Raw genomic sequence first — 129,986 nt, forward strand, 5'->3', positions numbered from 1 at the left:
AGGTAAGGAGGGAGGGAAGGAAAAAGAAGGGAAAGAATGATGAACACACATTGCAAATAAAACACAATTTTAGTTAAAATTTGTTTACTTGTCTTCCTTATTAAATGATCTTTCATTCTTTCCGACGAAGCATTTGTCTGCCCGAGAGGAAAGATGCCTCTTTCTCCGGGCCGAGGGTTCTGTGACCGTTTCCTAGCTGGGCTGCAGTCACCCCTGGCGTAAAGCCCTACGCTGAGTCATCTTCTCTAAGCACTAAAATCTAGGGCAGTGGGGCGACAGCACAGCAGGGAGGGCGTCGGCCTTGCACGCGGCCAACCCGGGTTCGATCCCTGGCATCCCCTAGGGTCCCCAGAGCACCGCCAGGAGTGATCCCTGAGCGCAGAGCCGGGAGTCAGCCCTGAGCATCGCTGAGTGGGACCCAAAAATGTAGTGGGATTGCTTGGAGCACATAGACTAGAGACTAGAGACCAGCGTGGGACAATGAACTTTGTATGACCTGCACTGGGGGCTTGGGAGAGTCCTGTGCAGAGGGCCTCTTGAAAGAGGGGCCTTGAAGGTAAAACCTACCAGCAAGATAAGCAGGACACATCCTGCACGTACATACTTCTTGTGCTCTAAGTAACCTTGGGAATAATTTGACTTGGTATTTTTAATGAGAACATCTTGAGACAAACACAAAATATGTCTAACCCATGAGAACATCTTTGGACTTGGCTACGTGCCTGGGCCAAGGTATGCAAATAATATAAAACTGCTTGCTTGAGAATAAACGGGGCCTTCAGCCTCGATAGCTGCTGGTCAATGCATCATCTCTGAGTCGGTGGTCTTCATGCCAGAGCTGGACTCCAGCAGCTGGCGCCCCGAACAGGGACCCCCGAGACCCCCGGGGAAGATTTGAAGAAAAAAGAAGTAAGCGCTCGGTAAGTGGGCGCGGGGGAAAAAAAAAATAAAAAGAAGTAAGCGCTCGGTAAAGTGGGCGCGGAAAAAAAAAAAGAAGTAAGCGCTCGGTAAAGTGGGTGCAGAGAAAAAAAAAAGTAAGCGCTCGGTAAAGTGGGCGCGGAGAGAAAAAAAAAAGTAAGCGCTCGGTAAAGTGGGCGCGGAGAAAAAAAAAAAGGAGGAAAGAATGGGGCAAGCTTCAAGCAGCAGTCTTTTTATTCAAGTATTGACAGCGTCCATGGAGGCGCGGGGAGCTACTGACGGGCAGGGACAGTTAACCAGATTTATAAAATTTGTAAGAGAAATATGCCCTTGGTTCCCAGAAGACGGGACTATTAATATTGAAACCTGGAAAAAGGTCAGAGATCGGATTAGAGATCATTACAGGGCTAATGGCCCAGAGAAAACGCCAGTGGATGCGTTTAGACTTTGGATTTTAGTAAGAGATTGTTTAGTAACTGATAGTGAAGCAGAAAAGTGGAGGCTATTATGCCGTGACGGATCTCGTAGTGGCCTTCGGAGAATAAAATCTGACCCTCAGATTGATAAAAACTTAGAGCAGAATGCTACTGCAGAACTTCATATTTATGACACCTCTGAGCAAGGATGTGAGGAAAATAATAAACCTGTAATCCAGAAACTTTACCCTGCTTTACCTGAGGAAGTGAGTGAGGAAGAATGGCAACAATTCAATGACCAAGTAGAAGGTTGTAATGGGGAAATTATTGGAGCAGCTCAAACTATTTCGTTACTGACTCAGCTCAGGAACGAAATTCAGAATATTGCTGAAGCTGTACGAAGATTGCAGGAACCCTTGCAAGGGAATCCTGATTTTGAGAGAGCTTTCCAAAGAACTTTTCCACCTCTTAATGATGAGGAGGAGTTTCCTCCTACTCCCCCAGGAACTTTTCCTGAGCCATACAATTCTGAGCAAAAAGGGGGACCCCCTGAAACAAAAAACAATAAAACCATTGTAGAACCTCTCTCGAAGGTTCTTCCTTCTGCCCCTCCATTTTCAGACCCGATAAAAATTCAGGCTCCTAAAAAGGAGATGGGACCCATTGTCTCATGCGGTGCCCCAAAGTTACAGAAATTTGCAGGCGCCATTCAGCAAGCCGTCTCTCTACCTATGTCTGTGCCTAAAAGAACAGGCATGGATGAAATAATGTCTCCATTACAATTGACATTACGTGAGGCCAGGCAAGCCGGAGAAACTTTAGACGGTTTTGAAGAAGCCAGACTGGCTTTCCCTGTGACTGAAGTGAATGGCCACAGACAATATCATGTTTTACCTTTTAAACAATTGAAAGAATTAAAAAGTGCCTGTGCTCAGTATGGACCAAACGCTCCTTTTACTGAGACAATTCTTTTCATGATTGCCCAAGAGGCTCTCCCACCTTATGATTGGAAAACTATTGCAAAATCTGTTTTAAATGGAGGGGATTTTTTAGCATGGAAGTCAGAATATACTGACTTGGCTACCCGGCAAGCAACTATAAATCAGAGAAATCAGATTGGAATTGACTTTGATATGCTTACGGGAACAGGAGCCTACCTGACTCCCGACACTCAACTAAATTTTCCCGTCCAGTACTATGAACAGGTACGAGATATTGCAATGGGGGCGTGGAGAAAACTCCCTAAAGGAAAGGGCTCTCAACGTACGGCAGAGTTGTCAAAAATCAGACAGGGGCCAGATGAGCCATTCGCAGATTTTTGCTCTCGTTTAGTCCAGGCCGCTTCTAGAATGATAGAGGATGAAACTGCTGCACAAATTATAGTAAAGCAGTTAGCTTTTGAAAATGCTAACACAGCATGCCAGGCTGCTATTAGGCCATGGAAAAACCAGTCAAATCTCAGTGATATGATCAGGTTGTGTGCAGATATAGGCAGTAGCTACATACAAGGCATGAGTTTTGCTGCTGCTATGAAAGGAGTGCCTCTGGTTAATATCGCGCAAAAACAATTCGGTCGCGGCTTAGGACGGAGAGCTATTGGTCCTCCAGGAAGTTGCTTCGGTTGTGGTAGAGCAGGACACCAAATAAAAAATTGCCCTCAGAGACAGCAACGGCAAGGACAGACGTCCCCCGGAAATCCTCCGGGGAACGGCGCTCCTGGGTTATGCCCTCGGTGTAAGAAAGGGAATCATTGGGCTAGTGTATGCCATTCAAAAACTGATATTAATGGAAGGGCTCTGCAATCGGGAAACTTTTTTCGGGGCCCTCCCCGGGCCCCGAAACAAACAATAGGGGCAGTTCAACAAATGAGTGCAAACGAGAGCAATCCTCAAGAAATGTGCAGTCTCTTTGGAGAGCCACCCCAGGGAGTGCAGGCCTTGACCTCTCAGTGGCCAGCGATGTAATTCTCACCCCTGAAATGGGAAGGCAACTCCTTTCTACAGGAGTTGTTGGACCCCTTCCAGAAAAAATGTGGGGTCTATTGTTAGGAAGAAGTGGAATGACGATGAAAGGTCTTACTGTCCTGCCTGGTGTTATAGATCAAGATTTCACAGGAGAAATAAAAATTATGGCAGAAACTACACAGAGGGTATTATCTATCCCCGCAGGCACCCGAGTGGCCCAGTTAATTCTGATTCCTCTCTGCACCTCTACTGCGGCAATGCCTGAAGAGAGAGAGAATCGCGGTTTTGGATCTTCAGACACTTATTGGGTGCATTGGATGCAAGCCATTAGGGCTTCCCGACCTATGCGGGCCTTAACAATTGAAGGGAAATCATTTACTGGCTTAATGGATACAGGAGCTGACGTCTCAGTAATATCTAAGAGATTTTGGCCTAGTACATGGCCTGTGGTCCCTAGTTACACCTCCTTGCAAGGAATTGGGCAAACAACTGCCCCTCTACAAAGCACTGTAGTTTTAAAGTGGGTTGACAGCTCGGGAAAGACAGGACACTTTCAGCCCTACGTCGTAGAAAATTTACCAGTAAATCTATGGGGAAGAGACGTACTGGCTGGAATGGATTTAGTGATAGGTCACCGAGAGGATTTCCAGAGTCCCCCGAATGGTAGCCATCCTCCTGAAACTTTGCAATCTTTTTAATGGGGCCTGCGTTCCTTCCTGCCCCGCACCTCCCACACGCAGACAAAATACATTGGAAAACTGATGATTCTGTGTGGGTGGAACAATGGCCCTTAACCAAAGAAAAATTAACAGCTGCCCAACAGCTGGTGCAGGAACAGCTTCAAGCTGGGCATATAGAGGAGACAACCTCTCCCTGGAACTCCCCGATCTTTGTTATAAAAAAGAAATCAGGGAAATGGCGCTTATTACAAGACCTTCGCAAAGTTAATGAAGCCATGTTTCCCATGGGCCCCTTACAACCGGGCCTTCCTCAGCCTTTTGCTATTCCAAAAGATTATCACCTTCTAGTTATTGATTTAAAAGATTGCTTTTATACTATTCCCTTACACCCTAAGGATAAAGAAAAATTTGCCTTTACTCTACCCACTCCAAATCTGCAAGAACCTAGTAAACGATATCACTGGAAAGTCCTTCCGCAAGGAATGGCTAATAGCCCCACCTTGTGTCAAAAATATGTATCACAAGCCTTACAACGGACAAGAAAAACATACCCGTCCGCCTATATCATCCACTATATGGATGACATTTTAATAGCCCATGCCCAAGAAAATCTGGTTAACAAAATCTTTACCTTTATGCATAAAGAATTAAGGACTTTTGGATTGGTAGTAGCCCCAGACAAAATTCAAAAGCATTTTCCCTACTCCTATTTAGGATACATTTTAAATAAAGGCAGTTTCTCCCCTCAAAAATTAAAAATAGATACCACCGCTGTACGTACTCTACATGATCTCCAAAAATTAACTGGCAATATTGCTTGGATCCGACCCTCACTTCCTGTTACTACAGATCAATTGATGCCCCTATATGAACTTCTGAAAGGAGCCACTAAACCTACAGAAAAAATTACCCTAACCAAAGAGGCTTTAGATAGTTTGAAAAGGGTTAATGAGGCATTAAGTAACAGTGTTTTGCAATATTGCGACTATAATTTGCCTGTATATTATTTAGTTCTAGCCTCCCCAAAGGTCCCCACCGGTATAATTTATCAAAAGGGAGTGCTACATTGGCATCATGGCTCCACTAATCCCAAGAAAAATTTACAGCCTTACTTTAACCTAGTCTCCTTATGTATCAAAGCTGGCAGAAAATTGTGCCGTCTTTATTTAGGCAAAGACCCTGACATTATAGTGCTTCCTTATACTGCCCAGCAAACTGATTGGCTGTGGACGTTTTCTGATGAATTTGCTATGTCTTTAGCCACCTTTGCAGGAAAAATAGAACACCACCTGCCAGCTGATAAAATAGTACAATTTATGGCAAAAACCCCTCACATTTTTTACAAGATTACTTCCCTATCCCCCCTTCCCGACGCCTTGTGCGTTTTTACTGATGGTTCCTCTAATGGAATGGCAGCTCTAACAGCTAGAGGGAAAACTCAACGATGGAATACTTCTTATACTTCAGCTCAGCAAACTGAACTTTTTGCTGTGTTGCAAGCCTTTTCACAGTTTTCTGAACCTATTAATATTTACTCAGATTCTCTTTATGTTGTACAAGCCTTACGTAATCTTGAAATAGTTCCTCTCCTGAAAGGCGCTCAGAAGAATATTCTTTCCTTATTTTCTCAGCTTCAACAATGCATATGGAATAGAAATGAACTTTTCTTTATTGAGCATATTCACAGTCACACCAACCTTCCGGGTTATTTACATACTCAAAATCAACTTACTGATGATGCTACCCGACTAATATCTCTTGTCACTACACCAGTAAAGGCTGCGGCCCAATCTCATGAATTATTTCATCAATCTGCTCGCACATTATGAATACAATTTGGTATTACTAAAGAACAAGCCCGTGCTATTGTTAAAGCATGTACTGCCTGCCCTCAGACTCACCCCCTCCCTCCATTGGGAGTCAATCCTCGTGGCTTACAACCTAATGACCTTTGGCAAATGGATGTCACACATGAGCCTTCTTTTGGCCGTCTAAAATATGTTCATGTTGCAGTTGACACCTTTTCAGGCTATGTCTGGGCAGCACCCCTGCCTGGGGAAAATGTAACACAAGTACAAAAATTTTTATTTCAATGTTTTTCTGTTATGGGCTATCCAAAGCATTTAAAAACTGATAATGCTCCTGCTTATACATCTACAGCCATGAAAAAATTCTGTGCTACTTTTTCTATCCAACATAGTTTTGGAATTCCATATAATCCTCAAGGACAAGGCATAGTAGAACGTGCTAACCGTACTATTAAACAGTATCTTTATAAAATAAAAAAGGGGGGAATAGGAATACTGAATAAATCCCCTCAAACTATTATATCTCATATACTCTTTATAATTAACTTCTTAATTTTTTCGGATGATCAATCCACTGCCGCTCAACGCCTATGGCAAGTACATAAAACAAAACAAACACATCCTTTAGTTTTATGGAAGGATGTAATCACTGGAACTTGGAAGGGCCCCGATCCCGTTCTTATGTGGGGAAGAGGGTATGCTTGTGTTTTTCCAACAGACGCTGACTCTCCTATCTGGATCCCAGAACGCCTCATCCGACATGCCGAGAACACCTAACGCCAAACTGCGGCGTCGCATGGAGAGAATGAAATTGAATACCCACCAGAATGAAGAACTACGTCTGCGACGCGCCTTCTTGCTACTGCAAGTTATAGCTTGGTGGTGGCTGATTTCCTGCCCTCGGATGGCCCGAGCTGAATTGCACTGGGCCTATCTTCCAAATCCACCCTTTTTGCATCCTCATACTTGGGAAGATTCAGAAGTGCCGGTTTATGTAAATAACACCTTGGTTTTGGGATTTCCTTCCAGCACGCATATAATTCCAAAACAAGAAAATTATTCTTTTACAGGTCTTAGCAGCCATAAGCCTCTATGTTTTTCCTTTGCTTCTTCTCCTTATTGCATACAGGTTCGTCGCATATATAATACTGATGATCACCCCACCACACCTGGTATTCATTGGGTAATGCAATATGCCTATCCGTATTTTAATTGCTCTCACCGTGGAATGCAAGGACATGTTTTACAAAATGTTAAGCTATGTGGACAAATTAACCATAACCCTAGCAAACCTGAATGGAGAAGTTGCCGAGGGAATTTCTCCGTCTGCAACACCGCTTGGGAAGTTTGTGACTGGGCACCATTCAATGACAGGTGTGAACCTGTAAACCTGGTTGGAGGAATATGGACTGGAAATAATAAGACTTTTCAAACATCCCTCTGGAAGCTTGTTGCATGTATGTCTCCTGTGACATTAGGACGTGCTGGTATCACCTCAGATGTAGAAGGACAGTATAACAGTACCAATGTAACTGTTCAAGCTTGTGTGCCCGAGCCATATGCCTTGATTATAGGAAATCTTACTGTTAGTATTTTAGATTCAGTATACAATGTATCCTGTTTTAACTGTACCTTGACTAACTGTATTAGAGGAATTTCCCCTCACTCTACTATGTTAATTGTTAAACAACCCTCCTTTGTGTTATTACCTGTTAATCTGTCTGTTCCCTGGTATTCTGAGAAAGGAGCTATGCTTTTTGCATCTACTTTACAAGAATTAAGTCGATCTAAACGCTTTTTAGGTATGGTGATTACAGGAGTAGTGGCTTTGGTTACTATGATAGCTAGCACCACAGCGGCTTCCGTGGCTTTAGTGTCAGGCGTGCAAACTGCTGAATATGTGAATAATTTAGCTAGAAATGTTTCACTTGCTTTTACCACCCAAGAAGATTGGGATTCTAAAGTGGAGCAACGTCTGAATGCTCTTTATGACACTGTCAATATACTAGGTGATGAACTTTTGCAACTAGAGACTCATACAAAATTAAGGTGCCATTATCAGTTTCCTTCAATTTGTATTACTTCTACAATTTATAACGACACTCTTTTTCCATGGCACAAGATAAAAAATCATCTATATGGTATTTGGCATGATACTAATACTTCCTTAGATCTACTTTCCTTGCATCAAATGATAAAAAGTATTCAAGATGCCCCATCCTTAGATGAAACATTTATCCAAGAAGCTCAGGCGTTTGTACAAGCGCTTAAACAACGATTTCCCCCATTTTCTCATTGGCTGTATTCTCTTATCGGTATTGCTTCTGCTGTTTTGATTTTGATTGTATTCATCGCTGTTAGTTGTGTTTGTCTCCGGGTGCTTCTAACTATGGCCAAAACTTCAGCAAAAAGAATTCGGAAACTGCAATTAGAAAATGAGGCGCGTTCCTTATGAAATAAAAAAGGGGGGACTGTAGTGGGATTGCTTGGAGCACATAGACTAGAGACTAGAGACCAGCGTGGGACAATGAACTTTGTATGACCTGCACTGGGGGCTTGGGAGAGTCCTGTGCAGAGGGCCTCTTGAAAGAGGGGCCTTGAAGGTAAAACCTACCAGCAAGATAAGCAGGACACATCCTGCACGTACATACTTCTCGTGCTCTAAGTAACCTTGGGAATAATTTGACTTGGTATTTTTAATGAGAACATCTTGAGACAAACACAAAATATGTCTAACCCATGAGAACATCTTTGGACTTGGCTACGTGCCTGGGCCAAGGTATGCAAATAATATAAAACTGCTTGCTTGAGAATAAACGGGGCCTTCAGCCTCGATAGCTGCTGGTCAACACATCATCTCTGAGTCGGTGGTCTTCATGCCGGAGCTGGACTCCGGCACAAAAAGAAAAAAAAAAAAGACTTTTGTACGTTGGACCCCAAGGGGTCTTGGTCAGGGAACTGGCCAAATGACAGTCATACATTTTCCAGACCCCCTCAGGCGTGGCAGGGACCACCAGGCCCCTCCCGGGTTTGGGAATGTGATTTGTGCTCTTCAAGCCTGACCAAGACCAGAGAGAGGCACAGGGCTGCCCTCTGGGAGTCACCGTGACATGGCCGGCCCCAGACAACGAGATTCTGGGGAATTCTGCAGCCTATGCCGAGAAGCCAAGGGAATAGCGCCACCCGCTGGACACCAGGGGTACTGCCATGAAGCAAGGGCGTCTGCGGGCCTCCGTCTAAGGGCGTCTGCCTAGACTCAGGTGATGATGATGTCACGTGAGGCTGATGATGACTAACTTTGGACCGCACCTGGCGATGCTCAGAGCTTACCCTTGGGCCAGGGAGAGCACTGGGCAGGGTGCAGTGGACCCCCGTGAGATGCCAGGGACCGGACCCGGGCCGGCTGCGTGCCTGGCAAGTGCCCTCCCCGCTGTCCTATCTCTCTGGCCCCAGATTCTTCCAAGAGTCATTTAGATTTACTCAAGGTTTCTTTCCAGGTTTTTTTTTTGCGAGCATAAGAATCGATTTTCGGGGCTGGAGTGATAGTACAGCGGGGAGGGCGTTTGCCTCGGAGGCGTCCGACCTGGGTTCGATCCCTGGCATCCCCTAGGGTCCCCCGAGCACCGCCAGGAGTGATTCCTGAGTGCAGAGCCAGGAGTCAGTCCTGAGCATCGCCGGGTGGGACCCAAAAAGCAAAAAACAAAACAAAACAAAAAAGAATTGATTTTCCCCAAATAGACTTTTCCCCCTTTTAAATTTCTAGTAGGGCGGCTGGAGAGGATAGCACAGCGGGGAGGGCATTTGCCTTGCACGCAGCCAACCTGGGTTCGATTCACAGCATCCCATAGGGTCCCCCGAGCACCGCCAGGAGTGATTCCTGAGTGCAGAGCCAGGAGTAATCCTTGTGTATTGTCAGGTGAGACTCAAAAAGCAATAACAACAACAACAATAATAATAATATAATAGTAGTAGTGATAATAATAATAATAAAAATAATTTGTAGGGGTAAAATCTACATGATGCTAGGAGCCTATCCCAACAGCTTCTGACACTTATTTCGAGTGAATTAGCATCTATCTGGTAAAGCACATCTTTATGTATATATATATATGCATATATATATGGTTTCGTAGAAGCATTTTTTCCTTACACGGAAATAAACCTCAAGATCCTAGCTCTCTCTCTCAGAGAGCCCAGCAAGCTACCGAGAGTATCCCGCCCGCACAGCAGAGCCTGGCAAGCTCCCTGTGGCGTACTCAATATGCCAAACACAGTCACAACGACGGTCCTCATTCCCCTGACCCTGAAAGAGCCCCCCAATACGCCACTGGGCTACACTAGCATGCGACAGGGATGAATGAGACGTTACTGGCGCCCGCTCGAGCAAATTGATGAACAACGGTATGACAGTGATACAGTGATATGTATATATATATATATGACTTTTTAGGGTCCTACCCGGCCATGCTCAGGGCTCACTCCTGGCTCTGCACTCAGGAATCACTCCTGGCGGTGCTCGGGGGACCCCCTAGGGGATGCTGGGGATCGAACCCGGGTCGGTCACGTGCAAGGCCAGTGCCCTCCCCGCTGGGCTATCTGTCCAGCTCCTGGCCTGGCAGAAGTAGGGGGAGATCTGAGGAAGGAAGCCACAGTGGAGGAACGGCAAGGTACCCGTTTAGTCCCGGGCTCAGCTCTAGATTGATGCTTTGGAAAACGCAACGTAAGCGGCCGGAGAGAGGTGCATTGCGTGCAGAGGCCTGGGTTGGGTCCCCAGACCACTCGATGCTCCAAGTACCCCTGGGGGTGACTCTCCCCCCCAAAACACAAAGTCAGGAGCTGCTCCTGAGCACTGCCAGGCAGAGCCCAAACACCTACACATTTTTAGAAATTTGAAGTGAAATTCTTTGTTTTCCATCCGGGGAGTCACCCCTGACCGTGCACAGGGTCACTCCTGCTGGGGTCTGAGGGACCCCGCGGGGTGCTGGGGGTTGAACCCAGGTTGGGTGCTAGCAAGGGAGGCCCCTTGACCCCAAGCTCTGTCTCTGATCCCCAGAAGGAAAACTTTTTCATCAAATATTTATTTCTTAGCTTTGTTTTAGGCGAGTCACACCCGGCGGTGCTCAGGGCTGACTCCTGGCTCTGCACTCAGGAATTACTCCTGGTGGTGCTCGGGGGACCCTAGGGGATGCTGGGAATCGAACCCATGTCGGTTGCATGCCAGGCAAACGCCCTTCCCGCTGTGCTATCGCTCCAGCCCCGAAAAGGCTAGTTTTTGAGGGGGCTGGGGGCACCAGTACAGCAGGGACGGCGCTGGCCTTGCACGCAGCTGACCCAAGTTAGAACCCCAGCATCCCATAGGGTCCCCCCGAGCACCGCCAGGAGTAAAATTCCTGAGTACAGAGCCGGGAGTCAGCCCTGAGCATCGCCGGGTGTGTTAACAAAACAAAAAAGAAAACTCAAACCCAAACCCAAACCCCAAAGAATCATCTTGAAAGAAGAAGGGGGAAAAGTGGGGGCAGACGAGGCTGGAAAATCCATTACATCTTTCTGTCCTTGTTTTCCAGATGGGGGCCTGCTGGCTTCTCCCTGGGGGCTTTCTCTGTCACCGGGAAAAGGAAGGTTCTCTCTGCCCGGCATCACCCAACTGCGAGACGGGATTCATGAGCGGCTGGTGGACACTTGTCCCCACGGGGAAGCCCTGATTGAAAGCAAAGCGTTCTCTGCTGACGTCTCACTAGCTGAAGCCGGGCTCGCCTCCTCCCAGAAAAACCATAAATCCTCCCCTTTTCTGTTTGTTAAGCAAGTCAGGATTGGATTTCTGTCCTCCTTCCCCGCCGAAAGCGTTTTGACCAATGAGGCCTTACACAGGGCGCTGGGGGGCCACGGGAGCCGACGGTTTCTAACTGTACCGGGTGCCGGGGCCGTAATTGATTCGAGCCTGTCTTAAGCAAACACTGCTTGCTCTGAGTGATTTGCAACCCGTGCCAACAAACGGCACTTAGCACGATATATAACAATTTTCTTTTCTTTCCTTCGTCGTCCTTCATCCTCTAGAGCCGGGTTTTGAAAGTGATTTATTTCCACTCGGGACATTTGATTAATTAGGGCTCTGCACACACACACTCACACACACACACAACACACACACACACACACACACACAAACACACACTCATTTCATTCCAAGCCGAAAGGCGGCTGGGTCCCCGGCTGCCAAGACAATCCACGCAGCCTGACCTGAATATATACAAATACAGTACTCCCATTTTATTCCTTAAGAAAAAAATTAATTGGGTCCATCACATTCAAATGTTTAGCTCAATTTTGAGGCAAGGCAGAAAGGCAGAGTTTGAATAAGAGTGAAATCCAACTGGCAGAAATTCTGTAGCCTTAATGGCTACATTTAAAATTTTTTAAATTTTTTTAAAAATTTGGGGCTGGAACAATAATAGCACAGCAGGTAGGGCGTTTGCCTTGCACGCAGCTGACCCGGGTTCGATTCCCAGCATCCCATGTGGTCCCCCAAGCACTGCCAGGAGTAATTCCTGAGTGCAGAGCCAGGAGTTAGCCCTGAGCATCACCAGGTGGGACCCAAAAAGCAAAAAAAAAAAAAAAAAAACCAACCAAATAAATAAATAAATAAAAATTAAAAAAAATTTATAAAGTAGTTCACAATATTTGATGACATTTAATAGTCAAACACCAATCCCACCCCCATGACACCATCCCACCACCGTATTTCGGATGTTTCCATCCCGAACCCCAACCCCTGCCCCAAAGCAGAACCGAAATAATTTATTTTGTATTGTTGTTATGAATAAACTGCTGAAAATAATCCATAAAAGTTTCCTTGTGGGGTAAGGGCTAGAGTGATAGCACAGCGGGGAGGGCATTTGCTTTGCATGTGGCCGACCCGGGTTCCATTCCCAGCATCCCATAGGGTCCCCCGAGCACCGCCAGGAGTGATTCCTGAGTGCATGAGCCAGGAGTCAGCCCTGTGCATTGCCAGGTGTGACCCAAAGAGGAAAAAAAAAGAAAGTCAAGGCATTGAAAGTGTGGACAGGGGACTGAACATTCCCAGGGGCTAACAAGTCACCAGCTGCATCAGAGTCACCAGCTGCATCAGTTTGGCGACCGTCAGAGGTCAGGTGTGTTCTCCTGAGTGAGTTAACAAATGCACTAAACTGTTACAGTGTCACTTCTGGAAGTGGGTGGGTATTTTATTGGGACAACTGACTGAGAGCCATCTGCTTGGGGCCGTGGGGGGAAATAAGACTCAGCATGTGATAATAATAATAATAATAATAATAATAATAATAATAATAATAATAATAATAATAATAATAATATATGTTGCTTTTTTGGGTCATCCCCAGGGATGCTGCTCAGGGCTGACTCCCAGCTCTGCACTCAGGAATCACTCCTGGCGGTGCTCGGGGGACCCTGTGGGATGCCGGGGATCAAACCCGGGTCAACGGCATCCAAGGCAAATGCCCTCCCCACTGTCCTATCGCTCAAGCCCCTGAGCCTGCTGTTCTGAATTTGACTCCCTCGGGAGGAGGCTGGCACCCTCCTTACTGAACCGGCTGCATTTAAGCTTCTCATTATGCAGCCTGCCATTCCGGATGTTTTGTATTATTTCGCTCAGTATGCTACCGACGCTGTAAGTTTATTGATTTGTGCTGGGTAATGAAGTCAAGGAAAATTTTGCTAGATAACAATTATGTTTAAGAAAGAAAAAAAAACACCTTAGGGTAGTTACAGAAGATCAACCAGCATTTACAAATGTAATTAACAGACGTGCATTCTGCACCCGACTAGAAATCAATAGTAGAAACTAATTAATACTCAAGTAATATGGGTTGGAGAGAGACAGTACAGCAGGGAGGCGTTTGCCTTGCATTCTGCCCACCGGTTTCGATCCCCGACACCCCATAGGGGCCCCTGAGCCCCACCGGGAAAGATACGTGAGTACAGAGCCAGGAGTAAGCTCTGAGCGTGGTCTGGTGTGGCAAACACAGCAAAAGGCTAAAACCTCTATCTACATGGATTAAAAAAAAAAATACAGTTGAAGGGCCAGAGAGATGGTCAAGAGAGAAAAAGTGTTTACCCTGCATGTGGACAACCAAGTTTGATCCCCGGCATCCCAAAGGGTCAGTCCCCTGAGCACCACCAGGAGTGAGCCCTGAGCACAGAGCCAGGAGTGAGCCCTGAGCACAGAGCCAAGAGTGAGCCCTGAGCACAGAGCCAAGAGTGAGCCCTGAGCACAGAGCCGGGAGTCAGCCCTGAGCACAGAGCCACTGAGCGGATGGAAAGTTACATCCCTAGGGAATGGCACACACGAAGCCCTCTGTGCCTGAGAGGGGCTGGGAAAGATGTAGAATCAGTGCCGCAGAGGGCTGGACACGCTCAGCTCTCCAGCCGCCAGGCAAAGAAGACGCCCTCACTTGGAGGGACACCCTAGAACTGGCTCAATATTCTCGCATGACCACGGGGTCCCGCAATCCTACTCAGAGCTCAGAGATGAACCCCAAGCTGCAGGGGGGACTTGCACTGTACCGGGGAAGCCAGAGGTGGAACGAGACCGCACTTCCATCACGCCCACCAGGGTCCATCAACGTCCATTAATGCCCATCAACACCCATCAATGTCCATCAACATACACCAATGTCCATCAATATCCTACAACGCCCACCAAGGTCCATCAATGTCCATCAACATACACCAATGTCCACCTATGTCCATCAACATACACCAATGTCTATCAATATCCTTCAATGCCCACCAAGTTCCATCAATGTCCATCAACATGCACCAATGTCCACCAAAGTCCATCAATGTTCACTAATGTCCACCAATGTCCATTAACATCCACCAATGTCCATCAACATGCACCGATGTCCACCAAAGACCATCAATGTTCACTAACGTCCACCAATGCCCATCAATATCCATCAATGTCCATCAACATACACCAATGTCCACCAAAGTCCATCAACATCCATCAATGTCCATCAATATGCACCAATGTCCACCAAAATCCATCAACATCCATCAATGTCCATCAATATGCACCAATGTCCACCAATGTCCATCAATATCCTTCAACGCCCACCAATGTCCATCAACATGCACCAATGTCCACCAAAGTCCAACAATGTTCTCCAACGCCCACCAATGTCCATCAACATGCACCAATGTCCACCAAAGTCCAACAATGTTCTCCAATGTCCACCAATGCCCATCAACATACACCAATGTCCATCAACATACACCAATGTCTATCAATATCCTTCAATGCTCACCAAGGCGTTGTACATCAATGTCCATCAATGTTCACCAATGTCCACCAATGCCCATCAACACCCATCAATGTCCATCAACATACACCAATGTCCACCTATGCCCATCAACACCCACCAATGCCCATCAACACCCATCAATGTCCATCAACACCCACCAATGCCCATCAACACCCATCAATGTCCATCAACATACACCAATGCCCACCTATGCCCACCAACATCCATCAGTGTCCATCAACACGCACCAATGTCCATCAGCATTGCGACATTATATGGATCCGTAACAAGCAACACGGAACACACTGTCCAGCCTGGCCTTTTCGGCAGGCTTGAGTGGCGGTGGGACTGGCGTCGAGATACTGAACGCCATCCTAGTAGAGAGAGAGGATTGTGGGATTGTTGGCCACGCGGGCAGGGGAGGGTTGGAATGGGGACGGGGGATACTGGGGATTCTGGTAGTGGAAAACGTGCACCGGTGAAGGGACGGGTGTTTGAAGATGACATGATCAAACTCCCAGAAGAGAGCGATGCAGTATTTGGTCGACAAAGTTTGGTCGGTGAACTGGGAGCACCTGTAAGGGAGATTAGAGGCTGCCCCAAAAGCCTCCGTCCCTCTCGGAGAGCCCGGCAAGCTACCGAGGGCATCGCACCCACACGGCAGAGCCTGGCAAGCTGCCCGTGGCGTATCCGATATGCCCAAAACAGTAACAAAAATGGGCCTCCTTCCCCTGACCCTGAAAGAGCCCCCAATGCAGCAGCATTGGGAAAGACGAGTAAGGAGAGGCTGATAAAAGCACGCGACAGGGACGAGTGGAGACGTTACTGGTGCCCGCTCGAGCAAATTGATGACCAACGGGACGACAGGTGATGTAGGTGATGATTGAAGCTCAAACATTGAAAGGCTCAGTGCCTTAAAACTTGGTCTCGACTTTACCTCTTGTTTTCTTTTTTTTTTTTTAACCCCTCTCTGGAGTTAGGCGTGGATGACTCGGCTGAAGAATCACGGATGACAACTGCCTACTTGTTTACTTCCCACTTTATAGCATGATCACTCAGCAGATCCGGTTCCTACCAGGTCAAACGAGGAGGGTTCCAGTTTTTAAATTCCAGTCGGGGTCTCTGGCCGGGGGGAGATGCTGAGGAATGAAACGGGCTAACGCCATCAGGAGTAGTAGCCAGGAGTAGTGAGCCCAGGTGATGATGCTCAGGGCTTAGTCCTGGCTCTGTGTACAGGGACCACTTCTAGACGCCACCCATCCCCCAAAGCCATAATCTCCGCATTTCACAGCCGCCCTTGGAGCCGTGGGCTCACGTGACTACACCAGACTGATGAGCTGAGCTAGATATAATAACATGGAGTTCTCGGAGGGGTCAAGGCTGCCGAAACAGGCGTGGCCCTGACCCCCCTATCCTGCCTTCATGATTTTGGCTTGTGAAGCCTCTGGTCACTAGAGGAAGGCCAGAATTCAGCTTCCAGGTCCACACTGATAGTTTTTTTTTCTTTTTGGGTCCCACCTGGCGATGCTCAGGGCTGACTCCTGACTGCACTCAGGAATCACTCCTGGCAGTGCCCAGGGGACCCTATGGGACGCTGGGAATCGAACCCGGGTCGGCCGCATGCCAGGCCAACGCCCTCCCCTCTGTGCTAGCATTCCAGCCTCACATCGATGCGTTTCTTTGTGCGAAATCATTAACTTCCCGTCACAAGATTGCCCAGCCAGTCCTGCCTAACCTCGGTGAGATTTCAAAAGTCACAGAACTGGGTCTGAACGTCGTGCACTGCCCTCTCAGAATAAGCGCAGGGAAAATCAGAGCGGGCACACAACTGGGAGCACCCCGGGTGTCCAGGATCCACTGTCCGCGTGTCCCAGTTCTCTGGCGGATAAATCTGGACTTTGCAGAGGGTCACAGGCCCGGATAAGATCAGAGTCGTAGAAGTGCCATTCGACCGTGTGACACACAGCTGCCTTCTCTTCCTTCTCCACATCCTGTTTCCTCCGTGTCGGGGGGAACAGACCAGAGAGCTGAGTTTCTGATCTCGGCCATGGTGGAACCACAGGGAAATTCATGCTAACCGAGGTGGAATCTTCTGTTTTATTTTTTCTTTTTTGGGGGGCGTTTTGTTTTTGGGCCACACCCGGCGATGCTCAGTGGCTGACTCCTGGCTCTGCACTCAGGAATCACTCCTGGTGGTGCTCGGGGGACCTTATGGGATGCCAGAGATCGAACCCGGGTTGGCCACGTGCAAGGCAAGTGCCCTGACTATTACTCTGGTCCCTGGGTGGAATCTTTTTAATTGTATTTGCTCTGGGAGAGAGAGTGGGACCACAGAGGCCCCAAGCTTATTCCTAGCTCTGTGCTCAGGGGTCACTCCTAGCAGGGCTCAGGGGACCACCCGTCTTTGGTGCTGGTGAGCCAACCTTCCCCCACCTCGTCTCCGTCCCATCTCTCCGGCCCCGTGCCTTCTGGAACCTGGACTGTTCTTCTCTCTATGGATGTCAGCGTTCGAGCTCGTGCTGTCTTTTTACATTCCCGTTTTGTCGTTCTTCCTGAACGCTTGAAAGGGTATTATCCACGCGGTGTGGTGCACCCTTGAGATGTACAGCTCAAACGGGCAACGGAAAATTTAGTTGCTCGTGGTGGCAGGCTCCGGGCGTGTGGTCGGCGCTCCTGCTGCTAATGCTGCCTTTGAATTCACAAATCTCTTTGGCCCAAGACAGGATGCTTGACCCCATGGTAACTCTGGCATCGAGGATGGGTCAGCACTGGGGGAGATATACCATTCCCCCGCCCTCCTACTGAAATACTTGCAGAAATGAGAGAGATAGGGAAGAGGAGAATAAGAGAGAGAGACAGAGAGAGACAGAGAGACAGAGAAGAGGGAGAGAGAGACAGAGAGAAGTGCTTGCCTTAGAGGCGAGTGGGGTTCGTAACTGAGGGAAATTGGGGATATTGATGGTTTATGCACTGGTGAAGGGACGGGTCGGAACATTACGTGACAAAAACCCAATCATGAACAACTTTGAGACTGTGTGTCTCACTGTCATTCACTTTTAAAAATAAATTGATCTTTAAAAATACTTGCAAGACCCATCACGACAGTTTCTTGCCAGAATCTGGCACCTTCTGCCACAGTTTTGTTTTGTTTGATTTTGATGTCAAAAGTTCAGGATAGAAAAATCAGTCATTGAGGCTGGGGTGACAGCACAGCGGGGAGGGCATTGGCCTTGCATGTGGCCGACCCGGGTTCGATCCCCGGCATCCCATAGGGTACCCCGAGCACCACCAGGAATGATTCCTGAGTGCAGAGCCAGGAGTCAGCTCTGAGCATTCCCAGAGGGGGCAGGCACCAGAGAGGCAGGCACTTGCTTTGCACACAGCTGATCGGGGTTTAACTCCCAGGTTCAGTCCCTGGCACCCAGATGTCTCCCTGAGCCCTGCCAGGAGAGATCCCTGAGCACAGAGCCAAGAGTCAGGCCCCTTTTTAAGGCAGGTGTTGAGTTTTTTTTTTTTTACTGCTAGTTCCTGATAGGGTGCTTTCTTTTAAGTTTTTCTAAATTGTCGATGCCGTCTCTAGCTTTAAGCAACGTGTGTCTGAATATGCGTCTCATTGTATAACCCACTGCTTTTGGTCTTCTGTGAAAAACTATTCAAATGAGCAATTAAAAATAAACCTCTTTGGGGCTGGAGCGATAGCACAGCGGGGAGGGCGTTTGCCTTGCACGTGGCCGACCCGGGTTCGATTCCCAGCATCCCATAGGGTCCCCTGAGCACCGCCAGGAGTGATTCCTGAGTGCAGAGCCAGGAGTGAGCCCTGAGCATCACCGGGTGGGACCCAAAAACCAAAACAAATAAATAAATAAATAAATAAATAAATAAATAAACCTCTTATTGGGCAAAAGACATAGGAAAGCAGATAAGATGTTTGCCTCGAATACGGTTGATCTCGGTTCGATCCCTGGCACCCTGTCTGGTCCCCTTCGCCCTGCCAGGAGGATCCCTGAGCACAGAGCCAGGAGTAAGTCCTGAGCACTGCCAGGTGTGGCACAAATACCAACCCAAATACATTTTGAAAGATTTTAAAGAAAACGGAAACCTATATCACAGATACTTTCACAAGTGTGGAGGTCGATGTGGAGGTCTCGTTCTGTTCAGCAGGGAGAACCCTTCGTAAGGCGCAGCCGAAAGAACAGACGCAGAGCCCGGAGGAGGGAGAAAAGGCATTTATTCTATGGCAGTTACAGTATTTTATACCTCCCTGTTGGGAGGAGGTGGTGCCAGGACCCCCAACAGAAATGCAGGGTGTGGCACGGGATTTAGCTAGTAATAAACAAATGCTGATAGGATAAGATCAGTAAGATTAGGAGTGGCAACCTTTGCTAGGTGTGGCATGGGGTTAGCTAGTGATTAAACAAATAGTGACAGGATAAGATCAGTAAGGTAAAATGGCTCCCTACACACAAGAGACCTCTTTGCGCAGTTAATGATTTTCAAGATAATTTTCTCTCGATGAGAGAAATGGTGACAAGGAACGATGACAACTCTCAAACGGTGTCACTGTCACTGTCACTGTCGCTGTCATCCCGTTGCTCATCGATTTGCTCGAGCGGGCACCAGTCACATCTCCATCATGAGACTTGTTGTTACTGTTTTTGGCATATTAAATACGCCACAGGGAGCTTGCCAGGCTCTGCTGTGCAGGCGAGATACTCTCGGTAGCTTGCCGGGCTCTCCGAGAGGGACAGAGGAATCGAACCTGGGTTGGCCGCGTGCAAGGCAAATGCCCTACCCACTGCACTATTGCTCCAGCCCTGGAATTTTTTTGTTTCAGGGCTATTCCACACTATAGCCCTGGCTAGAAGAAATTTTTTTCCCGGGGGGCTGGAGCAATAGCACAGCAGGTAGGGCGTTTGCCTTGCACTCGGCTGACCCGGGTTCGATTCCCAGCATCCCATATGGTCCCCTGAGCACCACCAAGGGTAATTCCTGAGTGCAGAGCCAGGAGTAACCCTTGTGCATCGCTGGGTGTGATCCAAAAAGCAAAAGAAAAAAAAGAAAGAAAGAAATTTTTTCCCTATGAATTGTTGTATGGCTTTGAAAATTAAAAAGTAAAAGGTGATGTAGCAATAGAGAAATATTCACATAAGGCTACCACGGGGAAAATATGTTTTCATCTTAGTATAGCCTCAAAATAAAATTACTTTCAGGACTTAAGTGATACTTTAAAAATACTCATTTTAAATCACTTAATAACTGTCTTTAAAATGATAGTTCAGGTCACCTATTCACACAGAGTTAATCTTTATGGTTTCGATCCTCACTCCATAACAAGCCAAGTGTCCAGGCCTCTCCCAGATGTCCTCAAGTGACTCTGGCCCGCCTCTTCCAAAAATCCTGTATTTTTAAAGGCCTCAGTTGGGAGAAAAAAAAAAAAAGCAGATGGCAGGCAAGAATGTGTTCTCGAATTCCAGCTATTAAACGCGATGTCTAAACCCCAGATGAGAATGGCGATGTGCAAATGTTAATATTTACATATCTGGGCTGTTAGTTCTTAAGCATGTTTTGCTCTAGCATAAGAGAGAGTTACTTGGAACAGCTTAGGCCCTTCCTGGAGCAAAAACAGCTGCATTACCAAAGCCAAGCGTTTCAACAACGTCGAGGAGAGGAGCGGGTCCAACGGGTTGGAGCACAGGCTTTGCATGTGGGAGCCCTGGGTTTGATCCCTAGCACCGTATGGTCCCCCACGCACAACGGAAGTGGGGCTGAAGTGAGAGCAGGGGCTGGAGCAACAGCACAGCAGGTGGGGTGTTTGCCTTGCACACAGCCGACCCGGGTTTGATTCCAACATCCTGTATAGCCCCCCCCCCCCAGCACCGCCAGGAGTAATTCCTGAGTGCATGAGGTAACCCCTGTGCATCACCAGGTATGACCCAAAATGCGGAAAAAAAAAAGCTCAACAGGAGTGACCCCAAAAACCAGGCTGGAAGGAGCCCCCAACCTCCATTGGTTGTACCTGCCCCACCTACACACACACACACACACACACACACACACACACACTTAAATACACAGAGAAATGAATGCTTTTCTCAGTTAATTTGGTGGGAGAATTTGTACTCCATTACCTAACTAGCATGAAAGGACACTTCAGAACCACTTACAAGTTCCCATTCTTGACTTGGGGGCACCATTTCTCTCCCCTAGCCGGCACGCAATGACCGTCTCCTCCTCCACTGCAAAAAATATATATATATATATACATACATATATATACATATATACACACATACATATACATATATATACATATATACGCATATATGTATACATATATATATAAAAGCCTCGTCTTAAATCTCCGCCATGTGTGAGAAACCACCTGACATATAAACACATTCGGAAGACGGGGGCCAGAGCGACAGTATGAAGTGTTTGTCTAATACAGAGCCAAACTGGGTTTGATCTCCAGTACCCCTTACAGTCCCCTCAGCCCCCGGCAAGACCAAGTCCTGAGCGCAGAGCCAGGAGTAAGCCCTGAGTACCACTAATCCCAAACGAGATCAATGAGCACTCTTCACGGAGCTGCCTTTATGATCTTTGAAAGAAAAAAAAACAATGCACTCTTTATTTGGTGGTAGGGGGTTGCTTTTGGGTCACACCCAGCGATGCACAGGGGTTACTCCTGGCTCTGCACTCAGGAATTACACCTGGCGGTGCTTGGGGGACCCTATGGGATGCTGGGGATCGAACCCGGGTTGGCCGTGTGCAAGACAAATGCCCTCCCCGCTGTGCTATCACTCTGGCCCCCAAACCAATGCAACCTTCCACGGCGTCCTACGCTGCAGACCCTTTAACCTGGTGGGCAAAGGAATTGGGGATTATTACAAAAGCACAGTAAACGCTCACCTGTACCCATTCAGTCTTTCATTTTTGCACAGGATTTAAAGCACTTTCTGAGCACTTAGAGCCAGGCCACGGGTGTGAGGGAGCACTTCGGAATGATGCTTAAGACGCTGGCTTCCAACCCACCGTTGTGCCAGTGAGTCGGGAAAGCAACGCCGAGCTCCCAGCCCTTCCTGTTGGTGTGTTGATGTTAGGGCTGTGCTCAGCACTCACTCACCCCTGGCTCTGTGCTCAGGGTCACTCACGGCGGGGCTTAGGGGACTGAGTGCAAGGGTCAGCTGCACGCGAGGCACACACAGATACCCACTGTCCTATCTCTCCAGTCCCCACAAAGCTTTGCAATTCTATTTGCTGACGCTGGGGTGACAAGTACAGCGGGGAGGGCTTTTGCCTTGCACGCGGCTGACCCGGGTTCGATCCCCGGCATCCCATGGGGGTTCCCCTGAGCACCGCCAGGAGTGATTCCTGAGTGCAGAACCAGCTGTACCCCCTGAGCATCGCCGGGTGTGACCCCCCAAAAGCACAAACAAACAAATAAAAAATAAATAAAATTCTATTGGCAAATTTACCACCAGATAATCGTAATGGCCACATCATCGATACAGCAGAAGAGTTTTCTTTCTTGGCAATGCGTTTTTGCAAAGACCAGATGATGCCAATGGAAACGTTTAGCAGAGAGAGAGAGAGAGAGAGAGAGAGAGAGAGAGAGAGAGAGTCGAGTAGGCCACAGGCTCTCCACGTGGCAGTGAATTTCCTACAACTCTCCTCATTTCCAGGATCTGAGCTTAAAAAGGCCATACCTGGAGTCCCGGGAGAGAGAGGTGGATCCTGAACCCTTGGCGTGTAACTCTGGTGTGTAATTACTAATTCCTTGTGTGTAATTAATAACGGCCTCCCAGCCAAGGGGACTGGTCCACGGTAGGAAGTTTTCCCTAAGTGGGGGGTGGGGGGTGGGGGGAGGGCAGTTAGGATAGAGAAGGGACCAGTATGACAACGGTAGCTGGAAATGGTCACTCTGGACAGGAACTGAGCACTGAAAGGAGGTAACTGGATAGACATGATAACCTGCAGTACCTGAATTGCAAACCATAATGCCCAAGAGGAGAGAGAGAGAGAGAGAGAGAGAGAGAGAGAGAGAGATACAGAGACAGAGAGACAGAAAGAGAAAGAGAGAGATAGAAAGAGACATAGACAGAGAAAGAGAGAGATAGAGACAGAGACAGAGAGACAGAAAGAGAAAGAGAGACAGAGAGAGACAGACACAGAGAGAGACAGACACAGAGAGACAGAGAGACAGAAAGAGAAAGAGAGACAGAGACATAGACAGAGAAAGAGAGAGATAGAGACAGAGACAGAGAGACAGAAAGAGAAAGAGACAGAGAGAGACATAGACAGAGACAGAGAGAGACACAGAGAGACAGAGAGACAGAAAGAGAAAGAGAGAGAGACAGAAAGAGACATAGACAGAGAAAGAGAGAGATAGAGATAGAGACAGAGACAGAACGAGAAAGAGAGAGAGACAGAGAGAGACATAGACAGAGACAGAGAGAGACAGAGAGAAAGAGAGAGAGAGAGAGGAAGAAAAGTCCCTGCCATAGAGGTGGCGGGGGAGGTTGTAAATTAGGGACATTGGTTGGTGGTGGGAAATGGCCCTGGTGAAAGGACGGGTGTTGGAACACTGAATGACGGAAACCCAACCATGAACAACTTTGTATACAATTCACGGTGATTCAATACAAATAAATGAGTAAATAAAATAGTGGCTCCAAGTGTCTTCATTTCAGGAGAGAGTCTTTTTTTTTTTTTGATTATTCATTTTGGGAGCCATATCTGGGGTCACTTCAGGGCTTACTCCTGGCTCTGTGCTCAGGGATTACGCCTGATGATGCTCTAGGACCATATGGGGTGCCGGGGATTGAACCCGGGTCCGACGCATGTAAGGTGAGCATCCTCCCCGCTGTCCTATCGCTCTGGCCCTAAGTCTCTGTCCTAACGTCTCCTGGAATTACTGAGTCTGGTTAATTAATCGCCGACTCTGGAAGGAATAAGGCATAAACGAGAACTCACATTTGCAAAGACATTTAAAATATGAGCCGTTCCCTTGACTTGTTTATGCGGCTTAAAGTCATTATAGACAATAATTCACTTTCATTCCCCTGGACCAACTAAAGCTACAACAATATTTACAACTATAATAAAAAGAATTTTTGTGGATATGCTCTTGTTATTAATCATAATATATTGTTTCATTGTTTCCGTTTCAAATTAAAATCCTTCTGTTTTTTTTAGGCCACAACTGGCAGTGCTCAGGACTTACTCCTGCTTCTGTGCTCAGGGATCACGCCTGGCAGCTCTCAGGGGACCATATGAGGTGCTGGGGATCGAACCTGGGTCGGCCACATGTAAGACAAGAAAGAGCTTATGTGCTTTACTAACCTCTCCAGCCTTTTTAAATTTACATTTCGAAGAAGAGGACCAGTTTAGGCATTTTACATGTAAGATCTGCCTAAGACATGCCTATCGAGGGGTTGAAAAAAAAAGGTGGATAGATCTTGGGAAAGGTCCTGAAGTTTCTAGAAACTTCTATTAAGTCCGTAGGTTTGGAGAAAAATAGGAGCAGAAACCTGGGGATGGGTAGAGCCCTGTGTTTAAAATAGGATCACCCATGGGGCCAGAGAGATGGTCCAGTGGGATCAGACCCACATTTGATCTCTAGGGTCCCCTGAGCACCGCCAGGAGTAATTACTGAGTGCAGAGTTAGGAGTAAGACCTGAGCATTGCCCGGTGTGGCCCCAAGCCCCCAAATCAATCAATCAGTCAATCAAAAGGATCCTCCAGGGGCTGGAGTGATGATAGCACAGTGGGGAGGGCGTTTGCCTTGCACGCAGCCAACCCGGGTTTGATTCCCAGCACCCCATATGGTCCCCTGAGTACTGCCAGAGGTAATTCCTAAGTGCATGAGCCAGGAGGAACCCCTGAGCATCGCCAGGTGTGACCTCCCCCCAAAAAAACAAGGATCCTCCAGGGATGGGATATAATATGGGGGCAGGTGGGCTCACAAACAGTGCTCAGGGAAGGCCAGATATGCTCCCTTTGATTCTTGGCACATGGGGCAGGCTCAGTGTGAGAGCCCCAGATGTGGGGTTCGGGTGCATCTGGGGGTGCTTAGGAGACTGTGGGGGTACTGAGTCAGGGATCACCCACGGACCCCTGGGACATCTCTCCGGCCCCAAGAGGTTCTACAGGAAGAAGAAAGGGCCCCAGGGTGAACCCTGAGCCGTTGCAAAACTTGGTTTGGAAATGATGAGAAAAAGATTAGGGCAAGAATGTCAGAGGACCAGGGGGGTTGGGAAAGGCAAGAGCAAGGCGCCCGCTGCCCCGCTGTCCACACCCTGGCCCCGGCCACTCCCTCTGCGGTTCGAGCCACGTCCTGCTCTGTGGGCCCTGATCCTGAGCACTCGTTTGTGCTGGTTTGGCTTTTGGGGCCACAGCTGCTGATGCCCAGGGCTTACTCCTGGCTCTGTGCTCAGGGATCCCTCTTGGAAGGAGACCCGATGGGATGTCAGGGATCGAACCCATGTCAGCTGCATGGCAGGCAAACGCCCTCCTGGCCCCTGGGCCCTGAGCGTTCTTCATTGAGCCTCGGCTTCCCTCAACCTGACTCAGGAACACGCTGTCTGTGGATCAGCTCTGTGGCATGCGAGGGCCAACGTGGCCTTGGCTGCCGTGGCCGTTTGGCACCTTGGCCTATTCCTGGTCTCCATCACCATCCTCTCCACCAGAGGAGGTGAGAAGGATCCTGGGGGTGTCCCTGGGCCCAGAGCCTCGAGTCAGGATTCGCCCTTCGGGTCCCCGGCACTGTTGCTCCATCTTGGAGCACACGAGACGCTGGATGGAATAAACCGTCTGTGTGTCTGGACCCGTTCCCGCAGGTCCTGAGCAAGGTCCAGTCTGGCCCCTCTTGTTGCCAGGGTGTTCGCCGGGACCCCTTTGGGTCAGCAGAGTCAGAGCTGGAGGAAGGTGGGGTGTTGGAGTGTCTGTCTCGAGAGCCTGCCCTGTTGCCAAGTTTCTCACTACCAGGTGTGCCTGAGTCTGGGGGAGAATCCCCTGGGGTGAAGGTAGGGTGTGTGTGTGTGTGTGCGTGTGTGTGTGTGTGTGTGTGTGTGTGTGTGTGTGTGTATGTGTTGGAAAATGCAAGACTGAGGGTCCCAGACATCAGGTGTGCCTGAGTCTGGGGAAGAATCCCCTGGGGTGAAGGTAGGGGGTGTGTGTTTGTGTGTGTGTGTGTGTGTGTGTGTGTGTGTGTGTGTGTTGAAAAATGCAAGCCTGAGGGTCCCAGACACCAGGTGTACTGAGTCTGGGGAAGAATCCCCGGGGTGGAGGTGTGTGTGTGTGTGTGTGTGTGTGTGTGTGTGTGTGTGTGTGTGTGTGATGGAAAATGCAAGCCTGAGGGTCCCAGCCTACAAGGGCTCCAGGCTCCGGGCTCCTGGCGCTGACATGCTAATTCAGGCAGGAGAAAGTCCACAGGAAGTGAATGAACAAAGCACACCTGATTTTTCCCTCCGAGACGCTGGGATATAAATTCGTAGGAGTGCGGCATCCAAAGATCGTGGTAGATATCTGAGAACTCTCTGACTCATTATTGAATTGTATTTAATTTTTTATTATTGGGTTTTAAAATTATTTTTAAAATCAAATTTACTATTGAGTTTTATTTAAAGTTGTTGTTGGGGGGACAACGGGGAGAGCGTTTGCCTTGCACACCTGGGTTCAATTCCTCCACCCCTCTCGGAGAGCCCGGCAACCTACCGAGAGTATCCTGCCCACACGGCAGAGCCTGGCAAGCTACCCGTGGCGTATTCAATATGCCAAAGACAGTAACAACAAGTCTCACCATGGGGATGTGACTGGTGTCCGCTCGAGCAAATAGATGAACAATGGGACAACAGTGCAATGCTACAGTGTTGTTGGGTGGGGGGGGGGGTCACACCTGGAGGTGCTCAGAGCTGACTCCTGGCTCAGGGATCACTCCTGGGAGGACTCGGGGGAGCTGATAGGGTGCTGGGATGAAACCTGGGCTGGCCACGTGAGAGGCGTGTTTCTTACTTCCTTTACTTCTCTCTCCAATGTGCATGCTGACTTAAAAGTGATAGAACGGGTTGGAACGAGAGTCTAGTGGGAAGGGTGGGTGCCTTGCAGGCCAGTGACCCGGGTTCAATCCCCGGCACCCGACATGGTTCCCCAAGCCTACCAGGGGTGATCCCTGAGCACAGAGTTGGGAGTTAAGTCCTGAGCACTGCTGGGTGTGGCCCCCCAAACAAACAAATCCAAAAAAAAAAAAGCTAAAACAAAAATGTTCAAAGGGCAGATTAAAATCTTCAAAAATAGGCTCTCTTTTCTTCCTGAATCTCACACGCAGGGCCTCAGGGGCTAGGTGGAGGGAAAGCATTCATTCCCTAGGCTAGAACCCGCTCTAGCATAGGTTTGAGTAACTGGTTTGCTGCTTGGGAGGGCAACACGCTAATGATGTAGCAGATGGAGACAGCAAGAGTTTCCTGATCTTGAAGGAGTTTAAAATAAGATAAAATTCCGTGAGCTGGATTTGGCAGTTCTGTTAACTTTTTTTTTTTTTTAGGGTGGTATCAGGGGAGAGATTTGGGCCATAGCCAGGCATGCTCAGGGGTCACTCCAGGCAGTGCTCGGAGGACTGATGCTGGGGAGAAAAATCAAGGCTGTCTGTTCTACAAGGAGGACCCTGAATCCTTCTCCTCTCCCCAGCTACTAAAACAGATTGTTCTTCTGTTTGTTTTGGAAATGCTGGGAACTGAACTAGAGAGCATGCGTTACCACTACCCTTCGTCTTTGGTTTTCAGTCATTAGTGAAAAATACCCACGGGGCACTGGGGCTATAGTACAGCAGAAGGGGTGTTTGCCTTGCAGAGTCCCTGGAGCACTGCCAGGAGTGACCCCTGAGTGCAGAGCTGAACATGGCCCCCTACAACAGCAGGAGCAAAAAAAAAAAAACTCATCCCAAACAAACTACACCCATGGCCAAAGGTAGTGCATGGATTAAGGTGCTTACCTGGCACGGGGCTGATGCCAGTTTAAATCCCTAGCAGCTCCTTGCACTGTAGATCTAAACTCCTGAGCACTGTAGATCTAAACCTCCCTCACCCCTCAGTTACCCAGAACTGTGTTAGACTGGGGAGTCTTTACTCTTCACTCTTTCATCCGCAAAAAGAAAATTATTCAGGGGCTGGAGTGATAGTTCAATGGGGAGGGCGTTTGCCTTGCATGTGGCCGACCCAGGTTTGACCCCAGCTCTGCTTACGGTCCCCTGAGCACTGCCAGGAGAGAGCTAGGAGTAACCCCTGAGCACTGCTCTGTGTTCACCAACCCCCCCAAAAATGAAAAAAAATATTCTAGTGCTGGGGAGAATTCAACTTCAGAGGTTCAATCTCTGGAGCCATGTGATTCCCTGGACACCACCAAGATGACCCTGGAGTCCTGCGAGGGGTGACCCCCAAACATTCTAGCAACAGGCTTTTTTTCCCCTTCCCAATTGGGCAGAATGTCAAAGGGAGTTTGCAAGAGCTGTAACTTGATTGAAATAACTTGCCTCCTTCCATCTGTACTTTCCCACTGCTTTTTTTTTCTCCCCAGAGCAATTTCCATTTTTGTTCTGAGTTCCAATTTTAATGGTTTATCCCTTGTTACTGTAATTATTCCTTGTTAGTTTCCAGGCTGGCTCTTGATATTCCTAAATCAAAGCCAAGGCACATATCTCATCTCCTGCAGGAAAACAGGCTGAGAAGGGGGAAGAGCCCTGACAGAGTGTGTTTGGAAACTGAGATCCGTCACCATTAAATCATAGTTTAGGGTATATTTGGGATGGGCTCTCAGGATCACATCTGCAATGCGTATCCTCCATTACTACTCCAAAGACTCAGCTGAGTATTTCGACGGCCTCGGAACAAAAGCTCGGATTCATTCTCGAGACTCTGCAAACATGAGTGAGTTCAGGATTTTTACAGAGCAGCCTGACAGATATTTGGCAGAACATGACCACATCTGGAACCTATAAAGAGGATTCCAGATCTCCACGGGAGGAAAACAGCCATATTTCTTGGCTCTCCCCAACTGTAGAAAAAGCCTGGCTCATTTTACTTCATCTCACTCCTCACAGTGGAACACTTATGGAGAGCACCGGTTTGGGGCCAGGGCTATCGCTAGTACAGCGGGTAGGTGGGGCGTTCGCCTTGCACTCGGCTGGCCCCAGTTCAACCCCCAACCCCCTCTTACAGGGTCCCCCAAGCACCACCAGAAGTGATTTCTGAGTGCAGAGTCAGGAGAAACCCTTGAGCATCACAGGGTGTGGTCCCCAAAATGAAAACAAAAAGGCAAAAAGAATAGCACTGATGACTTGGATGGTCTTGGGGCTCTAAAAAGTTACAAGGGACTAAATGACCAAGTCAAGGGTCTCAAAAGAGAAATGCACTGTGTTGTGCTACAAATAAAAATCCACTTTCAAGGGTAGGAGTGATAGGACAGTGGGGAGGGCGCTGCCTTGCACATGGTCGACTGGGGTTTGACCCCTAGCATATCCCTGAGCACTGCCAGGAATAAGTCCTGACTGCAGAGCCAGGAGTAAGCCCTAAGCATTGCCAGGTGTGGCCCCCAAACAAAAACAAAAACAAAAGAATAACTTTCAAGTTTGGGGTTTAGGCTGTCCTTTTTTTCCCCCCAACTAAAGTTTGTACTCTAGGTAGGGATTGGAGCGATAGCACCTAGCAGGGAGGGCGTTTTGCCCTGCATGCGGCCGACCCGAGTTCGATCCCCAGCATCCCATATGGTCCCCCGAGCACAGCCAGGAGTAATTCCTGAGTGCAGAGCCAGGAGTCAGCCCTGAGCATCGCCGGGTAGGACCCGAAAAGAAAAAAGAAATCATAAAGTAAAAATAAAGTTTGTACTCTAACTGGCATGTCCAAAAAAAGCCTGGAATTACAGTTCTCCCGCAGTTGCTGAGCTTGACTCTTTGTTTCTTGGGGTACAGAGGGATGAATTTGGGTCACACCCCAAAGTACTCAGGGGCTATTCTTGGCTCTGGTGTTCCTCTGGCTGTGCTCCGGGGACCCTGCGTGTTACCGGGGAGATAAGTGAAATAAAAATCAGACACATATAAGGCAAGCAACTTGGGCCCTGCACTATCCCTCCAGCCCTTAACTTCAACTTTTCTCTTTTTTTTGGTTTTGTTTTTGTTTGGGGGCCACATCTGGTGACACTCAGGGCTGACTCCTGGCTCTGCACTCAGGAATCCATCCTGGCGGGCTCGGGGAGCCAAATGGGGTAGCGGTCAGCAGCATGCAAGGCCAGTGCCCTCCCCACTGTCCCATCAGCTCCGACCCCCAATTTAATCTTTTCAAAGTAAGCCCAACACATCAAAAAAGATGGCAACTAACTGGCTGAGTAGGTTTATTTTGATAAGCCTATTGAAAGAGATGATGATTCAATTCCTTTTCCAACTCACTTCTGATTTTTATTGTTTTCTTTGAAAGCAGCTAAGCCCAAACCTGCTGTTTTTCTGCCAATAAATTGGGTCTATAGACGCTTATATTGAATAGCATGCCTAGTTTCTTTACAGAAGGAAGCCTGAGGCATTTCCCACACCATGCTGACCTGTTAGGAAAGGCAGGTGTTGAGGGACTGGGGATGTAACACAGAATTTGGGTCATACCAGGAAAAAAGAAGTCATGAAATTTGCTTATAAATGGATGGGCATGACTAGTATCATGCTGAGTGAAACGAGTCTGAAGGAGAGGGACAGAACGATCGTACTCATTTGTGGAATATTAAAAAAAAAAAAACATAGTCTGAGACTAATATCCAAGGACAGTAGAAACGTGGGCTGGGAAGACTGATCTACTGTCGGATGCTTGCCACAGTAAGCAGGGCAGTTAGGACAGAAAAGGGACCGCTAGGACAATGATACTTGGACATGATTACTCTGGGCAAGAACTGAGTACATGATAATATACATGATAACCTGTCAGTACCTATATTGCAAATCGTATCGCCCAGGTAAGAGAGATGAGAGAGAGAAAGAGAGAGAGAGAGAGAGAGAGAGAGAGAGAGGTGGGAGGTAAGTGCCTGCCATAGAGGCAGGCTAAGGGGTGCAGGAAGGAAATTGAGGACATTAGTGGTGGGAAATGTACACTGGTGAATGGACAGGTATCGGAACATCCTATGACCGAAACCCAATCATGAACAACTTTGTAACTGTGTATCTCACAGTGATTCACTAAAAATAAATAAATTAAAAAAATTTTTTTTGAGTAAAAAGGCAAATTCTGGGGATTCAAAGTTGGGTGGCTGAGGGTTTTATTTTCGTTTTGACACTTCGAAGTTAGTTTCACCATAGACGTAGTTTCCATGATACACGACGTTGGGAAAACACTGTGAGAACCAGAGTGAATATTCAGGGAAATGCTGGTGACAAAGGTTCTCTGTAAGCTCTATATCTACAATCTTATTTTAACAGGCCTGAGGCCTTTACATCAAAGGACACAACAGATCCAAACACAGATGAAAACAAAGGCAGCGGGTGGATGTCCAGGAGGTCTGAAGAGCCACTGAAGATCTACAGCTAAGTTCATAACCGATGAAAGCGTCCATCCAAGAGGCTGGAGATGTATAAACAGTGCGTAGAAACGCTTGCCTTCCATGCGGCCAAGACAGGTTTGATCCCCAGCACCTCCTAGGGTCCCAAGCACTGCCAGAAGTGACTCCTGAGAGAAGAGTCGGGAGTCAGCCCTGAGCATTGCTGGGTGTGGCCCAACCCACGTTCCCAAATCTAGCTGGAAGAATGAAATGTACATAGGCACAACTGCTGCGGGTCTGGTGATGCTGACCAAGAGAGAAAACAGGGAGTCTGTCTGATTCGTATGACTCATCTCTTGACAAGCGCAGTGAGTATATTTTTGGACGTAGAACTTGAGGCCACTTGAGATTAAGTGCCAAGGAATGAAGGCTGGGGAGAGGGCCAGGGAAATAAGTCCAAGGCAAAGAGCCCAAACTTTACATACCTGTGGGGGAGGCCACGCTAGAACAATAGAAAACTCTTTGAAGATTGCTCGTGGTTATCTGGCAGCTGACTGTCCAATGAACCCAGTGTCCTTACGGATGAGTCAGCCTGGGGCTGAGCTATAGGTCAGTGGGCAGAACACCCACTATGGTCCCAAGGGCCCAGGCAGAAGTGATCCTTGAGCACAGAGCCAGGAGTCAGCCCTGAGAACCGTTGGATGTGGCCCCACAAACACACACACACACACACACACACACACAAAACCCAAAAGCAACAAAATAGGCCCATGAAACAGGTTTAGGGGTTTAGCCAAAGGATCGGGAGTCATGATGGTTCCATTTCAAGTTAGGACAGACACCACGGAGACTGGGGTTTCCAGTGACACACAATAGTCCCTGTCCATCTGGTTCCTGGAGAAGCCTCCATTTGGCCCCCGGAATGTTAATCTGAAGCCATGCAGCATGAAGTATTGTGAACAATCAGCTTTTTTGGGGGGGTCGGAATGGAGATCTGGGTTCTATTTGTTACCACAACATAACCTTTCCTGACTAACACAGGCCCAGAGTGCTGAGTGTCAAAAAAATGTTTAGGTGTGTCACACCTGACTGTGCTCAGGGCTTTCTCTTGGCTCTGTACTCAGGGATCACTCTTGGGAGGGGCTTAGAAGATACAATGGGGTGCTGGGGATCAAACCCGGGTCAGCCAAGTGCAAGGCAAGCGACCTACCGGCTTCAGCCTCAAGTATCAAATTTTCTTTCCTTTTTTTTTCTTTTTGGGTCACACCCGGCGATGCACAGGGGTCCCTCCTGGCTCTGCACTCAGGAATCACTCCTGGCGGTGCTCGGGGGACCCTATGGGATGCTGGGAATGGAACCCGGGTCGGCCGCGTGCAAGGCAAACGCCCTCCCCGCTGTGCTATCGCTCCGGCCCCTGGAGTATCAAATTTCCAAGGGTGAAGTAAAATGAGTTTGAGTTCCACTGACTTTTCAGCAGCATTTTCCACATCAAGGATGGGTGCTGGAAGTCGAGCTTTTCAATCGCAGTCAATCTAGATATACCAAAAGTTTCCCATTTTCCCACTAATGCTCTGGTGACTGTGTTTCGTTTTGTTTTTTTTAAAATGAATTTATTTATTTATTTATTTATTTTGCTTTGTGGGTCACACCCCAGCGATGCTCAGGGGTTCCTCCTGGCTCTACACTTAGGAATCACCCCTGGTGGTGCTCAGGAGACCCTATGGGATGCCGGGGATCAAACTGGGTCGCCCGCGTGCCAGGCAAACGCCCTACCCGCTGTGCTATCGCTCCAGCCCCTATATATATATATTTTAATAATTTGTTTTTGTGCCACATAAAAAAAACCATTCCTGGTGGGCTTGGGGTGTTGGGGATTGAACCCGGGCCTGTCGCATGCAAGCCACGCGCCTTCTCTCCCACGTCTCCCCAGCCCCTGGGACTTGATATTTCGCCACCTGTAGTTTCCCTTCCTGCTAATCCAAGCGGTCCCATCCGGGCCCCTCAGGAAACCGAAGCCAGAGGCTGCCCCTGAGAACCCTCCTGCTTTTCCCCAAATCCAAAAACGTTTAAAAACGTTTTCACACGTCTCAAGAGCGTTAGCGTGGGGACGGATTCAGGGCCACACGGATCCTCTCAGTGTGCGGGGACACGACGCCACGACGCCACGTGCGAACGGTGTGGTTCCTTGAGCGCCCCAAGGGGCCGTGCGGGTGTCACCTACCCTAGGAGCCGCGCGTGGTCCCTCCCGCGGCCCCCAGGATCCTGCCCGCTGTCGCGTCTGTTCCTTAGGAAGCGGCGGCCCTCGAGGCAGCCCTCGTGGGACGGCGACTCGGCCACTCCCTCAGCTGACAGAGCCCAGTCAGGGTCACTAGGTGGGGCGAGCCTCAGGCCCGTCTTCAGGGCCTCACGGGGTCACCTCTGTGCCTGAGTGGGGGTGGCGGAAAGTCTGGCGACGGCGACAGGCTCCTGCGCACCCGGTGACCGAAACGTCCCCTCCCAGAGCCAACGAGGACGCGCTTCTGAGGCCTCACGGGGTCACCTCTGTGTCTGACTGGCGGTGGCTGAAAGTCTGGCGACGGCGACAGAGGTCTCCTGCGCCCGCGGTGACCGAAACGTCCCCTCCCAGAGCCAACGGGGACGCGCTTCTGAGGCCTCACGGGGTCACCTCTGTGTCTGACTGGCGGTGGCTGAAAGTCTGGCGACGGCGACAGGCTCCTGCGCACGCGGTGACTGAAACGACCCTTCCCAGAGCCAACGGGGACGCGCGTTTGCGGGCGCCCGGGCGCGTTTCTGAGGCGCGAATGGGTCGGGAGTGGGCCGCCGCGTGGAGGCCCCGTTTTCGCTCGCGACTCCTTGGCTTCCTCCAGGACCTGCCGCATCAGGGGCCCCCGACAGCCCTCAGGGGCCCAGGGGGCGTCGGGGCTCCGCTCCAAGGCCGTTTTTCTCCTCAAGAACCTGCCCTGGCAGGCCTGCAAAGGCCCACACCGTCCTGCGGGGCAAGAGGCCCAAGTTCTGGTGCCGGTCCGGCCAGTGCGGGCTGCAGAAGTCCCGGGGCTGCACGGTCCAGTCGGGAGACGCAGGGGCAGAGACCACGCGCCACGGCCCACAGGGCTGAGGCGGCGAAGGCACCATTGGGCGCCCGGGGCTCTGATTGGTCCGGGAGGGAGAGCCCTGGGGCCTGATTGGCTCACACAGCTCCCGGGGGCGGGGCCTACGAGTCCACTCAGGGCGCAAGTTGCGGGAGTGAGACCCGCGAGCTTGGGGGAGTGACCGTGAGGGGGGCGGGGACGAGTAGCCCCGCGGAGGGCGCCAGAATTGGCTGGAGAAGGCGCAGGGGGCGGGGCAGAGGGAGCTCGGGGCGGGGCCAAAGGGCTGAGGAAGCCCGCTGAGGGCGACACAGAGGGGGCGGGACCGAGGGTGGGATTGGTTGGAGAAGGCTCGGGGGTCGGGGCATAGGGCTCTCGGGGCGGGGTCACGGGGCTGTGTAGGCTCGCAGAGGGCGAGACAGCGGGGGCGGTTCGAGAGAGGGTGGGGCCGGGACCTCCGGGGCAAGGGATTGGCTGAAGAAGGCGCCGGGGGCGGGGAAGAGGGTTCTCGGGGCGGGTCCAAGGGGCGGAGGAGGCCCGCGGAGGTAGACATGTTGGGGGCGGGCTTGGCCGGGGGAGAGGGCGGGGTCAGGGCCCCCGGGAGGGTGGGATTGGCTGGAGAAGGCGCTGGGGGCGGAGCCTGAGCCTCCGGGGACGGGATTGGCTGGAGCACGCGCCGGGGGCGGGGCAGGGGGCGCTTAGGGCCGGGACCAAGGGGCCGAGGAGGCCCGCGAGGGCGACACAGTGGGGGCGGGCTTGGCCCGCGCAGGGGGCGGGGCCTGGGCCTCCGGGGCTCGGGATTGGCCGGCCGAGCGCGCCGGGGGCCGCGATTGGTGGGCGGAGGTTCCGGGGGCGGGGCCGGGCGCGTCCCGCGGCGCGCCGCCTCCCTCCCTCCGTCCGCCCGTCCCTCCCCCGCGCCGGGCCCCGCGCCGCGCAAGTCCCCGGCCGGCGCGCGCCTTCCCGCCCTCCCTCCCCGCAGGCCGCGCCGGCCGCGCCGGCCTCCCCCGCGGACTCGCATGAACAGAGCGCGGCCGCCGTCGTCCTTCCCGAGCTCCCCTGCGGACGCCCGGGCTCGCCATCTTGTGCGGCGGCGCGGGCGGCCGGGCGGCGGCCGGCGGGCCCCGGAGCCGGTGAGCGGGCGCGGGGGGCGCGGGCCGGGCGGCGCCGCATTGTTCGGGCGCCGGAGGGGCCGCGGCCGGGAGGCGGCTGAGGCGGCTGAGGCGGCGGCCGGGGGGACCCGCGGCGACCCCCGTCGCCCGCTCGCCGCCCCCGGTCGCCCCCGCCGCCCCGCGCGGCCCTGTCCCCCCTCTTTCTCCTCAGGAGGCCGCGGCCACTCCGGGGGCCGACGGCGCCTCAGCGTCGCGGGGTGTCTGCTGCGCGGCGGCGCCCGAAGTTTGGGGGCGCTCGGGGTCCCCCCCTGCACCCCGGGGCGGGGGTCGGCGGCGTCCCGCGGAGGGCTGCGGGGAGGAGGGCGAGCGTCCCCTCAGGCCGGGGACGTCGGGCTTGGTGACGGGGACACCCCGGGGTGCGTCAGGAAGGCGCGTGCAGGGGGTGGGGGGACACCCCCAGGAGCGTCCCGCGCGCCCCCCCTACACACTGTCACCGCCTCCCCCGCCCCACCTCAGGAGAGGCCGAATTATTCGCGTCGCCTCAGAGCCTGTGGAGACCCCGCTGAGGTGTGGGGTCGGTGCTGAAGAAAGGAGCCTAGTGGGAGCAAAGACGTGTGTGTGTGTGTGTGTGTGTATGTGTGTGTGTGTGTGTGTGTCTTGTCAGGAGCAAAGACGTGTGTGTGTGTGTGTGTCTTGTCAGGAAAAAAAAATCTTGTCAGGATCAACAGGTTTCTGAGGTGGAGGGATGGGGTCCTCACCATGGCGGGGCACGTGGCCGAGCCCCGACCCTCCTGCTCCCCGTCGTCTCTGAGCATCACCCTGGTGTGGCCCCCACCCCAGGACCAAACGGGTCTCCCATTGTGTATTATTTTTTTTTTTAAAGAGAAAATTGGTTATGGGTATATGAGATTTCATTGATTTCCGGACGTGGAAGAGAAGCCGTGACCCCCCTCCCCCCACCCTGGAGTTAACGCCTCCCGTCTGACACCTGGAGAGGAATCCACATCGGAGGTCTCATCCTGGTGGGCGGGAGGGAGAAAAATGGGGAATTGATGGAGAAGGACCTGAGAGGACTCCGGGGGTCTGAGCACTGTGGAAAACAACTGTTGGTCCTCGAAAGTCCCCTCTAGACCCGTCTCGCTTCCCCCCTCGAGACAGCGCCAGCATTCAGAGCGCCCTGGGTTTGGACTCTGGTGCCGTGGGTGAGTGGGTGAGTGAGGTGGTCCGAGAGGGTCCACGGGCTCTCCGGACTGGCCTTCACCCGCTCTGTTCCTGCCCCGAAGTCTCGGGGGTACGGGCCGGAGGGTCCCGGCGAGAACCTCGCAGAGGCCCTGGGCGGTCCCGAGAGGAAGGAGTCGCCCGTGGGATGAGCCCCAGTGAGCCTGTTGCAGTGTCTTCGCGAGTAACTTCGGGCGCCTGGTTTCGCAAAGGCGCGCTTGTGAAATCGGGAGAAACTAAACTCTGAGCTTGTTGGAGTCCCCCACCCCCATCCCCTATATCCCTTGGTGGGGGTGGGGATGGGTGGGGACGACAGAGGAACTTTTTCCCGCCCTGAAGGGTGCGGGCCCTGGGTGCTGGTTCCCATCTCCGGGAGTCCTTGAGGGAGCTCCGTCTGGCGGACCCTTCCCGACCTGACCGCCTCAGCCGCGGGGCCGAACACTGGCCTTTGTGTGGACGCTGGTGTGGGCAGGTCCCCAAGTGGAGGACACAGGCGAGCACCCCCCCCCCCCACCCCCCGTTTTACTAAGGGTCCCTGTGTTGACCAGTGTTGAGTCTCCTGGGGGAAGGACTCCGGACCTGGATGCAAACTTCCTCGCTTCTCAGGAGACAGTGCAGCCGGCGAGCCTGACTAAAGCTTCCAGAAAAATTCTGTTGTTTTTTTTTTTCTTTTTGGGTCACACCCGGCAATGCACAGGGGTCATTCCTGGCTCATGTACTCAGGAATTACCCTGGCGGTGCTCAGGGGACCATATGGGATGCTGGGATTCAAACCCGGGTCGGCCGCGTCCAAGGCAAATGGCCCACCCGCTGTGCTAGTGCTCCAGCCCCCCAGAAAAATTCTGAAAGTTGCCTTCTTCCATTTCTTTTATTTTTCTTTTCTTTTATTTTGGTTTTTGGGTCACACCTGGCAGTGCTCAGGGCTGACTCCTGGCTCTGCACTCAGGAATTGCACCTGGCGGTGATCGGGGGACCCTATGGGATGCTGAGAATCAAACCCGGGTCAGCCGCGTGCAAGGCAAACGCCCTCCCCGCTGTACTATATCGCTCCAGCCCCCCTCCCATTTCTTTTAGATCAGGAATTAACGCTACTACCCACGTGTGCCACTTAGTCCTTGTTGCTCAGTCGTCGTCTTTCTTCATTTGATTTTTGGTTTTGTGGGTCCCATCGGGCGATGCTCAGGGGTTGCTCCCGGCTCTGCACTTGAATCAGTCCTGGCGGTGCTGGGGGGGGGGGGCGCCCTATGGGATGCCAGGGATCAAACCTGGGTCATCTGCATGCCAAGCAAATAAACGCCCTCCCTGCTGTGCTCTTGCTCCGGCCCCAAGCAGTAGTTTTTTAAGTTGGATCATGAGCACTTGGTTTTCAGTTATTTTAGGAATTGAGCCGCCTCAGATTGACTTAACCTGTGGAGGGTGTTGATCATGGAACCGTGTGAACAGTGACCCAGGGTTGCGGGGCAGTAGCCTGGTTGGGTCCCTGCTTCCCGCCTCTCCTTGCCTTCCCTGTGCGGGGCAGTGGGGTGGCACGGGAGAGAGGCTGGCTGCTAAGGTCATGTGTGAGGTGAAGACCCTCAGGGCGGGAGGGCCAAGCTGTTTGAATCTTGAGTCATTCTAGAAACTTCCCTGGGAAGGGAGAACTTGCGCTGGACTCGTAGCCATGGACGGGATCTTGCCGTGTTTTTTTGTTCCTTGAAATAGAACCGGCGTTTCAGGGGCCAGGCCGAGTACCCCGCAAGTGTCTGCGTGCCCGGGTCACAGTTCGTGTGGTGTCGGGGGACAGAGACAAGCCCCCCAGCAGCTGTGGGGTGAGCGGCCGGGCGGAGACCGTGGCTGTTGGTGGGACATTTCCCGTTTCCCCCCGTTGCTCTCCCGGCCGGCGTGTTCAAGTCACCAAGAGTAAAGGCACTTTTGAAAACTGTGTCTTCACGGGGCTCCCCACCTCGGGGAGACCCACTCGCTTTGCTTTTCGGGGAGTAAGCACTGAGCAGAAAGGCCGGAGTTGTGGTGGGGAATAGTGTGGGGTCCCCTGCGCCCCCTCTGGGTGTCGCAGAGATTCCACACGGGGTGTGGGTCAGATGCGGGCAGGAGCAGGAAGACCGCCCGCAGCCCGTGGCTGAGCCCTGGGAACGCTCTCACGGACCCGGCTCTGACCCTCTGGGGCTGGGGGGCCAGGGGAGCCGCAGGGCGAGTCGGGTGGGTGCTGAGGGCTGAAGTGGGGGTCGTGACGGCTGCCGGGAGCTGGAAGGGGATGCCCCGACCCAGAGCCCCCCGCCAGCCATCCTTCCCCATTCTAAGGGGGCCACCACAAAGGACTGGGGAACACCAGGAAGAAAGGTGGCCAGGTGGGAGGGAGATGGGGAAGCACCCATGTGGACCTCCAACCTCAGCCGCAGGGACACAGCCTGGGGCTGGGCCTCGGGCTGGAGCTGTCTGTGGGTCCCCCTCTGCCGAGTTGCCCCCCAAACTCTGCGTTTATCGTGGGTTTCCCCATTCCCTCTGGCTTTGTTTGTGCTGGGGGGGCGGGGGTGGGGGCGGGGAATCTCTCCTTCGGTCCAGTCTGGTTCCTGGACCTGCCCTGCCACGGTGGACCGTGTCTCTGGGTTTTCTTCCTTGGGGTCATGGGGACCGACCCAGTTCTGGATTGTGCCCAGCCAGACGGCCGGGGGACCCTGACTTTGTGCTAGCCAGTGGGAGTCAGGATATTGAGTCAAGTGTTTTTTTTTTCTTTCCTTTTTCGAGGCCATTTAGCAGTAGTTCGGCTGAGAGTGATTTGATTTCCAGATGTGAGAATTGGAGGATGAAATAATGAGTTGGTTTAAGCGGGCCAGGACCAAGAGAAGTTCGGACTACAGCCTTCCCACGCACTCCCTTCCAGAACTCGGGATGGAAGGGCTCCTTTGGCTCGCTCCCTGAGACCTGCCTCCTCTTCCCCTCTGAAACTGGCAGCCCAGGGCTCCCGCAGCTGTTTTGGGGGCGGGAGAAGGCAGGACAGACACCCCCCCCCTCTCAGGATAACAGCTCCCCGCGGCATCTGTTGAGCGTTCTGACTGGCGCAGTCCCCCTTTTACCGCCAGTCGGGCTTGGTCCCATGGCCTCTGACTGCTCCAGTCGGGCCGAGTTTTCTGTCGTTTACCCCCCTCGTCCCACTCCCTCCCCCCCACCGGTGGATCTCGAGAGAGACCTCAGCCTCCCTGCCAGCGATTGCACCGTGGCCTTGCTGCTGCCGCCCCTTGACCCGACTGAGACATCCAACCAGGGCCAGAGAGTTTCTAGAAGGCTCTCTTTCATACTTGGGCAGGAGAAGTGCCGTTGTGTGCAGCAGGAAGAACTTCAGGGCCGGGAAGCTGGTTTCTTGGTGCGATTCCACGGGGAGCAAGTCTGCACCGCGCTGGAAACAAACACAGCTCAGCCCTTCCAGCCCAGGCCGTTTGGAAGGACCCAAGTTGAGCCCTAGGTCAAAGGTTTCGTAGGCAGGAAGAGCCACGGTAAATACGGGGCTAGGGGCCCGTTGGGGGTGTCGGTGGGAGTGTGATCAGGTGGCCGGGGGCTTTGCATGTCTGAAAGAAGGTTTCTTGACTTGCATCTGGGTGTGAGGGGTGATGGTGTTGTGTGCCGCCCCCCACCGCTGTAACTGGCCTTGGTGGTGACACAGGAACTCCCCCTACGGGGGCGACGCATCTCCTGTTTTCTGCGGGACAGGCCTTGGTGGGGCGGTGCTGTGGCTCGGTGGTCTCAGCAGGACACAGGCACCTTGTGACTCCTCGCTGGAAGTTGTTTCTTACACATAAATGATGTTACACACTCACACTTTTGTTTTTGATACTTGTTACCAGAAGGCCCTACTCTTTGGCCCTCAGGCATAAGTGAGATGGAAACTGATGGCTGTGGTTGAGATTTTTTTTTCCCTTTGGTTTTGTTTGTCTTGATCCCACGCCCAGCTGTGCTCAGGGGTCACTCCTGGCGAGCGTGGCCGCACCTTATGGGTTGCTTGGGATCGAACCTGGGTCAGCCATGTGCGAGGCGAGCACGTGTCTCTGGTCCCCCACTGTGATTGATGTGTTTTTCAGCTTGATCTGAAAACTTATAGTTGTCGTTTTTGGGAAGAAACTTGCCTCCTGAATGAGGAGGAAGATGCCTTTGAAAGAGCTTTTAGGCACGTAGACACTTAGGGGGCCCCTGATTGGCCCCAGTACCCACCAGCGAGTGGGGAGAGGTGTGAAGGCCTTGGTGAAGCGTTGTCTGAAGTAGTTCAAGGACGTTCTTCTGTTCGTAGTGTCCGTTCGCGGTTACGTTTGTGTTCTCACGTGCTGCTGGGGTCGGCCTGAAGTGCCGTGCCACCTCCCCCGACTGCATGCTGTTAGCACGGAAGGCAGATGTTGCAGCCCTGGATATTCCAGATGTGATAGTCATGCCAGATGGGATAATTCTGAAGCCTGTTTTAATTTTTCTTTTTTGGGGCCACACCTGGCAGTGCTCAGGGGTTACTCCTGGCTCTGCACTCAGGAGTCACTCGTGGTGGTGCTCGGGGACCCAGTGGGATTCTGGGAATTGAACCCAGGTTGGTCGTGTGCAAGGCAAACGCCCTCCCCGCTGTGCTGTTGCTCCAGCCCCTTTTCCAAAGCCTTTTGTGTGAACTTGTTGGGCCAATTAGCAATGTTTCCCAAAGTGGGCCGTCCCACTTCCCTTCCTGTGCCCCCCCCCCCCAAATCCCAGGGGCCAGTCTTAGCCTCGGGTGCACTTGTGGGGTGGGGTGGGGTGTTGTTTTTTCCTATTAAAGAGATTTATTATTTTCCTCTGAAAGGGGGAGGTGGACCAAGTAAGTTGAGGGACGTCTGGGAGAACCGAGTCAACAGAGGATGCTGATGTTTCTGAGAAGAAACCTTACAGTCAGTGAGGGATTATTCATTTGGTTTGGGAGGGGGGTTAGCAGTGAGGGAGGGGGGGAGGGGTTCCAGAGGATTCAGGGCATTGGCCAGGGGTGGAGCTCAGCAGTTGAGCGTTTGCTGTGCACATGTAAGGTCCTGAGTTGATTCCTGCTTCTGCCAGCCTCGGTCTTTCCTGCACGGGTGGGGTGGGTGGTGTATGTGGAGGTTCAGTTCTCAAAAGTAGCCCAAAAGTTAAGACTAAGGAAAGAGCCCTTAGTATTAAATACTGGGATTTTGGTGGTCCTTTGTGGTTTTTTGAGAAATTTTTAATTGTGGAAAATTCAGGGTGTTTGTGTGTGTGTGTGTGTGTGTGTGTGTGTGTGTGTGTGTGTGTGTGTGTGTGTGTGTGTGTGTGTAGGAAACGGTGCACTCAATTCTGAGTGTGCATACGTGTTGGTGTGTATACTTCTGGAGGTTGGGCCTTTTGGTTTTCTGTGGAACAGTTTGAACTGTGGTTTCTTTTGTTTGTTTTTTGGCTTTTTTGGTCATACCCAGTGATGCTCAGGGGTTATTCCTGACTCCGAACTCAGGAATCACTCCTGACGGTGCTTGGAGAGCTGTTTGGGATGCTGGGGATCGAACCCTGGTCAGCTGCTGTACGGCAGACACCCTCCCCGCTGTACTATTGCTCTGGTTCCCTTGAACTGTGTTTTAATGGGAGCCGGAAATGGATGCATTTTCGAATCATGAGCGTTTTCTGGGCTGTGACCAATGTGGTGACTTTTCCTAGTGTAGACAGTTCCTAGTGTATGTGCTGTTCTGTGAATAACCAGTTCCTTTGGGTTGGAGCCCCGGGAGCCTTTCAGTTGTGTATTTTATTAAGCTGGGCTTGGGGTGGGGGGTGGTCAGCATTAGAGCGGAGGGTGGAAGTCAGCAAAGCAGTCAGTTAAGCAGCGAGATTCCGGAATGTTTTTTGACGAGCGCGACCCCAGGGCCTTGGGCCTCAGGGTGCCGAGGTTCGGGCATCTGTCCTTCTGTGCTGGCGTTGGGGCACTGCGAGGGCCTGTTTGCTCTTCTCCTCCTTGGGAGTTACTGCTCCCCACAGCAGGGGCTGGAAACCGGCTTCCTCTTCCCCTGCTGTCAGCCGGACAACACGCGTCTCTCCCTTTGCCTTCCCAGCCATGTCTCAGGCCGTGCAGACGAACGGAACACAACCTCTGAGCAAGACCTGGGAACTGAGCCTGTACGAGCTCCAGCGGACACCTCAGGTAAGCCCAGAGGGGCCTGGCCCGCAGGGACCCTCCCGCGCTGCTGTGGGTCGTGCACCCCTGCAGCTGGGCCTAGATTGGCTCCTCCGAAAAGATTGTCCAGGTGGACCATTGGGTAGGGCGTTTGCCTTGTATGCTTCCGACCCGGTTCAGTCCCTAGCACCCCACACGGTTCCCCGAGCCTCTGAGTGCAGAGCCAGGGGTCAGCTCTAAGCATTGCCGCTGGGTGTGGCCTCAAAACAGATCAAAAAATGAAAAATCAAAAGTAAACTTTTGCAGGGGCTGGAGTGATAGTACAGTGGGGAGGGTGCTGGCCTTGCACAGGGCTGACTGGGGTTCGATCCTCGACACCCCACATGAACTCTGCCAGGAGGGAGTGCTCTGAGTGCCCGAGCACAGGGCCGGAGTAAGCCATGAGCATCAGGGGGTGTAGCCCCAGACGGAAAAGGATTTGGCGGGGAGGTGGGCTCTGGAGACAGGAGAGCAGATACAGTGCTTGCCTTGCATACGACCTACCTGGGTTCAATTCCTGGCATTCCCCTGTGGCCCCCGGAGCTCGGAGACAAGACTAAGCCCTGAGCACTACTGGGTGTGACCCCCGAAACAAGAAAATGAGGTTCCCGCAGTTAGTTTGTGTAGCTAGAACCCGGGCTCCTGGTTCCAGACTTCCTGTTGGTTGTTTCCATAGCAGGCGTGTCCACCACTGGGTTCATGAGTGATGCCCCGAGCAGCCGCGGTTCTGGGCTGAGTGCTGGGCCACAGGGCTGGCGGGGCAGCGCCGGGCAGTGCCAGTGTCCCAGCTTAGCATGGCAGACTTCTCTGTTTGAATTTGTCCATTTTGTTTTGGGGCCACGCCTGGAGGTGGTCAGGGCTCACTCCTGGCGGGCTCTGGACACCCTGTGGGATGCTGGGAATCGAACCCGGGTCAGCTGCGTGCAAGGCCAGCGCCCTCTCCACTGGACTGTTGCTCCGGCCCCCACCCACTTGTCCCTTTTTGGAAAAGCAGGACTTGTGATGGTGATTGTTCCTCCTGGGATTTGGGCCCTCTCCTGGGGATGGCTGGGGGCTGCTTCCTTCCCTGCCCAGACCTGTCCTGGCCGAGCCGGGGCCTCTGGCATGCGGCCTGGTGCCCCGCCGGCTGACGGGGACTCTTCCAGGAGGCTATCACGGACGGCCTGGAGATCGTGGTGTCGCCACGCAGCCTGCACAGCGAGCTCATGTGCCCCATCTGCCTGGACATGCTGAAGAACACGATGACCACCAAGGAGTGTCTGCACCGCTTCTGCGCTGACTGCATCATCACGGCCCTGCGCAGCGGGTGGGCGCCGCCCCTGGTGGGCAGGAGTGGGGGCTGCGGTGGGGGGGCACGCCCCTGGTGGGAGGGAGGGGGCTTGGCTGTGAAGTCCCTCTGTAGTGTGTGGGTCCCTGGCCGGTGGTATGAACCCCCTGCACACCAGGTTCTGTGGGAAGAACCTGGCGACTTGGCTGTTCCCGCTGCCAGTGCCGGCCGGGATTCAAGAAAGATGTTTTCCAAACAGCAGGGCTCTGAGATGTGTCTGGGTCTGGCTCCTCATTATTGGTCAGTCAGTGTTTTCCGGAGGGGTAAGGACAGCAGGGAGGGCGTTTGCCTCGCACGTGACTGACCCGGGTGTGGTCTCTGGCATCTTGAGTCTATCAGAAATGATCTCTGTGCAGGATAAGCCTCGAGTGCCATTTGGGGGGGTATGGACCCCCAAAAACCGATTTAGTCAGTTTGTTTATCCTTTCAAAGTGAGTGTTTAGCTGCTTAAGTGTATAAAATAATTTCCTCGGGACAGAGGTAGCACAGGGTTGAGACATTTGCTCCATATGTGGCGGACCTGGGTTCATTCCCTGTCAGTGCTTAGGGTTTCCCAAGTCCCATCAAGGAGTGATCCCTGAGCACTGTTGGGTGTGGCCTCTCACATCCCCCAAATCATAAGGATAACAAGCACAAAATGCTGTAATATCCTCGTGAAAGTGACTTTAGTAAAAGAATCCACATCACAGTTCAATCGTTTGTGGGTTGCTTTTCTTTTTTTGGCATCGATACCCTGACAGGAAACGTGACTGGGCAAGAATAGGTGGTTTTTGAATGGTTCTCCCTCAGGGATCACTGCAGGGAGAGGCCCGGCCTAAGGCCCTGGCTGTCACGTGTGGCCTAGCCCGGGGCGCTCCCTGGCACCAGTATTGCCGGGGATTCCTGAGCACTGCCAGGTGTGCCACAGACCCCCCTCCACCCCCCAATAAGGGAAAGCAGAGTATCCTTGGGGAAGTTTTCGCGTGTTTCTGTAGGGGAAGTAGTGGAGGTGTTGGCTTTCAGCCTTGGCACACGGGGCTGGAGGGCGCTGATTGAATGAGGGTTCCGCGTCCAGCCCAAGGAAACTCGCGTAAAGATCCTCTGGCGGGGCCTGACCCTTCCCTTCTCCCTCTCTGCTCTCAGGAATAAAGAATGTCCGACGTGTCGCAAAAAGCTCGTTTCCAAACGGTCTCTGCGGCCCGACCCCAACTTCGACGCGCTCATCAGCAAGATCTACCCGAGCCGCGACGAGTACGAGGCGCACCAGGAGCGGGTGCTGGCCCGCATCAGCAAGCACAACAACCAGCAGGCGCTGAGCCACAGCATCGAGGAGGGGCTGAAGATCCAGGCCATGAACCGGTGCGCCCGGGGCCCGCCTCGTCCCCCCTCCGCTCTGGCAGCGCATCTTGTCCCCTTGCGTTTTGAGGCTCCTCTAGTTTGGTTTTCAGGCCCCTTCGATGTCCCTGCAGGATACCCCCTGCCACCAGGTGACCCTTTCCAAGTGGACAGTGACCCCCAGCTCCTGCAGGCTCGTGGCTGGCCTGACAGTCTCCCCTGGGCTCCCGGGAAACCACGCGCTCCTGGTTCCTGAGCTCTGCCGGGCCTGGCCTGGGACTCTCACCCAGGTCACTTGGTGGCCCCCCGTGTTGCCCCCCTCACTGTGCCTGGAACCTCAGAGTCCCCCATTGCCCTCTCTTTAGTCTGCGGAGTCTCCCCGGGCCCATCTCTCTGGCTCTCATTGAAGCCGCCGCCGTCCACCTGCTCAGGCCCACACGGCCCCATGTCCAGGCCGTGCGGCCGGGCTCTCTTCTGGGGATCTCGTCCCGGCTCCCCAGAGATCAGACGGCTGCCACATGGCTTTCCCTGCAAGCCCGTAGTCACACTGCAAACCCAGTGTGACTGTCTCAGTGCCTTGGCGTGACCCCAGGGCCGGAGCGGGTGACCAGGTTTCAGGCTTGCCTTGCACATGGCTACCCTGGGCTCAGTCCCCGGCACCACGTCATGGTCCCCTGAGAACAGCCCGGTGGAGCCCAGAAACCCAGAGGGAAGCCCAGCACCCATCTGGAGGGTGGGGAGGTTTCAGGACCACTCACCCCAGCTCTGGCTGGGCTCAGCCCTGCCCCCTGGGCGAGCCCGTGGGTGTGTGCAGGTGTGTGTGTGTGGGGGGATGGGCCTCCAGCCCGAGACTGCCTGATTCTTCCCCACGAACCACCCTCTGCCCCCGAGATGCACCCCACGGGCGAGCACATCAGACACTCCTTGGGGTTCCCGCCGAGGGGGAGTTTGGGTGCACGCTGGGTTGGTGAATGATAGCGCCTAGGTTTACACAACCCCCCTGTCCGGGGTGGCCCGTTCCCCCACACATACACTGCATGTGCGCACATGCGTGCACACACAGTGCCCAGGTTTACACAATCCCCGTGTCCAGGCGTGGCCCGTTCCCCCCCACATACACTGCATGTGCGCACATGCGTGCACACACGGTGCCCAGTTACACAACCCCCGTGTCCAGGGGTGTGACCGGTCCCCCACACAGACCCTGCACACGCGCGTGCTCACACACGCTGACCCCTTCAGGGAAGCCCCCAGAGGGTCTGCCGGCCTGCCCTGGGTTCCCGAGCCAGGGATCATTGGTTCTTGCCTAACCTGCATTCCTGCTGGCCTGCCGCCAGGCTGCAGCGTGGGAAGAAGCAGCAGATCGAGAACGGCAGCGGCGCCGAGGACAACGGGGACAGCTCGCACTGCAGCAACGCGTCCACGCACAGCAACCAGGAGGCGGGGCCCAGCACCAAGCGCACCAAGACCTCCGACGACTCGGGCTTGGAGCTGGACGCCAGCAACGCCGCCGTGGCCATGGACCCCGTGCTGGACGGCGCCAGCGAGATCGAGCTGGTGTTCAGGCCGCACCCCACGCTGATGGAGAAGGACGACAGTGCGCAGACCAGGTGGGGCTGGGGGGGGGTGCCGGGTGGCCCCCCAGTGCCCCCCAAGGTGCGCTCTGTGCGGTTTTGTTTCTGGTTTGGGGGCCATGCCCGGCCGTGCTCTGGGGTCAGTCCTGGTGGGACCCCAGCAACCGTGTGGGTGTTGGGAATAGAACTGTGTCGTTTGAGTTTCTTCAGTGCCCTCTCTCGGGTGCCAGTTGGTGCCACATGTCACCCTGGCCCGGATGTGGCCTTGACCCGAGCTGCCCCAGTGAGCCAGGGAGCACCGAGACTTGGGGTGTGAACGAGTGGACGGGTGCCATCCTTTCCAGGGGATCACCCCAACCCCGGCTCTTCTGCCCTCCTTGGGGGGTTTGGTTGGCTTGGTTTGGGACCACACCCACAGTGCTCAGGAGAGCCCTGGCACCGTGTTCCCGGGTCCATCCCAAGCCTGCAGGCTCTCAGGTCTCTCCCCGCTCCCTCAGTGCTGGGCAGTGCGCTCCTCTCTCAGCCGCCTGCAGGCTCGCACCCCGCACCCCTGCGGTCAGGTCTCTCCTCCCCACAAGCTCCCCCTTCCCGTTGGCGTTTCCCACCCGGTTTGTTGCTGCAGGCAGAGCTGTGGCAGCTCCCGCCTGCCCTGCGCCTTCTGGCACTTGGTCAGCCGTCGAGATGTGCCCCTTTCACTAGCCAATGAGCGTCCCGGGAGGGCCTGGGTTCCCCTTCGTGCACCGTGGCTCAGTCACCGAGATGTGCGCTCTCTTCCACGTGCCTTTCTGTCAGGTACATAAAGACATCGGGGAACGCCACCGTCGATCACTTGTCCAAGTACCTGGCCGTGAGGTTGGCCTTGGAAGAGCTTCGGAGCAAAGGGGAGTCGAACCAGATGAACCTCGACACAGCCAGTGAGAAGCAGTATACGATTTACATAGCCACGGCCAGTGGCCAGTTCACCGTAAGTCTTGGGGCCCTGGACAGACCCACCGAGACCCAAAGGGGCTGGGATTTGGGGGACCTGAGAGGAATCGGGGTTCAGCACAGCTTCGAGCAGTTGACATTCTCTTACCCTTGGTTCCCAGTGTTGGGGGACATACGTCCACCCTAAGCTTCTTTTTCTTCTTCCCCTCTAAGAGCATCAGTCTTTCTGTTTGTTGGTTCGTTCCATTCCTCCGAACCGCTTTTTCCAACTCGTTCTGTTTCCATTGTAGGTATTAAATGGCTCCTTTTCATTGGAATTGGTCAGTGAGAAGTACTGGAAGGTGAACAAGCCCATGGAGCTGTACTACGCACCGACCAAGGAGCACAAGTGAGCTTTGGCTGCAGCGGAGTCTGTGGATGAACTTTTTTATAGCGCATTTCTTTCATATTAAAGCTATTGCTGTCATGACTTTTACGGACAGAACCTTTGATATGTCGTCCGGTTTCCTTTCTGAGCCAGACTTGTTTACACTCTTCGACTCTCCCCCCCTCCTTAATTTAATATTTTCCTTTCGGGAAGGGACCGCAGTGAGCTTAATGCTTTTTCTTTCCTTTGAAAAACAATATCTAAGTTGTGTGCTTTCACAAAGTATGGTTCCGTTTGGGAGCGCCCTTCGACCCAGGAATTTTGCCAGAGTTCTATTCTCTGCAGTAAAAATTCAGTTGGCCACCCTTCCCCTCCCTTGAAAAGTTTTTTAGGCCTCCAGAATGTTAATAATGTGTATTTGGACTTTTTTTCCTGGAGTCTTGTATATTTATAGTTTTCTATATACGCTGTTGTATCTTTATGAAGACCAAGGCTCAAATTACCGTGCTTGACAAACAATTCTCATAGGATTATTATTTTCATGGTATTTTCTTCCATAATATCTCATTTTTAAGAAAAGTTCTTTATGAACTTAGTGTCCATTGTCATGCAATGTTATTATTATTATTTTTTCCATTCTTTCCCCTCTGCTTTTGGTATGCATGATCTTGGGAAACAGTATCTCAAGTTCTAGAAGAACTTGGTTCACGTACAGACGTCACTAAAGAAAGATTCAGATGGTCTTAATAGTCCTCAAGTATATATTTAAAGAGGTTTTTTTTTGTTTGTTTGGTTTTTTTTGTTATTCTACCTGTCCACTTGAGTTTCTTTATGATGTGTGTTGGATAGTTTTTTTCCCTGTTAAAATACCACAGAGATGGAGATATTTTGCACTTTACCCTGGAATGAAAAGTACAAGATATGTTCAGAACGTCCTAAATTCTTTCCTTCCTCGTCACCGTGGCAGTTCACGAAGCCTGTGGCACGTGGCAGTGACCGTGGGGAAAAGCACATTCTGTTGAAGAGTGTGGAGCACCGGGGGCCTGTTGCCGTCCTGCCAGTCACAGTCCCTGCACAGCTGCCCGGCTGTGCGGTGACGTCTGTGCCCTGTGTCCGACAATCCTGGTCCTGTCATTCTCCATGTCGTTTGCTGTCGGCAGACGGTGTCTCGTGTTGGATTCCAGAACTCTCTGCACCCAGGCCCCAAATCAGGCTGACATGTGTGTACTTTTTTTCTCCCTGCCCCGTCTGCAGCTACATTTCCAAGTTGCCATCTCAGTATTTCCCGAGATGGGCCTGCATCGAGCAGCTCGCCCCCGCACGGGGTGGGCCCGGGGGGATTCCCCCTCCAGCTACCTTCTCCGGCAGGCCTGTCCAGCTATTGTGACTATTTCTCTGTCATTTTTTGACAGACTCGGGCCGACTTGGTATTTTTTCACTCTTCAGCCCAATTTGAAAACAAAGGCTTTCTTGGGTTTTTTACCATTTTCTTGAAAAGATTGACGAATCTGTTTTTACACTTTCTTTGGGTAACCTGTGCCATGATATTTGAAAACCACCAAAAACCAAGGGAACTTTTTGTATGGAATTGCTTTCTTGGTGTGATGTTGGGGTGTGTAGATTATTAATGCATGTCCACTGACTATAACCCTGGTTTTGTGCTAGAACTGCTTAGATTTTATTGGTGATGTTAGTTTAGGAGTTGCATTCAATAACCAAATTTCTCATTGTGGTTATCAATTGAAATTTTGTCTTTAAGCAAGAAGTTCTTTGTGCATATAAGCGTTGTGCTTAGAGAATGTCTATGTTCTCATCTGTCAGTATGGGAAGTTGTAAACTCTTTGCATCCTTACCGAATCCATTGGCTGTGTAACCCCCTTTGCAAAATACAATTATAGGCATTTGCTAGAGGCCTGAGAGTACTGTTTGTGAGTGCGTGCGTGCGTTTTGGTGGGTGGATTCCATTCGCCATCACGACCAAACCATGGTCCCTTCGAGTATTATGTAGGTGATGTCTGTGACTGCCCTGTCTACCGCAGACCCTCACCAAGTGTCGGCGCCTTCAAATTGATTCTGATCAGATGTAAACCTTTCTGTGTCCTCCCCCCGTCTGTGTAGGCGCGTGTCTGCACTCTGAATTGTGTTCTTTTTTTACACCTTCCAGAAGTGGAATTACACGTGATAATTGTCCTGTGTGTCTGCCTTTTCTCACCCAGTGTCATGTCAGTAAGCTTCATCCATGTTTAGAGTGTCAGAATCTCCTCTGTGTGGCTGGGGGAACATGCTGTCGAGTGTCCACGCCACATTCCGTTCACCCACACGTGTGCTGATGGACGTTTTTTACAGTTATGAAGAATGCCCTTGTAAATATTTGTACACCTGTGTCTGAGTTCTTACTTTAGGTACTTCTGGGTATCTGCCTAGGGCGAAATTATTGGATGTCCCATGATAAATCTGTTGTTAATTCTTTTGTGTGGCTTTTATTTGTTCGGGGGTCATGCTCGGCCCTGTTGGTTCTGTGCTCAGGGATCACTCCTGGTGGGGCTTAGGGTGCTGGGGGTTGAACCCGGTTCAGAGGTGTGTAAGGCAAGCGCTCTAACCCCTGGACTATCTCCCCAGCCCTGTTGCTGATGCTTTGAGGACCACTGAACTGTTTTTCGCGGTGGCTATACCATGTTTCATCGGTCATATATGGAGATTCCAATATCTCTACATCCTCACTTAGTTATTTTGGTGGGGGGAGGGGGCAGGGATGGTCGTCCACACCTGGCAGTGCTCAAGGCTGACTCCTGGCCCTAGTGGCATTTTGGGGGACCATATGGGGTGCTGGGTATCAAACCCAGGCTGGCGGTGTTTAAGGCAAGTGCCCTCCCACTGTGCTGTCACTCCCCTTGATTGTGTCAGGTTTTAGGGATTCTATTTTCTGGGTAGGAATTCGTTCTAGATTCATACTGTGCCGGTATTTCCTCCCGTCTGTCGGATTGCCCTTCACTCTTCCCGATTGTGTTGAGGACAGACACTCACTGCAGCCAGAGTCCTGTTTGCCTGGGGGTGCTGGCACCCATTGCCAGGGAGATTGTCTCTCCTGAGGTCGTTTTAGAGTGTGGACTTGAGCTACGTGGCTTCAGCCCATCCATCCACTCTTTTGAGTTTTGTCTCTGGAGAAAGGTAAGGCCCTCGGCCTCTCGGACACCCCGCCCTGCAATATTAGCAGCCACATTTCTAAACTGATGACCCTCGGGGCCTGAGAGATTGTGCAGGGACTCGGCACACAGCCTCCTGGGGTTTGATCCCCAGCACTGCCAGGTACAGCACTATACGAAACCAGCTGGACACAGCCCAGGTTGCCACTTACAGCTCCGGGGAATGGAGCAGGTGGTGGTCTCCGAGCAGGGCATGGCTGGTGTGAGGGGGTGACATGAATGACTCTGAGGGCCGTGTGCCACTTCGTAAAGAACCCTGGTTGACAGACGGATCTTCTGGAACAGTTGAGAATCCGCTCACACACAAGCTGCCTCCTTCCACCTCAGCGCCCACCGCCCTTGTGAAGGGAGTGGTGCTTGTTCACGGACAGCTTGGCAGAGGGTGAAGAAACGCCTGCACTGGGGCACCGCTGTGGTACTTGACTTGGCGCAGCCTCCGTTTCGCCTTCTCCCCACACGCTCTGGCTTTCCTGGGTGATGCTGTTCCTGCACCTGTGGCCTGGAGACCTGAGAAGTACAGAAGTTCTCTCTTGGGATTGGACACACGGGAAATGGTAGATATTTTTGTCTTCACTTTTGGGGGGCAGCACACTGGGTCGTTTGGGCCACACACAGCTGGTGGTACTCAGGGGCTCTTCCTGGCTCTGCTCAGGAGTGGCTCTTGGGGGTATTGGGGACCGAATGTGTCAGAACTGGGGTCAGCAGGATGCACTGGCATGTTGAAGGTTATTCGTGCCTGATGCCTCTGGGAGCACCTTCCAAGGGGTACAGCCAGCCACTTGCTTACACACCATCTGGGCCCTAGAGGGAAGGCGTGTCCTTGGATTAATCCCAGGCATCAGGCCTCTTAAGCACCACCCGGGGTCACTCCGGGGCAGGTGGTCGGGAATAGCCCAGAGCCGTCCGAGCCTGCCACCCGAATGAAGTAACTTGGCTCTGAGAAACTTGTGGCCAGGCGGGCTTGGGCCAGGAGCTGAGCCCATTCTGCGTGGGCACTGACGGTGAGTTGGACTTCAGCTTCACAGGCCTCAGGCCGTGGCGAACCGTTTAGGGGGTCAGATCTCCCGGAGGCTCTTGGCCTGAAGTTGACCAACTTACTTTGCATCTGGCTTTGTTCTTGGCCCTCGTTTCTCCCCCAAGGCTCCATTCCTGCTGGAGTTTCGAAGCTGGGTGGTGGCGCATCCCGCCCACTAGGTCTAAGGGAGAGACTCCCCAGAGGCCAGTGAGCACAGGAAAATGTGACCGTGGTTCCTTACTGGTGGGGTGTGACCCCCCCTCTCTCTGCAGGTCTAAGGAGGAGACCCCCCCCCCCGATGGTGAGTGGTGAGCACAGGAAACCGATGGTGGCTCCTTGTCGGCGGGATGTGCAGATCAACTGGTGTGACTTCACATCACACCAGTGAGCATGGCATGCTGTCAGCCGTGTGGTTGAGGTGCTGAGGGAAGGAACCTTCATCCTCCACTGGAGGGGATGGGCTCTGCTTCCGCCTCCGGCACCTGCTAGGAAAAGTCCTAATAGGTCATGTAACTCCCCAAGCACTTCGAAAGCATCATTTCACGAATCTGCGCGCGCTTTCGTACACCTGAGCCTAGTCCCAGTGACCTCAGGAACACCAGGAGGGTCTCACCGGCTTGGTGGACAGAGGAGACAGCCAGGGGATAGACGGGTCTGGAGCAATGGCCTCAAGTCACAAAACTGATTCACAGGGGCTGAAGGTGTGACTCGAGGTCGGGCCTGTGGGTGAGGGTGCACATCTCAACACTGTTGTACCCGGGCTACCTCTAGTAGATGGAAATCCCCCCCTCCCAATGTCCAGAGCATGAAGGTATGCGTAGGGGTAGCACTGCGACCCCCAGGGGGTTAAAGGTCTGACTTGAGGGAGCAAGAGGGCCCTCAGCCGAGGGAGAGGAAGGGTGGGGTGACGGGGCGCTGTGTGAGGCTGTTTGCCCGGGAGGGGGGAGGTGGTGGGAAGGGCTGGCGAGCAGCAGCAGTGGAGAGAGAGAATCCCGACCCAACTCACAGAACCTGCAACTCTTCGGGAGCAGAGGTGGGCCAGGGCCGGTCCCCGCAGTTCCCGGGGGACACAGTGTGCCGAGACCAGGACTGGGCCTAACTGGAAGCACTGTTGGCACGTACAAAGCCAGCTCTCAGGGTGGGTCCCTGAGCAGTGCCCAGGCTTCAGGTGACAGCTGGGCCTGTGGTAGGCGACGAGTTTGAAGCCCCAGCTGGGAGATAGAGTGGGGCCGGCCCTGTGGGACCTGCTCCCTGGTCAGACGCCCCACAGAGGCCAGAGAGCCCCCCTGGTGGACAGCCAGCAACTCCGAGACGCCTGCAAGTCCTGAGCTGTCAGCGGGGGAAGCCCAGGCAGGGAGGCCTTGGCCCCGTGTTTCTTGGGGAATGTCCACATGCTGTCGCCGTGTCAGGGCGATGGTGGCCCCTGGCCAGGATGCCTGAGCAGCTGGCACTGCCAGCCCATCTCAGGGGACTGCCTGGTCTTGACCAGTTCTCATTTCTGGGAGCCAGTCCTCATGCGTTCCTGCAGAGTGGGTTCCGGGCAAGTGGGGGACCCTTAGAAGGGTGGACCCCCCCTAGCGGGCACCACACGTTTACCGACTGACAAGAACTTTCTTGTGTCTGCAAAACATGGAGAGATGCAGCTGGTCTCTTTTTGATTTGGGGAGGGGGGCACACCTGGGGGGCCTCTGCAGTGCTGGGGATTGAACGTGGGCCGGCTGCATGAAAGGATTAAACTCTCAAGACATCTATATGCCACTTTTTTTCTCCAAAATTTTATATTTTAAATGAAGCAAGAACGATAATAATGGAAACAAGACTTTTTCCAACTCATCTTCATAGTCACGTTGGCTTGGGTAACTACACACACACACACAAATCAGCACATAACAGCAGAACAAAAATGCTCACTTCCTAAGGGGTCAAGATTTGCGTCTGAGAGGTAGCACAACCAAGCGGGGGCCCATGCACTAACCGTGTCACACAAGATCACCCCATCTGCCCACCGCACAGAATCACTCCACAGTGCCCGTGCTTGCCGAAAGCACTTAGCAGGGGGACGGTCTCTGCTCACTTGGACAAAACCCCGGACACACTCTGAGGTTTGTCCGGACCCTCCCACAAACACATTAGGAAATTATCTAGGCAGGATTTCTCAAAAGCACAAAGGTTGATTGTGGGCCCCTCGCTGTGCGGTTTCTTAGCAGCTGGTCACCGGTTTCAATTTGGTGGCGTTTCTGGGTCATTCAGGATCCCGGGAGTAAGTGATAGGCACTGCCGCCCTTTGAACAGATGGGACAGCAACTGTCTGGGAGGTGCTGTGACGGGCTGGGGGGTGGTGATGAGAGGAGGGACCCTTGGTAGCCTGCGGAGGTGCGGGAACGGTGCCCGTGTGGAACCGGTGCGAGCTGCACAGGTCACAGCGCCTCAGGACGACACAGGATTCAAACAGCAACACGTGATCAAGTGCGTCAAGGACAACTCTACACCTGGCACAGGGAAAATGGACTTTCTCAGCAGCCGAGGGGCCTCAGCATACACTACTTGGCGTCACATAAGTGTTCCAATCAATTTTCATGTTTTCTCTTAAAGCCGGGAAAGCACAGCCTCCCCACCAGCTGTATTCGAAATCGCTCCTTTCTGCACGAGACCTGCCCTGTGTATTTTCCTGCCTCGTCCCTCAGGACGTTTCGACCCTGTCGGCAGCTGTGTCCTCAGCTGCTGAGCGGATGGGCCCTTCCACCTGCCCCCCGGTGTAGGTGGGGGTGCTGTGCTGGAGGAGGATGGATTTGAACTGCATCAGGGGTGCGTCGGTACGGATGCCCATTGGGTCGAAGTGCGTCCGGCTCACTCGAAAGCCGGCCTGGGCAAGGTAGCACAGGAACTTCTTCAGCCTGCAGCAAAAGAGAAATGCGAAGCGGTGGGTGGGGATGGCCGGCAGAGGGCCTGGAGCGCCCCCTGGAGTCCTCCCTGCGCCTGGCCTTACTTGGGCATGTTCATGCCTTTGATGCTGTGTCTGTGGATGTTATAGTAGAAAGGCGGGTGCTCCGCACTCCCCTCGCTCTTATGCCTCTTGGCCGTGTTCGTGAGGGGCTCACTGCTTCTTCTCTTTCCTGAAACACAGCAAGGAGGCTCTCCTGACGCTTTATTGCTGGGTTGGCAGTGCTCACTCCTGGTGGGGCTCAGGGGACCCTCTGTGGTGACGGGAGTGGAACCCAGATCGGCCACGTGAAAGCTAAGTGCCCTCCCCGATGGTCTACGGCTCTGCCCTTGATGAGAAACTGTAGAAGACCTAAGACCAAAATCCTAACTCAAACTCGATTCACATGTGTAATTTGATGAGATCTCGGTTCACGTGGTTCCTCACAACTTCAGGGGCCTTTCGTGAGGGAAACCAGCACAAGTCAAACAAGGTGCCAGTGAAGTGGAATCTTCACTCTGAAAATTCTCGAGACTAACATCGTGCAGTGCATCCATCTGACAGAATCATGCTGTCAATATAAAGTGGTAGAAGCACTCTCCGAAATGGCAGCCAAAGCAAATTCCTCCCCTATGACCAGTCATCTACCTGCCTCTTTGCTTTGATAAGTTCTGTACGCACTCCCCACATACACATGAACACATACCTTGAGCAATGTAATTATCGGCTGTGGCATCGTCTGTAGTTTTAATAAATACACCGTATTCTTCTAAAATAAAGACAAATGGAAAGACCAAAACATTTTAGAGTGACATTTAGAGTTCAGTTTAAACAAACCTTTCGTTTGGGGGCCGCAATGGGCTGTGCTCATTAGTACATGCCCTGTACTATCTCCCGAGCCCTGAGACAGAAGCTTTCTGCCCTTTCCACTGCTTTCAGGATTTTATACAAGGCTGCTCGTGATTACACAAAAGGCTCTACTGCTATAAACTGCAGAGTGAACGTCTAATGACTCAGGAGCACTGCGGGCCAAATGGCCCCGCCCAACAGGCAGACAGGCAGTTTCTACTACAGAAGCCGACTGATGCCAACAACAGCAGTCATGACTGCCTTCCTAGTGGGTAAATCTGAACCTCACTTTAACGTCTTTCGGATATTGTCGAATTTCTGGCCTTAACTTGGAATCATCCAAAGTTTCTCCTTCTAGAGAGATGCAGAATAATAAATCCAGTGAGCTTTTTTAACATCCAAGAATTTAAAGAAAATCACTTTGTTTCAGGTCCTGGCCCCACCTATGCAATCAGAAACACAAACTGCTCTGTGACTGAACCTGCCAGCAGAGTTCTAGAAGCGACTCCTTAAGCCTTCAGCAGCAGAGAAGGGGGAACAGGGTCAAGTATTTCCGAGGGTCAAATCTGCACCTTGCTTGCTGAGGTTGGAGGAGGGGACACCTGAGCAGTGACTCTGAGGCGTGCACTCGGACTCGAAGATCAGAGTCTTGATGAGGGGCTGAATGTCCTCTAGGACGTGATGGAGGGACTCGAACATCATCCTCTTGAGGAAGCCAGTATTGAAAAGAGAACTTGACCTGGGACGAGGAGAAAACACACAGGGCTTGAGAAGTCTTTTCCCTTGGGAAACAGGCTCCATACGAAGCATGGCCCAGCGTCCGACTGGAAAGCGCCCCTCACAGAGCCCGGCTTCATTCCAAGGCGTGGGTTTGCTCGGTGCCAGTTCCACAGACCTCGGGACTATTGGCCAGGGCATTCCGCTCCCCGTGAGGCCAATGGGAGCTTCCTGAGCCCCGGAATGGGCTACATGGCAGTGGAGAATGTGCCAGAACAGCGCATCCCACAGGGGCTCAGCACCCTGCTGCGGGGGCGTGAGGGAAGAGACCAAAGGTCCAGGAGCTTCCGAGAAGCCCGAGGAAATGGGAGAACCTGGACCCCCTCCTGGCAATGCCCCGTACCAGCCACCTGGGAGTCTTTACTCGTCACCCGACCATGGGGGATCAACCCTCTGGCAGCCTCTTGAGCGGCTCCAGTGTGAGTACAAAGGTCTCCTGAATGAGACCTTTCTCTGGGCAGGGGATCGGGAGAGCTCCTTGGGAAATGTCCGGAGGACGGAGAGGGGCCGCCACAGGCCCAGCAGTTCCAGTACGAAGAAGTACTGAGCGCTGGCCCTGGCCACACCACTGACCAAGGCCAGGGCTCAGCCCCAGCTGTATCCAGGAGGGGGCTGGGTGGACCCGTCTGGACCCACTGAGCCCTCCGCAAGGCGGCGGCAGGAACTGACCCAGGGAACAGAGCGGGCAGGGCAGGGTGGGCAGGTCAGCCTATGAGCAAAAGCGGCTCTCCCTGTGAGTCCCGGCCAGTGCGGCAGACGGCCAAGCCTTGACGAGAAACAAGATACGGAGAAATAAGATACAAAGGTCCGACCCTGGGCCCGCAGCCCCAGTGGAACAGACTCCCTGGCCGGTGTGTGGTTTTTCATGGCAGTGCTATGAAAATGTCAAGGATCGCCAAGGTGCCAGCAGACACATGAACACGGGAAGGGCCTGCTAAAAATCATGCAGCTCTCGGGCCGCCGTACCAGGGCAAGTATGCGGAGACTCAGCACACAGTGCTCCACGGTGCCCATCAGCAGCACGGCTGCAACCAGCAGAACAACGGTTCAGGAAAATCGGGAACTGCACATGCCCCATCCCCACAGGAGCAGGGAACAGGCCGGAAAGCAAACAGGATACTTGCTGGCTTGGACTGGCGCCGGGGGGTCTGGGGGCAGGGCTGGGCACCTACCACAGAGGGCCGAGCTCGATGGCCGTCTTCCCGGGCACGCTTCCATGGCACTGACACGGCAGCTGTCTATAGGGGTTTTCTGGGGAAGCAGAAGAGAGTGAGTGGAGGGTGCAGGGCCCCAGCACGTCTGTGCCTGAACAGGGGCCGCAGCGCCCAGGTGCTTAGGGCCCACGGCCTGCCGGGCACTGTGCCAGGGCTTCAGGGCACACAAGTCCTTTTCTTTTTTTCTTTTTTTGCTGCTTTATGGGTCACACCCGGCGATGCACAGGGGTCCCTCCTGGCTCTGTGCTCAGGAATCACTCCGTGGTGCTCGGGGAACCCTATGGGATACTGAGGTTCAAGGCAAGCACCCTCCCCACTGTGCTGTCGCTCCAGCCGGGCACACAATTCTCACAGCTCTCTGAAGCACGTGGCTTAGAGATCCTCAGCACGCCTCTTGGCGGGAGACTTGGAAACGCTTCCTGAGGGCTGACTTCAGAACTCGCGGTCACCCAGCCTGGTGACATGATTTAGGGGGACTGAGTCTGCAGCCGCTCTGTACTAGAAGGTCAACTGGGGACTAGTTTACTGGATCGAGCACGTTCGACGGGAAGGCTGGGCTGGGAGAGTTCGTGCATGGAAGCTTTGGGCTGGAAAGTGCCACAGGGCTGGGTCACAGTCAGCCCTGAAGAGAAGTCAGGAGACTCAGACTGAGACATCGCACGGGGCACCTGGCTGGGCGTGATCCAGCAACGTACCTGGCCCCAAACATACCACCCTCCTGGCCAAAAAATAAAGCCTGGAATTCAGTCCTCTTGCCCCGTTTTTGGTGGTGCTGAGTCCGTGTGAGGAGTACCCAGAGGCCTGCTGTCCTCGGCGCCAACAGCATTCTGGAGAGGCCTGACACTCGCCAGAATCAGACTTTCTCCAGTGATACCCCCACCCTCTCCCCATGACTCCAGCCCATTCCTGGGTCAGTGCTTCCTTCCCCGTATTCGCCTGATCTGACCCTCCCCCAGAACTCAGGGTCGGGGCATGGGCGCCGGTCTGCAGCTGCAACACAGCCCAGCACACAAGTGAGGCGACTCAGGGAACTCTGTACTCGGACCCTGGGTCTCTCTGGAACGTTCTGAATCCACACGTGCTCTGTCCAGCAGAGTCACTAACACAGGCGGCAGCCGTGTCGGGGCCTTAGATACTCTGGGCCACACAAACAAAACTTGCATCCCCACGTCAGGAAGGAAAACAGGAAGGCGAGTGCACACTTCCGACCCGCTTCAAACCAAAGTCCCGAGAGGTGAGCAGGGCTCCACGGCACAGTGCAGGCTTCGCAGAGGTGACACAGACACCCCCCACTCGTCAGGACAGGCTCGCAGAAACCAAGGGACTTAGGAAGAATCAGCAGACACTGTTCAACTCTGTTACCTAATACAATAAACTAGAAAACTCTGAGTGCCACTACGGCTTTAAGGAAAATCAACTGGCCACAGTCAAATTTCGCCCCAATGTTAGAGGAGGAAAACTCGAAATTCTTTAACTTTTGATGGAGGCAATGTGGATTCCCGACATTGTGCGTGTTTCAGAGATAAAGGGTCCCCTGAGCACCGCCAGGAGAATTCCTGAATGCAAAGCCAGGAGTAACCCCTGTGCATCACTGGGTGTGACCCAAAAAGCCAAAAAAATATGTATACTAAAGCTAAAACTATATAGCACCTCTATCACAATCTCATGAATATTGAGAGAGGAAGCCTTTAAAAATGAGCTAAGAGAAGCTACAGAGACAGGACAGCAGGGAGGGCGCTTGCCATGCACACAGCCAAGCCAGGGTTGGCATCTACCTGAGTTCCACATATGGTCCCTTGAGCCCTGCCAACAGTCACCAGAGTGAGAGCCAGGAGCAAGCTCTGAGCACAGCTTGGGGCGGGCCAGAAAAGAAAAAAGAAAAGAATAAAAAACCTAGCAAATTGAACCTGTTTTTAGAGTATTTTATTATAAAAAGTCAGAGTGGCTCAATATTGAAAGTGATTCCAAACAATCAATGGATCTAAAAACCAAACCAAAACAACCACCACTTTCCCAGATGAAGGCATATGACTTTCCCTGGATATGACGGAATTCAGCATCTAGAGAACATCCAACAGAACTGGATGGAGGCGAGTTACAAGGTACGCTGGTGGGTTCTCAGATCTGTGCCTGAGCAGAAGGCTGGAAAGGCACCAGCGGGAAGTGAAATCCACACGCAATAGTTTCCAAACCTTAAACACCAATGGATTAATTCCCTTTCCCCCCTGCCCATTCCCTTTTTTAATTAAAAAAAAAAAAAAGTATGAATAATACTCCGAAAACAGCCTGAGGAGGGCGAGGAGGGTCTGCTCTAACACTTAGACACCACTGAAAATCTCCTGGAATCCAAAGAGCACTGCCGAAGGGCAGGAAGAGGGACCCAGCTGAACTTTCTCCTGGATGCCCAGCCTGCAACATAGTAGCCGCTCGGCAATTGGAAGGAATTCCCTATCCCGTGGCTTTGCTTTCCAGCAGAAACACTAGAGGGCATTTTTCTAAGATTAAGGATTGGGAGCATCCCACACAGAGAGGCAACCAGACTGCGCACCTAAAGTTAGTGACAGCGGGACTTAGTGACCGCGCACTGGTTGTCCAGAGGGCAGGGGAGCACAAGCAAAGACTCACTCGCACGTCCTGTCTTGATTCAGTGTAGGAATTACGGTTAGCAGTGACCTTGAACTCAAAAGACAGCAATATACAATAGGAGGGGTGCAAAGGCGTCCTCCCAGGCCCTGGGAGGCGGGCACGAGACACGGGCACTCACCTTCCACCATGTTCCCGTCCTTCTGGAAGATCCTCTCCTCACACCACTGGCAGTGGATCAGGTACTGAATCTTCTTGGCCGTCTCGTCGGCGGACGTGGGTCCCCTCAGCACTCTCACCACCACCAGCACAAAGTGCTCCAGAGCCACGGCAAACAGCACCTCAATGCCTTTGTTACAGCGGGCGGCGGCCCTGGGAACACCAAAAGCCACGTTACTGGCGTTTGCTGGGGGGTTGTCTCCTCAGTACCACCCGGGCAGGCCGACGGCGGCCTTGAAACCGCCCAGTGGCTTCAACCCCCGGCATCGCGCTGTCTCCTGAGCCCCGCTAGGAGCGATCCCCAGTCCTGCTGGCTGTGGCCCCAGCACGGAAGAAACGAAAAGTAAAACAGCAAAGACAGCATCACAGGAATCCAGCACTTTCTGCAGCCCGACACGAATTTCCTTCAGACGTGACCATGCTGGTCGTCCCACTGCGGACGCTGAGGCAGGTCCGGGCTGAGGGATTCCAGCCAGTCAGGAGAACCCGGAAGGCCTGGGAAGGCCGCCGGTCTGTACTGACGTGCTGCCGGGTTCCAATCCCCACGCCATCTGCAGCGTGTCGGGGCTCACGAGGGGGCCAGAGGCCGCTCAGCCTCTAATGCTCTCCATACCAGGGGCCTCAATGAGAACTTTCTACGGGAAACAGCTGCCTCGAGTTGCCCTTCCGCTGCCCAGAAACCCTGGTGCGTGCACTGTTCCGTAGGTAACACCCCTCCCAGGGTCCAGACGGCTCAGCGACTGACGGTTTCTTCCCCCCCGTGTAAAACAGGCGATGAAAGGACATAAAGCAAATGCCTGTTCTACATCTACAATCAGTGCCCCCCTTTTGGTTTTTGGGGCCACCCCCAGGGGTGCTCAGGGGACAGGCAAGACCAGCACCGCCCGGCTGTGCTCTCTGGCCCTGGTTCCTGTACAGCACCAGAGCTGGGTATTTTTTTTTTTTTTTTTTTTTTTTTTGCTTTTTGGGTCCCACCCGGCGATGCTCAGGGCTGACTCCAGGCTCTGCACTCAGGAATCACTCCTGGCAGTGCTCAGGGGACCCTATGGGATGCTAGGAATCGAACCCGGGTTGGCCGCGTGCCAGGCCAACGCTCTCCCCGCTGTGCTCTCGCTCCGGCCCCCAGAGCTGGGCCTTACCTCGCCACTGCAGCGACGACAGTCCTGGCCGCCAGCTCCTTGTAGTACTCCGTGCGGACGATGTTGCAGCCGTAGTGGCGCCGGGCCACGTGCTGGGCCTTGGCGTACAGAGAGCTGAGGTCCGTGGACGTCACCGACACGATGCCAAGGTTGCGGACGTTTCGGAACGCGGAGTCCAGATAGTTCACCGAGGTGCCGAAAGGGTCAAGGTGTCTGGAAGCCGACAGGCAGGGGCATTTAAGACCTTCCTGGAATCCCGGACCCCCACCCGCTTCGTGCGTTCCGATGCCGAAAACACCACGACTCCGGAAGCACGCACAGATCTATTTAAAACAGGACATTCTGGTTCTACTACAGAAGGACGAAGAGAAAAAAGGATCCAGGCTCTCCTCGAGCCCCATCATTTGTCCTGAAACTTCTTTTTTTGGGTCACACCCGGTGATGCTCAGGGCTGACTCCTGGCTCTGCACTCAGGAATCACTCCTGGCGGTGCTCGGAGGACCCTAGGGGATGCCGGGGATTGAACCCGGGTCAGCCGCATGCAAGGCAAACGCTCTCCCCGCTGTGCTGTCACTCCAGCCCCTGTCCTGTAACTTTTTATCTGGGGGTTGGGGTGCACACCTGGTGGTACACAGAGCATACTACTCCTGGCTCTGTGCTCTGGGGTCACTCCTGAGTCTGATCAATGCACTCGCCTCACACGTGGTTCCAGAGGCGGAGATCTGGGTTCAGATCCCAGCACCACTTACGGCCCCGAGTACCGCCAGGGCTCAGGGAGCTGCAATAGTCCCAGAGCCCCTTGGGGGAAGGCCGAAACACCTGACGAAATAACTCGGTAGCAGCAAGTGTCTCAAGCTCGGCCTCACACCCACAAGGGCCCCGGCCCGGGAAGCTCAGCCGGCGACGCTCACATGAAGTCAAACGCTCGCAAGTGCATCAGCACGTTGGCGTCCATCCTGGTGACCGTGACCTTCCCCGGGCTCTCCTCTGCGCTCGCGTCCTTGCCCTCGGTGTCTAGCGCCACTGTCAGTTTGTTCAAGTGGCAGTTTTCCTGAATCAATGTCACAGAGTTTTCATTCAAGTCATTAATTGTAACCTTGACAGCACTCCCGAGATGTTTTGCCCACTGTAATCCCATTATCCCTTAGAAGAAATAAGGAGGAAAAGGAGCTCATGAATGGCGATAATTAAGCAACAGGATAACAAGCTTTACAAAACCCGAAAACAAACGGTCCCAACATGCCGACATTTTCATGAGTCTCACTACAAGGCCTCTGAGGCAACGTTACCACAAAACACGCCCGACGCGTTAAAGCTTCCTAGACTTTTCTTACACCCCCCAGTCAAATACTCTACTGGCACGTTCATGATTGTTTTTTTAGTCCCTGGCATCAAGTTTACGGAGCACATCGTAAGAACATGCTAGAAAGGCCTTCCTTACACAATGGCTTAATGCCGGGTGAAGGAACCGAGCAACATTACAGCACTGTCACAGTCGAGTCAGGGAAATAGGGGCCAGAGCCCTGGGACAGGAGGTGGGCTGCTTGCCTGGACCCTACACACCAGCTGCAATCCTGGCACCCAGGTGGTCCATGAGCACTGCCAGGTGGGAGCGTGCACCAGGTGCAGTCCTGAGCCAGGTGGTGGACTTCACCGAGAAGGGACAGTCACACTCTGGCACTATCCCCGGAGGGGGAGGGGGGAACCAAAACAGATAAGTGGGCACAGAAAAGCGTAAATACACTGATTTTTTCTTTAATCTTGGTGTTGGCAATTTATCTGGACGCGGGGGTGTGTCACCCCTGGCAGGCTTAGGGCACCGTCAGAGATACGGGGGTCAAAGGCGGGTTGGCAAGTATGCAAGGCAAACGCCCTCCCCACTGTACTCTCTCTTTGGCCCACCCCTACTCCTAACTTCTTAAAGCATCACAGCTTAGTTTCTCAGTCTCCCTCGTTTAAAGGCACACAGGAAATATTGAGCTAACGTATGAGTCGTTTCCAAGCAGGGATGGGGGGTGTGGGCGTACAGGCCAGAGAAGTGAAGATACGGGGTACAAGACTCAGCGTGTACGGATCCCGTCTCATTTACGTGCTGGATTTGGGAGTCACACCCTGCAGTGCTCGGGGGACCCTATCAGGGGCTCCTGAAGGCGCGGCACGGACAGAGCTACTGAGCTCGTGCGTGGTGGGCACAGAGCAATGGAGCGGCCATTCCCCACAGCACACCGGGCCTTTCCGGCTCCAGATCACAGCCACACTCTCCAAGAAGACAGCACGGGCTCAGGCAGTCTTCCGCACTCACCAGTGGCTCCAAAGGCGTCCAGACACTCCACAGGCGCCCGCTCCTCAGTCAGGGCCGCCAGAGTGCAGAAGATCAGCTGCCTACGAGGAAGCAGAGCGGGCCGGTCACGCCGCGCTGAAGGGGGAGGGACCCCCAGCTCCCGAGGGGACCGAGGTGGGTGCCCCCAAAGCCTTTCACATGCGGCTGACCGTCCATGGTCCCCGAGTGCCCGAGCAGCAGAGGGGACGAGGTTCAGGGGACAGGGTCCGAACCGACCTACAGTGCAGGAGGCCCTGCTGGCCGTGGAGCCGTGTGTGTGTATGTATGTTGCGGGGAGTGGGGTAGCAGCACGTGGGAGCAGGACGGCAGAACCAAGCTCCAGGTATGAAGGAAAACAAGGTTGAGATCTCGGGAGGGAGTAATAGGGAAAACCCCAACACCGGGAGGGGAAGAAAATGACTGATGCGCATTTTAGTAGCGTTCTCTGTCTGGATGAGAAGAAACGTTTGCAAAACAGATCTAGGACCCCCCCCCCCAACCCCACCCCGAAGGCCCCGCTGAGAACTATTTCCTAGATAGTGACTCTAGGAACACAAAGATTAAGAAGAGACGCTCGTGAAGACATGAAATGCCCATAGCCCTTTCTGTTGAGTTGCTCTTACCTATTTAGCTTCATTTTGGGATTGAAATAGGAATCTGTTTTCTGAGGTATAGAATAGTTAGGACAGACTTGCACATCTGTGTCTGCCTCTTTCAAAATTTCATTACTTGGTTTAGCAGCAGAAGCTGAAACAAGAAGGAAAAAAATTGTACTGATACAAAAATAATCTAAAAGAGTACATGTGTGTGTTTAAACATATAGACAGTTTAACTTTCTAATACTGGTTTGTTTAAGTTACCTTAGGGAAAACAACAATAACAACACACCCACCATAGAACACACTGTTTGTTGTCTCTAAAAATCAACATTACTCAGTTTAAAGTTTGAATCTTCGTCTGTGGAATATAAAGCAACAGAATGGGAGACTGACACCCAAGGACAGTCGAGATAAGGGCCAAGAGGATCACCCCAGGGCTTGGAAGCCGGCATCACAGGCTGGGGGAAAAGGCAGCTGGGATGGAGAAGGGAGCACTGAGTGAATGATGCTCGGAGGGCTCGCTCGGGATGGGAGATGCGTGCTGAAAGTAGGCTATGGACCAAACATGATGGCCGCTCAGTACCTGTACTGCAAACCACAACACCCAAAGGGAGAGAGAGAAAGAGGGAAGGTGCCTGCCACAGAGGCAGGGGTCGGGGGGTGGGGGGATGGAGAATGGGCACTGGTGGGGGGGGTGGGTACCCGATCATTATATGACTGAAACATAAGCATGAGAGTTTATAACTGCAACTGTACCTCACGGTGATTCGTTAAAAATAAACACATAAATAAATAGTTTGAGTCTCTTGAGGGTGGGGGTTGTGTCGGGATCACACCCGGTAATGCCCAGGTTTTCCTCCTGGTTCTCTATGACGCCTCCTGACGGTGCGTGGGGCCCCCACACAGGACTGGCCTCGTGCCAAGCCAGGGCCCGACCCACAGAACTAGCCCCTGCCCTGAGTCAGCTGGCGAGGGAGGAGCCTCGGGGCTGGAGACACGTCTCACCTGGGGCTGACCCTGCTCACAGCCCAGCACCACAGGGTGGTCAGGGGGACCCCCAGCCCTGCACTGGCCTGGCTAGCTAAGGAGCACTGAGAGGGGACCCCAGAGAACCACACAGGACCCTCCCCCCCGAAAAGCCTTGGTTTTGGGCTACACCCAGGTGATGCTCAGGGCTGACTCCTGGCTCTGCACTCAGTAATCACTCCTGGAGGTGCTCGAACCTGGGTCGGCCGCATGCAAAGCAAATGCCCTCCCCACTTCCCCACTGTGCTGTTGCTCGGGCCCCTTCTCCATCCCCAAATCGTGAAGAGCACAGACACATCCGTAACCATAGTTACAATCCATCGACTCAACACAGCACAAAACCCATAATAGCTTTTTATTATCATCACAGGAGATCTGGGTTTCCAGAAGCTGGCAACTAAACCTTGCGGTCAGTACCTCAGTGCTTCTATCTGGGTAATCCCCTACAGCCCTCGCGGCTGAATCACTATTGCCGGAACTGGCCAGAATTCAGAAGCATTTCTTATAACCAGGCCTCCCAATCACTATGAACAGTGGGGAAACGACCGCTGATCAATACAGCAATCATTCTGGATAATGGTTTTGGGGACCCACCCAGCAGTGCTCAGGGCTGAGAACCCTCCAAGGACTCCCTCAGGCCATGCGGGCCGAGCTCTCTCCAGCCCCCAGAGTAACCCGTCTGGGAGGAACCATTTAAAACCACCGAGAGCCATCACAGTCTCGGTCCTGATCCAACCATGCCCACCCTGCAAGGGCCAAGTACAGGAGACCCCACCCAGGGGACGCAGAGTCCGGACATCACCCCAGCCAGGGAGAGCGCCCCAAAGGCCTGGCACGTGGAGGCCCCGAGTCCAGCCACACCCCCGCCCCCGAGCGCGGCCCGCGGGCCCCCACTTACCGGCCGTGTACCTGGACTTGGTCTCGCCCTTATTCCTGTGGCGCCTCACGTGGCCCAGCATGTCGGTCCGTCTGGTGATCGTGGCGGCACAGATGACACAGTGGTAGTGGGCGCCCATCTGACCGGACACCTGGCCAGTGGCGTTTCATCCGCACGGGCAAGCGGGAGACAAGGAAGTGGGTTTACTCGGGACGCGGCTGAAGCTCCTCAGAGCAGGCTGGAGCCCGTGGCGCCAAGATGACGACAGTGTTCGGGCCTTGTCCTTCCTCACCCACGTTTGCACGCGCTGTTCAATCTCACAGCAGCCTACGGCCCCCCCCCTCCAACCGACGGGGAACTAACAGCTCTCAGAAATGGTAAACTGAGGGGCCGGAGCGATGGCCCAGGTTCGATCCCTGGCATCCCCTAGGGTCCCCGAGCACCGCCAGGAGTGATTCCTGAGTGCAGAGCCGGGAGTCAGCCCTGAGCACCGCCGGGTGGGACCCAAAAAGCAAAAAAAAAAAAAAAAAGAAAAGAGAAAAGGTCTATTCGTATCAGCAGTGAGGTGCTGGGTGCGTACAGCCACCGGCTCTCCAGAAACGAAGGCCGCTCCCCCTGCACCTTCTGTCCAGACACGCTGCGAGGCCCAGAGAACAACAGCTCAAACCCAGCAGTGCTCAGCTTGCGCAGACATGACTTACAAACTGCTCAAGAAAACCTCCACCCCGACACACACACACACCCCCAAGACACACACACACTCATACACCCAACACACAGACACACAAGATACACACACACTCATACACACACCCAACACACACCCACACACACACACCCTACACATACTGACACACAGACACACAAAGACACACACACACTCACACACACACCCAACACACATACACACACCCCCGACACACACACTCACACACCCCCCCAAGACACACACACTCATACACACACCCGACACACTCACACACTCACCCCCCACACCCCCTTCCCCCGACCACATCCACACCCCCACACACACACCCCCAACACACACACACACTCACACACCCGACACACACTGACACACAGACACAGACACACACTGACACACAGACACACACAGACACAGACACACACCCACACACACCCCGACACTGGTTACCTGCTCGCCGCCCACGGTGTTGGGCTTCACGGGCCGGCATGGTAAGTGACAGATGCACATCCTGTGCCCTGGAGGGAGAGGGGCCGGTCAGGGCTCTGGGACAGGCCCGGAGGGGGCTCAGCCTCTGCCCTCCTCACAGGCCCTCGTCCTGTCTGACTCGGATGACCGGCACGTGATGCACCTGTGAGCCCTGACAGTGCTCTCCCCGCTAGAGAAGAAGGGGTGGGGCGGGCGGGACTGCAGAGGGGAGCTCGCCTCGCACAGCCCACCCGGCTCCAGCCCGGCCCCTCGGAGGCCTTCCTGGGTGCAGAACCGGGACTAGCCCGACTGTCACCGGTAGGGACCCCGTTCCCCGCCAACGCCCCCGGGCTGGAGCTACCGCACGGCCTCGCCCCAGTCACTCCTCAACTGGAGTCAGCCGCTCCCCTCCCAAGGGTCCTGCTCTCAGAGCCCAACTCCCCCGCCCCTGAGAGGGCTGCTGCCTCCAGGAAGGCCTCGCTCCCTTCCGCTCTCACCCAGTCGCTTCTCTTGGAGCCGTTGCCCTCCTCGCTGTGTGCTCTGCTCAGATGTCTGACATACATACGCACGGCTACCTCCCAAGGCCCACCTCGAACCCACTGCCCCCAGCCCAGAGCCCAGCAGCCACTAGGAGACGCCGAGCCTAGGAGATGCTTTAAACCTCCCCACAGGCCGGAGCGAGAGCACAATGGGGAGGGCGTTGGCCTGGCATGCAGCTGACCCGGGTTCGATCCCTGGCATCCTATAGGGTTCCCTGAGCACCGCCAGGAGTGATTCCTGAGTGCAGAGCCGGGAGTCAGCCCTGAGCATCGCCGGGTGGGACCCATAAAGGGGAAAAAAAAAAGGCCACTCAGAAATTTTACAGACGGGAGCTGGAGCAATAGCACAGCAGGGAGGGGGTTGGCCTGGCACGTGGCCAACCCGGGTTCGATTCCCAGCATCCCATAGGGTCCCCTGAGCACTGCCAGGAGTGATTCCTGAGTGCAGAGCCAGGAGTCAGCCCTGAGCACTGCCGGGTGTGGCCCACCCCAAAAAAACCTTAAATACACACTAATGGACTAGAGCAGTAGCACAGCAGGTAAGGTGTTTGCCTTGCGTGCAGCCAACTCGGGCAGCCTTAAACACAGCTCACCCGGGTTCGATTCCTCTGCTATCACTCCAGCTCCCGTCTGTAAAATTTCTGAGCGACCTTTTTTTTTCCCCCTTTTTGGGTCCCACCTGGCGATGCTCAGAGCTGACTCCCGGCTCTGTGCTCAGGAATCACTCCTGGCGGTGCTCGGGGAACCCTATGGGATGCCGGGGATCGAACCCGGGTTGGCCGCGTGCCAGGTCAACGCCCTCCCCGCTGTGCTCTTGCTCCAGCCCCTCTGAGTGACCTTTTATTTTCCTATCACCATAACCTCCCCGGGGACTAAGGTCGTCATTCCAGGCCACGGGGAGCTGGGCCAGTCACCCCCACCCCCGCCCAGTCACCCCCCTGCAATCCAAGCTGTCCCGTCCGTTTCCCACGTTCCCGCCACGTGTCGGGGAATGAAAAGGGGCCGTCAACCTGTTCCGGGTCTGAACTGGAGACACGGGCTGCTGACCCGGGCTGCTGACCCGGCAATGCCGTCACCGGCGTGTGGCCGCCGCAGCCTTGTCGTGCCCGCGACCCAGCGCGCGGACGGGCACCAACCTTCGAACTCGACGGAGACCTTCCAGTGCAGATTCTGGAGGTGCCGGCGAAGCTTGTGGCTGTTGCAGGCCCTGAACTTCTCCTTAGGGCACAGGGGGCACGCCTGTCTGCTCCCTGGGAAAGGGTCAAGGAGCAAATTAGTGGGGGGGGATGCAGGGGGGCCTGGCACGGGCAGGGGCGCCCAGGGCTTCCCCCACCCGGACAGTCAATCCCCTTCAGAAGAAGACGACGATGAAGGGCAGACACCTAGGGGCTCAAAGTCAGGGTTTGCTTTCTGGGTCCCCCCGGCGATGCTCAGAGCTGACTCCCGGCTCTGTGCTCGGGGATCACTCCTGGCAGTGCTCGGGGGGGGGGGGGGGGCCCTAGGGGATGCCGGGGACCGAACCCGGGTCACTACGTGCCAGGGAACTGCCCTCCCCGCTGGACCATCTGTCCAGTGTCATGACTCTTGTTATTATTATTATAATTATTTTTGGTTTTTTTTGGGTCCCACCCGGTGATGCTCAGGGCTGACTCCCGGCTGTGCTCGGGGATCACTCCTGGTGGTGCTCAGGGGGCCCTCTGGGATGCCGGAGATCGAACCCGGGTCACTGCGTGCAAGGGAACCGCCCTCCCTGCTGGACTATCTGTCCAGTCCCGTGACTCATTATTATTATAATTATTTTTGTCTCTTTGGGTCCCCCCCGGTGATGCTCAGGGCTGACTCCCGGCTCTACACTCAGGAATCACCCCTGGCGGTGCTCGGGGGACCCTATGGGATGCCGGGGATCGAACCCGGGTCAGCCGAGTGCCAGGCCAGCGCCCTCCCCGCTGTGCTGTCGCTCCGGCCCTAAACCTGCCACTCTGGTCACGTCACCCATGCGCCCGTCGAGCGAGGGTGAGCGACTCTCCTCACCCAACTTCTCGGGACACCTGAGGCAGGCGGGAAAGCCCAGCGGGGAGGGCGCTGGCCTGGCACGTGGCCGACCCGGGTTCGAGCCCGGCTTTCCCTAGGGTCCCCGGAGCACCGCTGGGAGTGGCCCCACTCCCTCCCCCTGCCAAAACAACCAAGTGAAGATGAAGACAGCACCCGCGGAGAACGCCCACCCCTGAACACTGGTACCTGCATCGTGATCGGAGCCCAGGGAGCCGCCGGCGGCCAAGTCCTCCTCGGGCGCGAGGGCCAGTTTCTCCAGGTCCGCGAGGTGCCGCTGGATGGACACGTGTCGGCCTGCGGGCAGGGGCGAAACAGCGTGAGCGGGCGGGGCCACTCCCACTCCTGCTGTCCCCCCATGGGGACGCACAGACCTCTGGGGACGAGGGCCCTGGCACCCGGGATGGGGGCGGGCGGGCTGCGGGGCCCAGGAGATCCCAGGCGTCCCGAAGGATCCCCCGAGCACTGCTGAGAGTGAGCACAGAGCCGGGAGTCAGCCCCAAGCACTGCTGGGAGTCCTGAGCACAGAGCCGGGAGTCAGCCCCAAGCACCACTAAGAGTGACCCCAGATCTAGACCTCCCCGAGCCCTGATCCAGGAGTCATGCCTGAGCACTGAGCTGGGCCCCATCCCCAAGCCCCGAACCCAAGAGTCCTCCCCAAGCACCGAGCTGAGTACTCCATGAGCACTGATCTGGGAGTGTTCCCCGAGCACTAATCCAAGTCATTCCTGAGCACTGGGTCGGGAGTTAGCCCCAAGCACTGAGCCAGGAGTGCTCCCCGAGCACCAAGCCGGGTGTACTCCCCAAGCACCAAGCCGGGTGTACTCCCCAAGCACCAGGCCAGAAGTTCTCCCTGAGCACCGGGCCGGGAGTGCGCCCCAAGCATTCAGTCGCAAGTCCTCCCCAAGCTCTGAGCCGGGAGTCCTCCCTGAGCACCAAGCTGGGAATATTTCCCAAGCACCAAGCTGGGAGTGTTCCCTGAGCACTGTGCCAGGAGTCCTCCCCAAGCACTGGGCAGGAGTCCTCCCTGAGCATTGAGAGGGGAATCCTCCTGAGCACCGAGCTGGGAGCCCTCCCAAGCACCAAGCGGGGAGTCCTCCAGAGCACTGAGCTGGGAGTGCTCCCCAGCATCGTGCCGGGAGTCCTCCTCGAGCACTGCGCCGGAAGTCCTCCCCGAGCACCGGGCCGAGAGTGCTCCCCGAGCATCGAGCCGGAAGTCCTCCCCGAGCACCGCGCCGGGAGTGCTCCCGCGCCCCGGGCCGGTCCCCGCCCCTCCCCCACTCACGGCTCGCGGCGTCGTCGGGGGCGGCGCGCGGGCTGGCGCCCGCCGCGGACTCAGCGGCCGCGGCGTCCCGGGGCGGCTCGGCCATGCGGGCGGGGCGGGCGGGCGAGGCCCGACGAGGCCGGCAGCGCCACAGGGAAGCCCGGGCGGGCGCGACGCGCGGCGGCCGCTTCCTCTCCGGGAGGCGTTACGGCGCCGCCGCGACTGCGCAGACGCGACCCGAGCGGCCAATCCGACGCGGCCCGGGGGGCGGGGCCCAAGAGGCGGAGCCAATGAGACGCAGCCCCCGGGGCGGGGCCGGGGTGGCGCGGCCAATGAGACTCGGCCAGTGAGGCGCCCTTCCGGCGGGCGGCCCCGCCCCTCCCGCGCGGACTACAATTCCCAGAGAGCCGCGCGCGGCGGGCGGGCCGCCGCCGCCGCCGCCGAATCCCGTCCCGCTCCGGGGGCCCGGGCGCCGCTTCCGGTCCCCGCGCGCGGGACTACATGTCCCGGCAGGCGCTGCGCGGGCGGGGCGGGGCGCAGGGACGGGGCCGGGCGCCCATTCCGGGCGCCTGGACGTCGCGGCCGGACGCCGCCGCCGCCCGCTCGCCTCGGGGGTCCCGGGGCCTCGTCGGCGCCTCTCGGGGCCGGTTCCGCGCCGCCGTCCGGGCCGGGCCTCCCGAGGAGAGCGGCTCCCGCCTCAGGCGGCGTCGGCGTCCCGGACGCCTCGGTGAGCGCGGCGTTGGGCGGTCCGGGACCCGAGCTCGGGCTCCGAGCGGCGCGCGGGGGTCGTCTGTCCGCCTGTTTGTCTGCCCGTCCGTCTGTCCGTCCGTCTGTCCGCCCGTCTGTCCGCCTGTTTGTCTGCCTGTCTCTCCGTCGGTCTGTCTGCCCGTCCGCCCGTCTGTCAGCCCGTCCGTCTGCCCGTCCGTCCGCCTGTCTCTCGGTCGGTCTGTCTGCCCGTCCGCCCGTCTGTCTGCCCGTCCGCCTGTCTGTCTGTCCGCCCGTCTGTCCGCCTGTTTGTCTGCCCGTCGCCCGTCTGTCCGCCCGTCGCCTGTCTGTCAGCCCGTCTGTCTGCCCGTCCGTCTGTCCACCTGTTTGTCTGCCCGTCCGCCTGTCTGTCAGCCCGTCTGTCTGCCCGTCTGTCCAGCTGTCTCTCCGTCGGTTTGTCCGCCTGTCTGCCCGTCCGCCCGTCTGTCAGCCCGTCTGTCCGTCTGTCAGCCCGTCTGTCTACCCGTCCGCCTGTCTGTCCGCCTGTCTCTTCGTCGGTCTGTCAGCCCGTCTGTCTGTCCGTCTGCCCGCCTGTCTCTCCGTCGGTTTGTCCTCCCGCCCGCCCGTCCGTCTGTCTGCCAGTCTGTCTGTCTGTCCCTCTTTTAGTTTTGGCTTTTTGCATCACACCCTGTGACCCCTGGCTTTGCCCTCAGGGATCGCCCCCAGCTCTGCCCTCAGGGCTGACCCCTGGCTCTCCTCAGGGGTCCCTCCTGACCTCTCCTTCAGGGGTCGCTCCTGGTGCTGCTCAGGGCTGATTCCTGGCTCTCTCCTCAGGGATCACTCCTGGCTCTCCTCAGGGACCACTCCTGGCTCTCTTCTCAGGGATCACCCCTGGCTCTCCTCAGGGATCACCCCTGGCTCTCTCCTCAGGGCTAACCCCTGGCTCTCTCCTCAGGGCTAACACCTGGCTCTCCTCAGGGATCACCCCAGGCTCTCTCCCATGGGATCATTCCTCACTATCAGGGATCACCCCTGGCTGTCCTCAGGGATCACTCCTCGCTATCTTCTCAGGGATCACACCTGAGTCTTCTCAAGAATCATTCCAGGCTCTCTCCTCAGGGGTCACTCCTGACCCTCTCTTCAGGGATCACCCATGGCTCTCCTCAGGAATCACTCCTGGTGCTGCTCAGGGCTGACTCCTGGCTCTCTCCTCAGGGATGACTCCTGGTCGTGTTCCGGGCTGACCCCTGGCTCTGCACTCAGGAATCACTCCTGGCCATGCTCAGGGGACCCTATGGGATGCTGGGGCTCGAACCCGGGTTGGCCGCATGCAAGGCCAACGCCCTCCCCGCTATGCTGTCACTTCAGCCCCACCTCAGAGCCCTCTGGAAGTCAACAGTGGGTGCAGATGCTCGTTTCTCTCTAGACTCACTAATCGTAGTCCCCTGACCTTGAGTACTTGGCATTGCTTGGTCTGAGTCTTCTTCATTTAGGGGCCACATCCGGCAGTGCTCCCAGAGGACTCCTCACTCTGCTCAGGGGGTCAGTCTGGGCACTCGTGGAGTGGGGCCCACCAGCACCTTCCCCCTCCGCACATTCTCTTGCCCTGTGGGGCGCACAGCCCTGCCCTCTCCTCTGCGGTTTGCTCCTGTCGCCTCCTGACCCTGCAGAGCTGCCCCTGCCCGCTCTCACCTCTGGCCTCTGGCCCTGCCCAGGCAGCTTCCGGTCACGTCTGGGGTTACCGTGATTAGAGGCAGAGGAGCAGGAAGAGTGGGGCTGGGAAGGGAAGCGCTCGGAGCCCCTGAGAGGGGCGGGAGGGAAAAAGTCATCTTCCTCCTGAGACCAAGTATCCCTCCTCCTCCACACGGCCGGCATTGAGGCCCCCCCAGGCCTGGGCTAGAGACCACCGCGAAAGCCGGGGATGACTGAACCTTGGGCTACACACCCTCCACCATCGCTCCTTTCGCACCCCTGGGCGCCCCCCGGCGAGTGACGCAGGCTCCAGAACTGCCCTGCTGGAAAGGCTCCCCGGGATCTCGTCGGGGCGAACGCTGAGTTCCAGAGAGGCCGGGGTGCAGGCGGGGACTGCGTCTGCCTCCCTGGGTGGGCCACAGAGCCACAGCTCGAAACGGGTCCCAGAGAAATGGGGAAAGGCGCCCGGTGGCAGGGCTGCTTCAGAGGCCGAGCCGGCTTGGTGACGTGTTTCATCCTGTCAGAAAAAGACACAAAAGCTTTTGCCTCCCCCCCACCCACCCCGGCTATTGCCCTGACGTCCTACAGCCTGTACGTGGGGCTGTGGGGTGGCAAGCGGGTGGCACCAGGGGTCTGACTCGGTGCCTCATGCCTTGCACAGCCCGCATGTGGGCAGTGCCGGGGTCAGACTCGGGGCTGACCCTGTCCCATGCAACCATGTCCCTGCACCGCACCTAGTAATGGGTGTCTCTCGTGCTCGCTTTCCAGCCTCTCAGGATGTACGCCAGAGACGATTGTGGGAAGCAGGAGAAGACCCCGAGGAGAGGCTCGCCCTCGTTACCCAGCTTCTGCGAAGACGTAAGCATCTCGGTTTCCTCACCCCGAGGCACCCACAACTCTGAACGTGTCAGCAGTTGGCTCTGCCCTCTGACAGGCGAAGGCGTTTCTCTTTCAGCCCCTTTACTGGGGCCGGAGCGGGGAGGGCGTTTTCCTTACATTGCAGCCGACCCGGGCTGGATCCCCAGCATCCCGCAGGGTTCCCCCAGCACCACCGGGAGTTCCTGCGTGCCGGTCCCGGAGTAATCCCTGAGCATCGCCGGCTGTGGCCCTGGAACAGAACAGGACCAAACCGACCCTTTTCTGTTCCCGAGTTCGGTGATTTCTCCCAGCTCTGAGGAGGTCGGGGGAGGGTCCGGCCACATGGCAAGGCCTCCCGATGGGCACTCCGAGGGCAGCGAACTCGCTCACCCCCTGGCTCTTGGCTCTTCTCCCTGTCCCCCACCCTGCTGGGGGCTCCTGGGTGCTTAGGGATACCTGCAGAGGCCTTGGGGAGGGCGAGGTGTCACTCCCCGGCCAGCAGGAAGCCAGATTTCTGTGAGATCCCTGTGCGGGTCCCTACTCCCTGGACACCCCTCCCCCCGCGCGTGCTGCCCATTGGTCTATGGTGTGACCATCAAAGGCAGGACCCCAAGTCTGGCCACGGGGTCCATCACTAAAGATTTTTTTTGGGGGGGTTCCCACCCGGCAATGCACAGGGCTGGCTCTGCACTCAGGAATCACCCCTGGCAGTGCTCAGGGGACCATATGGGATGTTGGGAATCGAACCCAGGATGGCTGCATGCAAGGCAAACGCCCCACCCGCTATGCTATAGCTCCAGCCCCAAGATGATTTGTTTTGTTTTGTTTTGGCTTTTTGGGTCACACCCAGCAATGCTCAGGGGTGACCCCTGGCAGTGCTTGGGGGCCCCTATGGGATGCTGGGGATTGAACCCGAGTCACACGTCCTCCCGCTCCTCTTACTCCGGACCCAAGATTTTGTGACCAAGACGGTTGTCTGACCATGGCCACTTCCTGGTCACTTGGCTTGTGGTTACGGTGAGCCCTGGCAAGGGGACCTGGAGTGCCACCTGCCGTGCCCTGATCCCTAATGCCCTGATTCCCCCAGCCTCTCCCTCCTGCCGTCCATGAAAGCGCGCCCCTGGTACCCGCCTGCCTTCCAGAAGCATCCATGCCCCCCACCCCCACCTGCCCCTTCTGGTCTTGTCCTGTCCGTCTCCCTTTGCATACTCGCTCCCGGCCCCCAGGCCGAGGTCCCGGCCAGCCCACGCCCTGCTCCCTTGGGTCTGGCCCTTGCTGTCATTGATCCCTGGCGTGAGGAAACTCCCCCCACCGACCCGAGAGTCACTTGCTTTGCTCCTCAGCTTTGCTGCTGCACACACCTGTGAGCCCCGCCTGGCTGACCCCTTGCCCTGTGCCTGCTGAGCTCTGACAGCTTCTTTCCCCCACGTCCCAGCGCTCTGGCTGCCTAGGCCCCTTCAGTCCCTTCAGCGTTCCTTAGTCCTTTGGCTCCCCCTCTCCCCCAGCCACCCGCTGTCTGGCCAGACCCACCCTCAGGCCTTGGGGAGGTCACTAAGTGGAGAAAGTGTGTCTATTCTCCTGGGAGGGGGGGGCTGGGATGTCCTGGGGACAGGGCTGGCTGGGGGGCCTGGAGCTGGGAGCATGCAGGACGGTCAGCTGCGCTCAGGGAAGTCACGCTCAGGGAAGTCAGGGCTGTGCAGGAAACAGCCCTCGCGGGCTCTGGGCCAAGCTTGGAAGCCAGGCTGGGCCCTCAGATGATTCCATTCAGGAAAGGCCTCAAGGAAGGGGAAAAGGAAAGTTTGGGCGCCCCCAGCTATGGGAGGGGCCCCTAAATTCATCCCCCTGCCCACTCTGAGAAAGGTGGGCGGGTGAGCGCTTCTTTATCACTGGAATGTGGGCGGGTCTCCGAGGGGATGCCAGATGCTTGCAAGGCCAAGGTCAGCCGGGAAGGGCCAAGGTCATTCTTACATTCCACACATGGTGGTTCCCTTTCTCTAGGGCTGTGGTCCTCATCTCTCCCAGCCTGTGCCCCTTTTGTCCCTGTGCCTACCACCTCCAGTAGGTGTCACTTCCCCGCTCATTTCTGATTTCTCCGTGTCGCCTGTCCCGTGACTCTGAGTGTCATGTGTAGGTGTTGTTTCTCCATAGAGTCTGGGTCAGGGGCGCAGAGGAAAAGCCAAGCCAGTGGAATGAGTAAAACTCGGAGGGCTGCAGCTGCCTGAGGCTGTTCAGCCTCCTTTTATCGTAAAACCATACACAAAGGCCTGCACCATTGAGTCACGTTACACTAAAAGCCTCACACACAAGGTCCTTGTCTTCACAAGGTGCAGACTTACTCGGCAAAGATTAACATCATACGTTAATGTCACACATTTAATCATCTGCAGAGCACCAAGGAGAACAACTACAGTCCTCCCTGCTGACCTCCGACCAGTCGCGTAGTTCCTTGGGCTGTGTGTGGCCCGTGGGTGTTTTCCTCAGACCTCGGTCTTGTGACTAAGAGTCTCGACCCCCGACACGGAAGGACTGATGTTTCCTAACAGTCATGAGACACTCCCGTCTCGCCTGTGCTTAATTCTTTTTTTTCTTTTTGGGTCACCGCAGTGATACTCAGGGCTGACTCCTGGCTCTGCACTCAGGAATCACTCCTGGCGGTGCTCAGGGGACCCTATGGGAAGCTGGGAATTGAACCCGGGTCGGCCGCGTGCCTTGTCGCTGTGCTCTCGCTCCGGTCCTGCCTGGGCTTAATTTGACTGCTTCTCCTGTCTCCTTTTCACCATCCCCTCTCAACGACGACCTCAACGACCATAAGAGGGAGAAGAGAAGCTTGGCCAGAAGTCCGAGCCCCGAGGCGTCACCGAGGCGTGTCTCGGGCGAGAAGAGAAAGCTGGTGAGTGGCCGTGCTGAGCTGGGGCAGAGGAAGATCCGTCAGGTTCCTTGTCCGATCAGCGGGGGCTGGTTCCCTTCCAGAGAGCATCGGTATCGAGGGGCTGGGCCGCAGGATGGGGGGGGCGCCTGCTGGCTCTGTTGTGTGCCTGGGTCTGCAGGACATGTGCCCCATGCCCTGACTCTGTCCTGTCTCTTGGACCCAGATAACTTCCTCGAGAGGCCCACAGAGAAGTAAAGAGGTGGAGGCTGAGAGGCAAAGGACACCAGAGCAGGGTCACTGGGGGCTCCCCGGGGCGAGACTCAGTGGGGCTGTGAGGAGGCCTGTGAGGTGGCCCCCTGACCCATGTTTTGGTGGGGATTGATAGTGGGGCGCGGGGAGGAACGTGGGCTTCCATCCTCCTGTCTCGCCTGATAAGTGTCGGGTGGTGCCAGGCCTTGCCGTTGTGGGATGGGGCAGCCCTAAGAACTCCCTGGGTGGGGCCCGCACAGCTCGGAGGGCTTTGGCCTGGCACGCAGCGGCAGACCTGGGTTCGATCCCCGGCATCCCCTAGGGTCCCCCGAGCACCGTCAGGAGTGATTCCTGAGTGCAGAGCCGGGAGTCAGCCCTGAGCATCGCCGGGTGGGACCCAAAGAGCCCAAAGGTGTGTGTGGTTCTACAAGTTGCACGTGTAGATTCTCACCTGGGTTTCAAGGTGTCCTCCTCCCCCAGCCCCTGCCCAACACTTCCTCAGTCCAGCAGGGCTGCCAGAGTGCCTCCGGGTCTCACTCGGTTGTGTCACCTCCATCCCAGCCCCTCGGGGTGGAAAACCCCGTCTCCCCTCCTCCCCTAAGCCCTAAGAACTCCCCTAACGGGGCCGTGTTTTGTTTGCAGAAGTCAGATCACACCGACCTCAGGTTCTGTCCCGTGAAAAGGCGGCCAGAAGCAAAAAGGTAAAGCACTGACCCCTTTCCCTCTGCGACCCTTTCCAGTTTGGAGTAGATGCACCGGAGCCACGCCTGACAGTGCTCAGGGATCACGCCTGGCTCTGTGCTCCAGGAGCACTCTGACAGGGTGCAGGAACCCTGTAGGGTGCCGGGGGTTGAACCTGGGCGGGACGTGTGCAACGCAGATACCCTCCCTGCCACACTGTTGCCGCAGCCTGATTTGGAAAGAGGTTTTTGTCTTTTGGAGGTCACAGTCAGCAATGCTCAGGGTTTTTTCTGCACTCAGGGATCACTCCTGGCGGGGCTTGGGGGACCCTATGGGATGCCAAGGATCGAACCCAGGTCGGCCACATGCCAGGCACACACACACCCCTCCCCCGCATTCCCATATGGAAGTTCTTTTGTTTGATTTTTTTGTGGAGCCACACCCAGCAGTGCTCAGGGCTGACTCTTGGCTCTGTGCTCAGGGATCACTCCTGGCGGTGCTTGGGGACCCTGTGGGGTGCTGGGGATCGAACCTGGGTTGGCCGCGTGCAAGACAACAGCCTGTCTCTGGGACTGGGCTCCCCTCAGCCCCACCACCTCATTCTCAGTAGGGCCATTTCTTGCTCTTCCTGTGCAAGTTGGCGTCCAGCCGGTGTTCTCACATCCTGGTGAAAACGGCGCCCGGCCTCGTGGTACGTGCTCTCGTACCGTCTGTCTGACAGCCTGGCCTCTGCTGCTTTCCAGACCTCACGTAGAAGCCGAGGATGCTCTGAGGAAGAGGGCAAGGACCACGGCTTGGTCCCAAGGACCCCCTAAGCATCAAGAAGCGTCGCACTCAGCCGCGGATCCAGGCAGTCCCCAGAGCCCTGCCCTGAGCAGGACTAAGAAGGATGTGGGCGGAGCCCCCGAGCGCAGACCTCAAGACCCTCAGCTGGCCCCTGGCAGGAGGAAGCTCGACTCTAAAGCGGACAGCCAGGCGGGAGGGAGGAGATCGGTCACGAGAGAGGCGAAGCCAGAAAGGCCCCCTCAAGCTCCGGACGGTCCCAGGAAATGCTGTGTCTGGGAGAAGCGCCAGAGGGCTCAGGCTGCTGCCGAGGGCTGCCCACCTGACCCGCCCAGCCAGGAGCCCCTGGACTCCACGAGAAGGCGGGTCAGCTTCCGGATCCCCAGCCGGGCCCGCGAGCCCCTGGGGAAGCCCGCCGAGCCGACCGCCTGCAGATCCCTGTCGGAGGCGGGGGAGGGAGGAGGGGGCGCAGAAGCCCCCCGGGGTCTGCCAAAGGCCACGGAGCCCCAAAGCGCGCCCGCGTCGGCAGGGTCAGTGTCCAGACCGGCCGTTCGCGAGTGGACCAGGAGAGACGACCACGAGCCTCGCGGCAGGAGCCAGCCGCGTTCTGGTGGGAAGGTGTCTGAGGTGAGCCGGGCGGGAAAGACATGGCTTGGAGTTTTCTTTGGTTTGGATCTGGGGCCACACCTGGCGCTGCTCAGGACTGACTCCTCACCCTGCGCTCAGGAATCACTCCTGGCGGTGCTCAGGGGGCCCGATGGGATGCCGGGGATTGAACCTGGGTCGGCCGTGTGCAAGGCAGATGCTCTAACCCTAACATACTCTAGAACTTGTAACCCACTTCTGAGCACTAAGTGCTTAAAGTTTTGTGGGTTTTGTTTTTCTATTTTTTGGGGGGGAGCTCTACCCAGTGGTGCTCAGGGCTGACTCTTGGTTCTGTGCTCGGGGACCACTGCGGGCAGTTTGGGACCATATGGGTGCTGGGGATTGTACCTGGGTGGCTGCACGTGCAAGGCAAGTCACCCTCCCTGCTGTACTAGTGCCCCGGCCAGTTTCTGCAGGAAAATCAAAAGCGACACTTGGTAGGACCACGGTGCCAGAGGGGAGGGGATTTTCTTTTTCCCTCTCTTCATGATTATTTTGCAGTTCGTGGAGTAAAAAAAATACCGTAAAGGTTTGAGAGCTGCCTTGGATTGTGTTTTGGAGGGTTTGGGGTTTTGGGTTTTTGTGTTACGGTATTTTTTTGGTTGGTTTGGGGCTATGTCTAGGGTGCTCAGGGATCACTCCTGGGAGGACTCGGAGGACCATGCGGGGTGCTGCGCACTGAACCCTGTTGGCTTTGATCGAGGCAAGCACCCTGGCTTGTTTTCCTGACAGTCTACGTTCCGTCACAGGTGCAGCAAGTAAATATTCTTCTGGGCTAAGTGGATTTTCTTTTCTTTTTTTTGGTGGTGTGTGGTGTTTGGGGCCACACCCCAGGGTGCTCAGGGATTTCTCCTGGTTGTGTGCTCAGGAGTGACCCCCGGCAGTGCTCAGGGGACCCTGTGTGGTGCCAGGGATGAAACCTTGCTTCGCCACATGCGAGACGAGCGTCTTACTTGCTGTATTAGCTCTCCGGTACCCACAGATATATTTCCTTTTCTTCTTTGGTTTTTGGACCACGCCCAGCAGTGCTCAGGCTGACTCCTGTCTCTGTGCGCTCAGGGATCACTCCTGGTGGTACTGGGGGACCCTTTGGGATGCCGGGGATCGAACCCGGGTTGGCCACATGCAAGACCCACTGGACTAGTGGTCTGGCCCTGAATAGATTTTCTTTAGCAGATTATCAATAGCTGTTCATCAGCTACGTATGGTTTGTCATCTTGTCTTCCTCACCGGTTCCTCAAGAGCGAATGATTTTCAAGATCTAAAGAAAGGCTGTGACCCGGGAAACCTGGTATTTTGATATACATGATACACAGCTACCCTCGGAGAAAAATCGCTCCTTTTTTCTCATTTCTAGAGAGTTCTCAGCCATAGACCTGCTGAGACTGTCCCGTCATCTCAGCATTGCAAGTCAGTGTTGTAGTTCGCAGTTTCCAATTTCCTAAGCAGCACGGTCTGGACCAGCATTGCAAAGCCCTTGTCGCTTTGCCTGCTAAAAGTACTCTTCGTTTCCGTTTCAGCGTCCCGAAGCACCCTGCTCCTCCATGTCGCCCAAGAGCAGCCAAGATACAGATGAAGAGGTCGCTGGTCTCTTTATTTGCTGTGACTGTTGTGAAGTGACCATTCTCACAGTCCCGTCTCTTGACCAAAAACAACCCAAAAAACATAAGACCCAGAGCCTCTGGGTAACAGGAGAATGTCCAAATGCATTCACTCAGGAGGTGCAGTTCTTAGGACGGCATAAAAAAACGGTGTGGAAAAGAATTGCCTTTACTTGAACACCTCTTTTGTTTTCATTTCTGAGGCAATCTGCTCTGTTTGGATCTTTTTGTTTTTGGGGCCACACCCCGCTGTGCCTGGGGCTTAACTTCTGGCTCTGCGCTCAGGAGTCATTCCTGGTGGAGCTCAGGGCCTGGAATACCGGGGATCGGTATGTTCTGTTTTGTATGAAGCTCATGGAACTGATCACCCACTGGCTATGTGAAGTTTTTTTCTTTTTTTCTTTTTCTTTTTTTTTTTCAATATTTGTTTTGGGGCCATGCCTGGCTGGGCTCAGGACTTACTCCTGGCCCTGCACTCAGGAATCACTCCTGGCAGTGCTCTGGGGACCCAATGGCGAACCGAGGATCAAACCTGGATGGGCGGCATGCAAGGCCAGCGCCCTCCTCATTGTGCTATGGTTCTGGCCCCCTTCCTGTGTCAGTCGATCCTTTCCTTTCACAAGACATCTCTCATAAGCCGATCAGGAACCATCCACCAGTTGCTTTCCCTGGTTACTACTTGGCCGCAGAGTTTGAAGGTCTTTTTTGTTTGTTCCCTCCCCCCCCCCAATCTTTTCGACCATAGATGCAGATCGTGGAAGAGCTTCACGCTGCTAGGGCAGGCAAAAGTGTGGATTTACTGGCGGGTCCCACCTCGGGGGAGCTGATGAGCATGGAGATCGACCTGGCGGAAGAGGATGTCCATCCCTCTGCCGGTACACCCTCGATGGGTGGGACAGCCTTTGAGAGCTCCTGTGTGCCCTTTTCTTGGGTGTGTGTGTGTGGGGGGGGGGGGTGGTCAGGGTGCTTCCTCCTGCCTCTGCACGTAGGGATTGCTCTGGTGCAGTCCGGGGACCGTATGGGTTGCAGAGGATTGAACCCAGGTCAGATGCATGCAAGACAAGAGCCTTACTAACTGTCCGGCCCCTCTTACGTAATGTGCTTCTTAACTCTGTCTTTACTGTGGAGATGAGCAGATGCTGGTTTGAAATGATCGCGTATGAGAGCTTTTAGGTACAAGACAAATTTTTCATTCCCATTTGCTGTGGGTAACGTTTTATTAGACAGTTTTGCCAACAGAAAGTACTCAAGAGTTTTGAGTTCTCCTTCCGCCTTACTCTTAGTCAGGACTTTGAATGACTCCAGTGAAGGGGCTGAAGGGATGGAGGCTGAGCACGTGCTTGGCATGTAAGACCCTGGGAGCCCTTACAAGTGTGGCTGAAAAGATAGTCCAGGGCTGAGCCCTGCACGCAGCCCACCTGGGTCTGACCCTCAGCACCAAGATTCCTGGAACACCTCCCAGAGTGACCCCTGAGCACCGGGGTCTGGCCCCTAAACGAAAACCAAACTGAAAACAGTTTCATTTCCATAAAGTACTGATGAGAAAGAATGCAGACTTCGTGAGGCTGTGATAGTCGTAATCTTATTTACGGCGTCCAATTCCGGAAGGGAGAGAGAAGACTGTGGGCAGGGCACTTGGCTTGCTTCAATCCCCGGCATCCCACAGAGGTCTCCCCAACCCAGCCCGCAGTAATCCCTGAGCACAGCCAGGTGTGGCCCCTAAACAAAAACAGCATTCTTCCTACTGGGGGAAGGAAAGGACCAATACTGTGTAAAGTCAGTTTTGAATTTTATCAAAGGAGTGATGTCATAGGACACTAACTTTGCATTGTTAAAATTTTTTAGTTTTTTTTGTGTGTGTGTGCATTAACGCACTGGGCCTTACAGTGACACACTCTGGTAACTTGTTACTTCACTTGTATCGCCCAGATCTACCTTACAGATATTTCACTTGCTCGGTATTAAACTTAGCTGATGATTTTTTTAAAAGTAATTAAATACGTTGTTTTATTTTTCTTTGTTAAGAAATAAACTTAACAAAGGAGATGACAGACATCTACATTGTAAACTATGTCACTATTGAAAGTAGAGTGATGGGAATATAAACTGTTTCACTGTTACTCTTAATTAAATTTGTTACTGAATCACAGTGATACACTGTTACAGAGTTGTTCAGTCATGTAATGTTCCAACACCTGTCCCTTCACCAGTGTACATTTCCCACCACACTGTCCCCTGTATCCTTCACCCCTGCCCCGCCCCCCTCTATGGCAGACACTTAGTGTTGATTTCTAAGTACCAGAGAGGAGTAATCCAGGACTAGACCATTGTCCCTGCTATGGCAAGTTGGAATTTTTCATTTAAAATCCACTCGAAATCCACCCATGAACAGTTTGTAGTACCCTATTGGGTGGTTAAAAAACAGTGATTATAATGCCCTTTCTGTTGTGGATTGTAATAAATACTTTTTTTTGTTCCTGTTACCAAAGGGCCATCTTGTTTGGAGAATGCTGTCCAAATTGGTAGTGAATGAGACAGCACAGCGGGGAAGGTGCTTGCCTTGCGTACAAACAACCTAGGTTTGATCTCTGGCATCCCAGGGGGTCCTCAGAGCATCACTAAGAGTAATTCTCCTGAGTGCAGAACCAGGAGGAACCTCTGAACAACGCTGGGTGTGGCCCCAAAACAAAGCAAAAGAATGCTGTCAGAATTCTGTGGTACCAACATTTTAGCATTATTTTTTCTGTTCTCCGTTGTCACCAAACCTAATTTTCTATTTTTCCTCTAGCAAATCCTGCTTCAGACAAAAAGCTTCTGATTGTCATTGACACAAATATCCTGATGAATCACCTCAAATTTGTTAAAAGTTTGAAGACAACAGAAATCCCAGGTATTTCTAAAACAAGCATTTACGGAATTTGATTTAAAATATACCCCTATCGCGGCCAGAGCAATAGTATAGCGGTTAGGACACGACTGTCCCGGGTTTGGTCCCCAGCACCCCAGAGGGTCTCCCTGAGCCCCTTCAAAGTGATCCCTGAACACAGATCTGGAACGACTCCTGAGCACAGCTAGATGCGGCTCAGAAACCGAGAAGAAAAAAAAAATTCACCTCTTCCTGGCTAACTCTTCTTGGGGCTCCACTGGAATTTTTTTCTTTTTCATTTTGGGCCACACCTGGTGATGCTCAGGGCTGACTCCTGGCTCTGCACTCAGGAATCACTCCTGGTGGTGCTCAGGGGACCCTATGGGATGCTGGGAATTGAACCTGGGTCAGCCGCATGCAAGGCAAGCGCCCTACCCGCTGTGTTATCGCCCTAGCCCAGAAATTATTGTTATTGTTATTATTATTATTATTATTGTCATTGGGCTGGAGCCATAGCACAGCGGGTAGAGTGTTTGCCTTGCACACGGCCGACCTGGGTTCGATTCGTCTGCCCCTCTCAGAGAGCCCAGCAAGCTACCAAGAGTATCCCGCCCGCACGGCAGATCCTGGCAAGCTCCCCGTGGCCTATTTGATATGCCAAAAACAGTCACAAGTCTCACCATGGAGACGTTACTGGTGCCCGCTCGAGCAAATTGATGAGCAACGGGACGACAGTGATACAGTGACAGTGATTATTGTCATTATTATTTTTGCTTTTTGAGTCACACCCAGTGATGCTCAGGGATTACTCCTGGCTCTGCACTCAGGAATTGTTCCTGGCGGTGCTTGGTGGACCCCATGGGATGCCAGGAATCGAACCCAGGTTGGCTGCGTGCCAGGCAAATGCCCTCCCCACTGCCCTGTCGCTCCAGTCCTTCCACCGGCATTCCTGTGCCTCGTCCCTGTGGTCCCTACCCTTTCAGCTCTCCCCATCCCACGCTTCCTGCTGCGTTCGTCCCAGCAGTTGGGGGCAGCGTTCCCAGGAGCCCCTCTGTTCTGCAGGCTTTGACGGGCTCGTGTTGATAATCCCTTGGGTGGTGGTCCAGGAGCTGGACCGCATGAAGGACGGGAAGCTGCTGAAGCACGTGCAGCACAAAGCCATCCCCGCCGTCCACTTCATCCACGACGGGCTGCGAGAGCCGGACCGGAAGCTCTGGGGTCAGCCCCTCCAGCTGGCCGCCCAGAGGCTCTGTGAGTGTCATGCCGGCGTGGGAAGCGACCGGGCACGGGTGGGGGGGGGGGGTGGATGGGGGCTGGCTTTGATTCGGCTGCTTCTCGGATGCCTCGGTAGGTCATCCTGCTAGTCCCAGCTGGCCTCCGGGTGATTCCGTCGGCAGAGGGGCCTCCTGACGCCCCTGCTCCGGCTTCCGGCCAGGGACAGGGCCTCCTGCTTCAGCACAGAGAGGCGTCTGTGTCATCAGGGAGGTAGATCCTTCCTGCCCTTCATCTGGCTCTGGAGTACTTTGAGAGGATCCCACTGGTGCTGCAGGAGGCACCTTATGGGGTTGGGGGCTTTGGTTTATGGGCCACACCTGGCAGTGCTCAGGATTTACTCCCAACTCTGTGTTAATGCGCAGCATTAACGGGCTTTCTGTGTTTAAGCAAAGAACGCTACTCTATAGTAAAATACAAAAAGGTTATAGGGAAAAGAGAAAAGCAAGTGATTCACTACAAATACTAAACCCAGAGTTACCAGAAAGTTTTGGCTTATAAGGAACCAAGACTGACTTGGGGAATGTAACAGTGAGAGGTAAAACACAAAGGAAAGGTTCAGGGTAAACTAGGGATTAGGGGTGCTCATGAGAGCATGGTCAGCTTCTCTGGAAGGAGGGAAAAGGGGCAGCTCAGGATGAAGCCTGAGACACTTGGGGTTAATAGCCACCATCCATAGGATGTGAAAGAATTCATCCTGAAATAAACCTAACCCTAAGGATGCCTTTGGTAGCATTTCAGTGTTAAACCTTTGGAGAAGAGGAGCCTCTATCATCATAAAGAAATAATCACTCAGTAGACTGAGGAAAACACGCAGGCCTGCCAACCTATATTAACTCGACACTCTTTTCCGTTAGTTATGAAAACTTGCAAATGTATGAGAGGAGAAGATAGAGGGGAGTGCAGTAATTCCTCCATCCTGTGTTCCTTCCCAACGGTCAGAATTTAGTTCTACCTGTTTCTTCTCCCAATTCCGGAATCTTCTCACCTGTATGTGCTTTGGGCTGTTTTGCTGATGGATTAGACATGTTTGTTTGTTTTTTTTCCTTTTTGGGTCCCACCCAGTGATGCTCAGGGGTTACTCCTAGCTCTGCACTCAGAAATCACTCCTGGCGGCTGGGGGCAGGGGACCATATGGGATGTTGGGAATCGAACCCAGGTCGGCCGTGTGCAAGACAATCACCCTCCCTGCTGTGCTATCGCTCCAGCCCCTGGATTAGACATGTTTCAAACAACCGAACTTCAACCCAAATTAATTCTCGACTCAGACCATGGTTTCAGCCTATCAAGGACAGGGTGGGTGTAGGATTACCCTTAGCTTACTGTAGAACGCGTTCTGTTACATAGAGAGGAGACAAAGGTGGCAGACGAGGAAACACTCTGCGGTGCCCAGGGGACCCTTTGGGGTGCCGGGGATCAGACCTGGGCCACCTGTGTACAAGGCAAGCGCTCTCCCCACTGTCTTATCACTCTGGTGCCGGGAACATCATTACTTGTTTCCTCAATCCTCTTCTGGCAGTGCTCTGGGGATGCTCCCAGTTTGGTGCTCAGGGGAGACTCCCAACTTAGTGCTCAGGGGTTACCCTGCTGGTGTTCGGGGAAGTTTGTGGTGCTGGTGACGGAAGCTCTGCCTCAGCCTGTCCAGCCGTTTCTCCAGCCCTGAGTAGCACCTTCCTGCATGTTACTCTCCAGCCCCTCCACCAAGGGCCTCAGAGCTCCGCCTCAGTCACAGCACACGTGGGGCAGATCCTGGCATTCGTCTCAGTCCACTGATGAGAAAATTGAGGCCCAGGAAGAGTTTGTCCTGGGCAGAGTATCTGTTCCTTCAGTAAATGGATTAGGAAATTAATCTTTTAAAAACATTAAAAAAATTTTTTTTATTATTATTTTCTTTTTGGGTCCCACCCAGTGATGCTCAGAGCTGACTCCTGGCTCTGCACTCAGGGATCACTCCTGGTGTTGCTCAGGGGACCCTATGGGATGCGGGATCGAACCCAGGTCAGCCACGTGTCAGGCCAACGCCCTTCCCTCCAGCCCCAGAATTATTCCTACTTTGGCCTTTGCCTTTGAAGACCACACCTGGGTGGGGCTCGGGTATGGACTGACTCAGCCTCCTGTAGGGCAAGCCCCTTCACCCCTGATCCCCTCCCCAGCCCCTGCTGGTGTGTTTGGGTTTGGCCACAGCCCTGGCTCTCCGGCCCGCTGGGAAATTACAGAAGTTGATTTTAGAATTAAAATTTTGAACTCATGTATTATTTGTAGGTGCTTATTTTTTGGATTTTTTTTGGGGGGGTTGGGGCAGGGGGACACACCCCATTACGCTCAGGGCTTTCTCCTGGCTCTGTGCTCAGGAATCTTCGATGGGCATCAGTCAAGGCAGATGCCTGTCCCCGAGGCTGCTGGATGATAGCTCCAGCCCCTGAAATACCCTTTTTGTGGCCGTAGTAGTGGCCATCCCTAGCGGACCGCGAGGAAGCGAGGAAGCTGGGTTGGGCAGGCAGTTCCACCTGGAATGGGCTGTGGGCCCACCCGCCCAGGTGAGGGACATGTCTGCAGGCCTGGCCCTTCCCAGGGCCTCAGTCGACACACTCGGGGCTTTGAGTCGGGCACGAATCCCTGGGGCTTGTGGAGAGGCACATTCCCCTTCCGGCTTAGGGGTGAGCGGGTGGCCTCACTAGGCTGCCAGAATCTTCCATCCAGCATTCCAGAGATGTTGACCTGTTCCCCTCTTCTTGCTAGTCAGTCTTTGCTCCCTGAAGATGTTTTATTTATTTTTCTCCATGAGTCCCCGTGAGAGAGAGCATTACAAAGCTGCTCACGATTGCGTTTCAGCCACCCAATATTCCAGCACCCGTCCCTTCACCAGTGTACATTGCACCAGTGTCCCCAGTTTCCCCCCACCCCCCCCCCCCTGCCTCTGTGGCAGGCCTTTGTCTCTGTCTCTGTCTGTCTGTCTGTCTGTCTCTTCCCCCACCCCTGTGGACATTCATTATGGTTCGCAATACAGGTACTGGAAGCTTCTCGTGTGTATCCCTTTGTCTGCTTTCAACACTCAGTGTTTCTCCAGAGCCATCACGCCCAACTCTTGTCATACTGGGCCCACCGCGCTCTTAACTACCCTCTGCCCCCAACACACTGGCGGTCATTTCCAACCACTGACCAGTCCTCCTGGTTTCCGCTGCGCTTCTTTCTTTTTTTTTTTTTCTGTGCCTTTTGGGGCCCACCCAGCGATGCACAGGTGTTACTCCTGGCTCTGCACTCAGGAATTACTCCTGGTGGTGTTGGGGGACCCTATGGGATGCTGGGAATCAAACCGGGGTCAGCTGTGTGCAAGGCCAACGCCCTCCCCGCTGTGCTGTTGCTCCAGCCCCCTCCACTGCACGTCCTAATAGCTGCTTTTGCTGACTTTGCAGATGGCCTGAGTGATGAGAACAGTGACGACCGCGTGTTAAAATGCTGCCTTCAGTACCAGGAGCTATTCCCCCGTTCTCTTGTCATTCTGTGCACGTGAGTTTCACAGTCATTTTACGCTTTCTCTAAAACCAGTAACTTAGGGGGCTGGAGAGCAAGTGTAGGGGCTCAGGGCCTCTCCTTGCAGGCAGCCAGGTTCCATCCCCAGCACCCCTGCCAGGAGTGATCCTTGAACACAGAGTGGGGTAGGGGGGAGGGAGCCCTGAGCACAGCCCGTGTGGCTCAGACAGATGAAAGCAAACAAATACAGACTTTAAAGGATTCGTTTGTTTCCTGCTCTGTCTGTCCTAGCAAGGATCAGGAAGACATCCCTGATTTTCTAGCTTCCCTCATCCCCACCCACCCCCCCAAAAAAGGGGGGTGGGCTGCGATAGTATGGCAGGTGCTTGCATGTGACCAATCTGGATTCCATGCCCACAGCCCCATATGGTCCTCTGGGCATCACAAGAGTGTTTCCCGAGCTCCGCCAGCAGTCAGCCCTGAGCACTGAGTCAGGAGCCAGTCCTGAGCCCTGCCTGGAGTGGCCCCAAAAAAACAGAACCAAACTTTCCCGGGTTACTTATGTGTGCCGGGAATCACCAGTCTCTGGCGGGAAGTCAAGGATTCTGTGTTGTCCTGCCCCTTAGCTTAGTTCCCGAGTCAAGTAACACCTTTTCCTCTTGGCCCCAACCTCAGGGATGATCGAAATTTGAGGAGCAAAGGCCTCATCAGTGGCGTGAAGTCGCTCAGTAAGGAGGAACTGAGTGCCGAGTGCCGCAGCCCGACCCTCAGCACCGCCAGCGGCCAGCCTGGGCTCCCTGAGCAGCCCCGGGAAGCAGGTACTCTCCTTCCCGGCAGGAATCCCCCTGCCCACTGAGGTCACTGGCACCAAAGTGGTTCTCTAGGTCAGCGAACCATCTGACTGAGCTCTGTGCTGACCTGTGAAGGATAGAAACCAATGAGTTTGTTTGTTTTGGTTTGGGGGTCACACGTGGCAGTGCTTGGGGGTCACCTCTGGCCTTTCACTCAGGAATCACTCCTGGCAGGCTCTTGAGACCATATGACGTGCCGGGATTTGCGCGTTCCCCTGGAGATCTCTCCGGCCCGCGGAGAGACAACAGTGGAAAGCGCTCCTAATTAGGTGGATTCTGTGAGGGTCCCAATCTGAAATAAGACTAGTGAGGTTAGTAAACAGGGGGCCCAAGACGACACATGCCGATCAAGGGCAACTTTATTAACTGCCACGCTGGTTTTATACTTTTCTTAGCAGGGGGTTGGTACATAAGTTGTCAATCATCAGGGAAGTGTCTTCTCAGGCCAAATAAGGAAAGGTTCGGGATGTATTAGGTGGGCTTACAACATTCTTCAAGAGTAGATTGAGAAATAGTGGGGAGAGGAAGGCAAGGGTTTATCTGGCAGGAGCATCTGGCAGGAGGAAGGCACAAGGTAGAGGAAGGTATTCTACTTTAGGGCTTTATGGCGTCTCTCAGTTAACTGCCCTGGGCTACTTTTACCTCTTGAGTTTGGCTATTTCCTTTGTCACAAGGGCACCTTTGCCTCAGGTCAAGCAAAGCTGGTAATGGAATTTTCCGGTTTGTCCAGGGTAAAGGTTTCGGGGTCCTCTTTTGTTCAGGGTCCTGAGCAGTCCCCAACAGGGATTGAACCCAGTCAGCCGTGTGAAATCAAGCATCCCTACCCACTGTTCTGTTACTCCAGCCCCAGAAACGAACGACTGTTACCCTGGTAGCCCAATGAAAACCACTGGGTTTTTCAGTTTGTTTTGTTTGGTTTGGGTCTCGGAACCACACCCAATGCTCAGGGGTTCCTCCTGATGGTGCTTGGAGGACCCTGTGGGATGCGGGGATCAAACCTGGGTCATCTGCATGCAAGACAAACGCCCTCCCCACTGTACCATCGCTCCGCCCCTGTAATTTCTAAATTTCACTGTCTTGCAAAATCTAAATACTGGGTTTTAATTTATTATTTTTTGGCTTTGCTTTGGGGCTAACCTCAGCACAGCTTCGGGGGACTGTGGAATGCCACAAATCGAACCCGGGGCCTCCCACCTGCAAGGCAAACACCCCGACCCTTTGAACTATGTCCTCTAATTTGTTTTTTAACATAAGTATTGATGGGGCCAGAGAGACGGTACAGCAGGGACGGCTTTTGCCTGGCATATGGCCAACCTGGGTTTCATCCCCGGCACCCCATGTGGTCCCCTGAGCCCTACCAGGAGTCAGCCCTGAGCATCGCCGGGTGCCATGGTCTGTTTTCTAGGTAATTGGAGGCTGTTTTTATCGAGGCGCTAACACGTCAGGTGTTTGTTATTGATGGCAGGATGCTGGGTAGACTGGGAACAGGATTTACTACTAGCCTCCAAATCAACTCGGTTGTTTTTTTTTTTTTTGGTCCTAAGAAACGAAGCCTTCAGAAGGGCGCCCCTCGGAAGACGCCGCAGACTCTGAGCGAGTCCGGCTCCATGAATTCATGTCTCAGCTGGAGAAGTCTCTCGGCTCAGCCCTGTCGTCAATCCTGGAGACGGAGATGAAGCTCGCCTTCGGAGACCTCTGGGTGGAGGTGAGCGTTCGCCCGCTTCCTCGGCGCGCCTGTCTTCCTGCCCAGGGCTGTGGGGCGAGCGTCTGGGAAGTGCTCGGGACCAGATCGGGTGGTGGGGTGGTCGGTCCCATGCCAGGCAAGCCCTTAACACCCTGTACTCTCCTGGCTCTGAACATTTTTCTCTTTCTCTCTTTTTTTTTTTATAATTTTTTTTCTTTTGGGGGTCACACCCATTGATGTACAGGGGTTACTCCTGGCTCTGCACTCAGCAATTACTCCTGGCAGTGCTCAGGGGACCCTATGGGATGCTGGGGTTCGAACCCGGGATGGCTGTGTGCAAGGCAAATGCCCTACCTGCTGTGCTATCGCTCCAGCCCCTTTTCCTTTCTTTCTCTGTTTTTTTTTTTTTCTGGCTTTTTGGGGTCCCACCTGGTGATGCTCAGGGCTGACTCCTGGCTTTGCACTCAGGAATCACTCCTGGCAGTGCTCGGGGGACCCTAGGGGATGCCGGGGATCGAATCTGGGATTGCTGCGTGCCAGGCAAATGCCCTCTCTGCGGTACTGTCGCTCCAACCCCTGAAAATTTCTTTTTTAATGCTAAAAACGTCCCCTTAGTATTCCGGGAGCAGAGGAACCAGGTCACATCTGCATGCAGTACTCCATGCTCAACCCTGACAGGGCTCAGGGGATCCTACGGGATGCTGGGGACCAAGCCCGGGCTGGCCGTGTGCAGGACAAGCGCCCTCCCCGCTGTGCTGTCACTCTAGTCCCCCAAATAATGGTGCTCATTTTGGGGAGTGTGGCTTGGGTCACATTCAGTGATGCTCAGGGCTGACTCCCGGCTCTGCACTCAGGAATCACTCCTGGCGGTGCTCGGGGGTCCCTAGGGGATGCCAGGGATTGAACACGGGTCGGCCATGTGCCAGGCCAACACCCTCCCCGCTGTGCTGTGGCTCCAGCCCCAAGTGCTCATTTGGCCCGCCTGCTTTCCAGGTGCTGTACTTGAAGCCGCCCTGGACCCTGCTGCACTTGCTGCAGTGCTTTCGGAAACACTGGCTGGCCGTGTTCGGCCTCGCTGTGGAGAACGGCTTGCTGGCGACTGTCGAGAGTCTCTATCATAACCTCTCGAAAGGTACAAGTGCTCTCTCTTATTTTTGTTGCTTTTGTCAGGGGGAGGGGCTCGCCCACCAGTGCTCAGGGAGCACTCCTGGCGGGGCTCGCGGACCATGGATCCAGGCATCCAGCTGGACTTGGCCACTGTGTGGAGAGGCTTGGCCTCTCTCTCCAGAGGCCGACTCGGGGCGAGCCGGGCTCCTTGCCTTGGCGATGCTCAGGGCTGACTCCCGGCTCTGCACTCAGGGATCACTCGGCAGTGCTCGGGGGACCCTATGGGATGCCGGGGATCAAACCCGGGTCGGCCGCCTGCCAGGCCAGCGCCCTCCCCGCTGTGCTCTCGCTCCAGCCCTGGTTTGTTTTCTCTTCGTGAGGCGTGTCCCAACCCAGCGATGCCTCAGCCTTGGAAGCCTGAGTGTGGTGCCGGCCCCTCTACCCCGGCGCCTTTCATGGCCAGAGTGTTCGTCGTTAGTGGCAGCCGTGGAATTGTGACTCGGAGCACTCAGGACTGGGTCACTCCGGGTGGGGGGTTCAGGCGCAGACACAAGAATCCTGAGTGACACCGCTGTGCGCTTCCCGCGCAGACGGCTCCGTTCTGGTCTAGGTTCCCGAGACGCCGAGTCGGCCTCGGGTTCTCACCCTTCCTCCCTCCCGTCACCAGCAAACAGGGCGGTGGACCTGGCAACCGTGAAGTTTCTGCTCCAGGACGCGAAGACCTTGCTCCTGGCCTTCAGCGCGAGGTCCAACTACGACGGGGTTCTCCCGCAGGCCTTTGCACACGTGACCCGGCTCCTCCAGGCCTTCCCTGCGGTGAGGGCTCCTGGGACACCCTCTTAGCTGCCGCCTCAGCAGAGCCCGGGCGGGCAAAGGGACTCTGACCTGGAACTCGCAATTGGCTCTGTCCGGCGGGGAGACTCGGAGATGGGGGGTCTGCTTCTGTCCGTGGAGCTCCTGGGCGGGTGGCTGCTCCATCCACAGTGCTCCAGCCGGTGGAGTATAGCATGCTGCCAGACTTACAAAGGGGTTTGTTTTTATTTGTTTAGGGGGGCTGTAGCCTGGCAGTGCTCAGGGCTGACTTCTGGCTCTGTGCTCAGGGGACCTTATGGGGTGCCGGGGATTGAACCCGAGTCAGCTGCATACAGCAAGGCAAGCACCCCCCCCCCCCCCCCCGCTTTGCTCTCTCTCTCTGGCCTTGTCAGTCAGGGCCCTGGGATTTGCATGAGTTCACCTGCCCAAGTGGGTGGATGTTCTCCCAGTGGAAAAGGAAACTGTTGTTTTACTTTCCCGCCCGGGCTCGCTGTCTTTCTGGGCCTAGCCGGTATGGAGAACCACCGGCACTTCGAGAATACAGTGGGCTAGAACAGAGGACCTCTGGCTCCTGATCAAGTTGCTTAAGCCACGATCCCAGAAACTCAGAAACAAACCTCGGAACCCAGTGGCTTTTGGCAGAAATCCCTCCAGATTTCATTATTAAAATTTCAGAATTCCAAAATTGTGCAGCCGCAGTTGTGGCCGCGTGACATCATATGCTATTCATAATCAGCAATAGAAAACAAATTGTCTAATGTTGCCTTTTCAGCAGATATGAGTCTTGGGGTAAAATTCCAAATAATAATGGTGGGTCTGGTGTCAAAATAATGAATATAATCAAAGTAGAGGGAGAGTAATGTGGAAATCATCTGCCACACAGGCAGGGGGAGGGCCTGAGGCGGGGGTTATACTGGGGTTTTTGGTGGTGGAAAATGTGCACTGGTGAAGGGATGGGTGTTTCATCATGTATGACCAAGACAAACCTGAAAGCTTTGTAACTGCTCTCACGGTGATTTAATACATAAATTTTTTTTAAAAAAAATACAGTGGGCTGGGGCTGGAGCGATAGCACAGCTGGGAGGATGTTGGTCTTGCACGTGGCTGACCCGAGTTCGATCCCTGGCATCCCATAGGGTCCCCCGAGCTCTGCCAGGAGTGATCCCTGAGCGCAGAGCCAGGAGTCAGCCCTGAGCATCACTGGGTGGGGCCCAAAAAGGAAAAAAAGAAAAAGAATACAGTGGGCTTTTCCCACTCGCAGTGGGCTGTGTCTGACCTGGAATCGGTTCTTCCCCAGGTGAAGGCAACGCGGCATCCCACGCCTCCCGTAAAGGCAGCGGGTAGCAGGCAGGGAGGAGCGGCCCCGCCGCCTCACAGCCAAGACGTGGCCCCTCGCGCAGACCCTCCGGCTCCCCCAGCCAGCAGGCACCAGGAGATCTGGTCCATCCTGGAGAAAGTCTGGATCACCATCTATCAGAACAGGTACCCGGGCAGGAGCTGGGTCGGGCTGAACGGCAGTGCGTGTCAGAGTCACCCGGAGTCACATGGATGTGTCCGGGTGCTGCCCCTCGAAATTCTGCCCAGGAGGTTGGAGGGGAAGCAGAGGGGATGCTGAGCCAGGCCCGGCTGGAGAGAGGGGCACTTGCCTCAGCTCCATCCCAGGGACCACGCGGTTCCCCAGACACCACCGCGCATGGCCCAGCGCCACAAAAACCAACCCCCCACACCGCCCCTGGCTTTTGCAGTGACTCCATTGTTATTCCTGAATAAGAAGCCTTGCATAGGTCACAGCCAGTGACGGTCACCTAAGGGGCTGCAGGGTCAGAGGGCATAGTGATGGTCACCTGAGGGGCTGCAGGGTCAGAGGGCACAGTGATGGTTACCTGAGGGGCTGCAGGGTCAGAGGGCACAGTGACGGTCACCTAAGGGGCTGCAGGGTCAGAGGGCACAGTGATGGTCACCTGAGGGGCTGCAGGGTCAGAGGGCACAGTGATGGTTACCTGAGGGGCTGCAGGACACAGGACACAGGCCTTAACTTCAGCCTGCATTGGGGAAGACATATCATATCTCTGGTCCTTTTTTCTTTTTAAAGAAGGAAGGACAAAACTGGCATTTTCATGTCAAGTGCTTTATTTATATTGCTCTCCTGCACATAGAATGCCGATGATAAAACCAGAGAAGAGGTGTGAGCACTTTTTAAACAGACCTCTAGAATAGACCCCCCCTTTTTTTTTTTTTGCTTTTGCTTTGTGCCACTCCTGGTATGTGCCAGGAGTCAGTTCCGGCAATGCTCAGAGGGCCCTGTGTGGTGCCAGGGGTCAAAGCAAGGTAAGGCCGGTGCTTCCCCCAGTGCTGCCTCTCGCGTCTCTCTCTCAAGGCGCCTAGAAACCGTTGAGGAGAGTTCATTCTGAAGTAGACCATTGCTTCCTCCCACTCTTTTCCCCAATCCCCTAATCCTCAGAGAGTTAATTTTAAGCCTCTTATGTGGGTTAGACTGTGATTTGGGGTCAGGGACCCGGCCAGAGCAGTTTGTTGTGGATTATAAGCCTCTTAGGGGCCAGGGCGGTGACCCCTGAGCCCAGAGCCAGGAGTAAGCCCTAAGTAGCACTGGGTATGGCCCACAAGCTGGAAAAAGGAAGAAAAAAAAAGATTTTGTTGGTAATTAGTAGTTGCATGATAATTCATATTATATCATTTGACCCTTTTAAAAAATTGAGCTGGCGAGATAGTACAGCAGGGAGGGCACTTGCCTTGCATGCTACGGTCCCAACATCCTCTACTGGGTGTTCCCTTCTCTTTCTCAGCTGCCTTTTCCTCCAGCATGTGAGGCCAGTTACCAAGCTGTGGGGCAGACCTCCTGGTTCTTGTCTCTACTAGTGGGTGTCTCTTACCCCCAGGCTAGTGGCCAGGTGTGGCAAGTGAGGGGTCCGAGACACTGGGAGCAAAGTCTGAACCGCAGGGGATCCCCGTGGACTCACCTGGCTGCCCTCTGCTCTGTTCCAGCACAGAAGTGTTCCAGGCCCTGGGCTCAGACTCGCCCCCCGCTTCCTCACAACTGGCATCCTTGGAAGGGGCATTTCTCTCTCTCCAGAAGTTAATGGCCGCCGCGAAGGACATCCTCGAGGGAATCCAGAGGTAAAGCAGAGTCCATGGCACCCCCCGCCTTCCTTCCCTCTGCTTCTCCTGGGGCGCTTGGGCTCCCCTGCGAGTTTCAGAGACGAGCGTGATTTGCGCTCCCACCTCCCGCTCTTCACCTCCACCACACAGCAGGATGTGAGTCTATGAGAAATGTTCTTTTTCTTTTTGTGGGGGGGCCATACCTGGTGATGCTCAGGGCCGACTCCTAGCTCTGCACTCAGGAGTTACTCTGGGCGGTGCTCAGGGACCCTGTGGGCAAGGCAGACCCCTTCCCTCCGAGCTGTCTCTCCAGCCCTTATTTTTGTGTTTCGTGTCACGATGCATCCTAGAGCAGAGTGGCTCCGCGGGGTCGCTTATGGGGTAACCCCTGCCCTTCCCAAACCAGCAGATGCTGTTATTTGGCAACAATACGGGTGACCTCCAGACTGAAAAGATGTTGAACAATCACATCATTTAGTCCTTGGATTGTTTTGTCTCTCTGTTTGTTTTTGGGGCCACATTGTTGCACCAGTGTCCCTGTCAGCCCTACGCTAAGGGATAACTCCTGACGGGGCTCGGGGGACCGTATGAGAGGGGACCTGGGTTGGCCGTGTTCCGGGCAGACACCCTCCCCGCCATGCTCTGGCCCCGGCTCAGTCTCGACCCTATGAGACGTCTTGCTTCTGTGATTAAATGTTCAGGGTGCCAGAAACGTACCAGCTTGGCACGATTACAACATGAAGTCAGATGATAAGTCTGTGCATCACCCTCCACAAGGGCCGATTCTGCATGGAGCCTTGCAGGATTTTTTTTTTTTATCCCAAAATTGCTCGAGTGAGAGAATGATTTTGGCGACAGGAGAAGCTGGGCACAGAGCGGGGTGCTTGCCTTGCACGCGGCCGGCCCAGGCTCAGTCCCCGGAGTAACCTCCCACCCCTCCAGGGCCTGAGAGGTCCCACGGAAGCTTCCATCCCCAGGGCCCTGCCAGGAGTGACCCTGGGCCAGAGCTGGGAGTGGCCTCTGCCTTGCCCGGTGTGACTCCAGAACACACACCGAGGGAGCCCAAGGAGGAAACTGGCTCTTGGTTCCTCTCGAGCGCGCGCCCATGGGCCGCCACTGGGGGGCAGCATGGCCCACCGGTGACTCGCCTGGCCAAGAAAGTGCCAGGAGCGTTTTTTTCGATGTTTGATCTTGGCGTTTGGGTCGACACGCATCGGGCATACATGGAACCTTGGACTCTCCTAAGAAACAGAGTCAGCGCCACAGAGACAAACCGGAGTGGGGCGGGTGTGTTTCACGTGAGATCCGTGTGTATGAGTATGTGCTGATTCTTTTCCTCTCTGGCTTTTCCCAGCCACACCTGGCGGTGCTCAGGGCTACTCCTGGCTCTTCCCTCAACACCATTCTGGGGTGCCGGGGATTGGACCCTTGTCAGCCACGTGCAAGGCAGATGCCTCCCTGCCGCCTTATCGCCCCCAGTTATGTCACCAGTGCAGGTTAGGTGCAGTGTCCGCTGGACCAGAGACAGAGAAGAGATTAAAGCCCTTGCTTTGCACACAGCTGACCCAGGTCTGATCCCTGGCACCTCAGACAGGCCCCCAAGCACCTCCAGGAGTGAGCCTTGAGCACCGCTGGGTGTAGCCCTGAAACCAAAAAAAAATCTAAGACAGCTCATATTTCAGCTTATGTAATTTCTAGGATCTTTTTTTTTTTTTTCTTTTTGGGTCCCACCCGGCGATGCTCAGGCGTTACTCCTGACTTTGCACTCAGGAATTACTCCTGGCGGTGCTCGGGGACCATATGGGAATCGAACCCAGGTCGGCCATGTGCAAGGCAAACACCCTATCCACTGTGCTATCACTCCAGCCCCCTAATTTCTAGGATCTTTCTCATGTTTTCCTTTGAGTTATTCTCAGCTCTGTGACCCCCCCCAAAAGAAAATAAATAGTTGGGGGGGAAGTTTTGGGATCTGCGTTACCTGGGTGAGCCCAGAGGAGGTCCTGCAGTACATGCAGATTTTAAACAATGTACATCTTACGTACGTGTCAGTTTTTTCCCACCCTCTCAAAAACTATTTTAAATATTCCATTAATGTACAACATTGCCAGCAGAGAACATAGCTCATTTGCTTTTGTGCCATGTGATTTATGATTTATAGATACTGAAGAACATGCTTTTCCTCCTGAATTTCTAGAATTTGGTACTAAACTTGCATAATCTAGATTTCTTAAGCAATTCTGGAATCTGCTGTCTTATTGTCCCTAAATTGCAGAAACGTTTTCTTTGAATTTTTAAAATCTTTTTTTGGGTGGGAGGTTGGATTATTCTGGGCTTGATACTTGAGTCAACCCCTTCAGAACTCAGGGGGCCATACGCAGTGCTGGGGATCAGACCCGGGGCCCCTCCATGCAAAGCCTGGGAATCTCCCTGTAGAACCATCTCTCTGGACCCCCGATTTTTTTTCACCTTCTGAATTTTTTGGGTCGCACTCGTCTGTGCTCAGGGCTGACTCCTGGTTCTCTACTCAGGCTTTCCCGCTGGGGCTCAGGGGACCCTATGGCATGCTGAAGATTGAACCTAGGTGGGCCGTGTACAAGGCAGGCGCCCTCCCTGCTGTCCTATTGCTCCAGCTGTGTGAGGCCAGAATTTTTTTAAATATTAACTTGTAAATGAGTCCATTTTAAAGTTTTGTTTTGTTTTGTTTTTCCATTTTTGGGTCATACCCGGCGGTGCTCAGGGGTTGCTCCTGTCTCTGCACTCAGGAATTACTCCTGATGGTGCTTGGGGGACCCTACGGGATGCCAGGGATCGAGCCCAGGTCTGCCGCATGCAAGGCAAGCGCCCTATCTGTTGTACTATCGCTCTGGCCCCCCATTTTAAGGTGTTGCTTGTTCTTTAATTTTTGATTATTAACCTGTGTCTCTCTTTTTTAAAAACAAATTCGGGTTAGCATGCCTTTTCTTTTTGCTCCCTGGACGAGAAAGATTGCTAACGAACATTGAGTGGGATGGAGAAAGATGGGAAGCGAGTGTGCGTACGTGAATGTAACGTCTCACCTCGCTATGACTTTGAGAGCTGTACCCGTAAGAATGGAAACTTTCCTGCTGACGTAGAAAATCCTTCAGCTGGGGCCGCACAAACGGGAGCTGGGGATCAAGGTGGGGTCCGCCACGCTCACGCCCCCAGTGCTCTCTCCGGCCCCTCTTTCATTCTTGGGGAAAAAAGTTCATTCCCTTACTTTCATCTGAAATGGCAGGATGGCAGTAATCGGCCTCTGGTCCGTGGGGGAGGACACATCGTCAGCCCCTCTTGTGCCCGGAAGGGCACTTAGGCCATCTCTAACCTCCGTCACGTTTGTCCCACGTCTGGTCACCCTCGGTCTGCGTTTGAAAACCACTTACGCTAACTGCAGGTGTTACTGATGTCGCCTCCAGCCCGAGGCTCAAAACTTACAGCATCTTAGTAGGATCAGAATCAGCTGAGCTTTCCCTTACTCAGAGTTGTGGAACTGGGGGCGCCAATAAGCTCTCTGGAGCCTGTCACATAACTCAGTTCGGGGTGCTGAGCGGAGGCAGCTGATTCATATAATGGAGCATCAGGCTCTAGGTGTTCACGGAAACATTTTGCATTATGGGTTATTTTTGAGTTGGGTTTTTTTTTTTTGGAGGGGGAGTGGAGAGGTCACACCCTGGTGGTGCTCGGGGCTGACTCCTGGCAGTGCTCGGAGGACCATATGGAATGCTGAGGATTGAACCCGGTTGGCCTTGTGCAAGGCAAACACCCTCACGCTGGACTGTCACTCTGGCCCCCGTTTCGCCTTATGGTTGGTGCTAGTAGGGGGAAAAAAAAGATCAGATCCAACTTGATTTGTAACTATACCATGGCCGGCAAATGAAGTCCTGTTTACACCTTCTGTTCCCCGATTCTGATTCCAAAATTCTCCCGAGGGAAGATGTTGTAAAACGGAGAAGCACCCATCTGAAAAGTCCCCGGTTTAAACAGATAATCATTTTGCATTTGATCAACCCAGAATTGCCCAGCCCTCTCTCGAAGCATGGAGAGATACGTTTGGTCGTTTGGAAACGGCTGTTTTGTGGAGTCTCGGTTTGCAGCTTCTGAGAGCTAATTGCTTCATTGTGTCGTGCTTCCAAGAAGTCCAGCAGAAGGACAGTGGTCACCCCGCCCGCTCTGACAGTCTTTTGTCTTCCTACTAGTGAAAGGGAGGAGGGAGAGAGAAAGCTGACCTCTCAGGAATTTCTGTGTGGGGCAGGGCCGAGGCACGCAGGGCCTCAACTCATCTCTGCGTTTCCTTTTCCCAGAGGCCAGCCTTGTGACCGAGTGAGGGTTTGCGACGCTTCTCTACCAGGCGAAGGCCCTTCTCAGCGTCTGTAGGATGTGAGCGTGGCTCACGTCAACCCAAAGTTCATGTCTCTCATTCCTGTGTTCTGGCCTACGGCCTCGCAGCTTTCCCCTTTCTTCACCCTTCCTGTGACCCCCACCCTGCTCAGGCGTAGCCCCCATTTATGCTATCTCACTGGGAGCCCCTTAAAGTATTCTGGGGGCTCCCAGGGGCCTGCACGGCTCCCAGTTGACAAATGTTAATCTGGTCTCTCCACGCAGCCGCAGCCAGTAGAATTGAATATTCCTGTAGAATTAGCAATTCTTTAGAAGTAGCACGTTTCTCAGCACCCCCCATACAGTTCCCCAAGCCCTGCCAGAGGCAATCATGAGCACAGAGCCGTGAGCACCGCTGGGTCTGGCCCCCAAACCGAAAGGGATCGTAGGATGGTGGTGGTGAAGGTACAGTAACTTTATGCATCAAAATGATGCATACTGTTAGAACTACTGTTAGAACTCTCTTCACCAAAGTGCGGCAGAAAGTTTAAAGGGGGCTGGAGTGACAGTCCAGCGTGTAGGGCATTTGCCTTGCAGGCAACCGACCGGGCTTGGCTCCCTGCACCCCACGTGGACCCCTGAGCACTGCCAGTTTGGCCCCAAAACAAAACAATTTCAAACATAAAAAAGTAGAATTGACTAGGATGGAAAAATTTAAAAAAAGGAAAATCCTGTGTAGTCTGACTCTGATTGTACTAGCAGGTAATGGAGTAAACCTGCCTTCAGATGTCTTTCTCTCTACGGATCTGCCTGGGACGTGTTTACCTTGGGAATGAGCAGTTGTTTTCATAGAAACAGAGTCCCCGGGGCTCATCCCAGGACTGATGTCTAAACTCGTTTCCAAGAAGCAGAGGAGGAGGGAGGGGGGAGGAGGAAGCCACTGAAAGGGAGAAGAATGAACCGAGAATTCTCCCGCCTTCCTTCTCTCCTGGGTCTGGTCAGGCGCTCGTTGGCCGTGGGCCTGCCCTGGGCCTGGTCACTTGCTGCTTGTTCTGGGCCTTTCTCTGTACCCGGATGCATTCAGGGAACCGACGGGGCCTGGCTTGTGGCAGTCGTCAGTGAGTGGAGGAGAGGAGAGGGTTCGAGTCCGTCGGACACCATCTGGACGGAAATCTTCCCCGACAGCTCTCCCAAGGCTTGGACCTTCCCCACTGCCAGATGCGTTGTAATGCACTGTGGGTTATTGTTTGACTGTCATCCCGTTGCTCATCGATTTGTTCGAGCGGGCACCAACCAGTAACTGTCTCTCATTGTGACTGTTTTTGGCATATCCAGTACGCCACGGGGAGCTTGCCAGGCTCTGCCGTGCGGGTGCGATACTCTTGGTAGCTTGCCAGACTCTCCAAGAGGGGCAGAAGAATCGAACACGGGTCAGCCACATGAAAGGCGAACGCCCTACCGCTGTGCTATCACTCCAGCCCTAGGTTATTGTTTATAAAAATTAAAAATTTTTTTGCTAAGGGGTTGGAGTGATAGCACAGCAGGGAGGGCGTTTGCCTTGTGTGCAGCTGACCCAGCTTCGATTTCCAGCATCCCATAGGATCCCCGAGCACCTCCAGGACTAATTCCTGAGTGTAGAGCCAGGAGTCAGCCCTGAGCATCACCGGGTGTGACCCAAAAAAGAAAATTTTTTTTTTATTTATTTATTTTTTTTGCTGAGTGGAAAAGTTGGCTGATGTCATGCTTATTTCTTGTCTTATTGCTGTTTTTTCTGTTGTTGTTTGGTTGATTTGGTTGGGGGGGTCACACCCCGTGGTTCTCGGGCTGAGTCCTGGCTCCGAACTCAGGGATTACTCCTGGAGGGGCTCAGGGGACCAGATGGGATGTCAGGGATCAAACCTGGGTCAGCATGTGCAAGGCAAACGCCTTCTCATCTGTCTCTTTGGCCCAAATTGGCACTAATATTATTCTAGGTGACTAATCTACCTAATTCTGGTTCTTAGCTGGTTGTTTTTCCTGCAGAGTATTTCAGGGTAGAGAAAAGCTGTCCTGTTCCCTAGTGATGTACTTCCTGTCAGATGCTGGGATGTTTCTCATGTTTCTCTTTGCTTGCTCCAGCCCAAATCCGAATTAATTTAAAACAGGAAGTTCAGTTTTCCCTCGGAATGCTGTGCTGGTTTACTACTGGTTGATACAGTATCAACATGAATAGGCAACATTACTTTCATAAGCTGTGCTCTTTTGGACTTACATTGAATTAAACTTATGGTTTTATCCTCTTTAATAAAAATTGATAAAGGCTGCAGACATTTTCACGCACTCATGAGACCACAAGTTCTCTGTTTTTCCTGTCTTTGAGTCACACCTGGTGATGCTCAGGGCTGACTCCTGGCTCTGCACTCAGGAATCCCTCCTGGCAGTGCTCGGGGGACCCTATGGGGTGCCGGGGATCGAACCCGGGTTGGCCACGTACAAGGCAAACACCCTCCCCGTGTGCTCTCGCTCCTGGTCCAAAACAGCAACTTCTCTTTCTTAGCATGGAGACGGTTGAGGGGGTTGGGGAGGAATTCAACATCTTTTACTTTTCTTTTCCCCTCAGTTCTTCATTCAATTTTTGTTTTAGGATTTTGGCCCCCAACAGCAGCTTCCAAGATATTGAGCCCCTCTACAGCACCCTGGTCAAGTACGAGGTAAGGGAGGAAGGCTCTGCGGCCTTGACCGAGCCTGACCAGGGCAGCCTCCAAGCCTGGGCCGGGTCCTGCAGGGAAACGGAGCGGCCAGAGCTGAGGGCAGCGGGGAGGGCGCCGGCACCCTGTAGAGTCCCCGTGGTCCCCAGGGGTGATCCCTGAGCAGAGCCAGGAGGCGGCCCTGAGCAAGGCTGGGTGTGTCCATCAAATTCTAATCAGTAGAAAGAAATGGAGTGTCAGACCGGAAATCTGTATCCCCACTGCCCGCAGGGCGCCCTGGAAGGCAGAATTCTGGGCTCAGCAGCTGTTGGGAAAAGGGGTGCTCTGACTTAGTTCCCTTAGTTCCCAGTGCTACGACCTTAGCACCAGTCGTAGGCCTCAGCTTCTCCAGTGCTCCTTCTTGATGTCCCGGGCGAGCTGTCACAAGGCTCAGTGTCTGTCTTGTCTTTGGCCACTTGCCAACAGGCCAGACCCCAGCCAGGAGAGTGATACCACCTCGGGGTGCTCACCTTGCACAGGGCAGACCCTGGTTAGAGCCCTGGGACCCCATAGGGTCCCCTGAGCACAGAGCCAGGAGTCAGTCCTGAGCACTGCTGGGTTTGGCCCCAAATTACCAGAAAGTCAAAAATACAAAAATAAAATCACAAACCCTGGACAAATCGGAGACCTGGTCTCTGAGGGCGGTCCGCCTCCCTGTTGGGTGGGAGCATCAGGAGGAAACTCTGACCGTTACTCGTCACGTGCATCTGGCGCATCTGGCAGAAGCAGCATTTGTCAGGCCACAGCCATAGCACAGCGGGAAGGACATTTGCCTCGCACGTGGTTCAATCCCCGGCATCCCCTAGGGTCCCCCGAGCACCACCAGGAGTGATTCCTGAGTGCAGAGCCAGGAGTCAGCCCTGAGCATCGCCGGGTGAGCCCTCCCCCCCAAAAAAAAGCAGTGTTTGTCTGTCATCCTGGATTCAGATTGTGAAGTTCAGCCTAGAAATAACACCCGCCACTTCCTGGAGTACCAGGGACTGAACCCGGGGCCTCGCGCACCTGAGGCACGTATCCGACCTCTGAGCTACAGCCCAGTCCAGGGACGGTATTTCCAGTGTGACGTCAGGTGTCCTGATGAATACTAGGCTGGTCTTGCGTCCGAGTCCATGCCTGCCTGAGGTGTTTCTGGCTGGAACGTGGCGCCTGTGGCCAGCTCAGCCCTGGGACGTCTGGACTCTCAGCAGATAACCTGCCTGGCCGTCGCCGTGGCCTCACATGCCACCTGTGGCCCAGGTCAGGCGAGGCGGAGATGGGGCGAGGCTTCCAGACCTCGAACTAGCTGGACACGGGTGTTCAGCCGCGACCCCCGCTGCCCTGGGGCCCAGGTGGTCAGTCTCAGAGCCGCCCTGCAGGTGTCCCTGTGCCGGCCCTCGGTGACTGTGGCCTGCTTCCTTGCAGGTGAACGCACACATCAGGTTCACCGCCCAGGAGCTCTACAACTGTGTGTCGCTCGCCGAGTACCGGTAAGTCTCATGGCGCCTCTGGGGGAGGGGAGGGCGTCTGGGGTCCCCGCCTGTGAGCGCACCAGCCGTGGGGGGTTGTCAGGAAGCCTCAGGGCCTTCTAGACTAGGCTGCCCAGCACGGAGGCCTGCCGGGTGAGCGGAACTCAGGGTGTTGCTGGGGAACTCCATGGAAGGTTCTAGATCCTTGCCCCGGGCAGCAGCGAGCACCTGAGCCCAGACCCAGACTCCCAGCGGCAGGGACCCGCATCTGCCCTTCGAAGGCTCATTTTTGGGGCCAGTGCTGGCCGTGCTTGGGGAGCCGTGTGGTGCCTGGGTTCGAACCTGGGTCCTGCCCGCCAGTCTCTCGGGCCCCCTGGGCCCTGCCCTGTGACAGCGTCTCCAGCTGTACGAGGCTGGTGCTCAGGGCTCCGCCGGTGTTTTCTGGGCAGTCGGGGGGAGGCGGCAGCATGAGGCCCCTCCGGCACCCTCCGGGCAGGAAGCGGGAGTGGACCCCCACGGGCCCCCCAGTGACAGCGGGGTGACCTGCTGGGCGCCCAAGTTCCCGTGGGGCGGCGGGGCCTGGGCACGGGCAGTGTGGGCCGCCGGGACCCCAGGCCCCTGACTCGCCTTTCCTTGGGCCCAGGGAGAAGCTGGCCATCGGCTGTGGGCAGCTGGAGGACCTGGAGGCCGCCATGCGCCAGTGCCACGCCCACGTCTGCCAGGGGGCCCGGCCACCACCCACCACTTAGTCCTCCCGGCTCCCGGCCACGGCGGTGGCCTGGCGAGTCACCTTGGACGGCCACGTGGGCCTGTCCCCGCACCTGGGCGTCTGGGGAGCATCTGCGGGGCAGGCGGGGGCCCCGGGGCCCTGGTCAGGACAGCACAGGGTGTTGCACCCGGCCTGGGAGGGCGCGAGGCCATCACCGGGTGGCAGGGCCGGGGACCCTCCCCCTGCAGGTCCAGGTTTTCTGTTAGAAGGTTCATCTATTTTTCTAAACAATAAAGAATTTATTTTCAGCGGGGTCTTTGCTTTCCTGCGCAGGGCCAGAGCCAGCGCCCCCGCGGGGCGGGCACAGGCAGCTCCCAGGACCTCCAAGAGCTGCTCCCCCCCGCGGGCTCCCCCCCGCCGCCTCTGGTCAGCCCAGGGCTGCCCTCGTCCCGCCCTGCTCCCCCTCTGATCAGAGTCCAGTGAGGGGGACAGGCTCCCCTCCCCTCGCCCCCTGGCCCCGCCAGAGCGCGGACGCAACAGAGACAAGCAGCAGAGCGGGTTTGGTCGGCAAGTCGGATCCCTTCTAATAAAAACAAAAATATCATCTAGTTAAATAAGTTTGTTAGCAAGTTCCAGTTTGTGCCGAGGGGCCCCGAAGAAGCCCCCGGGCCTCTGCCCGGCCCCCGCACCCACCCTCTGCGAGGGGGCCGCTAGGCCCCGACCTCAGGCCCCACCCCCCAATGCCAACTTCTCAACGTCAAGAAACCAACGGAACCCTACAGAGACACGAGCCCCCCGCCCAACAGAACATATGTACAGTGCGCTCCGCCAGCCCCCCGCCGGCCCACGCGAGCGCCGCCCCCGCTAGAGCTGCCCGGGCCGGCCATAGGGGCTCCACTCGTTGGTGTCGGGCCGGTACACCTCCACCGTGCTCAGGAACTCGTTGCCATCGAAGCCGCCCACGGCGAAGATGGTGCCGCCCACGGTGGCCATGCCCGCGTTGCTCCGGGGGCACGTCATGGCGCCCACCAGCTTCCACTCGTTGCGCGCCGGGTCGTACATCTCCACGCAGCTGATGGCGTGCAACCCGTCGAAGCCGCCGCCGACGAAGAGCTTGCCTGGGAGGAGACACGGCAGGGTCAGCCAGCCGGCGAGCCTGGTCCCACAGCGAGCCCAGGGTCTCCCTGGGGTCCGCGTCCGTCGGGTGACAGCACGGCGGGGAAGGCTCTGGCCTTCACGTGCAGCTCATGTGGGTTCCACCCCGTGGTCCTCCGGACCCCCAGGAGTGGCCCCTGGGCACAGAGCAGGGTGGGTGCAGTGAAGACGGAGGAAGGGCAGAGCAGGGCACGACCAGACACTGCGGCAGCTCCCCCTGGAGAGCAAACGGGACAGCCCGAGACAGGCAAGTGCTCCCCTTGCTGGCGCCCGGAACTCCCGTCTGCTCATTCCCGTGGCCTGCCCAGGGCACTCACCGTCCAGGATGGCCACCCCCGCCCCGCGCCGGGCCACGTTCATGGGCGCGATGAGCGTCCAGGTGTTGTTCTCCGGGTTGTAGCGCTCGGCCGTGTTCAGGCAGTTCCAGGACTCGGCGCCTCCCACGATGTACAAGTAGCCTCCGAGCTCACACACGGCGGCCTGGTGGCGGCCTGGGGAGCAGGGGGGGCGTCAGGGCCCGGGGATGCCCGCGCCGCCCACCCGCCCTCGGGGACGTACGAATGTTGAGGGGCGCGCAGCTGGTCCACGACTTGGTGACGGGGTCGAACACGTCGCAGTTCTTCAGGCCCTTCTGGCCGTAGGGGTCCGAGCCCCCGACGATGTACAGCTTCTCGCCCAGCGCGCACACGCCTGCGACAGACAAGGAGCCGGTCGGCCGGGCAGGGCCGGGCCACGCAGGGCCGCCGTGGGGGACGCGGGCTCGTACCTGCGTTGCAGCGGTTGGTCCGCAGCTCGGGGACAGGGATCCAGTCGTCAGTGCTGGGGTCGTACATCTCGCCGCAGCTCAGGTCATCCGAGTGGCCATTCGAGCCCCCGACCACGTACAGCTGGCCCTGGGAGGACAGGCGGTGAGCGACCCTGGCCTCGGGCGGGCACACCGAGGGGGAGCGCCCCGCGCCCGCGGCTCACCATGAGGACGGCCATCTGGAAGCGGGCTCGGGGGGTCCTCATGGGGGCCAGGAAGGCCCAGCGGTCGGCACGGGGGTCGTAGCACTCCACGGTCCGCAGACACTCCTCCCGGTTGTAGCCGCCTGCGGGGCAGACGCCAGCTGACTCACGCCCGCCCGCGCCCGCCCCGGGGCCCAGCGTCCACCCAGGCACTCGCCGAGAGCCCGCCCGCCTGGCCCTACCTGCCGCGATCAGCCGCCCGTGCAGCTCGGCCGTGCCCAGCCCCGAGCGCGCGTACTGCATGGGCGCCAGGGGCGTCTCCAGCTCGTCGGGCTGCAGCTCGAAGCTCAGGCTCTTGGCGAGCTTGGGGGTCCCAGCGGGCGAGCTCTGGGGGCTGTTCCGCCCATGGAGGAAAATCACGCAGAAGACGCCGTCCAGCACCGCCAGGCACAGGTACGTGTTGTCTGCAGGGCCGGAGGGCAGGGGCGCGGCTCAGACCCGGCCAGGGCTCACGGCCGCTCGCCCGCCGCCGCTCCCAGGGCCGTGCCTACCTCCCCACCCCCGTTCCCGGGCCCCGGCACTCACTCGCCGTCTTCTCCGAGGCCACGATCTTCCACTCGTGCTTGGGGCTCTGCAGGGGGGCGGTGGGGGAGGGCAGGCGCCCGGCGGAGCCGCCGCTCAGCTGCCGGTGGCTGTTCTCCCGGGCCGGCTTCCTCTGCAAAACCGAAAGGCAGCTCCAGCGCCCGGCCCCGCCGCTCGGGGGCACCTGTGCTCCTGGCCTGCGGCGTGCCCGGCAGCGCCCGCCGTCCGGGCCACCGACAGCCACTCCACAGCCGCCCGGGAGTCGCCCGGGGGGAGCCGGGAATGGACCTGGGGGCCAAGCGCCCTCCCCGTAGAAACGTGCTCGAGGCAAAGTGGCGACTGCGTGGAAAAGGCCTTAAGTCACCTGAGAGAAAAGCAACTCCGAGCCCAAGCCTACGGCACAGCCACCGGGAGAGCCCAGGCCCCGGGGCTGGGGTGCACAGCAGGGCCTGAGGCCCAGGAGCCTCTGGCACCTGTGATGGCGCGACCCATCGGACCTGCCGGGCCCGGCCAGCAAGAGCTTCCAGAAGCTGCTCCCAGGTGCCGAGACCGACACCCCCAACTCCCACGGCTCCAGAACCCGGCCTGCGCTCCGGCAGCCCCGGGGCGTCCGTCCGGGAGGAAAGACAGACAGACAAGGTGATGCGCCTCACTGCTGGCCAGACACACAGACAGAGGTGACATGACTCACTACAGGACAGACACACAGATGACGCAGCTCACTGCAGGACAGACACACAGAGGTGACACGCGCTCACTGCAGGACAGACACACAGAGATGACGCAGCTCACTGCAGGACAGACAGATGACGTGGCTCACTACAGTAGGACACAGAGGATGCGCTCACCAGGACAGACACACAGAGGTGACACGCGCTCACTGCAGGAAGGGGACAGACAGACGAGACGGAGGTGACAACTGTCACTGCAGACGCAGAGCGCACAAGCCCAGCCCTGCCCAGGTCCCGCGGGGCCCTTTCTCAGAGACAGACAGAGGCGCACACCCTCACGCCCACGCCCACAGCACAGTGCTGGGGTGGACGCTGCGCCCGGCACGGCTCACATGGGCCCTAGCCCCCGGGGGTCTCGGGCCAGCTCCGAGAGGAGGCATTTCCAGGGTCCCGACAAAGCCACGACATGGGGAAGCTCCACACGGCCACTCCCTGTCTGGACAAGCCCCGCAGTTCCGGCATCTCCATCCTCACCACCTCCCTGGGCCTCAGCAGAGAGCGGCACCAGGGTCCGTCCCCCGCCCCCCCCCACACACACGCGTGACCCCGCCCCGCCCTGAGCCGAACCCTAAGCCTGCCCTGCCCGAGCGGGGAAGGGTCTGGCCTGCACAGGCCGCCGCGATGTCACGGCGTCCCCAGCCTGCTGTCTGCCACCTGTCCCCGGGGCGCCCGCTGTCTCCACCCCGGTCCCGTGGGCCGACTCCAAGGCACGTCCCCAGGCCTCAGCGGTGACCTCGCGGCAGCCTGACAGAGCTGAGCCGTGCCGGGCTGGCGAAGGCACAGACGTCCCAGTCCGTGCCTCAGGCCGGGCAGGCATCAGGGGCACGTGGGGTCCTTCTCTGGGGGGACCCCGTGAAGTCTGGCTGCCAAGCCACCCCCCGAGTGTCCACCCGCAGGTGCCCTGGGGTGCGGGAGGGCCGAGCACTGCTCCGGCGAGTCCCCCCCCGAGCTGGGCCTCTCTCTGCTACGTGACTGGAAACGACAGCAACCTCGGCCCGCAGACTCGGGGACACCGAGACCGGACGCTGCGTTCCTGTGGCCGGCACTGTCCAGGCCTCCCTCCAGACTGCTCACGGCGTCGGGGAAACCCTCGTCTCCCCTGGGCGAGCGCTGGGCGCGGTGGCCGGCCAGCCCGGGGCCAGGAGCCGCGGCCAGCCTGTGTACCTGCACAAACTGACTGTGGTCATCATCACTGCCGAACACCTCGGCCTGGCCATCTAGAGGGCTCCCATCGAGCAGCTTGTGATCAGCTGAGTAGTACAGGGTCTGAACCTGCAAGACAGCAACAGGGCACCCATGTGGCGGCCGCCTGCCCCAGCGCCGCCTCCGGCGCTGGCTGGACCCCGAGCTGCAGGGAGACGCTCGGCACGCGGGTGCCAAAATCATCCAAACAAAAGTCCAGCGCAAAATTGTCTTCTCAGGTCGGGCGTGGGCGGCTTCGGGCGAGTCTTCGTTCTCCCAGAGCTTCTGGCACACGGCATTGGGACAAAAAAAAAACGGGCACCAGAGGCATCAGCTACGGACGCTAGAAGGACAGACATTCCCGGCGGGCCTGTCGACACGCAACGCCAAGAAAAACGGCTGCAAAACCAACGCGGACACGCGCACAGGCCGCAGGTGGCTCCCTGGGCAGAGGCCGGGGCCGGCCCCAAAGCAGCCGCAGGGGCCCCCGGCCCGCGAGTGTTCTCGGGGGTGTCCAAAAAGCGGCCGAGAGGCGCGGGCAGGAGGGCGGGCGGGCGGGCGGGCGGCGGCCCGGTCCTGTAGGGAGTAAGCACGTTAGCGCGGCGTGTGGTGCTCTGCCCACGGCCACGGGTCGGGGGCGCCGGGCGCGACGTCGGTCCGTGCCTGGGCACTTGCGGGTCTTCGGCTCTTCGTCTTGGGGTCCTAGCTCTGTTAATAAACCTACGGGGAGAGAGACCAACGGGGAGGAACAGCCGTCAGGGGCCGCCCCCGCGCGCGTGCGCGCCCAGCAAGCACCTGCGGAGGGAAGCTCCGACTACCCCCGCCGCCCCCCGCCGGCCCCACGCAAGGTCGCAGGAAGCCGGCGGCACGTGACGAGCAGGCGCGGGAGGCAGGAGCACTCAACGGCGGCCGGCCGGCCGGCCCCCCCTGTCTCTCAGCCTAGGGGTACCTACAGCGAAATTTAAATCCTGGAGGGTCACGGTTATCGAACCAAAAGGTCAGAGGGGCCCCTCCTTGGGGCGGCCAGACAACGTAGCGGTGGTGTGACCCACCTCCCCGCGGCTCACCTCCTCCATCAGGGCCTCCAGGCTGCCGCCGTGCTCCCAGATGCTGCGCTGGACCCAGTCGATTACCTTTGTGTACACTTTGCCATTGCTGGGCAGACACACGTTGTCTTCGAGCAGCACCTCCAGCTGCGGGAGGGCGGCCGCGTCAGCCAGGCGCCACCGGCACCCGCGCCCCGAGCCCGGGCGCACCCCCCCCCCGGCCCCGCCGGACCTTGAGCCGTGGCAGCTTCAGAAACTCCTCCTCCTCCGACACCTGCAGCAAGTGCTCCTGGATGTAGGCGTCAACCTTACTCAGCAGGCGCGAGTCGCCCATGCGGCTGGCGAAGGTCCGGTAGGAGATGCAGCTGGCGGCGTCCATCCTGGACAGCAGGTAATCCCCGCACACCTGGGGGAGACGTGGGGGGGGGGCGCTCACACCCGGCTCGGGACCAGGACACGGCCCGGCTCCAGGCAGACAGTCAAGAGGTTTCGGGGCGGCCTCGAGCACGGCCGACGGAGCACTGGAGAGGGAGCACACCTGCTTTACTCGGTCCATCTTCAGCTTCTTGGCCGCAGAGTAAACATCTTTCACCAATTCCTTATCCGCTTTCAGCCTAGGGCGTGCGGGGGGGGGGGGGGAAAGAAACCGCGGGCGGAGTAAAGCCCCGGCCCCGGCCGGCCACGACACCCAACTTCTGACCCCCGCCCCCCGACCCAGCCCGCACTCACTGGGCCGTGTAGGCGTAGTTCAGCAGGATCTCCACAGCTTCCGGGTTGAGGTCGTCGAACTTCACGTGGGACACACCGTGGGGGTCGCAGTCGCTGTTGAAGATCTCGAACAGGTAGGGGCTGCAGCAGGCCAGCACGGCCCGGTGCGCCAGCATCTCGTGCCCGCACACCTGCAGCCGCACGTCGCAGAACTGGCCGCTCTTCCGCAGGGCGTTCAGCTTGGCCACCGAAGACTCGATGAAGTTCTCGTCCTCGAACATCAGGTACCCGTTGGGGATCATGGTTCCCGGGAGAGCCGACTGCAGGGCAGGGCAGGGCCGGGTCTGACGGGCGCGGACACAGTGGCGTGCGCCCCGCCGCCCTCCTCCGCCCGGCTTTCTGGTGCTTACACACCCGCCACGCCAGCCTGGCCCTGAGCAACTGAGGCACCGGGAAACGGCAGGAGCTGGGAAACGGATCTAACTCGACAGCTTCGAGGAAGGACACATTAAGTCTGTGTTTGGTTTGTTTGGGGCCACACCCAGCGTGCTCAGGGCTTACTCCTGGCAGTGCTCCGGGGACCCCCTGGGGTCATAGGGATCGAACCCAGATCGGCCATGTACAAGGCCAATGCCATACCCAGTCCAGCCCCAGAACATTAGAGTTTTGGCTTTTCGTTTGGGGGCCACACTCGGCGATGAGGAATGCTGGGATCGAACCCAAGTCTGCCACATGCAAAGCACAGACACTCCCCACTGTGCTATCTTTCCACCCCTAGGAGTGACGAATTAGAAAACATGGTTTCCTTGGGGGCGGGGGGTGTACTGGGGTTTCTGGTGGTGGAATATGGGCACTGGTGAAGGGATGGGTGTTTGAATATTGTATAACTGACATATAAACCTGAGAACTTTGTAACTTTCCACATGGTGATTTAATAAAAATTTAAAAAAAAAAAAAAAAACATGGTTTCCTACAAACGCGGGCTCTTCTCTTGCGAAGAAGCAAGATCGGGGCCAGTAAGAAAGCACAGTGGGCAGTGCTCTCTCTCCTGAGCCCTGCCTGAGGCCTGACCGCAGACCCGGAACAAGCCCGGCGCACTGCCGGGAGTGACCCTCCCTGACGGCTACTCTTCCCGGCAGTGCTCACACAAAGCCAAGAGTCCCCATGGCGCCCGGGGCCCCCACTCACGTGCCGTCTGGTGAGAAACCGGCTTCTGGGGCCCCTCAGTGACCCAGAGGCGAAGGAGCGTCCCGCTCGGCCGCGGCCCCCCACTCGCAGGCGCCACCCGACGTGACCGGGTCCTGGGCTAGAGGCACGAGTTTCTTCTGCGGTAGTCGTGCACCATAGTCTGCGGGACAGACGCGGGTCAGCGGGGCTGTGGCTCGAAGCTTCCTCGGACGGCGCAGAGCCCCAGACAGCCCAGCGGAGCTGCCGTCGCCCCGCCAACCCCTCGCCCCCCCAGGGGCCCGGCGCGGAGCGAGCTGGGCGCCACCGGGCCCCGGGAGAGGGGCACCACCTGCATCAACACTGGCGCTTTCCCGCGCCCCAGGGACAGGGTCCCAGCCCGGCTCTGGGTTATTCCCAGGCACAAACACCCTGTCGCAACGCAGCTTCTACACGTGGCCTGCGGCCAGCGGGCGGGCGGGCGGGCGGGCGGGTGGCCTTCCTCTTCCTCCCCCCCAGCTCGGGTGGGCGGGCCGCGCCACGCCACAGGGAAACACACACACACACACAGAGCTTCTCCACAACCTTGTTGTGTGGGGTTTGGGGGCCCTGTGGCACGCCAGGGGTCAAACCCGGCCTGCCCTCCTCGCAGTGCTGTGGCCCTGGCCCCCTGGGCCCCCAAAGTGCCCCCCCCCGACCAGAACAGAACTACGAGGCAGCAACCCTGCCCCAACCCGGAGTCCGCTCAAGCCCACCCGCTCCTGCCCTCACCTCCAGCTGCAGACCCCCCCCCCCCCGCACAGGCTGCTCCCAGCAGGGACCCCCATGGCGCTGGCAGCCCGATGCAGACCCATGGAGGGTCTCCACACGGGTCGGGGGGGCCCGAGGAACCCCAGAAACGCCACAACACGGAGACAAATAACTGCCTCACTCTGTGGCCCCCGGCACGCCTGCCAAGGGGCCGGTTCCATCTTCACTCTGCCGGCCCGGGCCGGCCGCCCGGTATCGCACGCTGCAGGGCGCCCGAGCCCCGGGGGCGCCCAGGGCTGGAGGGGGCCGAGTCCCCAGGCTACATGTCCCCGCCAGGCCCAAGCCAGCTCCCGGACGCAAAGCTCCCACTGAGTTTGGTGGGTGAAACTCAAGCTCAGAAACGAGTGGATTAGAAAGCAGGCGGGGCTTGTTTTGAAGAGCAAACCCGAAGACCCAGCACCCCGGTTCGAGAGAGCCTGAGACAGACTCAGGGGAGTTTGGCGCAGTCTTTGAACAGCCACGTTTAGGAGGAAAACAGGGACCGAATAACTGTATCCTGGCAAGTAAGGCTCAGCGGCTCCTAGACCCGGCCTGGAGGAGGAGGTGCGGGGTTCCGGAGAGAACTGGCTGCTCCGTGACACGTTACCAGTTTCCAGACGACTCGAACCTGCCTCGGAGAGAGGCCGACACGGCAGCGACCAGACAGACTCAGGGGGCAAAATCTACACCTGCCTCGCCCAGGGCCGGGTTCGAGCCCTGGCATCCCACAGGGCCCCGCCAGGAGTGAATCCTGAGTGCAGAGCCAGGAGTGACCTCTGAGCGGCGCCAGGTGTGACCCAACGGGCCAAAACACAAAAAGCAAAACCTTACCCCGCTCTCAAAGCCTCCACCGGCTCCCAGGCAAGGAAGTTACTATCCTGGTGGCCAGCTCCACCCAGACTTCCCGCTTCAGCGTTGGCCTGGCACACAGTCGGCCTGACCTGGGTTCGATCCCTGGCATCCCGTAGGGTCCCCCGAGCACCGCCAGGAGGGATCCCTGAGTGCAGAGCCGGGAGTCAGCCCTGAGCATCGCCGGGTGGGACCCAAAATGGAAAAAAACAAAAAAGAAACCCAAAACCTTCCTAGTCCTGGTCGATCCCCCGAGTAAGAGGAAGCCAGTATCCAGCTGCATCCCACCCACACTTCCCGCTGGTCAATCCCGCGAGTCAATCCCGCGAGCAGCACCAGGTCCATACACACCCGAGTCCCACCCAAGCCACCAGCCCCGCATCAAGCCCCCCCCCATCCAGGACCGTGAGGCAACAGTAACAACTCTTCACCCCCCAAAGTCCCTCAATACTCCGAGAACCCCAGACCCTGTCTGTGCTCGTCCCAAGTGGCCCCCAGAAAGGCCGGGAAACGGCCACCACGTCCACTTCTGGTGCCAATAACACAGTTTGCAGGGGGTGGGGGTTGGGGAGGCCACGCAGGGACCCCAGCTTTGCAGGGAAAAAAATCAAAATATAACCCCCGGGGTCCTGAAATGGGCAGGACTGCGGGGGGGGCGGGGGGGGTAGGGCTACGTCCCCGAGGCCCACGTGGCAGGACACACTGACCCCGCTGAGGCGGCCAGTCCGGTTATTTCTAGGCTCGGCCAGTCTCTGCCCAAGGAGAAACATCTCGCGGGTATAAAAGGAAAAAAAGCCCAAATCCTGGGGCCCCGCGCGAGAATCCAGCGGGCAAGACCCACCGGGAGTGACCACTGGGCACTGCTGACCCCAAGCGAGCAGGAGCCGATGTCTAGCAGGCAGGGAAGCTGGCCGGGACCCCGAGACCTGCAGGAGTGACCACTGGGCACTGCTGGGTCAGGATCCCAAGACCCGCCAGGAGTGACCGCTGGGCACTGCTGGATCGAAGCAAGCAGGAGCCGGTGTCCAGCGGGCAGAGGCACTGGCCAAGAACCCCGAGACCCGCCGGAGTGACCGCTGGGCAGTGCAGGCCCTGGACCACCGAGATCCTGAGACCCTCCGGGAGTGGCCACTGGGTAGTGATGAGCCAGGATCCTGAGACCCTCCGGGAGTGGGCACTGGGCAGTGTAGGCCCTGGACCCCCAAAACCCTCTAGGAGTGGCCACTGGACAGAGCTGGGCCTGGACCCCCGGGACCCTCCTGGAGTGGCCACTGGGCAGAGCTGGGCCTGGACCCCCGGGACCCCCGGGGGTGGCCGCTGGGCAGTGCTGGGCCGGACCCCGGGACCCGGGACCCCGGGGGTGGCCGCTGGGCAGTGCTGGGCCGGACCCCGGGACACCGGGGGTGGCCACTGGACCCCCGAGTGGCCCCTGGGCAGCGCGGGCCCGCGGCCCAGACAAAGGCCGGCGGCGTGGCCGAACAAAGGCCCGCGCGCCGCCGGCCCGCCGCCCCCGGCCCGGTTCCGACCCGGCCCGCCCCGGCCCGCCGCACCTGGCTCCGCTCGGGCGACGCGGACACGCTCATCTCCGGGCGGGCGCGGGGCCGGCGGGCGCGGCCCAACCGCCGGGCGCGCGGGGTCGCGGGGTCGCGGGTCGCGGGCCGCGGGGTCGCGGGCCGGGGTCGCGGGGTCGCGGGGTCGCGGGGTCGTGCGGGCGCAGCTCGGACTCGGCTCCGGCCTCGGCGCGTGCCCGCGACTCTCTGCCGCGCCGCCGCCGCCCGCGCCCCGCGACGTCACCGCCGCGCCGCCGTCGCCCCGCGACGTCACCGCCGCGCCGCCGCCGCCGCGCGCGGGCCCCGCCCCCCGGCCCGCGCGCCCGAGCCCGATAGGCCCGCTCCGTAGGCCCCGCCCCCGCTCCCCGCATGCGCACGTCCTATTGGCCCCGCTCAGTACGCCCCGCCCCCTCACCGGCCCGCATGCATACGTCCTATTGGTCTCTCTCCGTAGGCCCCGCCCTCTCACCGGCCCCGCCCACCCACACGCGCCCCGTGTGCACCCCTCATGCCGGCCCCTGGGACACGGGGACGCGGGGACGCGGTGACCCGCCGCCTGGGCCTGACCGCGCCGGAACCCCCGAAACCCCTGTTCCCCCCCCATAGCCCCCGGGGGCTTTCATGCTGCTACTAGTACGGTTTAGCTCATAAGGTGACTCTCCCGGCAGTGCTCCGGGCCAACTCCTGGCAGTGCTCAGGGCTGACTCCCAGCTCAGTGCTGAGGGCTGCTCCTGGCGATGTGCTCAGGGCTGACTCCCTGCTCAGTGCTCAGAGCTGCTGTTGGAGATGTGCTCAGGGCTGACTCCTGGCTCTGTGCTCAGGGCTCACTCCCGGCTCTGTGCTCAGGGCTCTCTCCCGGCTCTGTGCTCAGGGCTGACTCCTGGTTCTGTGCTCGGGGCTCACTCCTGGCTCTGTGCTCAGGGCTGACTCCCGGCTCTGTGCTCGGGGCTCACTCCTGGCTCTGTGCTCAGGGCTGACTCCCGGCTCTGTGCTCGGGGCTCTCTCCTGGCTCTGTGCTCAGGGCTGACTCCTGGCTCTGTGCTCGGGGCTCACTCCTGGCAGTGCTTGGGGTACCCTATGGGCTGAGAGAACCTGGGTCGGCCACGTGCCAGGCCATCGCCCTCCCCGCTGTCTTGTCTCAGGCCGCCTTGGCAGCGTTTTAGTTCTACAATCTCGTGGCCAGGAAGCCTGTTTCCGGCGTGGTGGTTTTCTCGTTGCTTGCAGGAACAGGAACTAAAGATTCTCTTTTTTAAAGACGGTTGTTGTTCCCTTTTTTTTTTTTTTTTAAGAAAAGAAACTCCTACCATTTACCACTGTCTCTGGGTTTTTGGGTTTTGTTTTGGGTTTTTTTTGTCTTTTTTCCCCCTTTTTTTTTTTTGACCTTATGTTTCCCAATACGCCAACAAAGCGACGATATCTCATATTATTTTAACGAAAAGTGTTTAGCCTGCACAGGAGAGAACAACCCAGAAGACTGAGTCCTGAGCACTGCCTGCTGTGGCCCCAAAAACTAAAATCGGGGGGCTGGAGCGATAGCCCAGCGGGTAGGGCATTTGCCTTGCATGCGGCCGACCCGGGTTCGAATCCCAGCATCCCATATGGTCCCGTGAGCACCGCCAGGGGTAATTCCTGAGTGCAGAGCCAGGAGTAACCCCTATGCATCGCCAGGTGTGACCCAAAAAGCAAAAAAAAAAAAAAAAACTAAAATCGGAAGGAGAAATCTGTAGTAAACACTGTCTGAGCGGAAGGAAGAGGCTGCTCCGGCAGCTGGACCGCAGGCTCTGCTTGGAGGGGCCCCAGGTGCGATTCTCGGCATCCTCAAGGCAGAAATGATTCTTCAGAAAGCAGAGAGAGTCTCAGAGCTGGGGCCGGAGCCATAGCACAGCGGGGAGGGCGTTCACCTTGCACATGGCCGACCCGGGTTCGATCCCCGGCATCCCCTAGGGTCCCCCGAGCACCGCCAGGAGTGATTCCTGAGCTGGGAGTCAGCCCTGAGCATCGCTGGGTGGGACCCAAAAAGCTCCCCTGTCCCCCCCCCAAAAAAAAAAAAAAACCTCCAACCTGTGCACTGGTTTTGGAACCTTAACTGAGATAGTATACGACTGTCTTAAGAAAACAGAACTGGGGGCTGGAGCACAGTGGATAGGACGTTTGCCTTGCACGAGGCTGACCCAGGTTCGATTCCCAGCATCCCATATGGTCCCCTGAGCACCACCAGGAGTAGTTCCTGAGTGCATGAGCCAAGAGTGAACCCTGTGCATTGCCGGGTGTGACCCAAAAAGCGAAAGAAAAAAGAAAGGAACACATCACCGAGGGCGTTTGCCTTGCACATGGCCGACCCGGGTTCGATCCCTGGCATCCCACCAGGAGTAATTCCTGAGTGCACGAGCCAGGAGTAACCCCTGTGCGTCGCCAAGTGGGACCCAAAAAGCACCGTCGCTGTCGTCCAGTTGCTCATCGATGTGCTTGAGTGGGCACCAGTCACGTCTCCACGGTGAGACTTGCTGTGACTGTGTTTGGCATCTCGAATACGCCACGGGGAGCTTGCCAGGCTCTGCCGTGCGGGCGGATCCTCTTGGTAGCTTGCCGGGCTCTCCGAGAGGGGCGGAGGAATAGAACCCGGGTCGGCTGCGTGCAAGGCAAACAAACGCCCTCCCTGCTGTGCTATTGCTCCAGCCCGACCCCGTCGATCTGATCTCTGAGCAAAAGCGAGGCTCGGTTTCAGGGAGACCCACGAACCTTCCTAGCTCCGGACACTGCAGGCAGCTGGGCCATCAGCATAACTCAACGTGTGGGATCACTCGCTGTGCCACCCAAGGAGGGAAGTCACCGGGCAGAGCTGGGTGCCACTGGCCACCTGCTTGTGTGGCCACAGAGCAGCTGTCTGCAAGAGGAAGCCAAGAGACCGAGTCTCATTAGCAGATAGCGGGGCTGAGGTAGGGCAGGAAGCTTGCCTGGCATGCAGTTTGAAAGGGAGCCCCGCCGGAGTCAGCCCTGATCACTGCGCCAGGAGTCAGCCTTGAGCACTGCACCAGGAGTCATCCCTGAGCACTGCACCAGGAGTCAGCCCCGAGCACCACTGCGTGTGACCCCCAAATAAACTGGAATGGGGGAGGGAGGACAGAGGGGGTGGAGGGAATCCTAGAAGGTTCTAGAGAGCTGGCGAGCCACTATCTAGGTCTTCTCTTGGTGTTCTTCCCTGGGGCCATTTTGCACCCGGCCCTGCCCTGGAGGACACTCACCAGGGGTCCGTCCTTATCTCTGAGAGATTATCTCTGCTCTCCCTGGAGAGACCTCGCCGTTGGGCAAGTAGGGGCTTGGCCCTAGACCCAGCTCGCTGGGTTCAGTCCCCACACACCCAAGAGCCCCTGAGCCCACCAGGAGTGAGCCCTGAGCCCTGAGCACAGAGTCAGGAGTCCGCCCTGAGTGTTGCCATGTGCATCCCCCTGCCTCCCCCCCAGATAAATGGATTTGGCTCTGGAATATGATTCAGAGGGAAAGTGCCTGATTTGTAGGTGTGAGGCCCTGGGTTTAGTCCACAGCACACACACACTCACATACACACTCACACACACACATACACACACATACACACACATACACACATACATACACATACACACAGACACACACTCACACATAAACACACACATACACAGACACAGACACACACACGCATATACACACACTGTCACACACACATGTACACACAGACACACATACACACACACTGTCACACACACATGTACGCACAGACACACAGACACATACGCACAGACACATGCACACATATGCACTCTCACTCACACACATACACACAGACACACACTCACAAACTCACAAACACAGACACACACACAGAGACACACATACACAGACACACTCTCATACACATACACTCATATACACAGACACACAGACACACACGCAGAGTAGACTGAACTTTGGGAGACGATTCCTTCCCCTCAGCTGATGAGGAAACCGGGCAGAGTTTCCTCCCTCTCTCCCGGTGCCCCCCGCCCAGAGGGCCCGTGTCCACCTGCGGGGGTCCCGGCTGGAGAGACGCCGCCCTTGTTCTCAGGCTTGTTGCCTCTGCACCAAACTCCGCGTAATGTTTTACGTGTGTTTGTGTTGGGGGTGGCACCCCCGGCAGTGCTCAGGGCTCCGCACTCAGGACTCACTCCTGGCGGTGCTCGGGGGACCCTAGGGGATGCCAGGGATCGAACCCGGGTCGGCCACATGCAAGGCCAACGCCTTCCCCACTGGACTGTCTAGTCCTGTGACATCATCATCATCATCATCATTATTATTATTATTATTATTATTATTATTATTATTATTATTATTATTATTATTATGGCTTTTTGGGTCCCATCCGGCAATGCTCAGGGCTGACTCCCGGCTCTGCACTCAGGACTCACTCCTGGCAGTGCTCGGGGGACCCGGGTCGGCCGCGTGCCAGGCCAACACCCTCCCGGCTGTGCTATGGCTCCGGCCCCCGCCCTGACATTTGGACAGTGATGGGTCTGGGGGTCCTGGAGGGACTCAGGGGTAGCCGGGCTGCGGGTGGGGGTGGGGGGTGCCGGGGGGGGGCGGCCGCGCGAGGGGCTGCCCGTCCCCAGCCCTGGGCTCGGTGCAGCACGGCGGGACTCTGACCTGTGCTCCAGCCCGTTTCTTGGGTCCGTCACCGCTGGGCTGCTCGGGGCTGCACATGGAGCCGCCTCATCCCTTGCGGCCTCCTGGGACACCAGCCACGGGGCCCAGCCACGGCACCTGGGGCCCAGCAGGCGGCTTGGACCCTTGAACTCTGACTCTTTGGACCGGTCAGCACCACCCCAGGGAGTAAACAGAGCCATAAACACCGGCGCCCTTCAGAGGACAAACCAGGGCGCCGGGCACCTCTGAGGCTGCCCCCCCCCCCCCCGGCCGCTTCCCTCCCTCGGAAACACGCGGCTGTGGGGTCCGGAGAGCGAGGGCAGCGGGAAGGGTGCTGGCCCGGCACTGGCCGACCCCGCCCCAACCCCGCTAGCCCACAGCGTCCCCCGAGCACTGCCACAAGTGATTCCTGAGCACAGAGCCAGGAGTAAGTGGCCTCTGAGCGTCACCTGGGGTGGCCCTACCCCCTAAACACGGGCTTGGGGTCAGAGAAAGAGATTTTGGCCTGTGGCAGCCCTGGAGGGAGGGAGAAGGGAGGAAGGGAGGGAGGGAGGGTGGATGGGAGGGAGAGAGGGAGGGAGGGAGAGAAGGGAGGAAGGAAGGCAAAAAGGAGGAAAGGAAGAAAGAAGGGAAGGAAGGAAGGAAGGAAGGAAGGAAGGAAGGAAGGAAGGAAGGAAGGAAGGAAGGAAGGAAGGAAGGAAGGAAGGAAGGAAAGAAGGAAGGAAGGAAAGAAGGAAGGAAAGAAGGAAGGAAGGAAAGAAGGAAGAAAGGAGGGAAGGACGGAAGGAAGGAAAGAAGGAAGGAAGGAAGGAAGGAAGGAAGGAAGGAAGGAAGGAAGGAAGGAAGGAAGGACAGAAGGAAGGAAGGAAGGAAGGAAGGAAGGAAGGAAGGAAGGAAGGAAGGAAGGAAGGAAGGAAGGAAGGAAAGAAGGGAAGGAAGGAAGGAAGGAAGGAAGGAAGGAAGGAAGGAAGGAAGGAAGGAAGGAAGGAAGGAAGGAAGGAAGGAAGGTGGGAGGGAGAGAGGGAGGGAGGGAGAGGAGGGAGGAAGGAAGGTGGGAGGGAGGAAAGGAAGAAAGGAAGGAAGGAAAGTAGTATGGAAGAAAGGAAGGAAGGTAGGAAGGTAGGAAGGAAGGAAGGAAGAAAGGAAGGAGGGAAGGAAAGAATGAAGAGAGGAAGGAAGGAGGGAGGGAGGGTGGGTGGGAGGGAGAGAGGGAGAGGAGGGAAGAAAGAAAAAAAAGAAGGAAGCGAGGAAGGGAGGAAGGAAGGAAGGAGAGAAGGAAGGAGGGAAGGAGGGAAGGAAGGAGGGAGGAAGGAAGGAAGGAAGGAAGGAAGGAAGGAAGGAAGGAAGGAAGGAAGGAAGGAAGGAAGGAAGGAAAGAAGGGGCAAGGGAGGGAAGAAGGGAGGGAGATAGGGAGGGAGGGAGGGAAGAAGGGAGGGAGGGAGGGAGGAGCGAGGGAGGGAGGGAGGGAGGGAGGGAGGGAAGGAGGGAAGGAGTGAGGGAGGAAGCCCCTTTGCGCCCTGAGGTCTCAGCTGTGCGCTAGGAAGCACGTCCCTCCCCAGGGCTCCAGGGCGGCCCCGCCTGAGCCTCTCTGGACGCTGCCTCCGTGAAGGCAGCAACTGTCGCCTCCCGTGGGCCAGACCAGTGCCGGGAGCAGCCGGGCTGGCGACCGTCGGCCCTTGGAAGCGTCCCCGTTCCTGTGCCACTCGTCTGATCTCAGGGTACAACGTGCAGCAGCGTCGGCAGGTCCCGGTGCTCCCGGGAGCACGTGGAGGCTCATTCCGAGACGGGCAGCCGGGCGAGGGGAGTGGACGGAGCTGGCCTGGCACGCGGCCGACCCGGGTTTGATCCCCGGCATCCCGTAGGGTTCCCCGAGCACTGCTAGGAGTGATCCCTGAGCACAGAGCCAGGAGTCAGCCCTGAGCATCGCCGGGCGTGGCCTCCCCCCCCAAAAAAACAAAAAACCTCACCCAGGGCCTCCTGCCCAGCCCCCCCGCCCAGCCTCCCTGCCTCCCCGCAGGGAGTGGCCCCGGGGCCCTGGTCTCTCCTCTAGCCTGGGCACGTGGCCACTCCCTGGGCTGTGTCCCCAGAGCGGCTGTGACCCCTGGTGTCGGGAGACACTCGCCCTCGGTTCCCCATTCTGGCTCCTGCTGATGGGGCTACAGAGGGAAACGGGGCCTGATCTCTCCCGGGTGCTTTGCTGAGTCGCCCAGGGAGATCGAGGGGCAGGGGTGTGGGTCTGCATGCCTGGCGCACGGGTTTGACCCACAGAACCAGGAGAGGTCCTGGGCGGAGCTGAGAGAGAGGGGTGTGGGGAGAAAGGGAGAGACAGAGAGAGACACACACACAGAGACACAGAGAGAGAGGGGGGAGAGAGAGAGACAGAGAGGGAAAGAGGGAGACAGAGAGACACAGAGAGATAGAGAGGGAGGGAGAGAGTGACAGAGAGGGAGAGACAGAGAGAGACAGAGAGACAGAGAGAGACAGAGACAGAGAGAGACAGAGACAGAGAGTCAGAGAGATACAGAGACAGAGAGACAGAAACAGAGACAGAGAGACAGAGACAGAGACAGAGAGACAGAGAGGTGGAGAGAGAGACAGGGAGACAGAGACAGAGAGACAGAGAGAGACAGAGACAGAGAATCAGAGAGATACAGAGACAGAGAGACAGAAACAGAGACAGAGAGACAGAGGCAGAGAGGTGGAGAGAGACAGAGAGACAGAGACAGAGAGACAGAGAGGTGGAGAGAGACAGAGACAGAAACAGAGAGACAAAGACAGAGACAGAGAGACAGATAGACAGAGAGAGACAGAGAGTCAGAGAGCTAGCGACAGAGAGACAGAGAGACAGAAACAGAGACAGAGACAGAGAGACAGAGACAAAGGCAGAGAGACAGGGAGGCGGAGAGAGATAGAGACAGAGAGAGACAGAGAGAGAGAGACAGGGAGGCGGAGAGAGACAGAGACAGAGAGACAGAGGCAGAGAGACAGACAGAGAGACAGGGAGGCAGAGAGAGGCATACAGAGAGACAGAGACAGAGAGACAGAGACAGAGAGAGACAGAGACAGAGAGAGACAGAGACAGAGAGACAGAGACTTAGAGAGACAGAGACAGAGAGACAGAGAGACAGGGAGGCGGAGAGGGCGCGGGAGGGAGTTCTGTTTCTCAGCGGCTCTCTAGGCGTCCTGGGAGGGGGCAGAGGAAACCATGAGAGTCTCTTCGTGACTACAGACCCTGGGTCTCCCCCCTGCAGGACGTCTGGCTGAGGAACCAGCAGGGAGCGGGGCCGTGGGGGCGGGGAGAGCCTCTGGCCCGAGGAACCGGGTCCAGCCAGCTGGGAGACCTGAAATTCCAGCCCCACTGGCCCCACCGGCGGACACCGGACACAGCAAGGACGGGCGGCGCCAAGGGCAAGGCGGCCGTACTTCCCGCCCGAGGTACCTGACTGACTTCTCAGGGCGTGGGCACCCCTGCGGTGCTCAGGAGTCCCTCTCGGTGAGGCTGGGGCTGCTGGGAACTGAATCCGGGCCCCCTCCCCGTGCTCCGCCCGAGGTCTCAGCAAGGTCTCAACTCTTGGCCACTCCCAGAGTTCTGGAACCTTCTCCCCCTTTAGGATCCGGGGGACAGGTCAGCCGTGGGTCCCCAAAGGCACCGGGTGCATCACCACAGTGCTCCAGACCCCTGGCCCTCGTCCCAAACCACCCCTTGCCACGGAGCTCCTGCTGCTGCCTCAGTAACCCGAGTTCTGTGCTCAGAGCCCAAGAGTGACACTCGCCACCTTCCTTGTTCCTTGACACACCGCGGATAAAGGTTACATTCTGCAAAAAAGGTTACTTTTTGCAAAAAAGGTTACTTTTTGCTTCTTTAGCGCCACACGCACCTGCCACAAGTTGGTCCAGCCAACTTGTAGCAGAAGGGAGTCTTTCCCTTTTGATGGCTGAGTAGTATTCCCCAGTGTATCTCGAGACTGCCACTTCTTTCCTTTATCTTTATTGAGGTACTATGATTGGCGGTACTGTTACACTGATCGTTTTGGGGGGTTCTGTTTTTTTCTTTTTTGGGCCACACCTGGCAATGCACAGGGGTTACTCCTGGCTCTGCACTCAGGAATCACCCCTGGCAGCGCTCAGGGGACCCTATGGGATGCTGGGAATCAAACCCAGGTCGGCCACGTGCAAGGCAAACGCCCTCCCGCTGTGCTATAGCTCCAGCCCCGGAGGTTGTTTTTTTTTTTCCAATTTTTTCTTTTTTTGGCAGGAGTCACAGCTGGTGATGCTCAGGGGTTCCTCCTGGCCCTACACTAGAAATTACTCTTGGCGGTGCTCAGGGGACCCTATGGGATGCCGGGGATCGAACCCGGGTCAGCCATGTGCCAGGCAAACGCCCTCCCTGCTGTGCTGTCACTCCAGCCCCCACCTCCCCTTCTTTCTCCTCTGGGATAAGAAGAAGCTGAAGAATCACGTCTAGAATTTTTTTGGGGGGTTGGGCCACCCCCTGTGGTTCTCAGGGCTGACTCCTGGCTCTGTGCTCAGGGATTAGATCACACCCTGGTAAGACTTGGGGGCCCCTGTGGGGTGCCAAGAATCGGGCCCGGGTCGGCCGAGTGCAAGGCCAGCGCCCTCTCGCCCCGAGGCAGACGCCTGACCAGGCTCTCACACACAGTGTCGTTAGTCATTCTCTGTTCGGATTTTGGCTCGGGGGCCACAGTTGGTGGGACTGGGGGGCATCCCCGGCTCAGTACTTAGGGAGTCACTCCTGGTTCAGTGCTCAGGGTCATTCCACGCTCAGTGCTCAGGAATGAATTCTGACTCAGTGCCGGGAATCGCTCTCAGCTCAGTGCTTGGGGTTACTCCTGGCTCAGTGCTCAGGGGTGACCTCTGGGGGACCATGTGCAGTGCTGGGGGTTGAACCCGAAGCTCCTATGTGAAAAGCCTGAGCTGCCCCGAGCTGAACTGTCCCTCCTGCCCCATGTCATTCTTTTCACCTGAAGAGAGATCCCTGGAGGGCCAGAGCAACAGGACAGAGGGGACACGGCACTTGCTTTGCACACGGCACACCCAGGTTTGACCCAGAGGCCCTACAAGAGTCAGCCCTGATCACAGAGCCGAGAGTGAGCCCTGAGCACAAAGCCGGGAGTCAGCCTTGAGCACAGAGCTGGGAGTGAGCCCTGAGCACAGAGCCGGGAGTAAGCCCTGAGCACAGAGCCAGGAGTGAGCCCTAAGCACAGAGCTGGGAGTCAACCCTGAGCACAGAGCCGGGAGTCATCCCTGAGCACAGAGCTGGGAGTGAGCCCTGAGCACAGAGCCGGGAGTCAGCCCTGAGCACAGAGCCTGGAGTCAGCCCTGAGCACAGAGCCGGGAGTCAGCCCTGAGCTCTGCTGGCTGAGCACTCTCTCTCACCGCCCTTAGTGAAAAGGCAGAGACGTCTCTTGGCTTCTCTCTCCGGGCATCATCTCGGGCGGTTTGGGCTGGTTCACACGTGGCTTCCGAATCTCGGCCTTGGCTGTCGTCACCCGGCTGCTGTCCCAAGGCGGGAGAAATCCCCGGTGGCAAGTTTCCACCCTGAGTCACTGAGACCTTGTGCTCAGGCCCCGCCTCCGCGCTGAGCCGTGAAAACAGACTCGGTCGAGCTGCTCCCTGGGCGCCTCCAGCCAGGCCGGGGCCTCCCCTCGCTGGCTCTGGCCGCAGCTGGGCCGGGTCTCAGCCCAGGAGTTCATTCCTTTAGGCTCTCTGACCTCTGGAGGGGTCTAGAGTCTCGGGCCACGTGCAGGGGCTCGCCCGGCTCATTGCAGGGGTGAGGCTGGCGGGCCGCAGGGAGCCTGAACATCCCTCTGGAGACGCTCTCCGGAGAGACGGAGAGACAGGGGAGAGGCAGCAGGCAGGTCACTCGACGACGACAGGAAAATCAAAATCCCCGAGAGAGAGAGAGAGAGAGAGAGAGAGAGAGAGAGAGAGAGAGAGAGAGAGAGAGAGAGAGAGAGAGAGAGAGAGAGAGAGAGAGGAGAGAGAGGGAGAGAGGGAGGGAGAGAGAGAGAGGGAGAGAGAGAGAGGGAGAGAGAGGGAGAGAGAGGGGGAGAGAGAGAGAGGGAGAGGGAGAGAGAGAGGGAGGGAGAGAGGGAGAGAGAGAGGGAGAGAGTGATGAAAGAAAGCTCACCAGAAACAAGAACACAGCTTTTTTTCTTTCTCTTTCTCTTTCTTTCTTTCCCTTCTCCTTCCCCCTCCTCCCTCCCTCCCTCCTTCCCTCCCTCCCTCCCTCCCTTCCTCCCTTCCTTCCTTCCTTCCTTCCTTCCTTCCTTCCTTCCTTCCTTCCTTCCTTCCTTCCTTCCTTCCTTCCTTCCTTCCTTCCTTCCCTCCTTCCTTCATTCCTCCCTCCCTCCCTCTTGGGTCCCACCCGGCGATGCTTAGGACTGACTCCCACCTCTGCACTCAGGAATCACTCCTGGTGGTGTTCAGGAGACTCTCTTTGACGCCAGGGCATTGGCCTGGCACGTGGCCGACCTAGGTTCAATCCCCGGCATCCCACAGGGTCCCCCAAGCACCACCCACTGGTAAAAAAGCAAGAGTAGCCAAGGGAATAGATAAGTGGTTGGCAGGGCGGGGTGAGGGCAGAGAGGAGGATTTTAACTAAAACAGACAACCGTGGATTTCTTTGGAATTGTTTCGTAGAAATTCACAGAACTAGACCGAAGAAAAGTTACCGTATATACATTAAAGCGTTGGGGGAAAGACGGAAGTTTCAAATTATACTTGAGCTAAAACATAAAATGTTATGTGATATGTTGCAACAATGTTGCAGCTTTACTGGACAGAATAACATTGATACACACACACACACACACACACACATATATATGTTTCAAATCTCTTAAAGTCCGTCTGTATTGTACAACTTTTGCCAGTGGACTGACCGCCAGGAGTGATGCCCGAGTGCAGAGCCCGGAGTCAGCCCTGAGCATCGCCGGGTGTGGGCCCAAAAACCAAAACAACAACTGCAAGAACTTTTGCCCCTCACCGACCCCACTCAGCAGCCCCCTGCCTGTGAGCCCTTTGGGTGCCTTTGGTGCTGGGCGAGGCGTGCAGGGCTGAGGCGGGCGGGGGCGGGGGTGCTGTGGAGGCTGGAGGGCAGAGAGGACGCTGGGTGTTTTGGTGGCGTTTGCTCCGGTGACCCTGACCTTACTGGCGCCCTGTCCTGCTGGCCGCGGCTCCGGGGTGCGGGTGAAGCCAGCCCTTGCCCGAGTCCTTCCCACCCCTGCTTGCCTTGTTTTCCTCCGCCCTGCTGATACCAGCCTCTCGGCTCCAGCTGCTTATTGGCTCGGGCTGGGCTCGGGCGGCCCTGGGCACCATCCACCCCCTCCCGCTCCCCCAGACTCTCACCCTCACCCCTCAAGGCCTTCCTCTCTGGGCCTGGGGGCGCTCAAGTGGGACTGGGGGTGGTCCTGGGGCCCCTTTCTTTGGTAGTTCTCAGCCAATCAGCAATGCCAGGGCTGCAAAATGCTGTGATTTCGAAGGGGCTGGGGGTGGGGGGGCCCAGCCCATTCTGTGCCCCCCCTCCCCGTCGGAGGGCTGCAGGGATTCTCAGAGGGTAAATAGGTAAGGGAACGAACATGGCGACCTCTCAGTACCTGTACTGCGAACCCCAAAAGGGAAGAGAGAGGGGGAGGGGGAGAGAGAGAGAGAGGGAGAGAGAGGGAGAGAGAGTCAGAGGGAGAGGGAGAGAGAGGG

General features: G+C 55.9%; 4 protein-coding genes across 7 annotated transcripts; 2 read left to right on the forward strand and 2 right to left on the reverse strand.

The window, feature by feature from the left end:
• The first annotated feature begins 35,633 nt into the window (after positions 1-35,633).
• RNF2 (ring finger protein 2) lies at positions 35,634-51,129 on the forward strand. 2 transcript variants are annotated; one of them, XM_055122427.1, is made up of 7 exons: positions 35,634-35,807; positions 43,052-43,140; positions 44,298-44,458; positions 45,602-45,817; positions 47,131-47,403; positions 48,160-48,331; positions 48,585-51,129. In XM_055122427.1, the coding sequence occupies exons 2-7, from the start codon at positions 43,054-43,056 to the stop codon at positions 48,684-48,686; spliced, it is 1,011 nt and encodes a 336-aa protein (XP_054978402.1). In that variant the 5' UTR covers positions 35,634-35,807; positions 43,052-43,053; the 3' UTR covers positions 48,687-51,129. The 2 variants fall into 2 exon arrangements, with proteins under 2 accessions (XP_054978402.1, XP_054978403.1); XM_055122428.1 differs by lacking the exon at positions 35,634-35,807 and adding an exon at positions 40,322-40,492.
• Positions 51,130-54,632: 3,503 nt separating this feature from the next.
• On the reverse strand, positions 54,633-72,620 carry TRMT1L (tRNA methyltransferase 1 like). The gene is made up of 15 exons (XM_055122700.1): positions 72,450-72,620; positions 71,354-71,461; positions 70,252-70,365; positions 68,559-68,626; positions 67,424-67,553; positions 65,524-65,647; positions 64,883-64,962; positions 63,492-63,723; positions 62,581-62,793; positions 61,404-61,594; positions 58,598-58,676; positions 57,221-57,387; positions 56,506-56,568; positions 55,866-55,992; positions 54,633-55,773 (listed from the first exon to the last, which is right to left on the reverse strand). Exons 1-15 carry the CDS (start codon positions 72,532-72,534, stop codon positions 55,560-55,562), a joined length of 1,995 nt encoding a protein of 664 aa, XP_054978675.1. The 5' UTR covers positions 72,535-72,620; the 3' UTR covers positions 54,633-55,559.
• A 360-nt stretch (positions 72,621-72,980) lies between these two features.
• On the forward strand, positions 72,981-107,215 carry SWT1 (SWT1 RNA endoribonuclease homolog). Of its 3 annotated transcripts, none has more exons than XR_008627272.1 (19): positions 72,981-73,155; positions 75,594-75,683; positions 78,496-78,573; positions 79,444-79,502; positions 80,226-80,892; positions 82,431-82,490; positions 83,257-83,386; positions 85,300-85,401; positions 86,440-86,628; positions 90,063-90,156; positions 90,796-90,938; positions 92,516-92,676; positions 93,649-93,787; positions 94,430-94,578; positions 95,873-96,057; positions 97,584-97,710; positions 104,651-104,717; positions 106,155-106,219; positions 106,842-106,915. XR_008627272.1 is itself a non-coding variant. In XM_055120775.1 (19 exons), exons 2-19 carry the CDS (start codon positions 75,603-75,605, stop codon positions 106,945-106,947), a joined length of 2,607 nt encoding a protein of 868 aa, XP_054976750.1. In that variant the 5' UTR covers positions 72,981-73,155; positions 75,594-75,602; the 3' UTR covers positions 106,948-107,215. The 3 variants fall into 3 exon arrangements, 2 of the variants coding, with proteins under 2 accessions (XP_054976750.1, XP_054976751.1); XM_055120775.1 differs by having other exon boundaries at positions 97,579-97,710; positions 106,842-107,215; XM_055120776.1 differs by lacking the exon at positions 82,431-82,490 and having other exon boundaries at positions 97,579-97,710; positions 106,842-107,215.
• Positions 107,216-107,511: 296 nt separating this feature from the next.
• IVNS1ABP (influenza virus NS1A binding protein) lies at positions 107,512-117,786 on the reverse strand. Its single transcript, XM_055120777.1, has 14 exons — positions 117,612-117,786; positions 114,448-114,607; positions 113,281-113,579; positions 113,090-113,165; positions 112,784-112,957; positions 112,573-112,698; positions 111,488-111,595; positions 109,596-109,725; positions 109,253-109,474; positions 109,032-109,153; positions 108,829-108,955; positions 108,621-108,752; positions 108,380-108,553; positions 107,512-108,025 (listed from the first exon to the last, which is right to left on the reverse strand). Exons 3-14 carry the CDS (start codon positions 113,559-113,561, stop codon positions 107,772-107,774), a joined length of 1,926 nt encoding a protein of 641 aa, XP_054976752.1. The 5' UTR covers positions 113,562-113,579; positions 114,448-114,607; positions 117,612-117,786; the 3' UTR covers positions 107,512-107,771.
• Positions 117,787-129,986: the final 12,200 nt, after the last annotated feature.

Source organism: Sorex araneus, chromosome X (assembly GCF_027595985.1).
Source record: "Sorex araneus isolate mSorAra2 chromosome X, mSorAra2.pri, whole genome shotgun sequence".
Classification (NCBI taxonomy): domain Eukaryota; kingdom Metazoa; phylum Chordata; class Mammalia; order Eulipotyphla; family Soricidae; genus Sorex; species Sorex araneus.

Excerpts from the sequence above, each read along its gene's own strand:
- RNF2 (XM_055122427.1), top strand. The coding sequence starts at position 43,054 with ATGTCTCAGGCCGTGCAGACGAACGGAACACAACCTCTGAGCAAGACC. Across the intron at positions 43,141-44,297 it reads AGCTCCAGCGGACACCTCAG|GAGGCTATCACGGACGGCCT; the intron begins GTAAGCCCAGAG and ends GGACTCTTCCAG. Across the intron at positions 45,818-47,130 it reads AAGATCCAGGCCATGAACCG|GCTGCAGCGTGGGAAGAAGC; the intron begins GTGCGCCCGGGG and ends GCCTGCCGCCAG.
- IVNS1ABP (XM_055120777.1), bottom strand. The coding sequence starts at position 113,561 with ATGATCCCCAACGGGTACCTGATGTTCGAGGACGAGAACTTCATCGAG. Across the intron at positions 111,596-112,572 it reads TGGAGGCCCTGATGGAGGAG|GTTCAGACCCTGTACTACTC; the intron begins GTGAGCCGCGGG and ends GCTGTCTTGCAG. Across the intron at positions 109,475-109,595 it reads GGCCTCGGAGAAGACGGCGA|ACAACACGTACCTGTGCCTG; the intron begins GTGAGTGCCGGG and ends CCGGCCCTGCAG.
- SWT1 (XM_055120775.1), top strand. The coding sequence starts at position 75,603 with ATGTACGCCAGAGACGATTGTGGGAAGCAGGAGAAGACCCCGAGGAGA. Across the intron at positions 80,893-82,430 it reads CTGGTGGGAAGGTGTCTGAG|CGTCCCGAAGCACCCTGCTC; the intron begins GTGAGCCGGGCG and ends TTTCCGTTTCAG. Across the intron at positions 83,387-85,299 it reads GGATGTCCATCCCTCTGCCG|CAAATCCTGCTTCAGACAAA; the intron begins GTACACCCTCGA and ends TTTTTCCTCTAG.
- TRMT1L (XM_055122700.1), bottom strand. The coding sequence starts at position 72,534 with ATGGCCGAGCCGCCCCGGGACGCCGCGGCCGCTGAGTCCGCGGCGGGC. Across the intron at positions 65,648-67,423 it reads CAAGTCCAGGTACACGGCCG|CTTCTGCTGCTAAACCAAGT; the intron begins GTAAGTGGGGGC and ends TTCTTGTTTCAG. Across the intron at positions 56,569-57,220 it reads CTCCAACCTCAGCAAGCAAG|AAGAATACGGTGTATTTATT; the intron begins GTGCAGATTTGA and ends TCTTTATTTTAG.